The sequence below is a fragment of the Odontesthes bonariensis genome, chromosome 1 (assembly GCF_027942865.1).
Source record: "Odontesthes bonariensis isolate fOdoBon6 chromosome 1, fOdoBon6.hap1, whole genome shotgun sequence".
Classification (NCBI taxonomy): Eukaryota; Metazoa; Chordata; class Actinopteri; order Atheriniformes; family Atherinopsidae; genus Odontesthes; species Odontesthes bonariensis.
In genome coordinates, this window is record NC_134506.1 from 10,120,823 (window position 1) to 10,265,001 (window position 144,179).

General features: G+C 40.1%; 2 protein-coding genes across 2 annotated transcripts; one reads left to right on the forward strand and one right to left on the reverse strand.

Annotated features, from left to right (window-relative positions):
* Positions 1 to 12,829: 12,829 nt before the first annotated feature.
* Positions 12,830 to 101,954, reverse strand: LOC142383829 (protein MTSS 2-like). Its single transcript, XM_075469622.1, has 14 exons — positions 101,371 to 101,954; positions 73,801 to 73,862; positions 73,484 to 73,557; positions 38,982 to 39,066; positions 36,479 to 36,570; positions 34,989 to 35,063; positions 30,742 to 30,899; positions 29,008 to 29,115; positions 28,804 to 28,901; positions 27,540 to 27,810; positions 26,879 to 26,953; positions 23,369 to 23,551; positions 23,077 to 23,242; positions 12,830 to 22,601 (listed from the first exon to the last, which is right to left on the reverse strand). Exons 1-14 carry the CDS (start codon positions 101,455 to 101,457, stop codon positions 21,730 to 21,732), a joined length of 2,406 nt encoding a protein of 801 aa, XP_075325737.1. The 5' UTR covers positions 101,458 to 101,954; the 3' UTR covers positions 12,830 to 21,729.
* A 14,447-nt stretch (positions 101,955 to 116,401) lies between these two features.
* dhcr7 (7-dehydrocholesterol reductase) lies at positions 116,402 to 126,642 on the forward strand. Its single transcript, XM_075469751.1, has 8 exons — positions 116,402 to 116,487; positions 117,613 to 117,717; positions 119,853 to 120,075; positions 120,158 to 120,248; positions 120,416 to 120,629; positions 120,741 to 120,945; positions 123,509 to 123,640; positions 124,010 to 126,642. The coding sequence occupies exons 2-8, from the start codon at positions 117,629 to 117,631 to the stop codon at positions 124,472 to 124,474; spliced, it is 1,419 nt and encodes a 472-aa protein (XP_075325866.1). The 5' UTR covers positions 116,402 to 116,487; positions 117,613 to 117,628; the 3' UTR covers positions 124,475 to 126,642.
* The last annotated feature ends 17,537 nt before the right edge of the window (positions 126,643 to 144,179 follow it).

Here is a 144,179-nt window from a genome sequence, read left to right on the forward strand (position 1 = left end):
GGATTTGTGAGTTTTTCAACCATAGCAAACAGAGTTCGAGAATTGTTGACATTCTTATTAATCATTTCAGATAAATGCAGCTGTCTGGCCTTGCACAGCTCATTGTTATAACTACGCAGGCTTTCTTTATATAGCTCATAGTGAATCTGAAGCTTTGTTTTCCTCCATTTACGTTCAGCTTTCCTGCATTCTCTTTTCAGATTTTTGACCGTAGTGGTGTTTCTCCATGGGGTTTTCTGTTTGATCAAGGTGCTCTTGATTCTTATCGGTGCAACAGCTTCCATTACATTAAAAATTTTCAAGTTAAAATGATCCAGCATTCCTTCAACCGACTCTGCGCTCATTGTTGGTAACATAACTATGGCCTCCCTAAACTGAGCACTTGTTTTCTCATTGATATACCTCTTCTTAACTGAGAAGCTGGTTGTTTGAACATTCTGAGCAATATGTAAATCAAATAAAATACAAAAATGGTCAGACAAGGCCAAATCAGTAACAACAACAGAAGAAATATCAACACCTTTAGAAATGACCAGGTCCAGAATGTGACCTCGAAGGTGGGTTGGTTCTGTTACATGCTGCCACAAACCAAACATGTCCAGCACAGAAGAAAATTCTTTGGCATTACCATCCGTCATATTATCCATGTGAATGTTAAAATCCCCGGTCAAGATAAAATGGTTAAAATCAGTCGAAATAACAGACAATAATTCAGAAAAATCATCAATAAAACTTGCACAGTATCCTGGAGATCTGTAAATGATTAAGAACAGAATTTTAGGAACACCCTTTAAAATAAAACTCAGATATTCAAAAGAAGTGAAATCACCAAATGATATCTCTTTACACTGGAATGTATCTTTAAATAAGGCAGCCTCCCCCCCACCTTTCCTCCCATTTCGGCATTTATCCATAAAACTAAAGTTTGGGGGGGCTGCTTCATTAAGAACAGTAGCACTTGTGCTCTCTGTTAACCATGTTTCTGTCACAAAAAGAAAATCTAAATTGTGTGAAATTATGAAGTCATTAACTAACAGTGACTTATTGGACAGAGATCTAATATTAAGTAAGGCTAGCTTTGTGGAGTTTACAGTGGTCTCTGTTGTATTCTGAGTTGTACGTGGTACCGATAACAGATTAGATAAATTCACCCAGCAGGTTGACTGTTTTCGATTCCTTCTTTTACTAACTAAAACAGGAATCCTATTGGGCCCCAGCTTGTTCTCAGAACAGCTGTCAGAAGTTGGACTTCTATAGCAGGGACCCTGAACACATCATGGCATGGTATCTTTGGTTTGAACAGTGCTATCTTTGTTTTGAACTCTGGGTGTTGTGCTGCTCCTTGAACATCCTGCACCCCCCCTTGTGTCCTGCTCTGCCAGGACAGATGATGTAAGAGGAGGAGGAGGGGGTGCCCTGCGTTTCTCGGTTGATGGTGGTCGCTGGAGTCCTGGCTGGGATAGAGACATTCTTTTGAGACCTTGGGTGATGTGGAGTAAAGGATCTGGTGAGGGGGGAGGGCTGGGGGTTGTTTGCCTCGCTGATGTGTCCTTCAGTCTAATCTGTACAGTCATGTTTGGGTTTGCCGTCCCAACAGCATGACGTAAATGTGCACCAAGTAATCTGCATCCAGTTCGATTGGGATGCACGCCATCAGGTCTGAAACGCTCCTTACAGTTCCAAAAGATATTAAAGTTATCAATGAACTTAATCCCATGGGCGATGCATTTGACAACCATGTGTTCAGGCCAAGAAGTCTGCTGAAAAGTTCAATTCCTTTATCCACAGTAGGAATGGGGCCTGAAATGGAGACCCGGTGTGCTCCATAGTGACACAGTCTCTCCAACAGCAGAGAAAAATCCTTCTTCAGGATCTCAGAGCCAGTCTTCCTTCTCAGAATATCAAAAGACCCTGTGTGGACAATGATCCTCGTGCCATCTGGATGAGTAGACAGAATGGTCGGCAAAATATCTATCAGTTCCCTGACTGATGTATCAGAAAAAGTTATATTTTCCGTCTTTGCCATTCTGACATGCTGTGTTATAGAGTCCCCGATCAGAATGGTGTCTATTCCTTTTTGTGTGGAGGTGTCGATCGCTTCTGTAGTCCTCACCTTGGTTGTGGGATTTGGACTTCTCCTTATGATCTGGTTAGCCCTAGGCTGAGGTTTGGGGCCATTTATTTTGTTTGTCTTCATGTTTGGGTTACATTCATCATCACACACTCTATTTTGAGTCAACGGATCGTATCTATTATGCAATAGAACTTCAGGTGGCGGAGTGAGTTCTGGAGGTTTAGGTTTAGTGCTGGATTTACCTCTGCGACGGACAACATGAGACCAGATCCTGGCTGGGGTTGATGATTTGGGTTTGGCACCAACACTGTTCCAGTGGGAGATGTCAGTCGGACCGTCCGGTTTGGAAGCTTGACCACATATTCCAGTGTCATTTGGACAGATCCAGGGAAGTGTGTCAGCCAGGGCTGCAGTGTGAGATTCCACATCAGCTGTGATCCCGTGTAGAAATATCTGAGTTAGTCCTTTGGCACATGAAGGCTCCACAGCCTGCGCAGGAACTATAATAGAGTCAATAAATTCCTCGTTGTTACGAATGTCTTGCAGCGTTTCAATCCTCTTCTCGAGCTGTGCTACCTTCGCTAAGAGTAGCTCACACTGTGTGCAGCTCACTGATACTGCAGGGTTAGGAGACATTTTTTCTGTCCGATTCTCTTTGTAAACAGGAGGGCTAATACCGTTTACAAATAAACAATTAAAAGAAAAAGAATAAAAGAATAAAATTATATCCAAGACTTGTGGAAAGAAGTAGAATGATTTAAAAGCGAATAAAGCAATAAGCAGCAGGAGGAAGCAGAGACACGTCTGCACTCTTCAGAAGCAGGAAGTTAAATAATGAGTATCACTGGACTACAGGATGCGCGTGTTCAAATGTACACACATGTACACGGGCCAATCAGAGGGGGGTCACGCCCATCACTATCTCTGATTGGTTTAGACCACGATATGAGTCTAATGTGTATCTGTTGTTCAACCACAGTGAGACTTTCAGAGTCGCGTAGACTTTTTTTTTTCTTTTCTCGAACGGGTGGTTGCACCTGTGTGACCTCAGATTTTTTTCAGTAGTACTTTTTTTTTAGAAAATAGGTCACACTCTAGAGCCCTGGTTTTGTTTCCACCATTGCAGTGGTTGACCAGTCAGTCTGTTAATCAACGGCTCCTGTAGGTACTGGTCCAACAAAAATTGCATTTAAACCAGCTGACAGTTTGCTTCAGACGCACTTAATGAACATGTCAGTGTCAGTGAGGAAGAGGAGGTGAAAAACACTGACCACCGCTGCAGTGTATGGACATAATTTTATGTTAAGTTAAGATGCTGTACACGTAGTGATGGGTAATTGTTTTCATGTGCATACATGAAACTCCATGGCAGCACACACACGCAGCGGTGGCAGCTCGCCAACTGGAGCTAAGACGTGAGTTTTTTAGACGATGGGAAAGGAGCTATATGCCGACTGTAAGAGCCTCAACTAGCGTTTAAACACCCACGTTGACCCGCTAATTTCAGTGGCAGAGAGAAAGAGAAAGAAACACGCACTGCTCTCAGTCAGAGTGAAACAGACGCACACAGCGTCTCCCTCCCGCTCACAGTGAGACAGAGACAGTCTTTCAAAGTGCAGATAATACAGCTAAATTAGTTAAAAATACATTCAAAGTTGAAAACCTAGAATCAGAATCAGAATCAGCTTTATTGGCCAGGTTTGACTAAACAAACAAGGAATTTGACTCCGGTAACTTCACTCACAAAGTACAACACTCAACAATAACATGAAATAATACAAATTAGAAATGCAGAACAGTAAGAGTTGAATTGATTATAAATATAAATAAATAGAAACTATGGGTGAGAATGCTATTCCTGGGTGTTCAACAGAGTGACTGCTTTGGGGAAGAAGCTGTCTTTGTGTCGTCTGGTTTTGGCAAGCAGTGCCCTGTATCGTCTGTCAGAGGGGAGGAGATTGAACAGTTTGTGACCAGGATGTGAGGGGTCTGCAGAGATTTTTACTGCCCTTTTCCTGGCCCTGGACCGGTACAGGTCCTGTATGGAAGGGAGGTCAGTTCCAATAATCCTCTCTGCAGCCCTAATTGTCCGTTGCAGTTTGGCCCTGTCTCGTTTGGTGGCTGACCCAAACAGACAGTGATGGAGGTGCAGATGACAGACTGGATAATCGCCGCGTAGAAAGTGGTCAGCAGCTCCTTAGGCAGATTAAACTTCCTTAGCTGTCTCAGGAAGTATAACCTCTGCTGGGCCTTTTTCTGGATAGTGACAATGTGGGGAGACCATTTTAGATCCTGTGAGATGGTTGATCCCAGGAACCTAAAGGAATCCACATTGGAAACTGTGTCGTTCTGAATGGTGAGTGGGTGGAGTTGGGGGGGGGGGGCTTCTCCTAAAGTCCATTTTCATCTCCGCAGTCTTCTTGGGGTTAAGCTCCAGGTGGTTCTGACTGCACCACTGGACCAGCTGCTCCACCTCCTGTCTGTAGTCAGACTCATCCCCATCCTGGATCAGACCAATGACAGTGGTGTCATCCGCAAACTTCAGGAGTTTTACAGATGGGCTCTTTGAGGTGCAGTCATTAGTGTAGAGGGAGAAGAGCAGTGGGGAGAGGACACACCCCTGTGGGGCGCCTGTACTTATAGACCGGGTCTTTGATGAGGTACTCCCCAATCTGACATGCTGCTGCCTGTCTGACAGGAAGCTGATGATCCACTGAAAGGTAGAGGCAGGCACTGATAACTGAGTGAGCTTCTGGTGTAGGAGTTCAGGCATGATGGTGTTGAACGCCGAGCTGAAGTCCACTAACAGGATCCTGGCGTACGTCCCTTGGGAGTCAAGATGTTGCAGGATGAATTGCAGTCCCATGTTGACGGCATCATCCGCCGACCTGTTTGCCCTGTAGGCAAACTGCAGAGGGTCCAGCATGGGTCCTGTTATGTCCTTCAGATGGCACAGCATCAGTCTTTCAAAGGATTTCATGACCACAGACGTCAGGGCGACAGGCCTGTAGTCATTCAAACCTGAGATGGAGGATTTTTTGGGGACTGGGATGATGGTGGAGCTTTTGAAGCAAGAGGGCACTTCACATAGTTTCAGGGACCAGTTGACGATCTGCGTGAAGATTGGCGCCAGCTGTTCAGCACAGACACGCAGACAAGAGGGTGATACGCCATCAGGTCCTGGAGCCTTCTTGATCTTTTGTTTCTGAAAGAGACTGCGCACATCCTTCTCAGAAATCGGCAATGCAGGTGGGGGGGGGGGGGGGGGGGGGTCGGGTGTTGAGGGGAAACCCATTGTACGTGATGGGTGTGATAATGGGTGCTTTTCAAACCTGCAGTAAAAGTCGTTCAGGTCATCAGCCAGTCTGGGATTAACATCAGGGTGGGGGGATGGTTTCTTGTAGTTGGTGACCTGTTGCAGACCTTTCCAAACTGATGCAGGATCATTTGAAGCTAAATTATTTTTTAGCTTCTCACTGTAGCATCTTTTGGCTACATTTATTTCCTTAGACAGTTTGTTCCTGGCCTGCTTATACAGATCCCGGTCCCCACTCCTTTAGGCATCCTCTTTGGCTTGGCGTAGCTTCCTAAGATTAGGAGTGAACCAAGGTATGCTGTTATTGTAGGTGCAGAAGGTCTTGCATTGCACACAGATGTCCTCGCAAAAACTGATATATGACGTTACAGTGTCAGTGAGGTCATTGAGGTCTGTAGCTGCAGCTACAAAAACACTCCAGTTGGTGCAGTCAAAGCAAGCCTGCAACTCCAGCTTGGATTCCGTTGTCCAGTTCTTAACAGTCTTTACCACGGGTTTAGAAGTTTTCAGTTTCTGCTTATAGGTTGGGATGGGGTGAAGCAGACAGTGGTCTGAGAGTCCTAGAGCTGCCCGTGAAACGGCGCGGTAGGCATCTTTTAAAACGGTGTAACAGTGGTCCAACGTGTTTTTGTCCCTGGTGGGAATCTTGATATGCTGTCTGTATTTAGGGAGTTCCTTACTGAGATTGGCGCTGTTAAAATCACCAACAATAATGGCGAGAGAGTCCGGATGGTTTTTCTCAATGTCTGTTATCCGATCAGCCAGTTGTTGTAACGCATCTACAACGCAAGCTTGTGGCGGGATGTATACACCGACCATAACAAACGACGAGAATTCTCGCAGAGAATAGAAGGGCCTGCAGTTTATGAAGAGAGTCTCTAAGTGTGGGCTGCATGTTTTTCCCAGCACTGTGATATCTGTGCACCAACCTTCATTTAAATAGAAGCATATTCCTCCACCTTTCGTTTTCCCTGCTAATCCTGTATTCCGATCTGAACGGATGAGTTGAAATCCAGGCAGTTGGAGTGCGTTGTCCGGGATTCTATCGCTGAGCCATGTCTCGGTGAAACACAGGGCAGCAGATCTCCATAAGTCCGAGTTGGTTTGGTTTAGAAGCAGCAGCTCATCCATCTTATTTGCTAGAGACCGCACGTTTGCCAGATGAATTGCTGGGAGCGAGGTGCGTAGTCCCCGTTTCCTTAATTTCCCTAGCACGCCAGCTCTCTTCCCCCGCTTGAGTCTCCGACAGATTCGGTGGAGAACTGCAGCTCCTCCAATCAGTATTTCGGAAAAAGTTGTTGGGTCGGAAAAAAAGGAGAAAAAGTTCCAAAAGACCTTGGCCTGATGCTTAGCAGATCTTCCCTTGTAAAAGTTACTGATAAATTATCGCAGAAAACGTGATAAACACACAAAAACAGACAAAGTACAAGAGAGCGAAGTCCTGAGGCTGCCATTTGCGGTGCCATGGCAACTAGAACAAGCCTTGTTGTTGTTGGCTGTGTTCCAATGTCACAGCTCCTCTCTGCAAGGGGAGGGGTGGCAGGCAATGCATGCACTTCACGTGATCTCCAGCATCTCAACGCATGGCTGCTGAATGCGCTAATTGAGATTGGCGGTCGCACACACGTATCGGCCGATACAAGAAAAAAAACAAACAAACAAAATTTTTTTATCTAATTAAAAAAAAAAAAGGAAATATCGGCCGGCCGATGTATCAGTCGACCTCTACTGCTCATAGTCTAGAATCAATTGCTTACTTGGAGTACACAATATCAGATAATCGAAAACGTTATCAGGAGCTGTTCCCTGATCAAAGGTTGTTGACGCCGTTGGCCCAACGTAATTTTGTCCGGTGGGCCAACGTTGGCCCAACCAAAAATTCTATATAGCCTACCAACCTGATGCCAACCTTAAACCAACCTATTCAACGCTTGGCCAACCATTTTATTCAACTGAACCTACTTGCTTTATCAACATGTTCATGTACTGGTATTGAATTGGCCAAAAATAGCATTTAGATACATTAAAAACAAACTGCATTGGTAGAATAAAATGTAAATGTATTTATTATGTAGAGTATTAATTATTATGTTGGTTAGGTTGTTGAAATCAGGGGGATTGGTGGTGTTGCCAGTGATGTTGTAGAATTCTCCTACAAACAAACAAACCAAGCAATAATTAGGCTAAGCAAGTACGTAAATAAATGTAATGTGAGGAGACAATGGCACAATTACAACAGAAACACTTACATTCACTGTCTGAACTGCTGCTGATAGGGAATTTCCGCATTGTCCGCTTTTCTGTATAAAATAAATGATAATAACAATTAAAGAGAGTAAATATGCCTAAAATCACTTTCAAGTGTTCCATACATGCTGGAATCCTAACATTTTGTCAAAAGAAGTGAATAAAATATCTATTCCAAAATATCTATTTTCTTTGAGAGTCCATGAAAACATTCATTAAAAACATATTGGAAATTACATTTCTGATAGGTGCCTGCACCATTGAAAATACCTTTCTCAGCTCTCCTCTTCCGCCCTCCACTTCTGTCTCCAACTGCAGTGCCCCCCTGTTTTTTGGCTGCATCTGTAAGCAAAGAAAGAAAGAAACTCAAATGGATTTAACATTTTTGAAAATCTGTATTTTAACATCAAGCAATATGATGGTAGTAACAGTACCTATGATTATTTTGGAAAGGAAGAGGGCTGAGAAGGGGCTCTTTGATCCTCTCCCTCGCCAGTTAAATTTGAACACAAAGACCTGCAAAAAGTGAGTTTTGCATAATATGTCCCCTTTAAGCGCTCCTCGATGTTCTTCCCACATGTGAAGGTGGTGAGGGGAAAATCATACTCTGCACTCCCCAATTCAGCAGCATTCTGCTTTTTGTGCAGGGCTTGGAGGAGGAGGGTGTTTTGCTGCACCTGGCCGTTGATCTCCTCCAATAGCTTGTAAAGCCTAAGAACTGAATCAGATAGATGGGTACACTACAGTCAGAATAATACTATAAAATACAATCATTGCAGCCTTCGACTTTATGGTTAAATTCAAGCTTAAATGTAATGAATACTCGTCTAAGAAACATGGTTGGATATGGCATTTTCCTGACTATTGAAATATTAAGAACACACATTTTGAAAATTCCAGTAGTGGCCATCTTTAGCTGCAAAACATACTGTACTTTGGTCAGACCAGTATTAGTTTACTACTTAGGAAATATTCATGAAAAGATAAAAATTGGGAGTGGGCAGCAGAGTTGTCCTGTGCCATACAGTAGTGAGAAGATTGCTTACCATTAGGTAGCGTTGACGGTGGTGGTGCACAAGCAGTGTCCAGGCCATATCTTGAAGATGATCTGATGGACAAAGTCATATTTCAAAACTTTGTAGGAGACGTTTTGCAGTATAGGTAGCCACCTCACACGCACATGCACGCACAGACACATATACTTGTCAGTAGCTATAATAGGGGGAAAAAAACTTACTGCGGCATCTCAGGTGATGTTGGAGTGAGAGCTGGTATGGCAGGTAAGGGCTGATGAATATCCACTCTGCTGCTTTTCTTCCTGGTAAGATCGATAGATCACAAGTGTTCAAATGCATGCAATAACAAAGATGTCAACAGATGATTAAAACGCAGGTTTTTTAGTAGTTTATTTAGACACGCGCACACACACACACACACACACACACACACACTTGCCAGTAGCTATAATAGGGGAAAAAACTTACTGCGGCACCTCAGGTGTTAAGGTTGTAGGCATGAACGCTGGTATGGCGGGTAGGGGCTGGTGAATATCCACTGCCACTTTGCTGCTTTTCTTCCTGGTAAGATCGATAGATCACAAGTGTCACATACATGCAACCAACCAATAGATACAGCCCTTAACTTCTATACATATGGTAGTGATGTGCTTACTTACTTTGTCAGTGCGTTTTTGTTGTCTAGATGTGGCTGACTTGATGAAGCTGCAGCTGTGATATCCAGGCTGTGTCTTGAGGATGGTCTGTTGGAAAGAGTCATATTCAAAACTGGATAGCTTATTATCTTTATGCGGAAAAAAAGAATAGAAAACAAGAAATCATACCGTCTCATTCGCCCACTTTCTTCGTCAGTGCTCCTTAGACCTTTTCCCTTTGAAAACTTGGCAAGTTTCTGGCGTGAGAAGAAGAGTAGGTAGAGAGCTGCTGGTATCCCTCAAAATCAACTGGTGCTCTTGGAGGGTGCAATGTTCAACAAAAAGAGAGGAAAAAATCCTTGGTCCAGGCACTTCAGTTGATTTAAAAAGTCCAAAACAATTTTTATTCTCATACGTATCTAACAGAGAAAACACACACACACATACACACACACACATACACGATTGAAGTGGGAAGAGGAAAAGTGTGCTGCCTTTTTGTTTTTAAATGTCATAATGCTTTTGAAAAGTGAAAGACTTACTGTACTCGGCCACCCATCTGATTTCATAAACATGCCATGCTTCATCCGGTTCCTCTTTCTTCATTACAGCAGCACTACACTTGGTGGCCTTATAGCGAGGCCAGTAAGTTACCGCCCTATCAATACTCAGCCAGTCATTTGGCACCACTTCTGTCTCCTCTGTTTCACTAAAAATGATATTAGTTGGATCAGCTGCGAACCAAGACGTGTTGGAAGTGGCCCCCTCATCCAAAACAGTATTAATTTCCTCATTACCCCCAGGCAAACTAGGTGCATGAAATCTAGTGGGAACTGTGTTACCATTTTAATTCCTGCCCGTGCCAAATCACTCTCTCCTTTGTGTACTCATCGTCTTGGTTTTTGAAAGAGGTGTCAGTGCGCAAAGGTGCATCAACCTCTGGAAACGTCATTCGGTTTTCTGCCCATGTCCCTTCCACTGTGCATTTTTCACATCCGTGGTAAGCGTTGTGACTTTTGATGTTCTTCACGCTCTTGCAGCTGCATCGCAAACAAAATTTGAAATTTTAATGCACACAGTTTTGCCAATTGCCAATTTAATTCCCTCTAATTTAAGTTGACCGTATTCATTAAAAAAATTTCCCAAGAATTGATTTGGTTTTTGAGGTCCGAAATATAGCGCAATAATAAATGGTTCTTTTGTGTTGTCTTCTTCAATTAAACCTAAAATGGTCCAAAACTGCTGGTTGGAACTTTTAAATAATGGTAGGCCATCAATGTTGACCTGGAGATGAATAACATTTGGGACGGTAGGCCTATTCATTGACTGCAGGGCATGCTTAATACCCTTCTCAATGCCAAAGTAATGCATGGAGCCACCAGCAACTTCTCTAACCTCATAATTATTGGTAGATGGTGTACCTAAAAGGGTGCGAGCATCCTTTGGGAGATAAGGATGCTGCTTCCTCAGAATGATTAAGAGACTATTTAGGTGTGCTAGGGGTGTTTTGCTCTCTATTGCCCACTCTTTGAGCTGTCCCTCAAAACATTTGGCTTCCCAATCCAGTGCGTCAAACCAAAAATCATCAACGTCAACGTTGCCTGCCTCAGGGGACGTGGGCCTATCAGATGATACGTCAGAGCAATAATTATTCATGAGGGCGTCATCAAACCCTATATATACAGTGTCAGCAGCAGCGGCAGCAGCAGTGTCCGTAGTGGATGTCGTAGTAGCACAGCCATCGGTAGTAGGTGGCCGGCCCAGCTCGGAAAGGAGAAGACTAGCCCTCCGTTTTGCATGTCTCTTGATTGTTCTTTGGGAATAAAGTTTGTCGTCAGACATAGTTTGTTTCTATGTTTTGACTACGATGTTAAAATCTAATCTAATCTAATCTAATGGCGGAAGTCATAAGAGAACAAACGGCAGCTAATATTGTTAGCTACCGTTTGCTATCTGCCGGTTGGTTTGGCTAGTGTTGGTTTGGCAAGCATTTATTCTTCTGGAAACTTATTGAAAGGGTGGATAACGTATGTTAGAATCAAGAAAAGTTTATTTTGAAATGACTTAAAGAAGTGAAAGTTTCTTTATAATTTTGTTTTTTGCTTTGGAAAATATACAACTATTTATTGTTTTTACAACACATTTTCAATTGTTGAACATGTATGTTTAATTTATATCTTAAAATAAATCTTAAAAATCAATGAATTAGACATGGTTTTTTGTAAATGTTTTTTTTTCTTTTTTTCCATTATGGTGATAACATTATTTGTGACATTTACAGTAATCTGAAATTCAAATAAGTCAAAAGCTTATGTGGATTTATATACCAAATAACAACAAATGTTTTCTCAAGATACTTCAAAGGTACAGTCCAATTCAAGCCAATTAGAATCAAATTCATTGTAATGCAATCATTATTTAATCAAATCAAATTGCTTCAATTCATACAGAATCGATTAGAAAAGAAGTTGCCAAGCTTAGGAAACCAACAGCCCAACAGCACCAAAACCTCTCTTAGATCCAATCCCCCATCCTGAGCATGCACGAGGCGACAGTGGAAAGAAAAACTCCTTTTTAACAAGAAAAAAACCTCTGGCAGAATCAGACTCAGGGAGGGCGACCATCTGCCTCCACCTGCTGGGCCTTGAGTCAGTATTACAGACTTTAGTGTTCATTTATTTATGACTGGCTATCAAACAAACCAATTATTATAAAAAAGATTTTTTTTAAAATTTAGGCAGAAAATACTGATCTCCACTGATGCTGATGAAGCTTTTTTCTTAATTTCAATAAGGAAGATCAGTTCCCACACATCTAGTGTTGCTGCCATCCTTCTAAGCTGTCACTTCCGTTTCCCCATGCCATCAAACTCACCTCATTTTTATTGCTGTCGTCACTATTCTGCTCAAATGAACTTCTTTTCTGATACTTTTCGAGCACATATGTCTCACTCAGGCCCTGTCCCTTTCCTTCAGTCATGTGTGATTGTTCCACTGAGATAATACATTGGAGTCCAATCGCCAAACAGAATTGTTTGAAATTCACTTCTTGTGTATTTACAAAGTTTGTTACATCTTTTCAGTTGACCTCTCTTGACTGTTATGGGGATGTTTGTTCTCATGTCCAAAACATATCCATCGCCTTCTTGTCAGATGGTGTTCACATTACATACATGGAATTGCAATGCAAACATGTGCAAACGGTAAGCCTATAGATCTTTGTAAAAGGCTACCCAAGCATTTATGAATGTCTTATCCTAACCATGTAATTGTGAGTATTAACCCAAGCCATTTGAGAATGGGAGGGAGTAGAAAATGCAATGACCATCCAGTCCTTCCTCATTTTAAAAGTTTGCGGCCAACTTAACTCTAGATGTGGAAAGTAGACATCATCTCACAGAACCTCCGTAGTAAGTACTGACTCACACAATTTAATGATCCACGATCACTTCTCCAAGTATACTCCTACAGTTGTGTGGATAGTTTAGGACTTTGGCCATAGTTCTTGAGTAATAAAATCAGCTTTACACATCAGCACACAGTTTAAGTACAACTTTTATTAATACTGGAATCATCACAGTGCGTTTTGTTACATTAGCAGTGACTAAAGTTAACAAAAAAAAGAGTCAATTTTACAAACAAAGGAAGACAGAAAAAAACCTTTATCTTCAGCAACAGAGGCGAAACAACCTCAGAAATTATTTCACAATAAATTAAAGAAAAAGAGCAGAAGTGGGGGAAAGAAAGAAGAGAGATAGACAAGAGCACAGTGACTGCAGGGCTACTAGGGAGGGAGAAGAATAAAACATCACTTTGTATAGAAAGATGAAGCAAGTGTTGACTCTGCCACATTGTTATTTCTTTGAACAAAGTAGCCCCATAGAAAAAGCCCCGGTGGTGAGTTTTATAGAGATTTCTCTGGAGAGTTCAGATGTTGGCTGTCGAGGAAGAAGAAGAGAAAGAGAGCGAGAGACACTACTGAGAACTGGAGTATAGACAGGTAGACATTCATTTCAGTTACAGTGACAGTGGTACCTCAAGGTTGTTGTGTCCTCTATGGATGACTGTTTGACGGGAACTTGCATTGTGTTTCATCATGAGTCCCCAGAGGACCTCAGTGAACCCTCATGTGGACACTGAGAATCTACCTTAGTCATGTTTCTTTCAGACAAGTGTGCAGAAGTGTGTGTGAATGTACTTCTACAGTATTAGACAGCAGGAAGGATTGACAGACTGTGAGTGGGATGTGGAAGGGAGGAACAGTGGGGGTCTTAACCATGTGTCCTTATGTAACACACACACACACACACACACAAATACATAATTTCATATAACTTGGGCAGATGGCTACAAGAGTGGGTTGTGTACAGCTAATTCATGATACTGCTTTTGGTCTGATTAAAAAGAAAAAAAACACCCTCTATAGCAATGTCATCATTCATATTTTCTTATTTGATCAGTGAGATAAAGAACCGACACTGTTTTTTTTGATTATTAAAAGATAAAACTTATATTTTTCAACTTTATTCACACTTTATTAATGCAGTTTTTCGAAGTTATGAAGGCAGAAATTCCCACCATTGTTGTTCACAAAGTTTCCTCAGAGGTTTCTAACGGTTTCTAAGTTCAAGCTGTGAGCAAATGCTTAAAGTGGAAAGCTTCCAACCTGGTATAAATCTCAGTTACCAGGGAAACTGTTATGAGGCTGGTGAAGAAATTAACTCACTGAAAGAAGTTGACCATGGCTCAATATTTTAAACAGGCCATCTGAGCTAATCTAGTTTTAATTCAGTTATGTCACATCTGGAAAAAGTTATAAATGATGAGAGGATGACTGCTGGAACCTCTTCAGTCTCTACATTTTTAATTAAAATCCTCTTAAAGTGATTTATCTCAAAAAGTGGTTCTCACTTGAAGCGCTTTTGGCTTATTTTCTCCCTTTGACTGAATGATTTACTTTCGGTAGTTTCAAACCTGAAAGACCTGAGCCATTGTTCCACCTGAAAGACATCCCCAAATGCAGCTCGTAATTCCCTATTTGTGAGGCCAAACTGAACAAAAAGGGGGCCCTAAGCATAAGGGACAATTCAAAGAATTCTTAAATCCAGCAGGTCTTTTTTATGCTTATCATCCATTTAGAAAAATCTAATATTTTGACATTTTCATATTTGGAACTGTAAATGAAAGTAGCCAACAGTCTAATAACAGTGTTAGTTCTGCTGATATTTTTGAAACGGTAAAAGAAAGTGACTTCCAGCAGACAAAGGCAGCCTCTTCACTGAATGTGGCATGCTTGGAAACATTTTGAAAAGACCATAGGTTGTTGTTTTTATAAGAAACACAGCCAGACTCAGTACAGGGAGCGCAAAGTTAACCCAGTTTATCACAAATTTAATTCAAATATTTAGGCCTAGTCCACGAGTACAAAGGTATATTTAAGTAATGAATCTTTCCTCTGTTCTTAACAAATCCTGTCTACACAGCACAGTTTTGAATCCTAACCATATGGAAAAGCCGAACACGAGTTTCCTCTACGCCGACAGTTGACTGGATAAAACCAAGAACACAAGCATTCCAGGCCCGTAAATAAACAAAATAATTGTTTGCTGTCTGTATGACAAACGTGTTCGCCATCATCCATATTCTCCCCTCGCCGGCTAAAATAGTACAGACCTCACACATTTTTTTAACACTGGAAAACAATCTCATTCCAGTTGTCCATCCTTCAATGTGTGGGTGAATCGGTGAAGAAAAATTATGGCTGATTAACACAATATCTGTATTTTTACATGGCACCTACAGCGACATTCAAAATAACATATTTTAATAGGATATCTGGTTCATGTGTCCAACTCAGTTTGTGTGTTTAGCTGAAGGAGTGGGACTCATTAGCCAGTAATGCAGGAAAAGCACAATTTGATGTGATTTGTTATGACAGTGTCTGTTTTATGCAGTCGATCTAAATGTTTTAACTCAACTTTAAGTTTCCTGACTCAAATAGTTCCAAATGCCAAATATTACTGTCATACGTAACCTTAAACAAAGCATACAAACAGCAGAGATATAATCAATGGAAGCGCAAGGAAACAGCGATTGACTCCAAAAAGTTGCGGTAAAACATCACTGTCTGGTATGAGAGTCAAACTGCAGCTCCCTCTTCAACCCTTGAAACTTCCAAATACAGACTTTCTAACTTCTTAAATGCAATGCAGCAGTCGTTTCATGGATATTTCATGAAATGCAGTGTTTCACCATGTAGTTATTTTCATGTCTGGTAGTACGAAAAATCTGGAAAAATCATGTAAACAAATAAAGACTCTGACTATTTCAAGTTTTACTGTGAGACTGGGTCGAACATTTGACAAAAGCAAGCCAGACTTCCAGATAACTGTCAACATTTGTGGTGTGCTTTGTATTGTGGGAGTGTTGAATAATGTACCAGTGTCCTCCAGAGGGCATTCTGACATTGAATTCCTTATAATAGTGGGACATCAACTGTACATTGACTTTCAAACAAGCAAAAAGTCCTGCACGTGAGATTATCTCTATCTTTGCATGGTTTGCAAAGAAATGGTCCACACTTTGGAAAAATGGCGCACTCTATGAACTAAAACATGCCTGTGCATGAAAGGCCAAAATGCCTAAAACAGCTGTTTTCAAAACTACCTCTGTACATGTAGACAAGGCCTTAATTGAACAGTCTATCAGTGCACATATTACTGCTCCCACTTGTAGGTTTATCTGATAGAAGTTCATTGAGAAACCATCAAAGTCATATAGGCTTATAAGATGCTGCCAAATCCATGTCTGAATGTCCCATCAAAATGAATTAAAATCGAAATCTAGCATTGAGAGGGTGTATTAAAAATCCATCTGTTTGCTTTGAGGACAGCTCATATAACTGTGTCCACCAGGGAAAAGCTAGACCCTAGTTAATCATTCCAACACTTTAACAACACAACCAGGACACATTAGCCATTAGGACATATGTACATACACATGGCACATGCATTTGTACCTTCCCACACAAGCATACTGACAGGTAGTTTACAGACACAGAGGTGTGGAGGATGAGGGGAAAACAGAGACCTACAATAAACTGAGTGTGTATTCCCTGGTTTTCACCATGGACTGCAGTGGAAATAAAGACTTCATCCAAATTATTTTTCATGAGCTTTGATGGGCTGAGAGGCACTGAGAGACAGACTACAGCCAATAGGAGCGCCCATCATCTGCCATGACGAGCATTGTTTTTTATTTTTGCCAGCTCCTTAGCATCCCCGAGTGTACTGATCCGTGGAGAGGATGAGGGTTGAGGGGGCAATGTGAGAAAATAAAGAGGGAGTAAATAGAGACGTTAAGGATGAGAAGGCTATACCTGTGTAAAAGGCTGAATTTACACTCAGTTGTCTGTTGCTTTCTTCAGTTGGTAAAAAATGTTTAACTGTCAGCTTTAATGCCCCTCCAGGCTGATCAGACAATGGTATATTGTCTGGCGTACACTACTGAATAAACTGACTTGGGATTCATTTCACTCTTCATCTCTTAGTCTTAGCAAGAGATTAATCAAGAGTATTTCCATCCATCCATCCATTTCCTATACTCGCTTAATCCACTTCAGGGTCACGGGGGGCTGGGGTTTATCCCATCTGCCAGGGGGCGTGAGGCGGGGTACACTCTGGACAGGTCACCAGTTTATCACAGGGCTCAAGAGGATTTCCCAAAATATAATTTATTACTTTAACACTTGATAGCCTTTGTAACATCCTATTAATCATGAGTAGATTACTGGCACTGTATTATTTCTTATTTCTACTTCTAAGTATGCAGACTGCACATAACTACTGTAATGAAAAGCTTTGTAACATGTCTGTTTCTTAAAAAAAGATGATGGGTCCTTTAAGGTTCCTGACTGAGAGAAACCTCCAGAAAGTAACTGAGTGATAGCCTTGATAAGATGGTGGTCGAATTCTCTAAATGCAAAAAATATAGAGATTTAATGCTCCATTCATTTTCGTCCTACAATTATGCACAACTACAACATTTAAAGTGGCGCTCAATCATTTTCAGCTAACTGTGTTTCATGTAAAGGACTGCAGGTTCAGAGTGAGCAGCTGATGACAACTTTCACTTTTGTGACATTTTCTTTACATTTTGAATTACCAATCCTGATAATGAAGCACTATTTTATATTATATTTGTCTTCCTTAAACACCAGATAAAGTAAGAAGCAAAAAGCTGACAGAAAAACTAGTTAAAATGAATGAAAATCATTAGAAATTGAGTTTCAGCCTTTTGACACATCCAAATTAGGGAACTAATGTTAAAATATCACTCTACACAATGCTTGTTCCCTCCAAGTGTTATCAGGAGTGTATGATGTTTCTCTGTGAAGGAAGAAGGAATTTTGTATATCTATGCTATGTGGATGTGTATGTGTGTGTTTGTGTGTATGCACGCATGCCTGCACGCATGTAAATCAAAGTTCCTATGTATGTACAGGCACCAGCGTTACCTATTTGCTGGTAAGCACATTTCTATTCACATACCCACACACTCATAAAATTGACATGTTGACAATGCAGCAGAATAGATATTTCAGCATGTTCACACTGTTAGTTCAGTACACAGTTAATTATCATGTTAAAACAATTTTATTTAGTAATATTTTTGTGCTGTTAACTGGGTATTTTAAAGGAAAATAGCAGTGTTTTGTCAATTCTCACACTGATCATATTATCAGCCACCCTGTCATCGTGAGATGTGTGCTGTTTAGCCTGTAGAAGTCTCATTCAATTAGAATATTCTACAGTGTAGAATACGTGTCTGGTGCCAAGTTGTTACACATCGGTTTAAATGAATCAACAGTGTCTATTTTACAGGCTCTTCACATAAAGAAAAACGGACTGTCTGTAAGTGGCAGTGAATGCAGTTGAACATGCACATTCAGACATCAGAGCCATGTACCGTGAGACAGCTTTAGGATGGGGAAGGAGAACTCATACAGTGTGAGAAACAGTGGTATTTTCCTGTATCATACCCATAATGGAACATCATTGTGAATGTACATACATGCACACAACCCCTGTATTGCTTTCATACTGTTTTAAGTCTATACTTAATTCAGTTGTTCGAGAGCAAAGCTCTGGCATTGCAATAATTCAAGCAAATCAAACGTGCAGTTTGATGTCCCCCTTCATTTTGTAGTACATTCAACATACCCATGTAGATTCTTGTACAGTGTGATCCTGACAGGTGGTCTTTAAAACTAACTTTCCAGATGAACATATTCTCACCAATATATAAATATTTTTCTTTCCAAGAATGGAACCCAAGCCTGCTTTTTTTCCCCTTCCACCCTCTCATTCAGTCAGCACGCAGCGTCCACTTGTAACAGCACTCTTACAGTACAGTGGGTACTGACAAACAGAAAATAAGACATGCTAAAGAAAGGTTGCAAAAATTCAACCAAAAAAAGTGTGCTTGCAGAAGGTGTCAGAGTTAAACACAATGTTCTCCTTTCTAACTCTTTAAATAAAATAAAGCATCTTATTGTTGCTCTAAAATGTTCTAGTCTAGGCATGGAATTAAGGAGAGAGCTGATATCAGTGCCTATGTTCAGGTCACTGCTAAAGGAGTGTACAGACATGGTGAGAAAGATTTTACTAGCCTACAGATCAACAGCCAAACAAGGACACACTCGCTCTTGGCCCAGACATCCTACATCCATATGTTATACAGCTTAGTAGTTTGTGTTACAACTGGAGTTTTTTTTTTCTTCTTTTTACATTAATTAAAAGTAAAACTTAGTATTCAAACAGTACTGTAGAAGGAAAACATAACAAACGGATAATTCCATGTAATATTTTCTAGCAAACCTTTATACCAAATCTGTGCGCCTGATTCTCTTTACAAGTACAGCACATACAGTACATATTGTATGAACAGGCAGTGAAATGCTTATTCCACACATTTTCTCCTTTCCCTGTCAACTTCAGAAGTCTGATCCAAGTCTTCCTGCTTCTTTGCCATCAGCGAGCAGATCAAGCAGGTTTCACCTATTCTCACATCTTAATGACCATAAATAATCCTTTCGCAAAGTCATGTCCTGAGCTTAGCTTGGTTATCTGCACTAGACTAAACTGAACTAGGTTATTTGCACTATACGAAGCTGAACTGTGCTGAGGTGGCCTGGGGATTTTTTATTTTACTTCCTTATTTCATTTGACAACAATGTTTTGTTAACGCTAATATAAAGCCAATCACTTGGAATTCATGAATTCATTCTTTAGACTCGATAAATACTGTTTTTTGTCAGGTAATCTGCATCTAGTGTTGGGCAAGTTCCATGAAAACTCTAATAAAGTTTCAAATCAAAAGAAGTTCGCTTCATCAAAGGTGCCTTTCAACAACTTTATATCGAGATTTTGAATCTTCTGTACACATCCACAACTCAATTGAAGGATGAGGAAAGAGACAAAGGCTCCAGTAGCTACCTGGTAGCTCGAAGCTTACACGTGGCGCAGACTTCAACGAGCTAACTCATCCAGCTGCTGTAAGTCAACATGTTGACACCCAAATTCTAGAGTAGACTTTGTATTGAAGCAGATGGAGTTTAAACTCTAATCCTTTATGGTTGACTGAAAACAAGGAAAGCACTAGCAAGAACTGCCCGACACTGTTAGCAACCAACTACTCATGTTACTTTTTATGTGTTTTAGAATTTAGTGCTATCGGGGCTACAGAGTGTAATCTTGTATAGCTTCTCTATATATGTAGATATATATCTACATATATATAAAAATAGCAGTACAAGAAGGATAATTGAAAAATAGTCTCTCTGAGAGGTACAGTGTAAGTTTTTATTTTAATTTTCAAATTTTTGGCTTTATGTGTTCTAATACCAGTGCAACCATTTCACAAAACGCTTCCGTGTCACACACTGTCTACAACCTGGTCTACAATTAGGTCAATATTTTCTGCCACTTTCTTACCCTCTCTCATATTTGACCAATCACTCCAGTGTCACCAGTCCTCATCACTTCCTCTTCATCCTTCCCTGTTTTCTTCTTTCAGAAATGAAATAACTTCCTCAGGACACAACTGTCACTCTCACTTTCCCTATCACACAGTATGACTACAGCAACACCTACTGGCTATTGTACATACTCTGACCCCATCAAAGTGCTTACAGTTTTCCTTTTTTTTTAAAAAAAAAAAAAAAGTTTTCTAATCCATTTAATTTTCCAGAAAGAGACAGGGACAGAGAGAGACACATGACAAAACCGACTACGCATTAATTCACAGTCGATGTGTAATTTCGCATTCCTGATGATTGCCTGAATGAGACAAAGGAGAATCCTCCATTGATCCGATTCTTTGAAACAAGAAAATAAAACACATTTATTGCTCCATTTCTGATTTAACATTTTCTCTCTGGTTCTAGAAAATATATATGAATATATCTATACGCCTGGAGTACGTCTCGCAACTTCTCGTACAGTGGTAACAAGGTAAAGGACGTCACAATATAAACAAGAAAATGCACGCACAACATACAGGAGAAAAGCCCTGCCCTCATTGGGTAACCAGCTGTCCTGCAGCAGAGCTCTACCCGCCCCCCCTCACACACATACATACACACAATATATCAGTCGAATGTACCCACTCGCTCAATTTTACATTGGCCCACATGCATACACATGAATGCACGCACACGCTATGCAGAGATAGAGGGGAAGGGGGAACTAGCACGGTTCAATGCCAACAGTATTTTTTTGAGTCTTTTACATTAGGATGAACCAGAAAGGCCCTCTGGTTTGTTAGCTCCCCGTACTAGTTCCAAAGCGTCAGCTCATTGGCCTTAGAAGTACAGTGCATCGCTGCTGAGACAGCCTGGGTTCAAATCCAGCTGGTCACATGGCACTCTGACTCCCCTCTCTCTTTCAGCCGCTCCCGCTGTCATCAGTCTCATCTGAGATCAGACAGTCAGGTTAGTTGTAAAGGGGGGTACGTTGGCAAACAGAACAAAACTCAATGTTTCTCTCTTTCTTTGCCTCTTTTTTTTTAATCTTATCTGCTTTTCCTGTGAGTCTTTCCGTCCCTGGATGAGGGTGTATAGAAGACAAACATGCGTCCAACACACACTAGTTATAGAGGCCTGCTAAAAGCCTGTCGAATATTGAGTATCTAACTTTTAATGTCAGAGTGGGTTAACATTATCAATGTTATCATCATCAATATATTATATATCATTTACTCTAAAGGTGTTTTTTTAAACATAGTTTGTGTATGTTTTTGTTTTTATTCATCTTCTGATATATTATATCTCTCCCTACAAGGTTAAGGTATTTGTGTATGTACTTGGTGGTTGGGTTACTCAACACTAACACCTGACCCCCATCAGCTGACAAGTATCCTCCTCGTTCTGCTTATCCTCCAATCACAATATACGTGGAGCTGAGCGGTCGTTGGAGACCGTTTTGCGCAGGCGAACTCCTCTCCTGATGGTGGTAAGCATGTCACCAGACCCCTCTGCCCCCTCTGTCCCTGCCTGAGAGTCAGTGGAGCCTGTCGGTGGTGGGGCTAGATCATCTGGGAGGGTGGGGAAAGGAAACTGCCCTTCACCAAGGGCGTGCGCGCTGGCAACCAGCTCGCCGATCTTCTCCACTAAGCTGTGACGATTCGCGGCGATCATCTGATCCTCCTCCAATGCGGCTCCCGAGCCCGCTGCCATCACAAGGCCCCCATGCTGCTGAGCGTAGACCTCTAATGCTGCCCCTGAACCCCAGGCGGTGTTGGGCAGGCTGAGGCGTTTTGGCGATGCCTTCACATAATCAAGCCCTCCCTGTGTGTCCTCAGCTCCAGTGAAGAACACACACTCTTCACTGCCCACACGGACAGGCACGCCCCCCGCGTGCCCTCCACCTGCGTACCCGCCCGTTCCAGGTGAATGGGAGTCTCCGGGAACAGTGGGTGTTTTGACAGGCACAATGGGTGGTCGGATGGGGATGGGGCCTGCGTTGGACAGTGTGCGCCTCACTCCTGGTTTGGTGGATGGGGTTCGGCGAATGGTGGCAGTTCCCGGAGTTCCTGCTCCTCCTCCACCTGATTGTCCTGGTATCCCATGCACCCCTGGACCAAGAACTCCACTGGGCAGGCCAGCTGTACTGGCTGGCCTCTTGGTTTGGATCATGCGTCTGTAGTTTTGGGCAATGTTGGAGTGACGAGGAATTGTGGAGGACTTGTCAAACTCTGCCTGTCCATCTGGACCCTCGGTGTCACCGTTCACAGAATAGCAGTCATAATCTGAACCTAAAAAGGGGGGTAGTAATAGAAAAGTCATTGAGAAAAAATAGAAAAACACTGTCCTGTAAGAAAATGTACTTTGGTTGACAATATCAGATCAGCCTTGACTATTTGGAGCAAACACACGTATGTAGGGAAATACTTTTCTAATTTATCTTTATTTTTTTATTGTTTACCAGATGTTGTCAAGGGAACTGCCAGAATACATCTGCCATAAAGCCCGGCTGCCCGGATGATTAAATGGATAATTCACTATAACTGTTTGTAACACCGACAGTGAAAGTAATACTATATAATAAAAACTTCTGCAGAGCCTGTAAATATTGACAATACAGTTAAAAGCCTCAACGTCTCTTTTTCTTGAGATGCTCCCAGAAATAAGATGATGAATGCAGCCAGGTGAGATGCAATAAATGTGACAAACCTTTGGCTGAACAAGATTAAAGGGTGCAATAGTGAGTGTAGCAGATTAGACTTTGACCTTGTGAAGGGATTGTGTCCTCAGAGCAGGATGGGGTTGTTGTCTCTGTGCTATAACCACTGGAGTACTGCAGGGAGTCTCTGCTGCTTTTCTGCTGCTCCATACTAAGTCCTCTGGTCAGCACCATGGCCAGGTCACTGGCTGCTGGGGAAACCTCCTCCCCATGCTGAGGACACACAGGGAAAGCTTTGTAAGAGCCTTTTTTTTTGTTTGTTTGTTTGTTACATGTGGAATATGAAAAAAAAAAATCCACCAACTAACACTATACAGTGTACCGGTCATCCAACGTTACCTTGGCAGCGATTGTAGCCGGTGTCATCCTGGGTCTCTGACCGTCGTCAGGGTGTGATGCCCCAGCATATCCCTGGGAGCCCGACGACCCCTCATTTTCCCTCAGTCGATCAAGAGGTTCCCTTCTCCTCTGAACTGGTGCTGCAGCTACTGGCTGTTCATACTGACCTGCTTTGGACCAATCCTGAAGAGGTGAGTGGAATTAATAAAACAGGAAGTAGCTGGCAGGATTAGTATGAGAGACTTGTCCACTGTCCAGCAGTTTGAAGCCCTTCATCTGAGTGTAGAGAAAGGGGGCCCTTAGGGATGGACTGAGTCTCAGTGTATGTATTGTATGTAAGTCTGTGTATGTGGGCAGGGGCTGTTTTCCGTGCTTAAAGGTTTCTTAGTTGGGAAAGTTAAACCCTACTTAGTTTTGGCCAATCACCAGTTTGTAGATTGCAAAACCAGTGAGAGAGGGGAAGCCAAAAAATATGCACACACACACACAGCTAGAGGGAATGAAGGTTTTAACGAAGCAAAGCAATGTGGTTATGAATGAGTTCATCTGGTGAAGAAACTTAAAAGAAAAAGAAACGTATGTATTAAGTGGAACTTAATGGAAAGGAACAGAAGAAAAGGTGCAACTCAAGAAATGGCAGCGAATGGAGAACAAACCTTCCACATGGGAACCTTTGATGTGGGAGAGGAGGAGCTGGATCCTGAGGGGCAGTTATAGGGTGGGGACGCAGGAACAGGAAGAATGACAGAGAGAGGCCTGGTGGAGCCAGAGTGAGAAAGAGCAGGGCGGAAGGTAGCGAAGGACGAGCCAAACTGCGGGACGAGAGACATAGTCATGTCAGCAGAGAATGGAAAAGCAGCAGATAGAGGCAGCCAGCTGTGGAACCACTGGGCCAAACACATGAGAATGCAAGCACGAACACCTACAATGGAAAATGTGAACGTGCTGAATTTGGGTAATTGGGTTTATATATGCGCTGTATTGTAAGTTTCCTGTTAGCTCTGAGGCATACCTTTTATATGCAGCTACCCTGCCTACTAATGTTCAGAATCATCTTTTTATGCATTCAACTGTCAAACTCTGCACAGCCACTGCAAAACTACACAAGCTTCCTTCCTTAAACTTGTATCTTTTAAGTGCACACAAAGTGCATTCACCAAGTTTCAAAAGGTAATTTACAGTATGAAGAAATCTGAGTGAATGTACTACATCAGTATCCAGCAAATAGATGTATTTAGTTTATCTTTTTCCTTGGCAGAACGTATAAAATTCTCTCTATAAGGTCAATTTTCTTGGTCTTTTCCAATCTCTATCTCTTCCTCTCTACCAAATTGGACCATGAGGGCATGTTCAGCATTCTTTACAAGGTGGCGCTCCCGTCCCAACATGCAACCCAGCCTGACAGACCTTCACCTTCCCTCACTTACACTCACACCATCCAATAGAAACCAAGGGGCAGGAATAGATGAGCAGCTGATCTGACACCACATGCATCACAATGACCCTATATGCAAACTAAGAGAGCTAAATGCAAGAACTAAGTCAGAATATCTAGAAAGCCTACAGGTAGCAGCTACTTTACACAGTAGGATTATGTTAGAAAGGTGATAGAATGGTTTCAACCCGCCCAACCATATTTCAAATGCAGATTGAGTTGATTTGACAATTTGTACCTCAGTTATGGAACCTAAACTATAACCAGTGTACATATCTATACTTACTTTTTTTAAATTCTTCTGATACTTCTTTTCAGGTGTGTAAAACTAATAGTACAGATATGGCCATTTTTCCCACCATCTTCTCGTGTGTGTGGCAGAAAAACATTGCACTAAGACGAGCTTAAAAACAAAGTTTCTATGAAGACTTTTCTCTGTGTAGTGGATGAAACAGTGTTTTGAGTGTGGGTTGTTATTGTTCAGATAACAAATTCATGACTGAAATAAAGTGCATTTATTTGCATTTATTTATGTGTGATGCACAGAACATGTGATATAGTGTGTACTTCTGGCATTTTGGTGGCTTTACGCATAAAGAATACCGCAGTAGGTCACTGTTCTATGCTTCAACAAAAAATATTATTATTATTATTATTAAGGTTGCTATCAGTTGAATTTACTTTATTTAACAGGTTTAAATGGCCTCAGTAATTAAACCAGCACAGTGAATACTTCTTTGACTGCTTTACTGTGTCTTGCTGTTACCGGTAGCTCCTGGTTTGTTACATGCGGCTGTTGCACCAGAACTGTTTGATGTGGATTCAGAGAGATGAAATGTTGAAACTGATCTAAAGGGCTTTAGAGACATATGGAGCAGACAAGTTTTAAGTGTCTCATGATTTTTTTTTATTATGTGTCTTATATGTCCTAAGGTTGCCATCACCTCATATTTCTTAAGTCTGATGTACAAAAAGAACAAAAAGATTTCAAGATTGCAGGATTTGTTCTCGCTGTAATCAGTACGGGTGGGGCAAAGAACCATTCCTGACAATATTTGTCACTCAAACTAGAGATGGATGACAGATGGCAAGTGAAAAGAAAAGTGGTCATGTGTGCAAACCTTTGTGGGAGACAGATGCTGCTTAAAATCCGATAAATCTTTACTTTGGCTCCTCAGTATCATCTATAGGATTGTTTTTTTTTTTCATGCAAACAGATGTGCTTACTCTCCAAAGACTAAGTGAAAGAGATTAGCTCTCAAACCTGAACAAATGGCATCACACAGAGAGATTCTGAGCATTTTATGTGTGTTTGATAAATTGAGTTTATGCTCAGGAAGAAATAACTGTAAACCACGTGCCTGCAAAAAAACAAGAGCGCCTTCGTTTCTTATTGCAGCAGGTATTTAAAAAAAACAAAAAAAACATCTCATGTATGGATTTACAGTTACTCTCTACTACCGTAATAATGACAGCTGTTTTTATTTTTTTTTTAACAGTAATGAAAACTTGTTCTGTACCAAAAATCAGTGTTTCCAATTCAAATGAAAATATTTTTGCCAAAAAAAGTGAGTCTAACATACATCTCACACCAGTTTGAACAGGAGTTTTAGACATTACCTATCCCAATAATTTGCTCCATAACAGTAGTATTACAGATGACCAGACAGGGAAATACAAAGCTGCAATGAGTTCACAGCATGCTACTTTTGGCTGAGTATTGAAATCTTAAACCTCACAATTAACTCCCTGTTGCTGTTTCCTAATGTAATGTGAACTAGTGACACATCCCAACAGCTTTAAAATACTGTACACATGATCTTATTAACTTAATGACTGATGAAAAGCAACATTTTCTTTCAGTATCAATTACATTAAGAACGTTGTGTGTTCACTGTGGCGTAAACCTGAAATATGATGAATGCATGATTAATGTTACAATTATAGTAATCAGAGTGCACCTGTTCCTAGTCTTTGCCCCACAGCTTAATTGTTATAATCTTTTATTTAATTTAGTTTATTCCTGTCATACCGGTGATGACGCCATGTTGTACTGTATGAATGAGAATACTTACAGTGGTGGGGGAGCTGCATTCGCTGACTGACTGGCACGTTTCTGAGGCCTCTGATGATGCAGAGCTGGATGACTTCTACAGCAGCAAAACAGACAAAAGAAAAATCGACTTATTTCGACAATACCTGTTCGGAACTAGATAGGTACACACTGTGGGTGTATCACACACATGAAGCCAAACATCCTTGAAACATTTTCAGTAACGAAGCTAAACATGCTCCTGAACTAACATGGTTTCTGTTGAATTCTGAAGGGTATTGGTAAAATACAATGTCAGTTATTTTGTTCTAATTAAATATGGTCTACTGGAGGGCCGAACTGGGCCAATTCCAAAGGAACCCAGGGTTTTAGGGATGCTCTGGTCTTGGACAATAATTCATCATCTAACGTTGATATTTTGTCTGCTATTTTACTTCTTATTTGTTTATATATGACTGATACAAAAGATGCCACAGCATGAGTTTGGCTTCATCTGGAAGACGTCACCGTACAAATGTAAAACAACCAAAAACAAGCAGGTTTTGGTCTCTTTCTCCAACGGAAAGTTCATCAGTGGCTCATCACTAACATTTTAAGACTCATCCCCTCGAAAATGAATCATTTGTGTACATGAACGTATGCAGAGTATATCATAAGATCAGATTGTACACAATCTGTTATACCTGACTAGTGATGTCAGAGGGCATAGGCGAAGGAGGCTTGGAGTAGATGTTAGCATCCTGGGACACAAAGCCTGAATCGTGGGAGGAGACGCTGCTGAGGCGGTGGGCGGCGATGCCTCCAGGGGGGGGAGGTTGCTGCGGCAAGCTGCTGCGGTAGCGATAGGAGGAGGAGGAGGAGGTGGGTGAGTGTGGCTGGGAGCCTCCTCCACCAGCAATACCTACGCCTCCCCCTGATGAACGGGAGGCACTACTGTGGGCACTGTTGACACTGCTGTGGGGGGAGGGAATTGAATAGGAACAGGGGGAGGGCAGAGGGATGGAGGCGTGAGGAATATGAGGTAAGGATGTTCGGTGAACACAGGAGTTATGATTACAACAAAGCAAAAGGCATGGTTTGATTCCGGAGGAGGAAGTTGAAATGAAATTTGTGAGATTTGTGTGGGTTGGTTAATGTTGAAGATGATTAATCGATGATTAGAGAACGTGGGAAGAGTGAGAGTGTGAGATGGGTTGAAGTGCAGGAGTAGTTCACAGCAAGTTTTTTTGGTTCATCAGGTCAGTGAAAACCAGCAATGTGATGGCACAGTAAAGTAGAGACCCCCGAAAAAGACGAGACCCAGCAGGGAGAAAGAGGGCACGCCACACAAGTACACACAAACACAATACGAGAAGGAGAAGATTGACGAGTGTAGAAGGGAAAAGGACAGAGAAAGGTGGTTTTGGTGAAGGGAAAATGTGGGGAGAACAGAAGGGCAGGAGGAGGAAAACAGAGAGTGTGTGAGCTGGGGATGATCTGGGGCACACACACAAACACACACACACACAAACACCACAGAAACAATGCAGGCGAAAGACTGCACACGGACAGGCTCACAAACACAAAGAGATTACAATGTGATTTTTATCTTTAACACAGAAAACCACCAAAATTATTTTTAGTTTTCATTGTCCCCTCAGTGTTCTTAAGCATGCATGTGTTTACAGTTAAACGAAGCACAGCATCTCAGAGCTACTATTCAGGCCAAAATGATTTCAGTCTCTGGTGTTTTTCGGTCTGAAGTCTGTAGTTTGATATCTGGGGATTATAGAAACGTGAACGTGACTGGACAGCAATATGATGGGACTGACATGCGGACAAAAAGACTGACAGTCACAGTTGAACACGAACATCACAGAAGGCTCCTCTTTCTGAGACTGTCCATCACTGCAGAACAGCTGTTGGTTATGTGTGTGCGCGCCTGTGTGGAGACGTGTGCGTGAGCACCTGCACATGCTGCTCTTGCGGGAGCCAGAGCTGCTTGGGGATGACGGAGGGGTCTGATAGGACCAGCTGTAATCCGACCCCTTCAGATCTTTAATCACCTGAGAGAAAGACAAGAGAAAGCAAATGACAGAGTTTGGTTATGACTTGATACTTCTCTTAGTTTTTAATGCGTTCAGCCTGCTGTGGGGTGTGCATGCCTTTCACCTGTTCACTGGCAGGGGGCAGTTTATGAGGATCGGTCGTCAGCACAGTGAGGTCATCAATGATGGCCTGAAGGTGAGTGATCTCGCCCAGCATGGCGATCTCTCCGTTCTGACAGACCAGGCGGAAACAATACATTTTTATTTTGTTATTATTTTTCTCTTTTTGCATTTCTAAGTCCTTTCAGCACGCCGTCTCAGATTAACAAGTTCTACAACAATCATAACACATGCTTCAATCATCAAATGTTTTCTTGTCTAAATTGAATTAGGGCAATAATGTCATTCATAAAAAATAAGGAAAACAGGGGCAGAATGTGGGTGTGCTGTCGGCTCACCACAAAAAGCTTCCAGGTCAAAGTCTTGATTGAGGTTTTCTGTGTGGAGATATTCCCCCTGTGCCAGTGTGGCAGCAGGTTTACGCGATGGATTGCAATAGTGTTTTTATAGAGCTCTATATCATTTTGGAAATTAAATAAACCCCAAAATTTTAACATAGAAAGGGACAGGAGGTCACCACCTGGATTAATGTTGCCAGTTGTTGTTTCAACTATAACTGAAGGTGTCCTGTGGTCAAATTATTGGTTTGCATCAAGTAAACAAAACAACAAACGAGACAGCTCAAACTACAATCCTTAAAACCTGAAATTTTCAGAATAAAATTCAAATCAAAGAGAATAAACTTCAGAACTTTAGGCAATGTTTAAAAGTGCAAGCATAATGTAGTGAGACTACAGCTATGAAGCATTAAGAAAGCTACTTATTAGTGAGGCAATTTAAAAAAAAAGGTAAGAAGAGCTGCAGAAGAGGTTCTGCATCCATCATGTGGATGTGCGTCTGTGGGGGCAGCGTTATGATCTGTGGTTGCTTCAGTTAGTCGGATATTCGTTCAGCAGCGTTTTACATTATCAGAATCTATTTACATGAATACATTTTTTTTTCTTTTCTGGGCGGCAAAGGCATGTTCACTGACAACAATGCCAGGATTCACCAGGCTCAGACTGTTCCAGAGTAGTTCAGGGAGCATGAGTTGACCACCACGGAGTGCAGACTTTAACTTCATTGAGAGCCTTTGGGATGTGCTGAAGAAGATTTTACACAGCGGTGCGAGTCTCCCATCATCAACACAAGAATGTGGCTAAATGTGAATGAAATTAATGTTTTGACATTGCATAAGCTTCCTGAAACAATTCCATGGTCCCATGAAAGTGTTAAACTAAAGGTGATCCAACAAAATATTAGAGAAAAATACAGACTATGTTCTTTTATTGTGTGAGAAATGAGCGAGGGGCAATTAATTTCATATAAGTCTGAATGTTGCTATTTGGGGAATATTCCTCTTGGTATTCATTTAAATAGAGGTGTGTGAGTAAACTAGTTTCAAAGTGTTTTTTTTTTTGGGAAGAAACACTTTCTGGAGTGTAGTTGTACCATCATGTATTAAATGACACCATCACAAAAATGCTGTTGCCAAATGCACAAACCCAACTTAGCTATAAGTCGTAAAATAACCTATAATAGTTCCAAAAAAAAAAAAAGTTGAGATTTCAGACACCCCAAATATTACCTTTGGAATAACGAAGGAAGAATCAAAACGCACTTTATCTTGGACATATTTGTGGCCATAAAACCTGCTACATCCTTTTTTTTTTCCCATATCAGACGAACACATACCCCACTTATCACTAAAGCTGATGAATGGTAGATATTTTTTCATTTAACCACATTGCCTCCTCACCACAACAGGCTGAAGGAAGCCAATGAAGGTGCAGAATCGACCCCTCTCCTCCACCAGAGCACGGCGCACCGCCTGCTTCTCAGTCTCCTCCATCAACAGGCACATGTCGGTCACATCCTGCATGGCGCTGTCAAGCTGGGGCTGCAGGTCCCCGCGCCCTGAGATGCAAACGTTGTGGTAAGAGAAAGCTTCCCAAATGAGGCAGAGGAAGGTGAGACAGGCAGGCCGAAGTTTTCACCACAATGAGGGGAGTTAAACATGAAAATAGAAAGTTGGGGGTATTTACGTCAGAGAAGAAAGAAAGGCAAAAGGGTTTTATTGGATATCTATCCACCACCTTTTGCTTTCCACAACAAAGTGCACCAGCGAAGCACTGGCACAGATTATTGAACTCACATCAAGTAAAAAGTCTGTACTACTCTGTAGTTGTTCTATCATATACTGTATGTGGAGCAGTGTCTGCATAAATACATGAGGTTTAGTCACTATACTGTACTATACTATGTGCAATATTAGGGGAAAAGGAAGCTTTATCATAGCTGCTTTTTTGTTGAAACATCTAATCTAGCTAAAGACTGTTATCTATCTTAGAAGAAATCATCATCAAAACAATGGTCCCAATGTCAGAGTCAGTACAATATTCCCTCTCTGTCATTTTGGATGTTTTAGCACGAAGCCAAAACAAAAAATGCAGAGTTTCTGTCTTCAAAAATGACTTAATGTGATTTCACAGCGACGACGAAAGGTTAGACATAGGTGCACAAATTATGGTGTTCCGGATCTGAATCCTGTCTGCTAACTAGAGAAAAAAAAACATGAAATGCAATGAATAGAAAGCAAGACATGAAATAAATCTTTGTAGTGTTACAGCATGCAAAGAAATCAAGGAAGATGTCGGTCCGATCAGGGACAGAGTGAGGGAAAGAGTGAGAAAAGAGTGGAAGCATGACAGAAGAAAGCCTGCGGTGTCACTACAAAGCTAATAGCAGAAGCTACAAAAGTCATGCAGGAGTCAGGGAGGAACTTAAATTACATCATGCATCATCGAGAGTGGAACTCATCTAACTATAAGTTACTACAGAGGCTCAACTCTATAATATGTCACCAGGAGACAACACCTTTGATGATGAGTGTTTATGAGCTCCAGTGTTGCAGTTATTTTGTCTAAAAGGTGATGGTATGTTTCCACTGCTTTCTGTTTGTCCCTAAAAGGCTGACTTGGTGGAAGAGGAGCATGCAGGAAACACACCAGAATATGGTGTCACATTTGAAACGGTAAACTAAGACATTAGCCTTAGCAGTGGACTGTTCTCTTCTACTGCCCCTCGAGTTTCACACATTTTTTATTAAAAAAAAAAGTGCTACATGACCTCCAGTCAGGGATTATGAAACATCAAAAGCTTTGTTCTTTGAAATCCTTTGTTGTTTTCTTGGCAGAATGATGTCGATGATTAGCAAGGCTGCTCCCTGCAGTGTGTACATTTGGATCGGGGCCAAAACAATCAGGTTTCCATTAGTTTATGTGAAAATGATTAAGTGCAAATTACCAATTGATAACTTGGCACAAAGACTGAATTCTCAGTTTCTTCATGCCTGTGTGTGACTGACACCTAAAACCTCAGATATGGGAGACGGTGCCGACTCTGGACTGGCAAAATGAAACTTATTCATTTCAACCGCAACCTGCAAGTCCTCCTAAAAGATACTGCAACGTAAGCTGGATTTCTCAAAAACCTTTCAACTTTTCATCATTATGACAACAGGAAAATAGTTAAAAGATTTGGTAAAAAATGCATTTAGAGCATTAGAATGGGCTTGATGTTGTATTTGAGTCTCTGAGTACTTCACTCGTTGTATAGCAGGCTATGTACTTGGAGAAATAACAGAAGCTTTGCGGCAAAATCAGCTTTGTTCTCTGATCATGAGGCCTTCAATTGTGGAGAGAAAAAAAAATCTAGCTTTAATGCTTTTTTCCATATAGCAGCGGTGTAGTTAGCCAAATACATTTGCTTAAATCAAGATACTACAAGCGGATATCTTATTATTAACTCTAGCATTTTGTGCAGCAGGTTAATCCATCCTTGACCTTGCTTTCCAAAAGTCTTCTTTCATCACCATTTCATTAAGTTTCCTGATGTACCCTTGAAGTGTATCACAGATTCTGCAAATACTGTCTGCAGGAAAAGGTTGGGTGTATGAATTAGAGGAGGTGATGCGGCACAGCAGCAGCGAGCGGCAGGCTGATACTTACCCTGCATCTCTATTACAGGGAGATAAATGCCACAGGGAAGGAGAAACAGAGCGAGAGACAGCAAAAAAAGGAAGCAAAATAAGAAAAGAGAGAGGGGAGACAGAGGGAGGGAGGGGGGAGAGAGCAGAAATAGCAGAACTCATTGTTAAGGTTAGTACAAGGAAGCCATCACAAGACAGCCACAGTGCCACATGTTAGAGCAACATAACACTTGCAACAACCAAAAACTGATCCAGAAACAAAAATACCACCAAGCGTCAGCTGTGACGGGGCTAATCGGACATTCACAAACATAATCACAAAGCAATGACCCTGCACGATTCGACATCAGTTTAACCAAACGTTGTTTAGGAAATGTTTTGTTATTGTTAACTGCATATTTCCATACAACCATAATATTTCCTGCATTACTACTGATTTATGTGCGAAATACAAATGGTATTACTGGCAAGTTGTGCAAATAATAGTGGACACAGTAGATCAATATTTTTTCCTGTTCATGATTCCTCTCCATTGCCTGTTTTCACAGGTGACTGCGTGGGAATCATACATATCAATTCAAAGCCCCTAAATATGATGTTTAAAAGTTTGAATAGAAGCTGCCTCTCACAATACTTCACCTGCTGTCTACTTCAGTATCTGGCCTGACAATGAAAAATTCTTATTCTTATTAGTATTTAGGTGTTTGTGATTTCTTTTTGCACACTCTACCCAGTTTAGCATCTGATGAAACAGTTTGAGTTGAATTTCTGCAGGACCGATACAGCATGATGGGGGTGCTTGGTCAGAAAAGTGTAGCTAAACAGACTCAGGTCAGACTGATAGTTTGCCTAACTATCTGAAAATGTGTAAGCTAATGGCACTCTGACAGCCATGTATTGGAAACTTGAACATTGTACAGAGATTCAGGATGTTAGAAACTTGGATTTTAAGCTTTATTGGGTTGAATGTAACCCCCTTTCACATTAAGCAGCTCAAATTAAAGCCAGGTGACAATTTTGGCACAGCATTTTGAATGGCATCCGTCCTGTCTGCATGTTATTCAAACATTATGAGCAATTTCAAGACACCAATACAACAGCTATTGTACAATTAAAAGCAGCAGTGGTTCCCTGCTTTGTACAGAAAGTTTGTATTCCAAGATAAAAGTACTTCCTTTATTCTTCTAACTATCATTCTGAAGTTACTTGCTAATTCACCAAGTAAAACTGGGTATTTTTTTGAGTGAATCTTGTGTATTTGTCAAGTTCTAGTATTTCTTTCCAAAATAATGCGGCTCATGTTGATTTTGAGAATATAGACATTTTACTACCGACTGTGGAAATTCAGGCTATCCTTACTATAAGATACTTAGGGTGTTACTTTGGAGAATCTAACTTTCCTAAAAGATTTCTGTTTTGTTTACACACTTTTGTGACCTACATAAAGACAGGGTTGTGTCATAGTTTGAATGTTTTCAATATTGTTCTAAAATATTATTTGTTTAAAGTCTTGGGTGATACTATGACATATTGGAGTACAAATAATGATTTTAGAAAGATTTTTTATATTAATCTGCCTGGCAACTGACTGGAAGCTGAGGCAGTAACTTTTAGTGGCCGCTGCCTCACTGAGTGAAATGATTCAGAACAAATGGGAAAACACCTGCAGTACTACCGATAGGCACTAGATGTCAGTATAAACTCATAATTAATCAAATCTAGATTATTTTCCCAGTTATGACTCAGGTTTCTGTTGTGTTTGATATAACTATGGGTTCACAATATTTTCTGAGTATTATTGAAAAATATATTTTTTTTCACTCCATAATATCAGTGCTGATTAATAGTCCTCTTAAACTAATATCAGCAGTGGTAGGAGCGTGAAACTGTGCTAAATATCAACGGGATGTAATTAAATCTGTCCACAGCTACAACAAGCGTTACGCCAATGATAGAAATAGATTTGACCTAGAGTGTCTGAGTAGATACACGACTGTGTCACTGCTGACTGTTACCTTTACGAGCCTTCTTCTGCAGTTTCATGGTGTCAGATGACTTCTTCTTGATCTCGTGGCGTGACCTCTTGTACTCTTGAAAGAGAAGGAATGGAGATGCTTTCAAAGAGGAATGTAAAGCCTCTGGGTGAAATCCTATTATCTTGCATTTTCCATATTTACTTAAATAGAACAACTTCCAGAAGCTGCTCAACTGGCAGGTCATTGACACAGACTTGACATTGTCTGCAGGGAAAATCCTAGCCTGGGCGAAAGCCGACTGTTGACTCTGTCAAACAGTCTGGGAAAACCCAAGAGCGATCCGTTTCCATGGAGGGCGGGACCTTACCCAGCAACTTAAATTCATTGGAGTAATGGAGTTCCCTTAACCAATCATAATGTTTAGAAATGACGTTGGTTATGCGCCGAGGTTCATGCTTACTCTCGCGAGGCTCTAGCTCGCGAATCACGCTTCCCACATCCGCTTTCATTATACCGGTACCATTTGATAAATCAAACTTTTCCCAAAGCCAGTTGGAAGGAGAGCTTCGACATCCTTGCCACTAACAATATTGAAGAGGCATTCCTCTTGCTCTCGTTTTAATTGTGTAATGCTCTCCAGAGTTGAGACAACTTCATGGATAGCTTCTAGCGTTCTTCCGTCGCCATGTTTATTTCCGCTGCGGTTGAACTACAATTATATGGACTACAATGGACTCCGCGCGTGAGTTCTGCGTCACCACTCGCAACTGTTTGCTGATTGGCAAAACACTGAGCGAACCGAGGTAGGGGGATTTGGCCAGACTATGTGCGGAGCCAAAATCTTTGGGCGGAAGTACGTAGGATGGCGTCGCCAGGCTAGGAAAATCCATGGGAACCTGATAAAACCTATCGTCAGATCAATCTAACATGCCAGTTAAAATATTCCATAAAGCGATCTTCTAACTGATCTGCACGGAATGTTAATGTTTCTGCAAGGCTGTCCATTTTTTTGAAAATATGAATGAGCTAAGCCACAGTTTGGATATCCTTAAATCAAAAAGGGGTAAAACACGTTAAATAGGACATCAAAACATTATTTCTTCCCAGAATCATTACCCATACAATGGCTGCTAACATTCTGCTTGTATCCATGTATCACTGTGTGCTACAGGCTTGTTCTAAGAAACCATCAGTTATTTCCTTTGAACTTTATTTTGATCTTATTTTGAACTTTTGGGGATCATTTGTAATATGAGGATCTGCAGTTTTTCTAATCTGTTCCTCTGACAATAACTTTAACTTTTTTATGTTCAACCTCACTATAATAAAGTCTGCTGTACAGGACCACAGGACCAGTGCTATCCCATGTTCTGTTTCTGTTTTGGTTTGACTAAGGAACCCTATTCTCTTCTATTCAACCTTCACAATATCACCTCACAAGGCTGTTGGCATTCTGTACGTATCTCTGGCTAGAGCTTGGTTAGGCTGCTGTTGATTGAATTAGCTTAACTTGTGATGTGTGTGTGTACCTTTGGCATGATCCTTATCCAGCTGGTTGGCTGTCTTCTTCCAGTCCTCAATCTTGTCCTGGAGAGGAGTGATCAGACTCTCCATCAAAGCACTGCAAGAGAGGCAGACATGTAAGAGTGATGTTCATCAATTTTGAGAGAGATCAGACACAAAGCAAGTTACCGGCGGTTATTTTTTCCACTCTGAAAAGTACTAAACTGTATAAAAGATGGACAACAGAATGGCTCTATGAATTATCGCTCCCAAGTGACTGGCTGCAGCATTGGTCATAACCCCCAACGCCACATGTTGTTTGATTACAAAGAAAAAAAAAACAGGTTGTGATGTCATGATTGGCACTTTTGACTGGCAGCTGTCCTAAATGATGCAAAGTAGGTTCTGGCTCCTGCAGCCAAGTTAGAACATCGAGGGGGGATGAAGTGTAAGCTTCAGCTTTCCATGAAGGTGAGTGTTTCAAACCGACATAATATGCTGCTGTACAGAAAACTGCAGTGACTCGGGGGGCCAGCTGCAGCCATTTTGGTAAGTTAAATGTTTTGAAAACGAATCACTAAATCAAAACTATAAGTAAGCTGGCTAAGACATCTCATATCATGAAGACCTTGGAGAGATTCATTGTTCACTTCATGAGATTGCAGGTTGCTGAGGCTCTTGACCCCCCCCCCAGTTTGCCTACCAGAAACACATACGAGTGGAAGACGCGATTCTGTACATGTTGCAGCATATGCTTATCTGGATGGGCCTGGTTCATATGTGAGAATCATGTTCTTTGACTTCTGCAGTGCCTTCAACACCATACGGCCTCCCATATTGAAAGACAAGCTTCTAGGTATGGGTGTGGCCCCCTCCCTGACATCGTGGATTATAGACTATCTGACTGCCAGACCACAGTATGTCAGGATGGGGAGATGTGTTTCTGGAACACTGGAATGAAGTATTGGGGCTCCGCAGGGTACTGTTTGGGCTCCTTTTCTTTTCAGGTACAACTCAGAGTCCTGCCACATACAGAAGTATTCTGATGATACGGCTGTTGTGGCATGTGTGCGCGGTGGACAAGAGAAGGAGTACAGGGACCTTGTGGAGTCCTTCTATGGCTGGACCAAAAAGAACTGTTTGCTCCTGAAAACCACCAAAACCAAAGAGCTGCTGGTGGAGGACGGGAGATCTAAAACCCCATACCAGTCACTCTGCATTGATGAAGACTGTTCAGACCTGGAAATACCTGGGGGTGGTGCTGGATAATAAACTGGAGTGGTCTGCCAACATAGAAGCCGTGTACAGGAGGGGCCAGAGCCGTCTCTTCTTCCTGAGATGGCTCAGGTCCTTCAATGTCTGCAGTGATATGATGTGCATGTTTTATCACACTATCATTGAGAGTGCACTGTTCTATGCTGCTGTCTGCTGGGGGAGTTGCACTACAGACAGAAACTGTAGGCACCTGGGCAAACTGGTGAAAAAGGCTGGTTCTGTTGTAGGCAGAAGGATAAGACCCTCTCGGTGCTGTGGTGGAGCAACTGATGAGGTGGAAATTATATTCTGTTTTGGAGAATAATAAACATCCTCTCCACAGCATCCTGGCAGGACAGAGGAGCAGCTGCAGTGAGAGGCTCATCTCTCTGCGCTGCAGGACTGAGAGGTTCAGGAGGTCCTTTGTCCCCACAGCCATAAGGCTTTTTAACAGTGACTGCTGACATGTTCTTCTCAAATTGATTGATTGTTTTTTTTTTGTTGTTGTTGTTTTTTATTTAGCCATTTATAATAATAATAATAATTATTATTATTATTTAATAGTAGTATTTTTATTAGAATTGGTATTATTATTGTTGTTGTTAATATACAATCACTGTAAATATTAATATTTTTTTGTACTACTTGACTCATTTGAATTTCTCCCATTGGGGGATGAATAAAGTATTTTTCTATTCTATTCTATTCTTCTATTTCTCAGACAACAGACAGCAGGTGGAGGCAGAGCAGATCACGAGCTGGAATTTAATTATGTTTTACTTTTTCTGTAACCTTCTGAAACTCTGATTCAGCACTTTTATTGAACTATTCTCACTGCTGTTGTCAGAACGATTTTAAAATGGGTAGCAGTTATGTGTGGAACTGTTTTGATGATAAACAGAAACGCTGGCTGCCCCGTACACTAACATTACTGTGGTCTGATTTCTTATACTATAAAAGATTGTTGTTTCAAGAAGAATAAAGATGGAGCTGGAGAATAAAGAAAAAGGAAAAGCATGGTTGGGAACAGACTATTGGTGAGGTTTCCAAAGTGCTCTGTGTTGCATGCCAGTGGCTGTATTCTGTTACATTCACTGAAACATGTACAGGGTGAGCAATATACCCAGCAGAATCCTTTCAGCTGACATCAAAACACCACTTCTGAACAATCCTAATGGACTATGTGAGATTTGAAAGAGAAACAAGAAAAGCTAGAGAAGAAGGTGAAGGGCAGAAACAGTGAGAAGGAAAAGAATGCAAACAAATGCATCTTACTTGGTGAACTGGCGAAGTTTGGCCTCAATGCTGCGATGCCTCATGCACATCCTGGTCAGAGCTGAACCAATATCTCTGGTTGCCCCTGGAAACAAAACAAAGCCAAGATCAGCCTGTGACACACACATACACTCCCACAGATGCTAAAAAAAAAGCGTCTCAGCGTAATTACCACAAAAGGATTTTTTTTGCTCCGCAGATTGCAAGTCTGAGATCAGTATTTACATTAAAGCTGTTAGCATGCTGCGTAAAGTAAAGGCTAATGAAAACGTGGTATCTCTCAAGCAAATGAACAGAGCTTTTATTTTCTTTTACACTCAGCCACTATTTACAAAAGACAGCGATCTGCCCTTTTAGAGATCCCACACACACTCCTGTCTTCGTCCAAATAAAGTCGTGTCTCACGGATGTGTGTTTGTGTAAGAGACAGCCGCTCAGAGAGCCATTTTCATGTACTGCTAACCTGCAACTATAAACATCAGTCTATTTTAAGGCAGTGGGTCCATGTGGAAAAAGCTGACCCCAGAGTTTAAGTCAGTTTAAGTGATGGCAGACACCACTGACTTCCAAACAAGGTGCTCAGAACTGCTGTCGGCACTGTACAGGTGGACAGCCAACACGAAAATGGGCTTTTAGTTTTGTTCTAATACATTATACTTAAAGACTTTTGGACAGAGGTTAGTATAAAGTGTCAGGGGGATACCATAATAAATACAGCAAGTGAATTGTAAACTCTACATAACTGGAAATTCGAATTCAGCAACAGACAAAAGGTATTTTCTTGAAAGACACTGTTTATCATAAAGACATTAAGCGTTAAACACAGGATTAAGCTGTAAATTCCATGAAAAAATAAGGAAAGATGGTTGTTTTTCCAGAATGCTGTGCTCCAAAATAGAAATTTTTTTTTTTGAAAAGTGATACAGTTCACAATTTCTGAAGTACTAGGATGTAATGCTGAAGTAAAATGCCACGTTTCTTCCAGCAGATGTAGTAACATAATACTCAAATTTTAAAAAAACATAACTATAATATAACTTTTAAAGTGGTTTAATATTGCAACAGATTTATAATTGATTGAAAAGGTCAAATCTTTTTTATATAGTGGTAAAATATGTTTGTTATGATTTAGTACTTGAAAAATCAGTACAGTCCCATGAGCCTCAACTGTATTTTGAATGAAATGATGACATGCAAATGTCAGCACACTAAAATAAAATCCAGAATGAGGAACATGGAAAACATCATCTGCTAAATATCAGCATGATGGTACTGTCACAGTGAGCATGTTTGAGTGCTGATATCAGCATCTAGCTTAGAGCCCTGCTACATCTTAGCATGAGCTCATAGATCCCTTACACAGCTTTGGTTGTTTCGTCACCTTATTTCAACCTTGTAAGAGCAGACTTGGAGCAGACAGAACCAAGAACATACTGAAACCCCTGAAAACACATTCTGTTGTATTTCACAGTATTTCTTTATGTTTATCCTCGTTCAGGTTAAACGAAAATCATGAATCTGTATAAGTTTGACTTAATACTGTAAATAATTTTACCTTGAAATACCATTAAAGCACAGGAATCAAGCGCACCAGTGTTTTTCTTTTTATTATTCCAAAAGACACTAACTAATTTTAGGTTATATTACCATATTCTGGATTAAAGTTGATCACAATAGCATAACAAAGATCCCTATGTCATTTTACAGTATCTACAAACATGTTACTACTTTTACAAAAAAATTATAAATGGTAATACATTCTGCTACTTGTGTTTTTTTTAAACTACATTAAATAGAACAAATAAAAAAAGTAGAAAACAAAGACCCCTTGTTTGGGTAACATTAAAAACTAACAAGTCACTAAAACAAGATTATGTTTTACAGTAATGAGGAATTTAAAATGCCGTTTTGCAATTGAATATCAACACTAATACTACTGAACTCAAAAGAATAACATTATCATTTATGTCTTTATATCTTGAAACCAGTATGATGGCAGGTAAGGCTGCAAATAACCAATGTTGCAAAGCGAATGATTTTTGCTTTTCCATCCCAAACTGAGATCAGACCACCAGTTCAAATATACAAACACCCAAGGGGTTATATTGGACTTTGTTCTGCGGCGAAGTCTCTGTAGTTTCAGGGACACAAAGGGTGCAAATCTAACTGGCATCATTTGACAATTTCTGTATCTATTATATAAAAAATAAATGCGATATTGATACTTTTATGAAATAATGATAGAACATTATGTAAATAGTTCTAATAAAATGGGAACTGACTGATATATTTCAAATTTTCATAACTTTCCCTGAATTTCCAGAGTTCTATGAAATGTCAGACTTAATCTTTAACAGTGTATATTTAAAAAAAAGACACAAATGGCTTTAGCACATGACCAACATACATTTTGAATAAGTCTGTCAGACTCATTTTCCTGCCCTTTGCTTCACTCAATTTGCAGCTCTGAACCTTAAAAATTAAAAGGACATACATTTCTGCAACATACATTATCTATGTTAAAATGGGAGTATACGAAAGCTTAATAGGTTCATATAAATTTGAAGTATTGTTACTATGAGAGGCATGGCAAAAAAGAGAAGACTGCAAGCTAATTCATTTTCATTAGTTAATGCTGTAGCTAGGATTTGGTCTGATTGGCATACATCACTTAGTGTAGTGTAATTTATTCTGACACTGTTGCTTTACAGTTCATGATGGACTTGAGCACACCAGCTAGCTTGATTAAACTGTTAATGGAGGAAACCTTCCTCAAAACTATTATTTAGACTGCATTTTAATTTTGAAAAGTCAACATCTATATCAACAGATGCATTGTGTCTTAACTCTTAATTTCTCAATAACCCAGCTGTCACTCAGCTATCTGGCTGTCTGTCTTTTATTGACCGAATGAATGAATGTGGTCGCCAATCTGCTCAGTTAAGCCATTATCAGAGAAAAAGCATAATGTGGAAGCCTGCAGAGATGTGGATGTGTTATTTTGTAGCAGCAGAACTGGTGTGAGTCAGTTGGGAAATATAGTCATATTACTTAGATTTTACAGCACTGTTACCACACAGCTTTAACACAACTGCTGGAAGGGAGGAGGGGCCAAGTTTGAGCCATAAAAAGTTGCTAAAAATGTAAAATGACAGTTATCTACTGTCTATTCATTTGTCTACTTTTTTGTTAATTGACTAAATTAACTGTTAACATAAATGTGAGGGGTGTAAATTCAATAGTTGCATGCAGTTTTCATGAAATACAGCAATATACTGTTAGACCTGCCTGAAATTTACAGCAAAGCATTATACTGCACTAGGAAGTCAAGCGACTGCTGATAGCCTTACTCAAAGGTGTCTCCAAAATCATCAGTATTGCTCTTTTTATTTTCCTCACCAGCTGGTTTGCAGATTCAAATCAACCACAAGACGCAGCCTCACTGAAGCTGCCGCATAGCCATACACTGACAAATGCCAAACCACACACATACGCACTTACACTGAGTGTTCCTCACATCCAGAGAGAAGCCCTCCATTCATAATTAACAAATTCTTCCCTCTTGCCTCCTGTTCTACCCAGCAACCATTCATTAAAGCAGAACCACCCTCCCCAAACACACACATTCATAGACACAAACATGCTTAGGATATAGAGGTATTCCCCATGCATGCCAATCAGTTCTAAGTATCTTGAACTGTGTGCACTGAGAATGGGATCTACCACGATCCCAAATCAGTGAGTGGCTCTTAACAGTGGCATAAGGAGAGAGTGAAGCCAATGAGAGAAGAGTGCGTGTGATTTTCTGCATCGAAGGAAAAGGATGATGTGGGAAAGAAATAAGAGAGGAAGAGTTGGAAAAGGGAGGAGAGAGCATGAGGATGAGAGGAGTCGCCTTGCCAATTTTAATGAGCTCACTGCTGGAGTGAGAGCCATGGGACTGCAGTTACAGCCAACTGTGTGTGTGTTTGATCTCCACATTTATGATGGTTCTCTTCCTGTTTGCCTGTTATTACCAGACCTCTAAGACTCTATAGGAGATCAACAACTAGATGAGAACACACATTCTTCACATCTGGAGCTACTGTGTGTGCAAGTCAGTGTTTTTTTTTATTTTTGCTCCAAATGCAAACCAGCACGTTTTAGTGTTTTACTTGAATTGAAGAGGTTCAATATTCAAACCCCTTTTTTAAAATGATACATTTTTCCTGTACAGCTGTAATTCTCAGATTGATTAAATACTGTTGTGTGAATAAACATTAGCTTAAGTTCATTTATACAAAAAGACAAAGTATAAAAAAAAAGAAACATATAGACAGATAAAGACGTACAAAAGAATGTACCATTAGACATAGACATGGACTCACATATATACATACATGCACACGCATGTGCAGGCATAGACAAACTGAAAAAATGATGCTATAACGATTTGGTAGAAGGTAGAAAACAATTCTGGGAACAATGAAACATAAATGAACAAGAGGCGAGAGGTTTACAAGCTGAAAAAATGTGAAATGTAGTTGGTATTTCGAAACAAAAGAAACACTACAGTAACCACTTTTCTTTCATCTGCCCGTCCATAAAACGTTACAGATGCCATTGACAAGCAAAGCAGGTTATGGTTGGGGAACTCTGAAACATCTATGTTCAGACTGACAGAAATTCTATTTAAAGTTAAATCTTTTACAAACCAAACACTGCACTCAATGTGGACTGTTGTTTTAAGTTGCAGTAATCTGGACTCATCGGGCACAAAGTGATGCTTTCTGACAAAAATTGTTTTAGGCTAAATTTATACCCCTGACCTGTGATGGTACAGACTCAGTCAGCAGTCATCATGAAAATAATTTCATGTTTCTGATGACCAAATTTACATTCCTCATCCAAAGGAGTCCGGTGTATCCAGGGCCGTAGCCAGGATTTTGGAATAGGCGAGGTCCATGATGCGCGCGCACAGCCCGCGCCAAAATTTTTACAATATATATATGTATATATATATATGTATATATATATATATATATATATATACAGGGCTCTAAATTAACACCCGCCAACCCGCCAAATGCGGGTGAAAGTTATTTTTGGCGTGTATTAAAAAAAACTCACTAGCCGGCTTGGCCAATGATAAATGAGGAACTTTACCATCTATTTTGCGGGACGCAAAATTACTATATACAGTCTATGCGCGGGACGCACGAGCGCAGTTTCTATGGGAACGCATCTGCCGAGGCTGCCGTTCTAGGGGAGTGGGTCACTCTTGGTTTGGAAATACGATAGACGCCGGTGTTCAGTCGATTTCTCCTACTTGTCGAGAATTGCTACTTTGCGCATGCGCCGAGCCGATTTTCTAAGTTTCAAAATGTGGCGATGGTTAGGACAGCCGGCCGTGAAGAGAAAAGATATGCCTGCCAAAGGAGGGGAGGAGGATGATATTTCGAATATATTGAATCTGGCATGGTGACAGTTTGTGCACACGCCGGCCACACTTTGTGAGAAAAGGGAAAAATAGAACTGATTTAGATGGATCCGAAGACAGTTCAGAGAGCTCAGACGATGTTTAAGCATTTCACAGTATCCCCCTTATAATTAGTCTCTGCACATAGTTTGTGTTTAATTTTGTGCATTATCTGCACTAAAACATGGTTAGAAAGTTGTTAAATATTTCCATTTTTGTAGATTCAGGGTTCACATGAATATAAATCAGTTTTAAAGTTATTTTTTTATTTTTTTATGTACAAAAAATGTGACCCTGAATAGTATGTGAGGGTTGAGGAGTAATGAAATGTTAGACTAAGTTTTGTATGTACATAAGTTTAATTATTGTAATTATTTTAATTGGATATACATTCCCAATTTCACTGTAAAATGAATTTAAAGCTTTAGTTAATAAATTGATCAAATTAATTCAGTGGCTTTCATCTTTCTTTTTTGCACGGAAAAATATGTGGCTAGTGGAAATTCTGATTGGCTGGTAACTTCAGAAACTTACTAGCCACATTGGCTGGTGATCAAAAAAGTTAATTTAGAGCCCTGTATATATATATTTTAAATTACATAGTTTTTAATATATAGCCTAGATTTATGTATATGTACAATATATATTTATATTTTTCAATGTATTTATTAAATTACAGGTCACACAAGAGTTGTATTGTTTAAATGTCTTTTAATTGTATAAACCAGCATTTATTTTTTTAAATGTACTGTACTAAATTTACATTTTTTTTATAGTACACCACCATGTTTTTAAAGAATATAGGGGGTAACTTTGAACTTGTTGAACTGAATGATGAATGGTAGTGATATTCCAAAATAAAAATAATATTCAAGTAGAAATAAATCATTGCAAATTACAGCCCCTAAAAGTACAAATCAAAATTACCTTTCACGGATAGTCTATGCTTTTACATGAGCCTATGTTTTTAATGTTCATATTTTATGCAGCTGATGGTGTCAGTCGGTCTTTTTTTTCTCCACTAACCAAATGACGGCTTCTTAAAAACAGTGACTTATCAAATTGCTTCACAAAGTTGTCAAAGAAGACATCATAGCCTACTCATAACTCATTATGCATAGGCTACTGTTTTAAAACTGTTGGCTTTGTTGCGCCCAAGTGCTGCGCTGCGCAGGCTTAATCACTTGCGATGTCTGCTGAATTGCGTTCTCTTCCACGAGTCGCACCACTCCACTCGCACAGTCTTTTTCACTCACACAGGCAAAAAACGAAAACAAAGCCCATGGATGTTAACCACAATCTGCAAAGCACGTTTCACAGAGGTTTTGAGGTTTTTTATGTTTGATTTAGTTGGGCATTTTTGGCGGTCCAAAAAAAAAAAAAAAAAAAAAAAACCTCGGATGAAATAAGGGAGGTCCAGACCTCGCTGTCCTCTAATGTCGCTACGGCCATGGGTGTATCTATCACCATGTGACATAGTTAAATTCTGTGAGAGATACTGTAGAGATAATGTAAATCACCAAAGCATATATTTACTCCTAAACCAAACCAGGTGTTTTATTCCCTGATGTTAAGCAGGATTTATTCATCTATTTATTCCTTCGTGTAAAATAAATAAATATATTCATGTTTTTGTAAAGGTCTCATATGAATTTCTATTTATATCTCTGATGGACGTATACCCATCTATTTTTAATTAGCTGATTATGGCTACTCTTTTTTTGGTTGATCATATTAAAGGGGAAGTTCGTTTTATTTAAACCTGAACCTTATTTCCGGCATATAATACATTAATCTAGTCAACGATTACGCGTACTATTGCACTGTTAGCTCATAGCTGCCATGTTGTTGTTATCCGGCGCTATCAGGGGGGCTATCAGGGGCTTTCTACACACGTGTCCAGTGGGATGACGTCATCGACACGCACCGCTGCAGTACAGCTCATTCAGGACGTTCATCATACTCAAAGTTGTCGTCCACGTCGTCAAAATCTGAGAAATATTCTGCCATGTTGCACAAAACTAGCAGTAGCAAACTCCATGTGAAGTTAGCCGACTGTCACAGAGCATGGAGTAAATAAGCTGTGCTGCAGCAGCGTGCGTCAATGACGCCATCCCACTAGACGCGTGTGTAGAAAGCTTCCTATGAGCCCCCGATAGCCCCCAATAACAAAAACATGGCAGCTATGAGCTAACAGTGCAATAATATGCGTTCATTCATTCATTCAGCTTAAAGTATTGCTGAAATAAAGACAGATAATGCCTTATTAGAGGCTGTATTGTCTATGCCCTGTTCTCTCCCGTTTTAATACGCGGATCTCAAGTGATCTAAATATCTTCCAAAGGACGCCGACTTTCACCAAACTGTTATCGGTGAGTAGATGAACGTATTTTATTCCAGAAATAAGGTCCAGGTTTAAAAAAACACAAACTTCTCCTTTAATAAACTAAAAAATAAGTAATGTTGTCACTTTAATAAAATTGTTTTTCCTGAAAACATAAAATGGCAACATGACAACACTTTTGAAAATAAAAATGTCCAAACCATGTGTCAGTAGTAACCCTTTAAATTAACCTTTTTTTTTTTTTACATGCGTTCATGGAGAAGGCATTAAAAAGGTTTCATAATAATTCGATTTCTGAGCCCAATTATCATACACATTTATATGTTGTTGAGTGTATTGTTCAGTATATTCAGCAAATATGTGTCTTTGAATTGTCCACTTAGTTTAGCAACCGCTTTAGACTAATAACAAACAAAAGGATATCTTTTATGTCATTTTGATAAGAAAGAAATGCCAGCATGATAGATGTTAAAAGACTTGTGACTGTAGAAGTGTACACGGTGATTGGTGAAAAAGAGTCCTTTTTAGTGTCAGTATATATCACACTCTCTCTCTTTCCTGTTTAAAATCTTAACAGATTTAAACATGGAAAGCATGAGCCTTCCCAGTCAGTGGTAAAGTAACTATTCTGCCTCATCACTTAGCAACTGACTTAACTGACAGGTTTGCAACGGTTTCCATGACAGCGCAGATCTTGGCCTGTTGCTAAGGTGGGAATCAGAATGTTTGTTTCTAAGTTCAAATTGTCTGCTGCTACGGAAACGAATGTCTGAACTGCTTGGCGAGAGGGAGCGATAGACTGAAGAACAGAGAGGGAATACTACACAAACACACACACACAGAGTATCCTCTCTGAGGAAGGCTGAGAGTGGTGGGAACAGGAACAGAGAGAACCAGGACACATACCATGATTACATAACTTAATTATCAAGATTACCACTAATTAATAAAGGTTTCCAGAGTCCAGCAGCCATTCAACAGACATAGAAATGGAACCCAGCAACTGATAACTGTTTTAAAAGTGAAAATTATGAGGACAAGCTCTTCTCCTGCTCTGTTCAGCACACCAGAAAGACCAGTAAGGAAACATCACCCCATCCTGGAGTAATTACAGATAGTTTAGGATTACAGCTCCAGTTGCACATACACATGCATTTATGTTGTGGTATACCGTTCCCCTCCCCAGAAAATCACTGTGCCCCCTCTGCTCTCTAATGATAGCATCTCTCTCTCTCTGATTCTCTCTGTTTCTTTGCCTGGGGCATCTCTGGCCATCCCACCAGAGCATCTCCATAGCAACTATTATCTACAATCTTGCAGAGGGATTTGTCAGCTTCTGGCTTTCCTGTAGCTGAGCCATGCAAGAAAACATGCAACTGAAAAAGTGCATGGTCTTCTATTTTCAGTCCTCAACTGATGGGAAAAAGTCAAAAGTCGCCATGTTTTTTGGCTTCAGTCTACTGGGACAACTCAAAATTAAATGAACAGACACAGGAAGACTCACACAGGCCAGTTATGTATTACCGATTACGGTGTGTACGTTTCAGTTAAAAAAACAAGAAGAGGCATTAGAAAATGTTGAGTTTGTGTGAATGAGTTGTGAACTGAATATGAAAATGAAAGTCATACTCTTGAGTGCCATAATCTGCCCACAACTGAGAGCTTAGAGGGGGAAACGTCGCCTGATAAAATCAGCATAAAAACATACACATACAGCAACTGTGCTGTACTTTCAGCAATTTATACAAGAGACAGAAAGGAAAAAGTTAATACTGTACTATTGGGATCTTAAAAGTCAGTAAATAAAATTGGTAATGGGGCAAACATGTAAAGAAATTGACATTTACTGCTTTGATTGAGAGGGACAAAAGCTGAGGAAGTATCTCCTCCTTTCATAAAGATAAATATGAAAATACCAAAATAAAAAAAGCAAATATCTAAAAAGTCAAACATTCAGATCCACTTTTACAAAACTCAGCATCCAAAAGGAGCACGAGACTAGTACGGGACAAGTCATCATCTTTCTCTCCGATCAGCCTCAGTGTCTGGTGTCACGGATGCTGAGAACATTCCTTTGGGATCATGCTCCATGTTCAAATGCTTGCATCACATCATTTTTGCAGAATTGTCGGCCACACATTATTGCTGAAGAGATGATTTTCTCCAACATTCCAAAGATGTTTAACTGGATTCAGAGCTGGTGACAAAGTTCAGTGAAACACTATTTGTCACGTTCATGAAAAAAGCAAAGACAACATTTGCTTTGTGACACGTGCGACTGTTAAGCTGAGCACAGAATTGTGGCCATAGAGGTATAAAAATGCTAAAACTCCTTTGCACCTTGCTGTTAATGCTAAATTCTGCACTTCTACAAGATCCATCAGACCATGCTTGGGAGTCTTCCACTGTCTAGCATGAAATTTCTGACATGGTCTGTTCCTGCTGTGGCCCATTGTCCTCATCTGCATGCAATTTGAGAGTCTGATGTTTCGATGCAGCAGTTCTGCTGTAGTTAATATCACATTTTCATGTGAATCCCTTTTTGCCTTCTGGTTGGGTGATGGCAGTGTACTTTTGTGAACTAAATGAACTTGAAAATTAGACTTTGCTCCTTTGGATAAACTTAATCCGTTTGCTGGTCATCATTTAAATCAATTCATTTAAGTTGGTACTATTTTCAAAGTGGATGTTTTTTATTTCTTCATTTTGAGCACCATTCTGAGTCACATGCAGGGACATACATAAGTCCACCGGCTGTCATGTCAAATTATTGTTGTAGCTCTGCTGTAAGATGAAGAAATTGTCAAATTGTATAAACAAAAGGCATCAGACAGGAAAAGGAAAAATAAGGACATTTATAACTTAAAGGAACAACAATTCCGGTAAAGAATTTACGAACGCACCCTGCTTTTAAAACACACACACCCGTCAGCAGCACCTATCAGCGAACAAAGCATATGCTGTGTGAGCTGCAAGATTTAAAAACACATTATAGGAAAGCAGGATAACCCAAATATTTATGCTTTTTAAAACACGATAGGCAACCTTCTGTCTTTGACTAACAAGTTGACAATTACACGACACCTTTAGTTTTATAGCAACCAATCAGAATGAAACATTTAGTATAGTTCTGTAATCAAAGCAGTGAAACTGAAGAGAAAAGTTATATTGGATGGGAGGTGCCATTTATCTTAATCTGTAAAGCTATAAATATTCAAAATGCTTAGTTCTTACATATGTGACTAATTTAACTGAGAGGAAAGACAAGCCAGTTTTACCCCGTTAGATTTAATGCTGCCAGATATAGAAGACTGTGTTGTATATTCAATGGCTCCTAACACATTTTCCATTTAGAAAACCAAAAAAAAGATACAAAAGGGAAATATATTGTTGTCACAGCTTGCTCACACATACTCTCTTGTCCTCTTGTATAACTGAATTTTAAAAAAACATAAGAAAAGAAAAATTTGCGACCAACTTGAAGTTAAGTGTCTTGAACAGGAACACTGACATATGTAGCGGCCATGGAATGAATTGCAAAACTTGGCGAATTGCTCTACCTCTTCAGCTAAGGACACCACCCACGACGTACTGCTGTATTAGTTGTTCTCAGTTAGTGACTCATAATGTAGTGTCCTCAAAAACATGGGTGACATTGGCCAAATTGGGAGATAAAATAAGAGGTGATATAATGATACCAATGTCCATATTTTATATATAATCATTTTGAAAAGCACTTCTTGTTTCACCAAATTCCGATTTTTTTTATCTTTTGAAAGTCTGGAAGTATTTTATCGTACTATCTTTTCTTTTTTTCATGCTAATCCAGACATGGAAAACACTGAAAACAAGTTCAGTGCTTTTCATAACCTTCCAGAACTGTATCAGAATCCTGATATTAGATAGAAGCCTCAGAGTTTTAACAGATTGTTGTTTACTTATATCCAGTCAGTGACTGACACTTACAAAGACGGAAATGAGGTCAACACAAGCAAAAATGGAGAACATAAAAGGAGAACTGAGTGGTAGACGAGGAGGAAGAATAACAGAGTCAGTGATCATGGTGCTGCTGTGTCTTTGGTGGCATATCAAGGTGGTAAGATTTTTGCTTGAGCATATGAGGCTGCAGTTGCCAAGGTAACTGATGTCTGCAGCAAACGCCCATCTGTTCCCCTGACGCCAGCATCTCCTTGGTGACACAGCAACAATAAGACACTGGAAGATGCACAGTAAGTCCAAACGGAAAAGACAGATGAATGACGAGGAAACAGATAAAAGGATGAAAGACAAGCAGAGGCACTGCTGTCGTACCAGTGCCGGTTACAGCAGAATAATTCATGAGGCCGAGATATTCCTCTCACCATGAAGTCAGAGGATTGAGTTTTCCAGACAAGCAAGCAGCCAGCCACCCTGGCCAAAACAAGCCGTCTCTGATACAACAGCATCCACAGTACACACTCTGAACAGTGTTCCAACGTAAATCTTGTGCAACAAAGCCAATACCACATGCTGAAGGAATGCATTACAGTATGAAACATTACAACCAAGAAATAAGATACAACAGGCTGTGGTTTGGAAGAATTTTGATACAGGACAAACTACTGGCAAGAATGCATGTCTCTTTAGGGTTACCAGTCAGTAAAGTAGCTAATAATGCACTGAACAAATGAAGTGTGGGATGTGTTATTTGGTAATGACTTAATAACATGGGGAAACCCTTGATCATGGTCATCTTACTGTCTACTGGAATCAGAGGCAGACTTCAATAAGTAACACATATCCCAAAAAGAAGTTAGATCCAAACAAGGTGTATGTTTTAATCACAACAGCTAAAGGATTAAAGTTAACTATGCTCTATCAGCAACTTGCCGGAGCAAGCTACAGAATGAGCTTAAACCAGATGATGGTTTTTGATTATATATGGCAATAAATCAAAGCATCAAAAAGCCTTAGCTCTGGTACACCACGCCTCTTTAGCATTGTTACCTCACTGTCTGAGGCTGTTGTGTCTCAAACAGAGCTTTACTACAGAAACTGAGTATATAAAACATGATTATATATCTTTTAACTCAATTTTTGTCATCGGATTACAATCTTGGAAACGGAGGAGGGAGCAGAGCACCATCCTCATCTCATCTCTGTCATGCAAGACAGCTGTGACATCTAAAAAAGTATCCAGTTTAACAGCCACTGCAGTGTGTCATGAGCCTCAAAATGATTAGTTCAAACATAACATTTTGTATCTCTGGACTTCTGTCCAAAATTCTTAACCACTGTAGGCTCAACAGTGCTGAGGTTTAATACTGCTGCTGCTTATCAGACACTGTTCTCAGCAACCCATCCCCCAGACGAGAGTAACCCAGACTGTCCGCTTTGATGAACCTGAACAATCAATGTTCTGGTCCAGTCTGGTTGATTTCCATGGCCAGTCAGTTCCTTCCCTGATGGCATAATTGAATCGTTATGAAGTAGTGCGGCCACACCAAAACACAAGAACAACAAGAAGCTCTTCATCGGACAAGCTAATTGCATTCATTAAACTACCTTCTTTATTTTTTTTTTAAAAGTGTCTAGTCTACTGGTGTCACCTGCTGAAACTCTACTGATGACATCGTGCTGATGCTGCATTAATCTCAGTCACAGAGACGGAGAATCACACCATACCTGATATGAATATTCACATTTCTCACATAACTCAGACCACACACACACACTAAGCTACACTTGTTTAACAGGTTATCCAACTGCTTTTTGACAGCAATCTAGTCACATGTTTGATATCTGACCAAACTAAATGAAACCTACCAGTAAAATAAAACTTGTCTAGACAGCTTACTGTGTGGTGATTCTAGGGTTAGGATGATTCCACGCTGACACCTAATATACTGTTGTTTTTTATTCTGTCATTTGTAATTAAGTGTATTCTTTACTGGTTTATGATTAAGATTTGATTGTTTGCTTCCTGCTCACTGTTTTCAGACAGACCTGAATGATGAAATAATGGGTCTGCGATAAAGTACGATGGTATTTGTGGTAAAATTAACATTTCAAAATGTTGTGCACAGCATCTGCCTTCAGACTTTATACATAAACATTATGATGGTGCTGTACAAGGTCAGAGCCAGAAGCTTGGTGTCAAAGTAATTGTAGACAGCTTATGACTCTGTGTGTGTGTGTGTGTGTGTGTGTGTGTGTGTGTGTGTGTGTGTGTGTGTTATTGTTTTAACAACAAGTTGAAGTATACCAGCTCCATGACTCAGTCTTCTGTGTTTGTTTAGCTCCTTCACTTTCTCTCTGTCTAAAACAACTACACACAGATTCCTGTCTTAGAAAGAGACGTGTTACTTTCCAAACTTTTCAAACAACCTGACAAGTAAAAGCACAGATTTAATATGCTGATGCAACAAAAGAGACAGGAGTCTTCGCTGCTTGCACAGCTCTTCTTTTCTTTCAACACTTACAGCTTAACATGCATCAGATTTACTCAGCGATTAATTTACTTTCTGATTTTTATTATCAAAGCACCTGGCATGATGTCAGAGGTAAACAGCTTGGACATTTCAAAACCCAATTAAATTGGAGAGACCACTTGGCAAACAATCTTGACTTCAAAGGGCATACCTTGCCGTCACAGAGGAAGTCCACTGCTGGACAACTTACTTCCTCCCCAAACAGACGAGCACAGATGTACACACGTGTTGCAAAGCCCACAGACTTGGACTCATTACGATCCATGTTACAGTAGAACAGTGAACGTGCTGCTGTAATGGTTCAGAGTGGAGTCAGCTGGGCCTGGGAAAGCATGCACATTCTCTGGCTTTGATTACAGAGGCTTTGAATCTCTCTTACACACATAGGCTACTCAGCAATACACACAAAAAGGCACATGAAAAAAAGAACTGAAATACAGATACACAATCACTCCCTGGAGACCATGGCAGGGATAAACTATAGGCCATCAGACAGGACATATTTACTGAAAAAATGGTGGGTTGTTGCCAAAGGACAGTTTCTGATGCTAAAAATATACCAACACACCAAGTGAAACCAGCCAGGCCATCTTGCGCAGAAAAATGTTAAAAGAAAAGAAAAAACAGGCAGGAGTTTGGTGGGTCTTAAAAGGCTTTCCACTGGTTCAGACTCCATCTCTCTGTTCGCTAAAGAGTATGAAGAAAAAAGCAAAGCATAAGTTTCACTACGGAGGATCTATAAACAGTAGTGTAGTGGTGCCTGGAGAAGCTGGTAGACTCTTGATTCAGTGTTTTATTTACTCTTTTTTTTTTAAAGTGAACTGTCTAACAAATTATAAATGTTCTGTGTTATATAATGAGTGACATGAGTACATAAGTCATTTTAGAGAAACTTAAATGAGCCAGATGCACTAGCATTTTTAACAATATTATGCTGTTTAATCACATGCCTAAACCTAACCAACCCATCCAATTATGGAAAATACAGGTCAAAAAAGTATTGAGATGAGCTGAAAAAATACATCTCTTCTCATCTCTTCTCTTCTCTGCTACATTTGGCTGTATTAGGCTAAAAAAACCTCAAACAAACCAGGCAACAATAATCTTAACTGGAAGTAATGGGAAAGCATGCCTAACAAGATGGCACTCATGTCATAATATAGAACACAGTGTAATGCATCTTCACATTCTATAGGCCTAATAGCTTAAGAGCAGTAAGTTAGCAACCCTTGCTAGCATGCTACAAAGAGTAAGCTAATTAAGTGTTTTAGCGTGAATTACTTAACTAAAACAGATTCATGCTAAAAATTTGTCCAGACAGCTAAATGTATAAATAAATTATAATCATTATTACTGTGATGAACAGGCAACCTGTGCAGGGGGTACCCCGCCTATCGCCCGATGACCGCTGGAATAGGCTCCAGCCCACCCGTGACCCGACAGATTCAGCGGGTATAGAAAATGGATGGATGGATGGATAATCGTTATTAATAATAATTAATAAATAAATAAATACTGGCTTATATAAAATAAATTCCAATTCATTTCATGACCTAACCTTGAATAAAAGTAAACCAAATAGTAAACAAAACAAAATTGCTGCGGCAGGATCATTGACTGTATGGGCGGGATTTGCGCAGGACTTCAGGTCCTCTGTTCCTGGCTACCTGCAGTTGGTGCTGTCACCAGAGCTACTAACAACACCCGCAGCTTTTAAAAATGCCCGCTACACCCGATTCAACAGCGTTTCCCCTTAAGCGAAAACGCTTACAGAAGTACAGAAATGAGTGGGAGGAGGCACATCCTTGGCTGGACAGCGTCAGTGGAGACCATCACAACTTGTGAGTAAGGATTAACACGAGCAACAAGAAATACACTTGGGAAAAGAAGTAACTCAGAGAGCTAGAGTTTCTGATGAATCTAAGACTGTTGAGGGAAGGAGTAATGTTTTGCACTTTTTTTCTTATTTGAATAATCAGAAAATATAAGTTTACAAGTGTTATTTTTCTATTTTAAAATGTTCCCAGGGTTAACAAAGAGTCCCCACGGCAAGAACAGTTACGCACTTCAAAATGTACATTAAGTTTCTCTATTTAGTTTATATTTTAAAAGTTCATCTGTTGCACAAAAATGTGTTCATTGGTAATAAAGCATTTCAAGATTTAAGTATGACTAATTGCTTTCTTGATCACCCCTTAACTAAAAACACTCGCAGAAAATAAAATCACTGCTGCAGGCGACCCACCTGAGCAGTGGTCATAGCCCGGAGAAGCTGTGCTGGGTGCCCCTTATTTTCATTTCTGAAAGGTGGCAACCATTGCTCCAAGGAATGCATGTGTGTAGTTCTGTTCAGAGAGAACAAACTTTTTGTGAGCATTATATTAACGCGTACTTTAATCGTACTTTACAGGATGAGTGGTCTGGATAAAGGATGTGGGCAGGCAGCAACCTGTCAAAGTGGTTTTGAACTAAAATTGAATCCGTCTCACCTCCATGATCGATGACCTTACCGAAACATTGAAACGCACCCTGATCCTTGTTGAAACACAGTACCACTGAATCACGTAATACATGTTTCATACTCAAGTTGATTTGATATTTCTCCTATCTTTCATATACGGTAAATGCTAAAGTCTCAGTTTAAGATCTTGTAGTATCAGCACTATAATACATTCTTCCATCCATCCATTCATTTTCTATACCCATTTAATCAAACACAGGGTCTTGGGGGGGGGGGGGCTGGATTATATCCCAGCTGTTGTTGGGCGACCCTTGACAGGTTGCCAGTCCGTCACAGTGCATGATACATTCTTTTACAACTAAAATCCGACATTCAGATCTGAGAACCTTTTTAATTGATCTAATGCTGTAAGAAAGTGGATCATTTTAAACAAAGCTGCTGTTTGCTTTCGTTGTTGGTGGAGGTACTTCTGTGAGTATTGGCTGCTAAGTGACTTTACTTCCCAACGTCTTAAAGCTACATGACACATGATCAAAAAGAGCTCTCACTGCTCCAGCAAATACCAAGAAAAACATTTCATATTAAGTTACCTGTTGCTCTGCTGGTTTGTGTCTGTATTTTATTTGAATATAATTGAGAGTCAGATGAACAATTCTGCCATCATGGTACAATTTCCTCACTTTGTTTCATTACAAGGGCTAACAATGGAAATAAACACAGTGAAAATGTTAACAAATCTTATCAATAAATCATTTTAAAGATTCATCTTAATCATTAAGATTAGTTAATCAGTAAGATTAGTTAATAATTAAGATTAGTCTAACCCAAAGTTGTGTTTTTTTCCTTAAAAGGAAGAAAATATTTTCAAATAAAATGTGACGATTTGTCTTATTCTTAGTAATGTTTAACCATAATGAAAAATGAATTAAAAATAGCCCTGAAATAAGGGTAAGCACTGTCCATCCACAGTAGATGAACTCACATACACTATATTTTCAATATAATCATGAGAACAGTTCAACATTTTGGAAATTGCAGAATGGAAATGAGATCAGTGGAACTTAAAGCAGGGCTCAGTAATATGGGGTTAGTTTACCATGCAATACACACCCCAAAGCTGTAGGGGGAGCTCCGTAGAAAATAGGCGACAGTCTAGCCAGACTGTCGTAAACCCACCAGAGGCAATTTACGGTTTATTTTTCAAGACACTGGCAGAGAGTTGGAGAAGTAGAGATGCTTAACTCGAATCTTTTGGGCAATCCGGGCTGATTGTATAATTTCGAGGAGGGGATTCGAGTTATACTGACCACTTGAATCACTTGAGTCACTTATAAAAAAAAAAAAAAAAACCCTTTCTGCCGTTTAGTGGCTATGCGCCTCGCCTTTTTTTTTGTCCCATTTATCAATTCATTTTGCTAAATCAAAGACCAGCCTACGGCTACAATTTCATTCATTTATTTTTGTCAAGTAATAATTCAATGCCATTTTATCTGAAAGCCAGACACAACAGCTAGTGTGTGCATTTACACAGCGACAAACGTGGTAGCATTAGGTGAGGCAATGCTGAGTTTAGACCTATAAGTAAACAACATGGAATGATCTTGCCCTCCCTATATCACTAAATGATTATTTTTCAACGACTGTACAAGATGCATGAAGCCACGCTAACCGAGCCTGTAGCTGCCTGTAGCTGCCGACTGTAGCTGCCGACTGGGCGCTCGCTCGTCAAGTCACGAGACAGAATCGAAACTTAAAAAGCTCCGAGTTGGCATGGATTCGCTACTTGCCCGTCTGACTGCTGAATCGCTGGCTCTGGTTGACTCAGCGGTCAGACGGGCAAGTAGCGGTGGTTCTGCCATCACGATATCTATTACAAACTATATTATAACTCTAGAAGCTAACCGCATTCAATTTAGCCGTCGACAGCTAATGGAGAGGGGGTGTGTCTATCAGGCTACCTGGCTCGGCTCAGAGTCGCGAGACTTCCAGAGGTAAACAAAGCACGCGGCACCACAGGCAAAGTTGCAAGCGCTGTTTCGGGCTAGGGCCACCAGATGGAGATGGAAATGTCACCGTTTTCATCTGAACGGGTCAGCCAAGCAAACTGATGATTGCCAAGCAATTTTATGACCATGAAAAAGTTGCATAGCATATCTTTAATATTTGTTGGAATGGAAAAAGTTCAAGATTTTGATTGAGAAGTGCAAAAGCAAGAAGTTTTGAGTCAGTAAATCAACCCTGGAGGTCACATAATTATGTTTTGCAAGGAAACCACAACAAAGCTGATACTCTAACAGCTCTTAAGTGGGGATTTTTATTTGAATAGTATTTGCATTTGTGTCAAGTCAAGTCAACTGGTATTTTTTTAAGACACACTGATAACAAAGCGCAACTGACAAAAAAGCTACACTCGTGTTTGACAGAACCCTCAGGGTGACGGCTCGCTGTGATCTCCTAACATTCTGATTTGTATGTGGAGCACATTCAGAGGCATGATAACACAATTAACATACATGACTGCACACTAATTGGGGAACTGTTTAGAATTCACTGTCCATACACTCTTCAGTCCACCAGTTACACTCTTGCATATCTGTCAGCATACATACTGAAACATATCACACGTTATGTTCTAAAACAAATAAAAACACATCCACGTCTCTGCTGACTTCCACCCAATCCCTTTTTCTCTGCTCATGACTTTACAAAAGTTAATGGCTTTACAAAATTGTATTATTTTGCTCATAAATTGTTAATGTTGTTAATGAGTTCAAGCTCGCTCAAAATAAACGATAAAACAAGCAATTTCATCAAGATTTGTTCCACTTTCATTTTCACACAGATCAAAGATGTTTCAGAAATGTTTAACGATTTAGAATTTTAAGGTATAGAGCTAAAAAAAGAAAGGAAACTAGTTCATACATCTGTTTGTTGTGTCTTTTGAAAAATGCTCACTTTTGAAAAAAGATATGGTCATCAGCTTCAAACGCTCTAAAATGTGTGTAGAAATACACTTATTTGTGTGTCACCTTGTTTTACTGAAATTTTTTACCTTTTTTTCCAAAATAATCAGTCAAATTTTGTGACTGGCATACATCTTCCTTAAAAAAAAAACCTATGAATCAAAAATACACAGAACAACCAGTATCATGCAAAACATAACCATTCAGAGCTGTACCATCAGACCGGAGGCTTGTCTATGCTGAGTCATACACTGCAGTGGTCTAAATATAGAATTGTGGATATTGTAGTCTTGGCGGCATATATGCTCATCTGCCACTCTATACACTTTTGACCCGAATTTGAAGAAAATGCGCAGACCAAGAAGAACAAGAAAACAGTCGGTCACGAATCTTAAGGAAACATCGTTTTCCACAGCCAGTAACATCTGAAACCGAGTAAGCTACCAATCACAGCTGCACTGAGTTTTTTCTTTACCTACGAGGTCAAAAATGGCCTCCAATTATCATCCAGTCAGAAATAGTAAAGCTCTTTATGACATTTTAAAAATGAGGTGTTATGGATGTATGAGGAGTTACACAGTGAACCCTCCAAAACATCACATTGACATCTGTGTGTGCCACTGTTGTCATGGCAACGTGCCCGACGGGAGGGCTGGAGAGCACAGAGACAGGGATGGAAGGTAGGCAAAAAAAAACAGAGAAGGAAAACATAAATCTGCAGCACTACTTGGCAGATACTGTATGTAACGGATATGCCAGAAGCACAATGGGATATTACAAACATGCTAAAATATGTCTGATGTCATACATATTTATTAGGGCTGTGACTCGATTAAAATTTTTAATCGCGTTAACTACAGGTTTTGAAATTAATTAATCGAAATTAATCGCATTTTAATCGCATATACTTTATCCTTTAGAAAATTAACATTTTCAACAATATTTCAACAAACACAGAACATATCTCTATTTGAAATCTGAATGTAGCATGCATGAAAACACAGTATATAGAATCTTGGATGTTAAGCTGCATTGGGCCCCCGTTAGCTTCCACGCTAGCTGCTACATGTTTAGCGTTGAGGTGATATTTGAGGCTTGATCAGCGGCGGCGCCAGCGATTTTTCGTTGGGGTTGCTATGCAGTTGCTACATGAATGTGAGGGGTTGCTAGTCAAAACAGCACACACACCCCCGCGCATCAACGCAACAACGTTACTCCACCGTCTGCATGCAGCCTTGCGTAGTGTAATGTAGCCTTGCATACTGTAAACTTTAAGTTATTAGCGGAGCTTACTGCTCACAAGCAGACAGATGTCGCACTGTGCGTTGTGATGGAACAGCTGCATAGAAGGTCCAGGGGCAAGACAGCCCCAGTCCGTGTACGCAACCACACACGCACACACAGGCATACCTGTCCATCTCATTCATTCATAGCCCGTTCACTAAGGATAAAATAGTCAATCCACAAAGGCTACTTTGCCCACTGTGTTCCTCAAATAAGTTTTGATCAACTTCATCTTGGAGAAAAAGACCTGGGAGTGAATGAGCTACAGTGCGGACTTTCTATTTCATCTCATCTGACGCACAACAGTTGTAGGCGACAACTTTCAAGAGATAGTTCTACCCGGCGAGCTTCCAACAGTAGCCTCGTACAGTGCTAAATCACACAGGCACAACATTACGTTCAAACTTGTTGCTCAGACCAGTCTGTTCGCTGCCACAGCGGACACATAGCCTACTCAAGCCAATCTACTCGCATCACATTATGGCAGAGGAAGCACGCTGGCAACCTAACATAAAGTAAAAAGTGTGTCCGTTATTTTCAAAAGGGGACACTGGGCTACTTAGCAAGTAGCTCTAGATAGACTGCACGCACCTAGAGTCGACTAACAAACCAAGTCACAAGAAGACTATTTGATAATAGTGTTTCGGCGAACATATGAAAAACAACTGGGATTTCCTACCTTATTTGTGTTACTTGAAGAAGGACATTCTCAAAATCGCCATATTCCAGTTAGAATCGCCAAATATCCATTTAGAATTGCAGTTTAGCGTGAATGAGTGAATGGGTGCTAAAATGAGAGGAAAACTGTAACATATGACTATTCAAAAACGAATTAAACTGAGAATACAATTAAATAGGGTTTCTATTTATCTCATAAATCTGCTTTATGGAAATATTATTTTAGACCTCCGATTTCCCCGGGTAATTTAGAACAGACGTGATTGGCTGACTGTAGAATGACATCACCACAGCTACTGTAGATCTAGGAACAATGTGGATAGCCATTTCACCAGTAAAGCTAGTGTTTTATACCTTTCCATATGTATATTTATCAGCTAAAGAACGAAAAACAGGGATAGGCTACCACGCAGCAACATACGTGATTCTTTACTTCTTAATATTGTTGTCGTTGTTGCACTGCACTTCTGTTCTTTGTGAGCAGTAAACCTAACCTGACTCACGTCATCTGGCTGCGTTCACCCACTACACGTGGGGGTGTTCCCTTTCCTCACGCAACCATCTGAGGAGCCTGGGAGTCATGTGTGTTTCGTCCGATTAGAAAATAATCAGAGCCAATCTTTAATCGCTGGGTGGGACTTTGGATGAATGGGCGGCGTTATGGCCACGTTATGGCCGCCCATTTATGCTCCAGAGGGCGGGAGTCAGGTAAGCTCTGACCTACGTCACGGGTTGAGTCATTGGGAGTGGCTGAAGTGGCGTGTCAGTCAAGATGACGGACAGATTCTTCATCCAATCACATGTAAGAGTTTTAGAAAAAATAACCCCATTTGAAATCATGTCGGTTGTGGGCTCGTTCCAGATGGTATGCGAATACCAGAGGGCGGGAGTCAGGTAACAGTAAACCTGCCTCTAGCCCCAAAGTTGGGGTAGCTATGGGGTTGCTGAGCACATTCTTGGGGTTGCTATAGCAACCGCAAGCAACCCCTTAGCGCCGCCTCTGGGCTTGATACGCTGCAGTGATATGCGAATTCCTTGTTGCATAATCTGCACACAACCACGCTCTTGTCGACACTTCCATCCGTCTGTATCTAAAAAAAAAAAATAATAATAAAAAAAAAAAAAAATTATAGTGTGCAATTAAAATGCGTTATTTTTTTTAACGCGCTAATATGTGTGTAGTTAATTAATCGAAATTAACACGCCCTAATATTTATTCATCATAACATATGGACATATTTGACAGGTTTAATCATGACCAATATGAGCAATAGTTTTTGTTCCAATTGTCAAATTGTGTGAAACTGCATTTTAGACAGTCAACATTGACAGTCATCGAAATTCCCATTAACTGGATAAATGCAAATTTAGTACGCTGACGTGGCATATTATAAGTAGTTTTATTTTTGTTACCTGAAGTGGCAAGTTGTCATCAAAGAATGGAGGGCCCTCAGAAGAATAGCAGTGTGTGTTGTGTACAGCTGAGCCAGCAGCAGCCTCACCAGTTATCACGCCTGGCTGCTGGCTGTTAATGCTGTGGATTAACACCTAACTCTTGTGAACTCTGATCACACAGACACACTCTAATATACAAGGCTCTCCCTCTGTGCTGTAAGTGTTGCTTCGGTATTTTTCACAGATTCCTTTACAGTTACTGACATTTTGATGACAGGGAACAAAAAGAAAGAGCAAACAGGTAGGGCAGAAAATTTTTTTTAGGAACAACATCACTGAGTATCCCACAAACACACACACGCTTTCTCACATGCATACCGCTCCTCAACCGTGCCTCTTGTCTGATTAAACAGGATTGGCCCTGGAGCAGCAAGACTCACTCAGCTCAACTTCCCATGCTCACTGAATGAGTGCACTGCGTGTGTATGTGTGTGTGTCCAACAGAGCATGGCCTGTGCTGTTGACCTCAGGGACAATACTGTTCTGTGACATCAGGAAATGTCCAAAAAGAGCTGCCAGAGACAGAGACAGGGATGGAGGAAAGGAACAGGCAAAAAAAAAAAAGGAACAGGAACTGTGGGAGACGAGAATTGATGTGAGAAGCGTTTTGGGGAAAAAGACAGAGCACATAGGGAAAAAGGAATGGGTAAGAGAAAAGCAGAATTTAGACTGAGCGAGAAGCTTCTTTCACAAGGCGCCATAAACAAAGAAGAGCATTTGGAAGAGGATATGGCATGAGACTGTCATCTGTAAAAACCGAGACAGTAAAAAAGAAATGATAAAGAATTCCGTGTAAATATTTCCTAAAAAACATCCGCACATGATGACGTTAACATTTGTTTTGAACATGTGTGGTAGTAGATGATGAGAATCAGTCACTCTATGGTTTGGAGGTATGCTAGCTGCTAACTTGATGCCATGTCAAGTTAGCTAGCTAACTAAATTACTGCCCGTGCAAAATTCCTAAAAGGGCTTTTAAATAACAAAGCAAAATTTCGTCTTATGAAATTTATGCATTTTCGACTGTGGTACTGCGTTAAAGCATATCCTAGAGAGACTGTTCTCTTTATGCTAGCTACCAATAAATGTGCCAGCTGTGTGCCTGTGTGCAACAGTCACTAAACACAGATGTCTAAAATCTACAGATGTTTCCAGTGTGTTCCTTCACTTTCATTTATCCTTAAATATTACCCTTAATAAGGCACAGTTACGCAACTGAAAATGCTTGCCCAGTGACACCTGTCCAGCAATGTCACTAGCTTTTGAATAGCGTATCGTCAAATGATCTGTTTATATAAAGCCCCTCTGAATAACTGTTCTTTTTTTATTATCCCTTTAACAAAAACGAAAGAGAAGTGGGAGACAAATAAATTGTGACTCATTAAGTATTCAGTTACTACAGTGGGGGTAAGATAAGGTCAGTTGCTGACTAATTCTCATTGTAACCAAGTTCTGGAGGCTATAACACAAAACCCCACTTCCACCACTTTGGTTGCATGATTATTAATATTGGATCAAAAGAATCAGCAGTTGACCATGAATAGCACGCTATCTCTGTAACGCAATTGAGCCACCTTCCTTAGATTTCTCCTCTCTTTCTCTTTCTCCTTCTCCTCTCCTCTTGGCAACAACATGGCTATTTTTTCCACCACTTCCGTCCCTTTCTCACACATCAACTCTCTCTCTCTCATACTCTCTCTCCCTGTTGCCAGGCAACCGTGCTCGTAAAAGGGATCACACTTGTCTGTGATTGGCTATATGTATGGTAGATCTATGTCATGGTCAAACAAACAAAAAAAGGGAAACGCTTGCATCGCATGTAGGATTTGCAAATATTAAACCCTTTTGGAGTATCTTGTGTTCTCTCACAACTGCTGAGCAAGTTTTGCACAGCAAGAATCTAATGCTCCCAGCGCAGTCTGTCTCCCCACCACCCCAAACAAACACACACACACACACACACACACACACACACACACACACACACACACACGCATAAATATATAAACTCAGTCAACAAGCTTAAAGAGAAGGCAAATCCAGTTCTCTGAGTGTATGTGTAGGCTTAACAACTTTACATGCATATACAGTCCCTTAACAACTGCAGTATGAGCTACTTTCAATTAATCAAGCATAAAAATAAATTAAGTCCTTTAAGCAGTTGCGTAGCCCAGCAACATCAAGGCAATTTCAAGACCCCATGAAATGACTATTTTCATCCCACAGTCTGAAAACATGCATGTTGGATTAATCGTGAAAAGTGAATGTGTGTGGTTGTTTGGCTTGTTTGTCTCTTTGCTGGCCCTGCCATACACTGGCAACCTGTCCAGGGTGCACCTTGCCTCTTTTCTAGAATACATGTCCCAGCCTACACCGGCTGCCCGATGGCACATAAAATGTTTAAAAGATAGGCTGCAGCAAAGCCACGACCTGCAATCAAATGAAGCGGATTTGGAAAATGAATGACTGGATGAATATTTAGTAAGCCATTCACACAGACGTGACTCGTTAACACTCAACAAAGGGCAGATCTGATGTTTTTTAATTAAAGGCAGGTTTATCTGTACAGCACAATTCAACAACAAGGTGATTCAAAGTGCTTTACAGATACATTAAAACAGTAGAAATAAAAAGAATGATTTCAATTTTAAACAAAAAAGAAAGAAATAAGAACAATAGATAAAATCAGTAGTTAAAATGTGATTAAGTTTTGAAACTCAAGCGTCAGATTTGGAGCTTTATTCAAATGCGGCTGAAAATAGGCGTGTCTTCAACCTGGACTGAAATACACTGAGTGTTTCAGCTGATCTGAGGCTTTTTGGGAGTTTGTTACAGTCATATGGAGCATAGAAGCTGAACGCAGCTTCTCCATGTCTGGTTCTGACTCTGGGAACTGATAAGAGACCGGATCCAGATGAGCTGAGGGGTCTGGAAGGTTCATACTGGGTCAGGAGCTCACTGATGTATTCTGGTCCTAGAACATTCAGAGCTTTATAGACCAGCATCAGAACTTTAAAGTCTATCCTCTGATGGACAGGCAGCCAGTGTAAAGATCTCAGAGCTGGACTGATGTGCTCCACTTTTTTGGTCTTAGTGAGGACTCGAGCAGCAGAGTTCTGAATAAGCTGCAGTTGTCTAACTGACTTTTTAGGTAGACCTGTAAAGATGCTGTTACAGTAATCAAACCTACTAAAGATGAATGCATGGACTAGTTTTTCCAGGTCATGCTGACACATCAGATCCTTTAACCTTGATATATTCTTAAGATGATAGTAGGCTGACTTTGTTATTGCCTTAATGTGTTTTTCCAAATTTAGGTCTGAGTCCATCACTACACCCAGATTTCTGGCCTGGTTGGTTGTTTTTAGGTGTATAGATTGAAGTTCTGTGGTGACCTGTAATCGTTTCTCTTTGGCTCCAAAGACAATTACATCAGTTTGGTTTTTGTTTAGCTGGAGAAAGTTGTGGCACATCCAATTGAAGCGACAATCAACTACAAGATCAGACTTAAAATCAGTCAGGGAGTTTGATCGTCTGGCACTTTTGCTGCCGTATGAAAAGTTAAACTATTCTGAGCTTTCAACTGAAAACTAAACATGCAAAGTGAAGCAACGGATCAATATCAAAGTGAAATAGAAGCTATATAACTGTACATGTGTGGATGTTACGTTTGGGAGGCTTCACCCCTCCCCAAAAAGCTAATTGGCCAGCTACAGTGCCCTATTCAGACACAACCTACTGTTTTGCATGCTTTGTTGAAAGCTTAAATTTGAAAGTAGCATTTGATTGAATGAAAAATCAAACTATTCCCCAAAACCATTACATTTTTTAAATACTTCTCAAGGGAATGACGAACTATAAAATACCACTGAGAATATATGTCAAACACTGTTGTAAGTCCAAGGCATGTCATAAACCAAAATGTGAAATTCTTGATTGAAGGTTATTTAAGTTCATTCGAGAGGTCTGCGGAGTACATCTAAAGATATGGTTGAGATCCAGAGTCTTAGCCAGTTTTTATATCTAGTGATGGCACAAACGTGTCATTGAAAGCTTCCTCAATGACAACAGTCCTCTGTCCATTCTCTGTGTTTATTACTTGGCACACTCAATGCTCTCTGAAGCGACTTCTCTGTTTTTCATACAGTCATCACTTCTGCTGGAACAGTCCTTAACTGTTGGTTTATATCATGTGAAAACCATTTACAGAGGAGTGTCCACACAGTATCACACTTCTTATGACATTTTTTATTTCCAACAAATTCATGTTCTTCCTCTTTTTAATTCAAACATGCTTGGCTGTGGCAGTTTTAAACATCAATAAATAGTTTTTTTTTAAAAACTTTAAGTTTGGGTTAAAAAAAATGACTAAACGCACGTGACCATGACCAGGATCCTTGGCAACCGCTCTGTGACACCAGCGGTATTATTAGTGGTTAAAAATCAAGACCACATTTCCCATAAACCTCTGCTTCCTGCGCCCACCCCCCCAGCTCCCTTCCTCTGGCCCCAGGGAAGACGATAAAAATGTTGGAAATGAGTTTTCCAGCCGGTTTTCTCTCCTCTGCACCATCTGCAGCTGAGATAAACCTCAGCCTTGTTTCTCCTCGTTCCTTGCTTAGCTGGAGAACAGTCACTGTGGCTTTTGCCTTATAAACAGTTGAAGATCGTTTTCCATCATTAAGTGTGTAGAGTGGCGGAGGTTTGCCTGTCTGCATGACTGGCTGCAAACACGAGCGTGTGAGCATTAATAAGATTTATGATGTTCATTATGAAACCTTCTATTTGAATGCAGGCAGGCAGGCAGGCAGCCGAGCAATAAAACCACCAGCTATCCTGTACCATCAGATCATCATCCTCATCATCTCTGCCTCAAACACACATGCAAAGACACACACACACACACACACAAATGCAACCATACGTGGGGGAGCTTTATTGCTCTATGCTGTGCCAAGAGTGCATATATAGCGAGTCCTGGGACTGACCCAGGTTTTACTGCTGCTACTGCAGAAAAAGAGCAGAGAATATTGAGTGCATAGATGAAGGGATGCATCAACATCACCATCATTATGGGAGCAACAGTGCAGTTTAGGGGTAAAGCAGTTCAAACTAAGAGCAACAGAGAAGAGATACACAGCAACTGTTTTTCTATAGAATTAACACGCAAACTCTCTTCAGTTTTTTCAAAGTGGAAGTCATCAATAATAAAGGCAGTGTACAAAAGGCGATCCAGCCAGCCAATGATCACCAGGGTTTTATGTTCCTCCCTGCACAGCGCTTTGAAATGATTCACCTTCAGGTAAGAAAGTTGTGGTGGTAATTTAAACCTAATATTCAAAGGTAAACGAATCACTTGAATCGCTGCTTGCTGACTGCAAACAATCCGTTCATGCAAGTAAAAGTGATCCAAAAAACATCTGTCAGGCAGTTACAAGCACATTTAACTGAGCTAGAGAGACAATAATAAATGTATGATGATGCCCTGCCCTCATGTTTCAGATTTTATGGATGAATGATAATGGCAAATATATATGCATACAGTTTGAATTATGAATAACAAAAAAGGCATACCAAAAGGATTTTAAGGACTGAGTTACATCATATAGTCTCATTTATAGTCAAACATGTCAATGAATAAACATTTCTTTGTAAACAGTTGTGAAATATACAAAATATATGAATTAGAAATAGAAATTAGACAGCTTATCTAAACATATCATGACAAAAAAAAGTTATATTTGTTAAAGACACCAAGAATGCTGAGACTAATTAAATCAAAATTATGATTAAATTGCACTTTCTATTAAAGATACTCTAGATATGATTGCAAGATCTTGGCGAAGGCACCCTTATACAACTGAAGAGGAAGAGGGTGGTGAAAGAAGCTGGCAGATAGAATCAGCAAAAGAATGCAATTCAAATGTGTCAGTGTGCTACAAATCAGCATATTTATATAGATTATTTTTTAACAAGAATCAATACACGATGGAATCTCTTTATATCTTCAGCAATGCAGGTCTGTTCTGAGACTTAAGACCAAGATCAAGTGAAGAATATTCTGTGGTTCCAGATGTCTTGTTTCATCACAGTTGGGTTATGCTGCCCAATCAAACGAAAAACATGGGAGAGTACATCTAAGAGTGCCCTCCTAGTTACCCCACACCAGGGAATTCACAAACACTTGTACACTTCCTGCTTCTGGGTTTCACCTACTTACTAAAATCTCTCAAACAAACACAAGACAAACGGTTTGTCCCACACTCTGAGCTGTCTTTGACAAATTGTGTCTTTAGTAGGCTGAGTGGTTATACATCTATGTCCTTACGTGATCCCTGGTAATCTCACAAGCACTTCTCTGGGAAATGTTTCTGGGTCCTCCAGATCTCAATTTAATCCCCATCATACCAGTTCAGCTAGCTGAAAACATTTGCTCTTTTATTAAAGCCTTCTCCTGCTTTGAGGGTATAATTCATTTAATTTCTTTGGAAAACAAGGCAGCTTAAGGATTGAGGAGTGATTATAAAGCTTTGCATTACCTGGCTTTTCCTGATGATGATACTGAACAAGCCAATGCCTGTACAAGCTGATCAAAATTGTACAAACAAAAATAATAAATACATTTAGCAGAAAAGGGCAAAAAAATCCTGTTTAATCTTTAAACTTTAGCCAAGCTGAAGCCAAAAGTTTTTATTGTCATGGTATAATGATTATACAACAAAATTAGTGGAGTAGCTCCTAACAGTCCACTTTAAGGACAAGAAAATAACCGTAAAAATATAGAAGCAACGAGTGTCTTCACCTCCTCTCTGTATGCAGTCTTGTCTCCGTCAGTTATGAGACCCACCACCGTTTTGTCGTTTGCAAATTCAATGATGATGTTAGGGGGGTGTGAGGGGACATATTCATATGTATATAGAGACAACAGGAAGAGGCTCAGCACACAGCCCTGAAGAGAGCCTGTGCTGAGTGGAGGAGGTGGAGGATCTGCGGGACCAAACCCTCGGTCCATCAGAAAGGTTGTTTAGTTAGGTTGTTTAGTAACTCTGTGTTACTAAACAGTCCTGTAACTAGCAGAGTGCTTCTTCCTGACGTGTTTTAATAGATGTCATAGCTGGCTTTGTTTTTTCCGTCCGAGGTGTATGTAAACTGGGATCATGAGTAGTGAGATGTAGTCAAACATAGAAGCGTATCAAATAGTCTGGAAAGATAATTTAACAACATATAAGAAAGACCTTCGTAAAGCTAGAACTGCTTACTATTCATCATTGATAGAAGAGAATAAGAACAATTCCACGTTTCTTTTCAGCACTGTAGCCAGTCTGATGGAAGTCCAAGCTCTGAGATGCCATATAATCCATTAACCCTCAGTAGTGATGATTTCATGAGCTTATTTACTCATAAAATAGTTTCTATTGGAGAGAAGATTAATGGAGTCCTTCCCACTATTATCAGTGATGTATCATCAAGTGCAGCAGATTTAGAAGTATCTTTAGAACCTGATTTGTATTTATTCTGTTTTTCTCCAGTTGATCTCTCTGAGCTAACAACAGTATTCTCTTCTAAACCGTCAACTTGTATTTACAAGCTAATCCCAACCAGAATGTTCAAGGAGAGTTTCCCCTTTAATCAACACTTCCATATAGGACCTGATCAATCTGTCTTTGTTGACAGGCTATGTACCACAGAGTTTTAAGGTTGCTAAAATTAAACCTTTACTTTAAAAACATACTCTTGACCCAGAAGTGTTAGCTAATTATCGACCTACAACTAATTTCCTTTTTTCTGTCTAAAGTTCTTGAGGAAATTGTTACAGCTGAACATCGTGATCATTTACACAGAAATAATCTGTTTGAAGAGTTTCAGTCAGGATTCAGAGTGCATCATAGCACAGAAACTGCACTGCTGAAAGTTACCAATGATCTCCTCTTAGCCGCTGATAGCGGACTTGTGTCTGTGCTTGTCCGTTTGGATCTCAGTGTTGCATTTCACACGGTCGATCACAGCATTCCATCACAAAGGCTTCAAACATGTTATTGGGATTAAAGTAACTGCATTAGGCTGGTTTAAGTCATATTTATCTGATCAATTCCAATTTGTTCTTGTATAGAAAGAATCTTCCTCGCACATCAGAGTAAGTCATGGAGTTCCTCAGGGTTCTTGGACCGATTCCAACCATCCATCCATCAGGGTTGCGGGAGGTTGGAGCCTATCCCAGCTGTCTAGGCTGCCAGTCCATCACAGTCACATAGAGACAAATGACCATGCACGCTCACACTTACTCCTTGGGTCAATTTAGAGTCCCAATTAACCTGGCCAATGTTTTTGAGGGGTGGGAGCCCATGTTTTCCATCCTCAGACGGGATTTGAACCAGGAATGCTCTGTTCTCTGGTGTGAGGTGACAATGCTAACCACCACACCACCGTGCAGCCCTTGGATAAATTATTTTCAATTTGTACACGCTTCCATTAGGTAGTCTTATTAGACAGCCTGGTATAAATTTCCATTGCTATGCTGATGATACTCAGCTATACCTGTCCATGAAACCAGATTAAACCAATCAGTTGGTCAGACTACGAGCATGTGTTAAAGACATAAAGACCTGGATGACTTTCACTCTGCAGCCTCATCCTGCCAGGACACCAGTGAGACTCTTATCAACAATGATGGAGCAGTGCAAAGTTCCCCTTGACAGAGATAGGAACTAAGTGCTATAATTTTTCTTTTCTAATTTGATAGTTCTTTCATTTCTCTCTTGATTTTCCTTCTGTGTCAAGTTCCAACATCTCTTGCATCATAAAATGTGGTGCCACCTTATATAACTAATAGTAAACCGTCTGATCCTTTGGCATGAGGTTCTGTTTTGAACATATTCAGTATGAGAAGTATTGGAATGTCCCTATAATTTTGTTTTATTTTTAAATTTGATTGTATTGTATTATTATTACTACAGTATTAGCAATACTTAGCTAACAACTCACAAGCACACTAGCTCAGTTTTCCAATGGTTCTCCTCTGACAACAAATAAATTATTTTTTCAACTAATATTTTACCTGGTCTTTTCCTAGTATCTTAACATTTATTGGGCTCATAATTAGAAAGTTGTACTTCTACATTTCAATCTCTGCATCAAAACTCCTGCATGGATCCATATTTTCGATTGTTACACTCATCCTAGTTTGGTCGTTCCCTAAAACTCTGTCACTGCAGATCTGCATTTTTAAGGTAAAAAAATGATACTACAACAGTGGAAAGGTTCATTTGAGAGGCTTTATAGACATTACATTTTTCAATAACCTTGCTTCATGTTCCTACACTTTTAAGTCAATAGGGTTGCTATCCCTTAAGTTGCACTTTAAAATTCTACAAACTTATTAATGATCCTGTGTGCTTTTACTGAATTCCAGGGCAGTTTGTCCATTTTTCAGTCTGAACCAAAGTGACAGACCCATTGACATAACCATTTGTATACCCAGACCATAAGCGTGACTAAAATCCTTCATGAGGAACATCCTAAATCAAAAAATTGCAGAAAATATGGTACACCTTTCACCTCACATATCCAGCTTGTTCAACATCAACATTGTGGTTATACATTATCTATGGACTGCAAAACAATGTTAAAGATAATACTTCTGAAAAAAAATGTTTTTTAATAAAACATCACGCCCCTGAAAACATTTTGCAGCATGTCAGTTCACATTGATATCCAAATGGAAACATTGGCAATAGAGACTCATAAATGAGACTGTCAGTACAAGGGAAGAGCCCAGGATCATCAGTACCATTTGGACTTGGTTAACACCCGCTGTAATAAGTGGCACATTCATATAGTAAATGCCGTGAAGACAGAGGGCATCATTATTGGTGCCGTCGCCTGCCTCCTTCCATTTACCAAATCTACTGAAGAACATCACACGCTGAGAAAGAGACATAATTGTATCACATTTGACAAATGGAGTCCAACAGGAATGACTCATCAGTACAGAAATGACAAAGAGCGTCTGATGAACAGTTCACATGGTTGTGACAGCATTACTTATGTTATATTTTTGTGCGTGTGTGGCTGTGGGGAGGGTGGACGGGTGCACATGTTATGAGCTTACGAAGCTTAGTGACTTCCTGTCTCCCCTGTAAAAGCAGCATGAGCCTCTTCCTGTATCCTCAGTTGTAGCAGCTCACCTGGGGCTGCACACACACAACATCATCACATACACAGTCTGACATCTGCACGCAATGAGTCACAAGAGCAGGAGAAATTTCCTGTGTTGCAGTGTTGTCTGATTTGTCATCCCTGTTTCCCTTTTGTTACTCGGTGGTACCATAAAGTTGTAAGTTCACATGGCCGTAGGTGGGCAGGTGGTGAGCGTTTTTTGCTGACTATCTGTGTTCTCTGTGCAAATTCTATCCAAACTACAGCCACTTTTAAGTCTGTGCAAACAATATCCTAGTCCTTGTAAACACAACAAACACGCAGAAAACACAAATCTGAAAACAATTTTGTCTCAACTCAAAAATTGATTTGACCACAGAGCTTGAAAAGCACACTGAATATGTGAGTTACATTTTATTAAAATGTTAAAGTCTTTGAACCATGTAAAACTTTTCACCCAACACAGTCCAGTATCTGATTCCATAACAAAAAACTGCCAAAAATAGTAATACCAAAGCGTGAGCTAAAACATGTATTCTTTATTGACACTGAAACATAAGCAGAAGACTTTCCACCTGTTATTTGAGCAATTTGTGTATTTCAAGGCCAAACACCAACATTCCACATTCATCCAATTATAAATTCTTACTCATTTTGGTTTGTTTCATCGTTCATGTTAAAGCAATTCATATTGTTCATCCATCACTCTGCAGCCAACAATTCCAAATGAGGGAATTTCCCTTATAAGAATCTTGTACTTTTCTTCTGTAAGTTGTCTAGCCTGAACACAATAATCCTCTGGAGAGGTTGAATTTTTATGTCTCATGTACCTCAAATTTTGTATTTCACAGATTCCACCGAAGAATACTGGAATCAACCCTCAAAATCTCATGTTGTGAGCAAAAAATTAAAACAATCATCTCCTAGAACTGAAAAAAAGCTTTCAGCCATCTCTCCAAGACTCCAGTGGTTTCTCTGGTTCTGTAATGAGCGTAGTACAACTGCTTTGAAGTTTAGCACAAGAGTTACTTTTGTGCCATTGGAAATACTTTCATCAGTAAAAAGAGGAATTTAGGAGACCAGTTGATAATATCTCAACAACATAATAATTCTCTAACAGAGAGGAGAAAAGTAGAGAAATACCAGTGGACACAGCTTTTGGTTTTCAGGTGGGCATTAGTTATTTCCTTAACATACACTGTCTCTTCCCCACACACACTTGCTGTTATCCTACCTCTAGTGTTGGTAGCCATGTCTGCTACTTTCTGAAAGGCATCCAGGAAAGCGACGGCTGCCAGAACAGTGGTTCTAAATGGGCAGAAAAAATACCACAAACTTTAAAAAAATGGCAGTTTGATTTAACTTTAAAGCCTAAGAAAAACATTTAAAAAAAACTGTCATATATCCCAAAATATTTATACAATTGAATACACAAAAATTGACTGAAGCATTTAAAAAAGTGTTGGATTAAATGTTATCTCAATATGTTTAGTTGATACTCAATTTAAAGGACTATTCTGTATCGATGGTTCTGCACTCAGCCCAGCTTACCGGAGCTGGGAATGCAGCTTGGTGGCCTTGGCGCTGAAGTCCTCCCACACAGGATAGGAGCACTGGCAACACAAACACAGGAAAACGTGTTACTATGACACACAACTCTTACAAATAACAACTTCAACATTAGTAGCTTATCTATCATCAATATATATACTTCATAGTGGATATGAGGAGAGTGAAAGATAAGGCGGTTCAATGACATTATTTTGGATTTTATTTAGCCAAGAGAATGAAGTGGGCACTCTTGCAGAATGTGATCAAAAAATATATAACGGTGGGTGTAGTGACTGAATCTGAAATATGAAGCCACAGAGAATTTAAAGGGACTTAATCCTCAAGGGCCCATGGTTAAAATAGCGACTGTACTAAAATTGCTCTTGGACTTTACGGTTAAACTGCGACTGCTGGCTCCAAAACATCTCCCATTCCAACGGACTCCCATTTAAAAAGTGCTAAATATTCACAACACATACAAAGTCTATCATTTTTTCCCCACAAGTCATTCTGCCTTCACCAGCTGACTTTGGCCATGCTTTTTTTTTTCTTGTTCAAATGAGCCACAAAATTTAGATGGTCATAGCCCAGTATCAAATTTGAGGCTGCAAAATGACCAGCTTAGTCTCATGATAAAATGTGGGATGAGAACATTTATCCACATCTCCAAAACATCATAGTGTTACTATACATAATTAGGAGGAATATCAAAATGGAAACATATCCCTCGCCTACTATTTTGTTCAGGGTGGCAGTGAGATGGTTATCACATTGCGAGACAAAGGCTACTTCTATAGATGTAGGGAAATGTGTTGGTCATTGTATATTTTGCCATCTGTTCTGTTCTGTTATGAGCCTGAGATAAAAGAAAGTTGGATTGTTAACTGGCATGGCAATCTTTGCTTTGATGTTACGCAATTTGTTTTCTCCTCTTTCGTTTTTTGTCAACCAACTGATCTCTTGTTAAAAAGGTTAATTTCCTTTTTAGATTTTATTTTTTTGATCCATTAAAAACTGAATTAATCCAAAAAATCTTACTAACTAAAGACAATCATTGCTAGTTACATCTCAAAATATTTTGTCTGCATCCCTAACAGCAGCAACAGATCAATATTTGTTTTCAAGATAAAACATCTGTAATAATAAAACAATGTTGCTGAATCCACAGAAAGATAGATTTGCTGATAATGATTTGAAAAAAAATCTTTTTACAAAATGAATTACTCACATATATAGGCTTTTTTTTATATAGATACATTTTTTTTTAAATCTGTCAATGAGGAACTTAATATGTTTTTATTCATAAATATTTTTGTCTTCTTCACACATTTTGCTCTCCTCTAACCTTCCACATTTTACCACCTCTGTTATTAAGTCAATTCCCTGCTTTTACTCAAAAACACAAACACTCTCACACACATATCCCACTCACGCCTTCATCAGCATACTGTACCCCAACCCCCAACTTTCACCCTCCCTTCACCCCTTTCATCCACAAAACCCCTCATCTCCTCCCTATGCAGCCATCTAATCCTTCTACCAAAACACACATATGCACACACATGAACACGTACACGCACAAAACAGCCGACAGCCTCTGGCATCAAGCAGCATCAAAGGGTTTGACGAGAACAGCCAGGATCATTAACACCATTGGATCTGAAGCTGCGTCTCTAATGGATGCTACTCCCCCATCCTCCAAGCACTTCTTCAGACTCAATGACTGCTCTATCACGCACCTCCAGCCTTAGTACATATTACATTACACTTGATCCAGGTTAACCTATAACCCTGTTAAATGCTCAACTGTCTGCACGGGGGGTTGGTGAATGTATTCGTATCAGTATGAGGTCAAAATAAATGTAAAAGCAGTGAGAGACAGAAAATCCTGCAAGTCGGATGAAAACAAATTTAGAACATTTTGGGATGAAAATATGAAAATGAGGAGAGCCAGCAATATTAAACGTGTGTGGGTGTGGGTGTGTTGGGGGTGGGGTATCCTGTGGAGATGTAAAACTGGCGCAGACAGTAACGAGTGCCTACTCTTTGATGTGGCGTGTTTGATGTGGCTTGATTTAGTCTGAAATCACAGTCCTATTTCCCCATGGCACTGCACTGAAAGATACCCCCCCCCCCCCCACCACCACCCAGGACACACACATACACACACACATTCACACAGATCTCTCCTCTTGCTGAGTGTTTGAAGCACCCTGCGGAGCTGAAGGAGTGTGAGTGGGAGATAACGCAAAGTGACTCCCTCCTCCATATAGGCACACACACGCACACAACCCTGCACTTCATTAGCATATTTCTGCTAGTTTCATTCAGGAGAAGAACCTGGTGGTGGGTGACCGAGTCATGATTGTGCGTCTGCATGTGTGTGAATATTTTCTGTCTGATGACATACTGTTGCTTTATGACTCATGTCTTCATGTCCACCGTTTCCAGGTCCGTTAATCAAAAGCGACTTTGGTCTTTTTTCTTTTTTTAAGACACCAGTCACTTGGTTTCATAGGTTGGGTTGCTTGTTTCTGTCACAGAATCATCTGGCAACACCTGCTCCAGAAGAGGAGTCAGTGACAATTTTTCCCTTTCGTCTTAATCTGGTCATAGTCTCTTTTCGACATCAGAAAATCATCTGAGCCAGATAATCTCTCCTTGGACACAAACAAAATTCCTTCAGTTTGAAATTCCGCTTTTGTTCTTCTTTTGATAACTATGAACAGAATCCCGAATAATGGGAATACAATTTGGACGGATGACATTCATCCTTTCAGTAGAGTTTTGAAACCTTGGAAAATTAGATGAGAACTCTGATCATTAAAAAATGCTTTTGTTGGGCTGGACAGTTCCGGACAGAACGAAGAAGTTTGTCATTGAGAGGTTGCATCTATTCATGGGTGCTTTTGATAAAACATGGCATCAGGACTTTGCTTCCTGCTATATAGTGAGGGTGTCATTTAAGGGTCCAAGATCTGCTCTGTTAATTCACCTGAAATCAGTTTAGCCTTGAATGTCATGTTAACATGCTCTCATCCAGAAAGCGTTAACATTTTCACCAACAGTGTCTTTAAGTGTGTGTTTGTCTCAACCTGAGAACTCCATAACCACTGCGGTCACATGATTGTGGGACTTGGAGTCTCATGGTAGCTGGGGGGCAAATACATAAGCATGTGAGACACTCAGAATGGGAGACAGTAAGTGTGTGAAAAAGCTTTTGGTTTGTGCAGTATTACATCAGCACTTCCTGTGTCACAAAATAGACCTCAGCCCGGCATGCATGATTACCTCTGGAGCACACACACACACACGCACACGCGCACACGCGCACACTGTACAGTTAATTCCAGTGTAAACATACCACAACTACTGTAAACATTATATCATAGCTTTCTTCATCTAGCTTGAGTAGATCAAATGCTAAGCAATCACTGTATCATATCAGAGTCTGTGCACAATCATGAAGTCAGGACATTTTTGTGTTTCCTTTATGTGATAAAATGAGGGAAATTACCAGCTTCATGCACTTCACCTTTATACTTCGCCTTTCATTTTCCCTCATAACCTCCCTTCCTTCCTGTTTCCTGTACTGCTATTTTCTTCACAATAAAGATAACTGAAGCTGTAGGCTGTTTGGTATTCAGTTTCTTGACATAACATCCATTCATTTAAATGTAGCAGAACAGGCAGCCCAAATTTAGAGATGATGAGTGGTCAATGCAATGTTCTCCGTAGATAATCTCAAAGAAAACAAAAGCACTGATAAAAACAACTTAAATACAGTCACTGCATCAACCTTCAAATATGTCTTGCTCATGAAACTGAAAGGTAAACAGCAGCCAACCGCTTTTGGACTGATGGATCCACCCGCAAGATGTTGAGAGTAAAATCACTTTTGGTCTGGTGGTAACTTTCTAAGACTCCGACCTCAAAACAAATTCTTTTTCTTTCTCTATATCTTTATTTGCTCTTTCAGAATCCTTCATCCTCAATATTGTTAAATAAAAAGAGTTTTATTCCCTAATTTCCAGCTGATTGTCACAATCAATTTGACAAAAACACTCTTCATTCAAAACTCAATTGTTTTTACTCCCATTATCGACAAACTACAAACTTATATAGTTAACACGTCACACACTGACTTCTTTCAGACATAATATAGTTTCGACCACCTGGCCTTTATTATAGTTTCTGTCTGAATTTTCAGATTTGTTATCACAGTTAGTGCTGAGTACTAAGTGTAGTGCACTTTAATATTCATAATATTGAATATGACAGCCTTAATATTAACTTTAATTCTATATTAGTATAAGTGTTTACAGACCTACTCACTGTCTTAATCATACCCCTGATCTTGTCCTGACTTATGGCATTGAAGCTAAAAAGTTAAAGTATCCTCATAATCCGGTCTTCTCTGACCATTTTTTGGATACATTTTGAGTTTACACTACTTGACGACACAGCATCTGAGAAGATATCTATCAGAGATGCTGTAACCAAATATAAAGAATAAATTCCATCATCATTTTCTTCACGCCATGTTCAACAACAGAGCGCAGCTACATAAACTTTACCCTCGCAGAACTTGATTGTCTTGTTGTCATCACTACAATTTCAATGCGTACTACACTGGACAATGTTGCCCCTCTGAAAATGAAGGCAGTCAGTCAGAAGAGTTTGGCTCTTTGGTATAATTCACAGCGTGAGCTTTAAAACAGACTGCAAGAAAGTTGGAAAGAAAACGGGGTTCCTGTAATTTAGGAGAGTCTCAATCAGTCTGGAAAGAAATTCCTTCGTAAAGCTAGAACTGCTTACTATTCATCATTGATAGAAGAGAATAAGAACAATCCCAGGTTTCTTTTCAGCACTGAAGCCAGGCTGAAAAAGAATCCGAGCTCTGCTGAGCCAGGTATTCCTTTAACTCTCAGCAGTGATGACTTCATGAGCTTCTGAACCTATTACTTTCCTTCCTTCAATCTCATGTTTCGTACCGACAAAAATCATGGAATTCTTCCCACTATAATCACTGATGTATCATCAAGTACAGCAGCTTTAGAAGTATCTTTAGAACCTGATTTGTATTTAGACGGCTTCTGCCCAGCTGAGTTCTCTGAGATAACAACAGCAATAGTCTCTTCTAAACCATCAACCAATCAGTTGGTTAGACAACGAGCATGTCTTAAAGACATAAAGACCTGGATGATTCAGAATGTTTTCTGCTGCTAAATTACAAAACTGAAGTCGTTGCCATTGGACCTGAGCGCGTCAGGCAGAAACTGTCTAGTTATATAGTTACACTGGATGGCTTTACTCCTTGGCTTATAGCACTACAGTGAGGAACCTTGGAGTTCTTATTTTTTTTTTAATCAGAATCTGTCCTTTAATGCACATATAAAACAGGTTTGTAGGACTGCCTTCTTTCACCTTCATAATTGCCAAAATCAGGAACATCTTGTCTCAGAGTGATGTAGAAAAACTAATTCATGCATTTGTTACTTCAAGATTGGACTACTGTAATTCTTTATTATTGGGCTGTCCCATATATTCTCTGAAAAGCCTCCAGTTGATCCAAAATGCTGCAGCCAGAGTTCTGATGAGAACTAACAGGAGAGATCATTTTTCTCCACTTTTAGCTTCTCTTCATTGTCTCCCTGTTAAATTCAGAATAGAATTTAAGATTCTTCTCCTCACAAATAAAGCTCGTAATGACCGAGCTCCATCATACTTTATCTCATAACGCAAAATTTTCCCAACAAAGCCCTTTACTCTCAGACTGCATGTTTATTTGTCGTTTCCAGAGTTTCTAAAAGTAGAATAGGAGGCAGAGCCTTCAGTTATCAGGCCCCTCTATTGTGGAACCAGCTGCCAGTATACGTCTGGGATGCAGACACCCTCTCTAACTTTAATATTAGGCTTAAAACTTTCCTTTTTGATAAAGCTTATAGTTGGGGATGGCTCAGGTGAGCCTGAAACATCCCATAGTTAAGCTGCTATAGGCCTAGATTGGGACCTCCCGTGATACACCTTTCCTCACTCTGTTCTCATTTTTCTCTATATACATATAACATTATTATTGTCTTTAACTTTTTTTAACTTTTCTTATTGTCTTTCTCTTTCTCAGCAGGTATCCCTTGTCTGGTGTTATTTTATTTGTTGTCCCCTCTTTTCTGTCTTCTCAAACCCCAGCTGGTCGAGGCGGATGGCCACCCTTCCTGAGTCTGGTTCTGCCAGAGGTTCCTTCCTGTTAAAAGGGAGTTTTTTCTTTCCACAGTTACCTTTGTGCACGCTCAGAATGGGGGATCAAAAAAAAGTTTCGGTGCAATCTGCTACTTTCCTTAGCTTTTTCAAATTTGGCTTTGGATGTATAAATTGGACTAATTTGGATTCAATGAATTGGAGTTGATTGAATTACAATTGTATTACTATGAATTGCATTATAATGATTTGAATTGGACTGTATCTTTGAAATGCCTTGAGATGACATTTGTTGTAATTTGGCAGTATATATATATATATATATATATATATATATATATATATATATATATATATATAATTGAATTGAATATATATTGCACTGTTTCTGAAATAACTGACAAATTATAGCTAGAAAAAAAATCCCCATAAATATGTATAGGCACAGAATGGTCTGACAGGATGAAAAACAGTTCCCCCTTAACTTTCCAAAGCATCCACATTTTTCACTCAAGCTGGATAATTTTTTCATTGAAACATAGGAACATGCATCATCCCTCTTACAATGTAACTCTACAGGCCAACAGACTTAGGCTACGGCTACACGAAAACGAAACGAGGTTTTTTTTGAAAACGGGTTCGAAAATTCTTGCGACCACACGGAAACGCGCTGCTGTCCAGACGAAAACGATGAAACGATGCAGTACACACGCCACTGTGTCACGCCACGCTGTGAGACAATAGAGAAGTGTTAAAATTGGCTCCCAGCGTCAACGTGTGACTGACGCAAAAACGTTTTAGCTGTAACAATGGAAACGAAACGAGGCCGTTTTCAAACTTTCCCACTCTGGAACCCGTTTTCAAAAACTATCGTTTTGGGGTAGTGGGAACGCCGGCTCCGTGTGGCCGCGACAGCGAAACGATAAGAAAAAGTATCGTTTACAGTGAAAAACGTTTTCGTGTAGCCGCAGCCTTAAACTATTTGAGCTATATGTCTCTAAATGACAGAAGTACAGCTAGCAGCTGACAAGAGACCAATATAAGGCTATGGCTACACGGAAACGTTTTTCACTGTAACCGATACTTTTGCTTATCGTTTGGCTGTCGCGGCCACATGGAGCCGGCGTTCCCACTACCCCAAAACGATATTTTTGGAGAAGGGGTTCCAGAGTGGGAAGATCTGAGAACGGCGTCGTTTCGTTTCCATTGTTACAGCCAAAACGGATTTGTTTACATCTGCGTCACAGCCACATGGCCAACGCCACTGACGTATACGCATATGTCAGTGACCAGAACAAAAAGCGGCTTCCATTCAAAATCCGGAAGAAGACAACACAACAAGGACAGACAGCGATCATCATGGACCCCACAACATTGATAGCAGCACTGCTGCAGACACTGCTAACTACAGCGGCGTTGTTGAAGGAACAACGTGAGCTTTGCGCTGGTAGAAGTAGGGGCGTACACGCATGCGCATTGCTTCTTCTATTGTTCTGGTGTAACCGGTGGGGATGGCTTACAGCGCACCTAGAGGTGTTTTGTGTGTACTGCATCGTTTTCAGCGTTTTCACAGCCTAAGATGAGAGCAGGATTTTCCGTGAAAACCAGAGACTCTGTTTTTAGCTCATCTGTATGTCCACATTTTGTTCCTATGAACCCACATGTCACATCCATGTGCTCAGAAATACCGTGCTTTGCTCACAGTGGCACAACTTGTGTGAATAGATGTTATGGTTTTTCGAGGCAAAATTGAGAGAACTTTCAGTATGAATGAGACAGAATGTTGGCACTTAACATCACCATGGCAACCTTAACTGCTGCTTGGAACTCACAGCTGATGGATATTAGAGAATACACAGGTTCTCGCATCACTGATCTTTTTACACACACTTAGATTCATGCTTAACTTTTTTGCTTTTAGCAAGAGACAATGCAGGCAGCGCCAGCAATCCCACTGCAACTTCTCAAGAACAGCCACGTTCTTTGATGCACTCAATAACAGTGTGTTTTAAAGTGTTTTTTTTGCAGGTAGTTTTAGTCCCTGAAGTAGTTTTAGTGCCTATATCTAAACAAACAGTGAGTGCGTGAACAAAACAAAGTGAAAAAGCATCTTGACATCTATTTTCTTCTCTCATACTCTATGTTCTCACATACACCACGCGGTATGTTAAAGGGGACATATCGTGGATAATTCACTTTTCTCTGCCAGAGAGCATATTTTTGGGTGTCTGAAGTCACTACCACCTCAAAAACTCGGATAAAAACAACTTCAGATGATACTGGATTAACTGTACTTTGGAAGTGGCAGTTTTGCCCATGCTTTTGCTCTCCTGTGAACATCACATCTCATAATTAGTTACATAGCTCACTTAGCATAAGAAACATATAAGCTAATAATGCTCCACCAGTCATTCAGATATGCTATTTGTCATCAATTGGTTATATACTGGTCATACACATGAGAAACAGTTTTTTTTATGTTAACTGCTAAAATCTTTTACAAAACATAGAGGAACGGAGCGCCAGTGAAGTGCTGAGTTTATGGAGCCGATATGTGACAGAGGAATTAAGACGACTTCTCAACAGAGTTATGAACCAGCCAGTAGCCTTTATGGTATGTGATATGTGTTTCAACAGTTTGGGCTGCTCAACATATGACTTGTGAAGAGACTGTAACTAAAAGCGGCATCAGTAGCCTATTAGCTGTCTATGGTCCAACCACATAAAAGGGAAATGTAAATATTTGGAGTCTGGTTCAGTCTGGTGAGTGATCTGAACTGTCAGGCTATTTACAGTATGCTCTCCCATACAGTAATAAAATGCTCCAAACATTATTAGTACTAGAGATTTCAAAAGAGACATACCCTGAGGAAAAGATGAGCAGATCAGGGTTGAGTGAGTCACTTCACACCCTTAAATGATTTGCTTGAATAGCGGTAAATAACATGAAGAGGGAATCGCTGATTTTTTTGCCTACGCATGTCAGAGACATTTTTTTAAAACCATTAAAAAAACGCTTTATGGAAGACATTAATATGTCATTCACATATTTTTTCATTTTCTGTTGAGGCAGTTAAACAACTCTGAATTTCTGACCCCTTAAGACTACGTTGCAACTCTGAGGACAAACATCCACACAAGAGCGAGGTCTCTCTCTCGCTGGAGGAGCACCACTTTGCTTCAACCAGTGCCTGTGAACTACTTGCACATGGCCGTGTTGTCCTTGAAGTAGACAAGGAGGCAAAGAGGGATCATCATGCATTTGAATACAGCCAAAACATTACAGCATAGATTTCTTTAACTTAGAACCATGCTAATTGTCAGAAGAGTTTGTGCTTGGAAAATCATGGTTTTATCAGAGAACAGCAACAGTCTCAAAACGTTGTGATTGCGACTGCAGGCTGACATGTTTTCACCAGATGCTCTTCAGAATTGTTGATGGTCCCTCTTTTGAATAAAATGGGTCTGAAAAGTAATTAAAACTGGCAACAAATCACCAATGTGTAATGGTGGTTTGTAAGTCCTGTCACTTTTCCCTAATGCCTCCTTAAATACCTTATGATTATGATCTTTAATTCCTCATACGTCATAAGTGTATTGTGCAACCTTAAAAAAAAAAAAAACACTGAACACTAACCCTAACCCTAAACAAAGGCCAGCCAAAAATGAATAAAACTTTAGAGTCCATTAAAATGCCCTCTATGGACTCACATTATATCCTTGCTGTGGGAGTCATTTTCACCTGAATAAGGTCGGTAATTTAGTGCAGGAAAACCAAGAACTACATACTGTGTATGTACGGCCAAGTCTTCTCTCAAAACAAAAAGGTTACGAGCAGAAAACATGAAACAGGCAAAGGCAATTGGTCAATTTGTCAGTTGATTATTCCCAGTGTTTTATTTCCACTTTTTTGTCTTGGGTTTAAGATCCACAATAGCTCTTAAAATGATGTTGACTTTAAGTTGCACCAGAAGAAAAGGTGTTACTGTTTGTAAACACAATATTCAAACTCAGACATTTATACAGCTTCAGTATGCTGAGGGGCCACAGCGAGGCCTGCGAACTGCAACGGTGGGGTAGCTCCAGAATAAATGAGTAGATGGAGCTCAGACTGCGACAATAAAGCAGTTTAATCAGAGCAATAAAAATTCATTTCTGATTGCTTCATCTCAGATGTGCTCTAAGGGACAAATAAACCCCCAAACCCCTGTAGAAATGTGCAACATAAGCTAATTTAATGTGAATAGAGCTGACAAGCAATTCATGTTATTACCACGGCGTGGTAAAAAGGTGAGGAAATACAGCACTGCCAGCTGCAGTGGTCAAGCAAGCTTCAGAACGAGAGATTACTTTACATTGTGATAAAAAAGCAGAGAAATCAAGAGTGTTAGAACATTAATCTGTGAATTCTTCATAATAGCTATGGTCTTAGACACAAATAAAAACACCAAATGTGTATTATTTATAGATTTTGAGTTAAGGTTATGCAAACTTCCTGGTTTTACTGTTCGTATAGATTGATAGGCCAAGCAGTGCTGACACTCGGGGCCAGACTGTCTTGATGGAGCAACACACTTTAGTGAACTTCATTTGCCTATTTTAACCTGAACCTCATGGCGCTTTTCCACTAGCTCGGTTCGGCTCGGCGCGCTATTGCGTGTTTCCACTAGCACGCAGTACCTGCAACCGGGTAGATTTTCCGTATCACCTCAGTCCTGGTTCCAAGCGGGCCGAAGCGTTACTAAAACGTGACGTCAGCCGACTGCCTGCCACTGATTGGCCGATGAGTGTCGTCACTTTTCAATACTGTTTTGTCTGGCGGCCAGGAGTCTTCTCTGGCTCTCTTCTCTTGCCTTCTGTGCGACAAAAAGCCACAGGGTGAGCAGCCACACGAGCGCCTCCATGTCCTCCATGCTATCCTCCTCGTATGTTGTTGTTGTTGTTCTGGTCGCGCAGCCGTGTTACGACGACCCCGCCCACGTCGAGGAGGCAAGAAGTGATTCTCGGTTGTAAATGGAAACACAACCAAACCGAGCCGTGCCGAGCCGTATCGAGCCGTGCCGAGCTAGTGGAAATGCGCCATAATGGCGCCATAAAGGATTATCACAAAAGAACCAAGGCCAAAATAAGAAGGCCTAAGGTCATTTAAGTTCCGGATGCTGCTGTTTGAAATGCAATTTTTGTGTATATCTCAGATGGATTAGAAAAAACATCTATGTTAGATGCCCTGGAAATAGGTTGAATTAAAAGAAATCCAAAATTGTCACATTTAAAGTAAAAAAAAAACGGGATAACTAATACTTCCATGAGAGTTGTTGGTAGAAAGATTACAGCTCCACTGCTTGGTTTGAGAAAAAACAACAACTACATGATAACCTTTTTCTTTCAGATCAGGCCATATTATTGAGCCTATAGTGTCAGATGAAAATACTTTCATCACCCTGACTACTTAAAGATTCTGAAAGAAATATTAAAACGTGAAAACAATAAGACCATGCATATTTATGACGATATGATTCTAAAGAGATCTTTACTTGTGTATTTTCTAATTGAAATTATTTCAGACGTGCTATTTTTCATGTTTATGTTAAACTGTCCTTTACCCTTCAATCCATCTTCAAACCCAACGATCTCAAGGGATCTACCTCTGTCCCACCAATAACAGTCCCTGATATGGAGCAATATATTGGCTATTTTCCCTTTTTGCATTTTTTCGTTCAGTAATCCTTCATTTCATCTGGTTAATACTCTAGACTCTGGGGTGCTGTCAACAGTACTCTGGCCTAGTTCTCATAGCACCAGTGCACCCAGTCTGCCCAGCATTCTATTGAGAGCCCCACTCCAGCACTCACTACAGTGGACGAGAAGCTTACTGTCTCCCCTCGTTCTTTTGTTCCCTTTGTTTCCCCCACAGCAAGACAGAAAAACAGAGGAAATCCAGCAAGACAGACAGAGGGAGAGGGGGAACGGGTGGAGGCAGGCAGAGAGGGATGTGGGGATTAACTCATTTTTTTGTCGTTTCATTGAGCCAATTCACATATTAAAAGAGAAATGCGAGAACCAAACAAAAGAAGCTAATTTCAAAGTGTTTTTTCTAAAAAAAAAAAAGGATCAAACTCATTTTCATCAAAGTTGGGATTGGCTGTATGACCCAGTAAGAAATAAATCCTACTAGAAAGGATAATTAGGTATTTTTTTTCAACTTTGTGGTAAAATCTAACAACTTAGATTTACTGACACTGGAAACGGTCCAGTAGCTGCCGTCCTTTGGATACTAAAATGATGACCTTTTTCACCCCCATCTTTTCAAATTAAAGAATTCTACTACCAAAAGTAGCTTTGTTGTTTACAGTAACCTAGAGAACAATCCAATTTTTATCTTTAAGTGAAAGATTTCTTAACCCAGCCCACAACTCGTGGGAATCTCGTGGTAAAAAAAAAGTTCTGATTTGAGTTTGGAGTAAAAATCATCAGTAACTTTTCACATTACAGAATTCATCATGATACATTTGTGTGTGTGTTTTTTTTTCCTTTAACATACTCAAAACACATAAGTCTGGCTTAAAACTATCAGCATTTGTTGGACATTGAGCCTCTGCTGATATCAAACAAAATCATTATATTTGGCTTCAGGAAACGGTGCTGGCCCTAGACCACACAACTAATTTATCTAATCAGTGTGGTCATAGTTTAAAACTTAAAATACATTGCAAGACCAATGATGACACGCATTTGGAAATGTATGTTTTGGCATGTAGATTTTCCTACAATCAAATGAAACATGTTTGTACATCAGTTGCTATGTTGTAGTTTCAGTTTTAGTCCACAATTAGGATGAGGTGACAAACAAGTAAGTCTAACTAATTGAATTTGTGGCCCCTGTAAGCATTCTGAATAAACCCGTATTTCATTTCTCCATAATTCCCCCCACCTGAGTAAAACACTTCCCCCATCACACTGGCCAGCGGTTTGTTTCAAAGGGAAACAAATCAGTGTGAAGATGATGAGACAGAGGCTGCTTTACTGCATAATTGATGAAGTGCAGCGGTTAATTCCAGTCTAAATAAAGTGATGAGAGGAAGGAGGAAACCATCTGTGTGTTGTTGTGTCGCTGCGCTGCAAGGCAAGGACTCATAGATGTCTTTTCAGTTGCGCATCTGGACTGTCTGAAGTGTTTTTGTAGAACAGTACTAATGAATGTTGTGTAACACAGTGAGCAATATTCTGGTTGTTATTAATGAACATAGTCTAGTGCAACTGTATCACAGACGGTATGAAACATGAGATTGAAGGAAGGAAAGTAATAGGTTCAGACAAAATTCCCTCTGTTGGGAGTTTCTAGTGAGATTCCACAATAGTAGTCTCAACAGGAGGATGACTTTTATCCCACTCTTTTCTGTAAAACCATAATACTACATTGTCTCATCATAATGACATTTTAATCTTACCAAATGACCATAATCTTAATGACACATTACTGTGACTGAAATGGGGTAGTTGTAGCTAGTTAGCAGTTAGCTGGCGAATCTAAACATAAGCTGTAGCAGTGTGGGGAACACAAAACACATAAGGAGAACATAGAAACTGTTCATTTTTCAGCTTTTACAATAAAACCGCAAAGCTAAGTGCTGTGGACCAACACAGCTATTTCAAGTCTGGGTTGGTTTCCTACAGGAGCTGAATATAGCTATTTGCTTAATCCTAACACACCTTGGCACATCTCAGCTGATAATTAGAAATGCAGCAAAAAAACCTGTATATTGACCCAATTAGCTATGCTCATCTGTTACTTAGGAAACTAATCCAAAAGATAACCTTATTAAGATGGCTAAAATATATTAATAATAGTGTGCAAAGCTGCGATCAGCCAGAGGCTGCTTGATACCCAAACCTTTCCCATGCTCTGCATACTTGCATACTTTTTTCAGTTTTATGTCCTCTTTCCTCGCCAGCTGATATTTACACTCAACTCATTCTTATTGAACAAATATCAAAATATATCTTTGTGTTTTTAGGATAAACACAGGGTGTCCTTTAATGGTCTTGCCACAACAAGCAAATGCCAAATTCTTGAGAGGAAGAGTTTGGAGGGTCACCAGACTTACAAACATTAAGACTTGATTTTAACACCATTATGATTATTATATACACCATATGCTTTTTTTTTTTTAATGGTCTTCCCTCTTATTTGATGTTTTTTCACTTGCTGTTTATTCTCAGTTTCTCTTCCCTTTTCACTGACTGTTTCGGGCAGCACAGGTTAGGTTTAGCCACTAAAGCTATTTGGTTAGGTTTGGGAAAATGTTGTGCTTGAGTTTCAGTTACACTTCTCCACAATGTTAGTCTTGTGGTTTTTGATAGGAATGCAGAAAAATACATTAATTATATTTAACCACTGCAATAAGAGCTGAGGTTACCGCTGCATTGATGTAAGATTTCCTGATAGAACAGCATGACGCCATTAGAATGAATATGGTCTGTAACACTAGTATAATTATATATTATTGTCCATCTCCTGACCTGACCTCTCAGCCAAGCTACAAATTAGATGGAAAAATGTTTCTGATGTTTTAGCAAACAAGCGTTGATGTTCATGTATCACTGAATATATAAGCTTTATAGTCCAGTAATCATGCTAATCCCACTAATAAACACATGCAAAGTCAAATCCAATTCAAACATAGATCTTAGATGAAACTTAGATATGTAGAGCATGAAGGGATCTTTCTTTTTATTCAGTCATTTCTTTTAAAATGAATGGGATAGTATTGATTTGGAACATCCATTGTTATTCCCTGTGTCAGTATCTGGCCTGTTCATAATGATCAGTGTGTTTTACAGTGAACAGCTGAGTCTGATGAGAAGGCTTTGACAGGCCTGACAAAGGGTTCACTGAGTGAGGCTGTCTTGGCTGACTCCCAAGCAGCCTCCATGCTTCCATAGCCAGTCCTCTCCATTCATCTGGACTGGCCCTAACGAGCCTCGGGGCCCAAACGACCTCAGAGATTTTAACAAGCTCTAATGAGGGAGATGTTCCTTTACTTGTCCTATGATTTTATGGGCTCGCAGGCAATTTATGGGGATGGCCAAAATGTTTTACAGGTTGTTTCTGGAGTGAAAATATCCAAAGGTTAAATTTGAAATGCTTCACGTTGGTGAGAGTAATTCACGAAGCACAACACAAGCCTGCCCTCAACTCACTCATTCTCTTCTGCAGCTTCTCTACAAACCAGACTGCTTGTTCACCTTGTTTTGCAAATTCGCTGTACAACTATCAAAGATTAATCAATTTGCTGAAAAAATCTTCTGTTACAAAGAATCTCAGAGACGAAATATCTTTACCCTTTAGGTGTGAAATTCATTTTACTCTAAAAAAAAGTGGATTTGCTAAGGGGGCTGAAGTAAATCCATGTACAACACAAGTTTACACACATGCTTTAACATTAAAAAAGAAATTCTATAAAAGGCTCTGAATACTATTACCCAATACATATGCGTAAACTATTAAAGTGTATTCAAATTAGAAAATAAGCTAGCGTAGATAATAAAAAAAATACTTTTGCATTACTAGCTACACCACTGTTGGAATGTGCAAAGCACCAACAGTTCTGAAGGAGCAAATATTTTTCATTGAAGATATTCTGATTTGTCATGTACATACAGAGTGAGACAATGATGAGAGATCTGTCATTTTGCCTCCTCTGTTGACACGTACTCAAGCCTCAACAGCAGCTATTTGGGGGGAAGTCCGCTGGACCACACAGACACAGACTGGACTAATGATACGCTTCCACAGAGCATCTTCAGTTCTGAATATGGCCCAGAGTCATGGGACGTATTATCAGAGGCTTTTAAGGATGTGGACAACAATGTTTCGTGTCAGTGAGAATACTGACCTGTTTACAACAGTTCTCTTGGTTTGTTGATGTTTTGTCTCTCTGGTTTACTGCTTAAATGAGGAGACAGACAAACCTCAAACCTGTGCTGCTACTGAACAATTTCATCATTCTTAGAATAAATCAACAACTATCACTATCATCCATACGGCTACACCTTACAGTACAAAGCATGTTACATCCTAATAATGCAGGGCTGAAAACAACTCAGTCTGGGTATTTTCTAGCTACAATTCTAGTTAAGAACTGGATAAACTACAATGGAGAGTTGATGTTCTTTGATGTAAGCTAGTTACACAAGAACCCCAAAAAATGCTGTTGGCAAGATGGAAATGTTTAAACGTTGTCTTGACGTTGCAGGCTCAGTTTAGATACTGGACATTATTCAGTTGGGATTGAAAGTGAGAGCTCATGTGAGGGTATTTGCACCAGTAGTCAAAATAAGTCTAAAGTAATAAATATGAAGACATAAAGCTGTGTGCTTATAAAAAGCAACTTGGAGGACATTGTAATGGGAGCAGCTGCATAGATTATTGCAAAATTACAAATAGTTTCGACTCAAATACCCGGTAGCAACCAGAGAAAGAAAAGCCCTCTGTTCAACCATTAATGATGATTCTTGTAGGGAAAGTCGTCAACAGCTGTCCGCTAAGCACCACAGTAAGATAAGTCATAGCTTTGCAGTTGTACATTTTCAGGATTGATTCTGACTTTATTTTCTCCATACACTGAACCATATGAATGGGTGTACCGTGAGCTTTTACAAGCGAAACCCTACATTTAACATACTGTTAAAGTCTATTGAGTCAGCTTGTAGAAAGCTGAAGAACTAGTGAAAGCCTGTGAGTGTAGCAGGTGTTCAGTTCAAATTTGCTTTACTGGCACACATGACTCAACAATATGTCTCAGATATGATGTTCTGTCACCGTTATCAGTGCTGTTAGCTAAAATAAGTCATTTCAACGGATAACTCTGCAGTTCTACAATGGATGAATGCCACTAAAAAACAACAGCTGAAATGAAAATGGGACCACCTCTTTCTTTGTTGGACAGATATCAAGATGGGACTTTTTTTTAGAGACAAGTGAATTTACTGCTCAAAGAATTTGAATATTAAATACTAATATAAAACAAATACACCAAGTTCATGGGCAAATAGTACAAACGTTAAGCTGAAATGTTTCAACACGACTTATCTGCCTAACAGTCAGCCTTCGCAAACCTTGCAATGAGCAGTAAAGCTGTAGGACAGGAAAGCTGAATTTGTGTGGGTTGTCTGATGGCTGTATTTTGTCTGAGCAGCGCTCTGTCTTATTTGCACTCAGTGACCAAAAACTTTGAAAAACATTCTGCCTTGAACTTCTGCAAACACAGATATATTGGAGAAAAATATATCTTTCTATCTGCTATGTGTCATGGGAAAAAAAAAACCCCAATGAAACTGCAGAGACATTAACCTGCATGCACATATTAAGTTGTGTGTGTGCTTTGGGTTACATGGTGGGATGCACACAGCGTGCGGTTACACGTGCATGGCTAGGAAATTTATGCAAAGCAGATGGTTGGCTAACATAGGCCCCCGTCTCTTCCTGGGATGGGGACTTTACTCTAAGAAGGTACCTCTGCATGAATTTTATTATTATTTCAATATTATTATAATGCACCCTTGTCATGAATCACTAAGGATAAAATAAAACAGGAAAAAAAGTTTTTAATATTTTAATCAATTTTAACACAGAAATCGAGTAGGTGTCGTGCAGGGTGGTACACTTGTGCTTTTGTCTGACCAAAACCGCACAGTCTGACCAAAACCGCACATCTGAAATACATATAACCTTTTTAGTTTAGCTGTAATTGTACTGAGCAAAATTTTTCAAAGTCAGTCAACACCAAATTTTTTGATACATTTGTGAAATAACTGCACATATGCTAATCAAACCAGCCAATGCGCTCTGCGCAAGCTCCACAGATTCTGCTGAAGAAGCAAAAATGACAAAAGCCAGTAAAAACAAAGAATTTCTCACATCAACATGGCCAAATCTAAAAGCATACAGCTTGTGTGGAACATCCAGAGCTTGAAAGCTCCCCAATTCTCTGCGAGACAAGGTACAAAGTTGCTGCCAGATAAATTGTTTGGCAATTGTTTTGGTTTCTTATGGTCAACCGGAAAAAGCCCAATACAAATGAGCTGAAAGAGGTTATATCGCCACCTACTGGAGCGGAGGCAGACATCTTTCAGTCAATAAATTGATTCTTCTCCCTTATTTTTGTACTGGAACAAGAACAGTAGTCCGACTAAATAATCGTACCTCAAATTAACTGTGCATTCATTTATCTAACCTACTCATTTTTCTACTTTTCTTTGATTTCACACACATACCAAAGCCATTTCTTAATCTTTGCAAAATCCACATATTTTACATAGATATGTTTGCACCAAACACATTTGTTACTAAGTTTTTAATACTATGTGCATGAGTCTTTATGAAAGGATTAAACAAACAAAAACATTTAGGTCCCATTTGCACATGCGTTCATACAGCTTTTTTTATTTTTTTTATTTGACATTTTGTACTGGATGTTCGTTGATATTATTCCGCCACCGCTAAGAAAATTGTGCGAGCATGAACGAGCTGCCAAATAAAACACGACAGAAGCAACTTTTCGCAACGAAATTTGATATGGATTACCAGTGCACACCAGTAACCACTCCGGTGAGTTGATGATTTTGAAAACGGACGTTTATTGTGCTTTTACGGACCTTTTTGGACATGTGCATGACTTGCCATTCTGAAGCAGGTTGAGAAGAATCAAAATTAGGCAAATACCGGAGACAGCAGTAAACATCAAAAAAGCGGTGAGGGGGGTTCTAAAACATTGCAGACGACTCAGAAAAGAGGCTTAATGTTGAAAATACCGCAGTTCCCCTTTAACTGTATGAGGATGTACAGCTTTAAGGTTAGACCTTTTGAAATGACACACTCAAAAGGAACACGTTCCTTTTAGAAGAAATCCCAGTGCCTGATGCCAGTGTTTGATTATCATGAGAATAATGATGGGAAAAAAGTTTCCATTATTCAGAAATCAATTCAATGCAACACAAAACAGACAAAAGCCAGGTTACAAAAACACAAGGAGGGTAGTTGCTTTGGGTGGAGGACCTTCTAAGGAAAGAAAGAGGAAGGGTGGAGCAGGAGGAAAAAGAGGAAGATGATGAGAAAGAGGAAGAAAAGATGCTTTCTAAACCATGTGAATCCAATCTGCTGATGCTAGTATACAATGGTTTGAGTATGGTTGTGAGCACATGAGAATGTTTGGTTTATACAAGTACATTGGTTTTATGTATAAGAAAAAAAACAAATACCTTATGAGGCCAAACCTTCCAATGGCTGTTACACTAACTTTCATCCCATGTGCAGATATTAATATTCAGTCATCTCACAAGAAAATGTGTGATCGGTACATTTGTCAATGTGTGCAAAACATACTAGTTTCAAAATCAATGATTGTAAATTGTGAGATGATAACGTATCTTGAGGCTGTTCTTTTCTGTCAGGCAGTGCTCATGTGACATGACAAGACTTCTGACCTATGAATGGAAAAATATGTAATCTGCAACCGTGTAAATTTTGTAACCGCCTAACCATGGACAATAATTCTAAGCTAACCATGAACTTTTCACTCCAAGCCCTGCTTATCCACAGGAGAGAGCAAAGTAGAAAATAAAAGAAATCATGATTATGAGAAATGCAAAAGTGCAGTGACTGTGGCAAATGTGCAGGATGAGTCTCATACCAGCTATCTCTTTCATCAAGGTCTGAAAATAAGCCCCTTCTACCGTACCTCCCTTCCTTCCTCTATCTAAGCTATTGCCAAAATGAGTACTAGGGAGTTGGAAAGTTCACCACATCACAAATAAAGACATATTAGCAATATTGTAATATCAACTACAATTCAACTACTGTTTGGACTTATTTTTCCTTATCTGCTAACTGTTTTCATATTTAATAAATTCTGCAACCTGACACAGTTATCACAACATCAAATGTATTCAAAATAATATTTCAATCTACCCATAAATTATCAGTAATCTAACTGAACAATTCAATTGCCTGACAATTAAGAGTGTGGCAACTGAACAAAAATACTGGCAAATGGCTCATTCCTTTGCTGTTTTGTTTCTTTTTTTTTAGAACTGAGCGTTTTTTTACGTTTTCTATCATCTAACTAAGTAAATAATAAAAGTGTAAAGCATATATCATAAACTTTTTTAATTAACAGTTCACAAACTGGCGCAACCAGAAGGGCCAATGAGAAAAAGACATCCTTGTTAACCTGCCACTGTTACTCTTAGGTAAGTCACACGTAGCAAACAGAGGCAGCTCAGCCTCACGTTAGTGTGTGCTTACACACATCAGGACAGCAGAACCTGCTGAGTGACATCATCGTTGCTGATTAGCTTCATGTTCAGTTATACCTTTCATAGGATGCCTGTTTTGCCACTTTGACTATGTTTTTTATCAGTGATCCCCAATTCCTAAAGTATATAGAAATACTGATGCCTATTTAGTGCCCATGTTTTTTGCTCCTTTGCATCATCAATTATTAATGTTTTCCCTTCGTAAGAAGACAGATCTATAGAGTGTGACATATGTGAACTGTGCAAGTGTTAGTGCCTGAGAGTTGTTAGGTTTGTAGCACCCCTTTAGTTGCCACTAAATGTTTGTGTACACAATTTCAGTTTCCTAAACAGTTTAGCTTACGCCCTTTCAATTTCCTAGTTTTGTCCAGCGTAAAAATGACTTAAAACCAAAAAATATATAAATGCATGCACATATTAAGTTGCTTTTTTTCCAATTAGCTTTTTTTCCAATGAGCTCTTGTCTATGACTGCATTATTTTTTTTTCTACAGCCCCCTCCACACCCAATTCTGTAACATCAAGAATCAAGAATCTGTATTGTCACTATGCAGGCATAATGAAATTTAGTTCAGGAGCTCTTGGCTTTGGATACACAAAAGATATAAGGCACACATTATAAAGATATCTAAATAATATAAAAAAGAATAAAAATAGTAAAAGTTAAAGTAAAAAGTAAAAATGTGTGACATGTTTAAAAGGAATGACAAGGTAGCTCCAAATGTAGATTTTGGTGAAAGCTCTTGAAAATGTTGTTGCAATTAAATAAAGACCTATATGTCAGTACTAGTCTTATAATCTATGGATTAAAAGTTGGACTGCTTAACAGAGTGCCTACATGTAAAACAACAAATGAGACGCAAATGCATACATGTAATTAAATAATTATCACACTTCTGTTGGAGTTAATGCATACATATTTGAAAATGTGGTGATCATGATCCAAGAAGAAACAGAGCTGTTTACAGTCATTGCATTGCTATTTTAAAAAATCTTTTCCATGCACTGGCCGTTAGGTTGCACATTTCTGACATAAATTCGATAACCACAGCTGTCAAAACCAGCCTGTTTCCGAGAACCAACAAAGCTATATTATTAATCAGTTTGTTTCATCTGATAAATGGGTCCTTCTTTGTTCAACTAAACACTGATTAAATCCACATTGTTTCCTGTTGTAAAAAAATGACTTTGATGGCTGATGACTCTATGATTCTCATCCACTCACAAACATTCTTGCCTCCTTGTGGTTTATTGAGTTCATCCATTCCAGATTAGGACAGTTGTGTTTTTTAGCCCAATAAGTAGTGATCTATATATTTCAGAGTGAGCTGGATAGCATAAACTGGAGAGCCATTAAAACACAAATGAATAATAGATGAAAATAGACAGAGAAAAGAACAGGCAGAGAAAAGCTGTGAATGTGGAACTCCTTGAACAACGATTTGGCCATTTATATTTTGTGGTTTTCAGTGTGTGTTGTGCCATCTGTACTTGTGAGGACAAGTTGAATCTGATACATGGTGATAGCCACTGTAAAACATCTTCAGTTTAGTTATTGATTTTATGCCTACATCCTGTAGTCTGTTAAAGGGCAATATATATGCTGAAGTTTTAAGAGTGGGAAGACATTTTGTTATCATCTCAAACCAGCTGCAGAGTCCTTTCGCTTTAGAACTGAACCTTTTAAACTGTCCCCATTTATGATCTGCATGGGGGATCCCATTATGTATCCCATTATGCAGCACTTGGAGCAGCTCCTCAAATGTTCACCAAAGTACATTTTAAGCAAAAGTAGCAAGCAAAAGTAGATATTTACATTTTTCTAAAAATTCAGATACAGCAGACAATAAACATGTGTGTAATCTGCAGTAGATTTGAATGGACACTGGAGAATTCCAAATTTGACATTTAAAATTGAGTGTTGAGATCGGGGAACTAAATTTGGGAATGGACCATGATGGTGAAGCTCGGCCTACAACTTAAGAATCAGTTTTAAAACTACGATTGGAACACTGAAGAGATGTGATTTCGAACACCCCATGACTCCACCACAGGAGTGAGGAGAAGGGGGAAAGAGTATCACAAGGTGCATGACAGTCAGGATGAAACTGCCACAGCACTTTGGGATTAAAGTTTTGAGGGAAGTGCAGGAATCTGGAATCCCGTACACATGCAGTCCAAGTGCTTTGAACTCACAGAGCTCATCTCGGAACAGCAGCCATCACACCCCGTATAGTTTTACGCAAAGACTTGCTGGGCCCTGGTAGCTATCACTCAAGCCCCAGGCAGAGATGGGGAGCGTGGGAGGCCAGGCAAGGAGACCAACAAGTGTCCACGTATGCATATGCTACCATTAACAAACCCTAAAGGAGAGATCATGTTTGTGTTATATTCAGGGCTAAGCATACAAGCTTTGCTCTTCATATTTCATATAAATGTTATTGTTGTGTCAATGAGCATTTATCTAACATTCAGTGCATGCATGAAAAAAGCAAAAAGGTGAAAGTTGCCTTTGTGGCAGCTGTGTGGCATTCCTTGGGGTTGGCCTATCCATTCCACAGTGTTACAACTTTCTGGTTATTGCAACAGAGAAATTATTCTCAGACCTTTGACTCTCTTCCAGATGTTAAAGAGATGTGTGATTAATATCCAGTATTTTCGTCCTAACATACTGAAGTAGTTTTTACAGCAACAAATGCAAATGCGATGCAATGTTTGAAATTCTGCTGAGTTGAATGTGGAATATCTTCTACAACATTAGATTCTGATTCATTCAGTACCACCAGTGTGTTGTACAATTTCTACTTTGGCTGTACAGCTACTGTTGACACATTTTAAAGGTGAGGGGAGGAACTGAAAAAGGGTGTTACGAGACTTTTAAAGATTTTTTTCTCAGGTTGAAATACCTATGCAGATAGGAACACTGAAGCAGTGTAACAATCATCTGGAAAGATGGTAGACTAGTCAAAATCACGTTCCTTTGTCTTTTATAGGGTCATTAAACCCAGGGTTTCACTATAGGTTCATTTATCTGTGATTTGATTAAGGTTTAGTGGTTAACAACTATTGCTTATATGGGTTTTGTTTGTTGTTATTTTAGAGACTTTTACCCCTGCTCCACAGTCCCTTAACCTTATGGAGACAAACGGCACAGTCTGATCTAATAGTTCTAGGACAACAACTTCAGCATGGCACAAGCTCGAGATAGGGGTCATTACGGGGTGCACCATCTCAGTAATCCTTTTCTCCCTTGCCATGAACATACTGATAAAGGCCGCAGTGGTTGAGTGTATGGGGCCACTCACCAGGTCAGGTGTTAGACAGCCACCCATTAGGGCCTTTATGGACGACCTATCGGTGACAACAACATCTGTCCCGGGAAGTAGGTGGATCTTGAAGGGTCTTGAGGAGCTAATCACTTAGACACGCATGACCTTTATGCCATCAGTCCAGATCCCTGCTGCTAAAGATAGACAAAATCTCCGATAAGTTCCATTTCACACTATGCAGCGCGCAGATACCATCAATCACCGAAAAACCAGTGAAGAGCCTTGGGAAGGTATTTCGACTGCAGCCTGAAAGACACAACATCCATCCGAGCCACCAACCAAGATCTGGAAACTTGGCTAGCCGCAGTCTATAAGTTAGGGCCTTATAAGGCCAGGATTTACCAACAGGCCATCCTCCCAAGGATTCTCTGGCCTCTCTTGATCTATGAGGTCCCGGTCTCTACAGCCGAGGGCTTCGAGAGGAAAGTGAGTAGGTTTCCGAGGAAGTGGCTGGGACTACCTCAGAGCCTAAGCAATATCGCCCTGTATGGACAGAGAAACAAACTTAAACTCCCCCTCAGCAGCCTGAACGAAGAGTTCAGGGTGGCCCGGACAAGGGAGGTACCGCAGTACTAGGAATCCGCTGACCTGAAAGTGTCTCAGGCAGGGATTGAAGTCAGAACAGGCCGAAAGTGAAAGGTAGCCGAGGCAGTCAGCACAGCTGAGTCACGGCTGAGGCACAGAGTGCTTGTGTGGGTGGTAGCTCAGGGGAGGTCAGACCTTGACACTAGTACACCACCTCGCTATAACAAGACACAGAGGAAAGCCAGGAGGTTGTTCATCAAGGAGGAGGTGCGTGCATCTTGAAGAAGAGCAAGCCAGCAGGGCGGTAGTGATGCGGAAGCAGGCAGTAGTGATGCGGAAGCAGGCAATCTGGACAAGATGGGAACAAGCGGTGGAATGCAAGGTCTCATGGGCTGAGCTGTGGAAGGCCGAGCCCAATCGCATCAAATTCCTCATCCAGGCTGTCTACGATGTACTACCAAGCCCATCCAACCTGTTCTGCTGTGGGAAAGTGGAGGGCCAGCCGTGCTCAGAGAGAGGGACTCTCGAGCATATTCTCAGCTGCTGTCCGAAAGCCCTGGCAGAGGGGTGCTACTGCTGGCCCCACGACCAATTCCTGAAGGCGACAGCAAACACTATCTGCAATGGAATAAGCCAGTCCAAGTGCCTCCACCCAGAGAGCAGGACCATCGCCTTTGTCAGAACTGGTGAACAACCAACAGCAGCAAAAAGGACCACCTCTTCTGGCCTACTAGCAATGACACAAGACTGGGTGATGAGAGTTGACCTGGGGAAGCAACTGAGGTTCCCAGAAACCATCGCCACAACACTAAGGCTAGACAATGTTGCTGATCTCAGAAGCCACGAAGCAGGTCAACCTCATCAAACTGACCGTTCCTTGAGAGGACCACATGGAGGAGGCTAATGAGATAAATAGGGCAAAATATGCAGAATTGGTGGAAAAGTGCCAGAGCAACAGGTGGCGAGCGAGGTGTGAACCCATAGAGGTGGGGTGCAGAGGGTTTATTGGCCAATCCCTCTGCAGGGCCTACAACAAGCTGGGTATCACAAGCCCAAGCAAGCATAAAAGCACAAGTTGGGGCTTAATCACCCCCAGCTGGGTCACCTGGGCGAGGGTGTATGATGTTGAAAGACCCAAAACACCCAGTGACCCCAGGAAACATCACTAATACGTGTCCAGATGCATCAAGAGGATGTATGATTAAAGATGCTCTCTGATGGATATGGTGACTGAGGACTAGGGAGGTCACTGAAGTCTGGTCTTTTTCCTTGGTTGCATTTTTACCATAGATAGGAACACTAAACTGATGGAACAATATCAAAATCATGTTGAATTCCTAGATTGCATATTTTCAAGTGATAAACATAAATAACTGTTGTTTTCATGGGCAAAATTCTCATGTGTACAAAGTTTTCTTTTTTTTTTTTTCCTAATGGCAGTGTTACTATTATACATTAAACACCTCACTGTACTGTTACATCACAGAAGATTCACTTTAAGTTGGCAAAGCTCCTATTCTGAATAAAGACACATGTTCTTCTAGGATGGGTCACACTTACCACGACACTGACACAAAAATAAAGGAACATTCACCAAAAACTAAAAGGGCTTGTAAAGGTTCCTGCAGTTAAAAAATTCTAAGACTATACCTTTAAATGACTAAATCTTCCACTTTTTTTTTTTTACATAGGATTCTATAGTATAGAAATGACTTCAATGACATTTCCCATGTCATGTCTGCATTTTAAGCTTTTTGCTTGACAAGTAACTGTAAACTGGTGAAATTAAATACTGACTGACAAAATAAACTGTAATGAATCTACATTTCCTACAAGACCTAGGCTTTGAAAAATGATTTGTACTGATATCCAGTATTATATTTTCTATTAATGTTACTAGAAAGCCAATAATAAAAGAGAACGAGAGTGTAGCATCGGCTGTGACCTCTGTGTTTTCAGATAACAGACAAATCATGCAATGTAGAAGAAAAAATAATAACCCTTTCCTGAATTAAGGTAGGGCATACATTTCACCTCTAATGACAAATGTAGAGACACAGGGATGCATGGCACACACAAATAGGCTCTTTTTGACGAAAAAAAAAGCATGCAGAGCTGTGGGCATCTTACATAAAGAAACACTCTATCATCTCCCAGTAGCTTTTGACTTGGGTGGATACCGAATCACTAAAGCCTGACAGCAGCACCCCTGAGTGCCATGCTGGAGCCATATGCTGCAGATTCAGTGACTGACAGACAGACAGACCGACCGTACCGGCAGACAGGCAGGCAGAGAAGCAAGGGGGCAAGGGAGGCTGGGTGTCTGGTGACTGCATGCCTCTCACGCCTTCAGTGTTTTCCTGCCAGATCGGCCTGACAGAAAATCAATGACGCTGCACTCTCATAGATGCACAGTAACCGCTGAGAAAGGCAAGGATGGTACAAAGGAGCATCAGTCACGCCTGCACCTTTAATACAGCGGCAGGTGTTGGCTTATGGGGAAACAAAACGGTATTGATGGTGATGGAGCATTAATTGCTCACACGTGTGGCGGAATGTGTCAACACAGGACGCAAACCTGATCTGATTCATATCGGATCGTCTTGGCAAATCTGCTCAAGGAAGCCATCGAGATAAAGGGAGCTCTTAATTCATAAAGCACCGGACACTTAGGGAGCACCCAGCAGCTATTCACATCGGAACACGACCAAAATTATGCGCCTCATCGCAACATTTGTCGGACGCACTGATGATGGGAAACATGGGACTGTGTGTTCAATGAGTGTGGTCGTGTTTTTCTTTCTTTTTGTATCTGTGTGTGTGTGTGTGTGTGTGTGTGTGTGTGTGTGTGTGTGTGTGTTGTTTGGGGGTTGGTGATCACGTCCAAAAATGGATGCATAGACGTTTACATGCGCAGCCAGTATTCTGGGGGTGGAGGAGGCGGATGGTGCCGGGCTTCACTGACAACTCGCCGCATCACTGTTCATCCCCATCATTCATCTTCATGTTAAATATCTCCAGAACTAGAAGTATTGCCAAAGGTGTATGCCCTGACATTTCTTCATAGGTTCTTACATATGAGAGTGAGGAATCGGTTCCAATATGATTAAGATGTAGATCACATAGCAAATGTGTTGAACCCTGATCACAGACCCACTAACATGAGCTGAATAGTAATAATAACAAAAGCAACTTTAATTTACCTTCATGTCGTTGACAATCGCCTGGAACAGACCCCCGAGGGCCCCGCATTCCTTCTCCACGGTCTCCATGTTTGCCAAATCCACCATTCACCAGAATTTGCAAGAGCGCACACCAACTGCGCGCTACCAACACCCAGCAGGGAAAAGAAAAGAATACAAATATGTATTTCCACCAAAGCACGACCGGGCTCTCCGGTTGCTCCTTGAATCCGACAGACCGACAAAAACAGAGGGATGCAGACAGAACAGGAGGAGGGTGCTGGAAAAAAAAAAAGATGCCGAAACAAACGGCTTGCCCTCCGGTCTCCTCTTGGTGACGGTAAGGTGGGTTTCTAGAGAGGGACGATGGTGTCGCTCTTGCTGTCTCTCTCTCTCACTCTCTCTCTGACTCAGTCAGACGGTGGGTTGGTACCGTTCAATTGGTACCGGGGCGACCACGCTCATCTTGGCGCAGCCAGCGCTACGCGGAGTCGGCGGAGACGCATGTGAAGGCAGCGCAGAGAGAACAGATATGTTGCCGTGAGTGCGCGTGTGTGCGTGTATGTCAGAGTGTGTATGTCGGCGTATGCATGCTCTCTCATGTAAAGGCAGGCTGTGATTGGTGCAAAGGCAGTGGGCTCAGCGGTGCGGGGAGAGCAGCCAGTAATACGATCCGTGCAACTGCAAGCGACTCAAAAAAAAAAAAAAAGGAGTGGAGGGGGGGCATCCTGGAGAATCTGTCACAAGCCCGCGTGTAAGCACGCGTACACACACTCGCACGCATGCGCGCTTTACGGACCTAAGACCACCAGAAAAAAAAAAAAACATCAGTAGATGTCAAATAGACTAAGATACCGGAGGTGTGTGTCGCAATGTGCCCAAATTTATTACTATTAGACATTTAACAGAAAAACGGAACCATTCTGTGACCTGTGTGAACAGGTATTTGTGTCATTGTGATGATTTCCGAAATTCCAACCACTGACTTCTCTGCAGCTTGAGTTCATAAATTTACCCGTGAAACAAAACACCTTCAAATCCACCCGCTGCCGGACGTCATTCCTTCAAACACCTTTTTTTTCTACGGACCTTTTTAACATTCATTTTAATGATATAGGCTACATGTGATTTAACACAACCAAATAAACTGAACTTGCAGACCTGCTGTTGCGGTTTTTATTTCTCTGATGGGGAGTTGGGCAGAGTCTGGCCGGTGCCTGCATGCACACCTGTGCCTCATACAACCTCATCAGTAGCCCTTCTTAAAGACCAGCCGGAGCAGCCAGCCCGTTTGCCACATTGTCAACGTCCTCCACGTGGTATATTAATCAGGCTTCTCTCGAGGCTACCCAGCACACTGTGTTGAGGGTTTGACTTACCTGCATCTCCTTTGTTCCTCAGCTTCCTCTGTGGAAACCAATGCCAATTCCAATCAGCGGTTCAGTCTAGTCTGTGTCCCTGGTGTCAGTTCCTGTGGATACATCTGGGAGAATTCACCTTCACAACTTATCTGCCTGCTCATCCTTTGATGGCTCAGTTCCTCCTCACTACAGGCAAACACACAACTAACTTGAGAATCAAACTGATCCTACTCTTTGAACACATTTAAGTGAAAATTGTATGGTTGTAATTAAGATACATTTGTACTGACATGATGAGAAGCTGTGTTGCACACGGAGTGCACGCTGAGGGGTTTACACAAAAATTACTGCCAGGATTACCAACCTCTTTTAACCCATCCCTCCCCCTGTATTAATTGTCCTGTTCTGTCATGTAATGCCATGTGTTAATCCATCAAACTCGGCAGGGAAACTGCTCATATTAGTCTTTCCCCTTACCGCTGTGACGTTCTTATTAATTTGCAACAGACACACATATTCATGGCAATGAGGTATGAGTAGTATGATGAAAAATGGCTACTTCATGACTAAAAAGAGGAACTCCTGTGCAGTCCTGTGACTTTGTGAACACGTGACACATCTGGAAGAAACTGACACGAAACTACTTGTAGACAGAATTACAAAGTGGATTCTAATAATGGCAATGGCAGGTTAGTAGAAAGTTGGTTAAAGTTTTAGTTGATATCAGAGTGATTAACTCAAGATTGCTGTTCATAGCTAATATAGCACTTGGTTGTTTGATACCACCACGAAGGTGAAACTAACAAAAATTTATGTTGGCGTCTGGTAAGAAAAAAAAACATTCTTCAAAGTTCCATAATGGCCACAATAACTAAAGATGTGTTTTTTCTTCTGGGGCAGTTCATAGATAGATAGATAGATAGATAGAAAGATAGATGAATACTTTATTGATCCCAAAGGAAATTCAACCATTCCTTCTCTCTGCCACTGTCACCAGAAAGTCCAGCTCTTGCATGAATAGTATTCTTCAGTCTGCACAGGATAGTAAATGGAAAAACGTGGAAAAAGCTTTTGAGTTAAACATTACAGTAAGGATAAGTTGTTTGTTTTTTCTGTCAGAATTTTAGTTTAAATAAAAAAGGAAATACATGACTGTATATCTGGAGTAAAGACTGTGTGTAAAATTCCCTGACAGAGTCTAAAAGTAACATGACACAATAATCAACCAGAATGATGGCTTGACCACAGATGGATCGTATCGGTGAAATGCTTGGAAAGGAGACAACACTTGAGAGTGTTAGATGGAATCTTTTCCTTGAATTGGTTTCAGGCAGAGAGATGATGTTGTCACATGATAACCTCATGATGATTTCAGAATGCGGTGTTGATATATTACCCTTTCACTGGAACAGCATCAGTTTGAAGCTTTAAAAACCACAGAAGTCATGAACTATTCTCAAAATAAACCCAACCATGCTATTTCACTTGCACTATCTCTGATATTTAAGTTGGAGTAGGGTTATATAGAAATAACAGAAACGTCATGAGGCCCTTTTGTCTCCATTGAGCAGGTGGCTACAGACTTCACACAATGAGTTATGCATGTGAGGACATAAACACACACACTCAGCTCGAAGTTCATGTCAAATTTCCAGCATCAGAAGAGGAACTTCCTGTGGGTGAAGGAGAGGACACACCCCATGTAGCTCATAGGTACATGTACACTGTATACATTACTGTGATCCCCTGATTGAGATTTTGAATGAAGGTAGAAAGATTTTCAATACTTATTCTAACTGCTTCCTATGTGTTTATGAGTGTCATTAAAAGCATGCATTGTTTTTTTTCTTTCTAGGACACTTACACAACTCCCAGCAAAATATACTGGCTCTTTTAAACTTTGAAGAAAAGGGCATGTGCTCAGGAACGCTGAAATCCTTCTTTTGGTTCACATTATCTCCCATGAGGCCTTCCCTGAAAATGATCAGAGGAGTGTAGAAAGTGATATTACTTCAAAGAGACACGGAAACAGTGTGGGTGTATTAACAGCTGCGTATGGAGAAGTGACAGATTCCAGCTAGGTTAAATCAATTTGATGAGGTTTCACTGCATTCCTAACAGAGGAACTGATTTCTGCTTAAAGATGTTTCACACTGAGCTTGTTGTTTGTTTTTGTCTTTCTACGCATGAAAAACCTGATTACATTTTCTTACTCATTACCTTTTTGATATCAGACTTTTTGTGGAAGACACGTTTGAGCAAACGCAGGATTGTGATGCCCCTTTATACACAACTGACATCTCTGTAAATTTACAGTCCTTCCTGAAAAATATTCGATCATTCTAGAACTGCAACTGAAAGGAAAAGGTGAAATAACGAGAGCATATTGGTCCTAAAATAGGGTTTAATCGCATTTTTTAGAGAAAACTGTATGATAAAGAAAAAACACAATTTTGTCAAAACATATGTGCATTGATCATGTGCCTGCTCCAACTCTTTGCGTATAATGCAAAGCAGCTGGCAGTGGCATTCCAGGGTCTTGTTTTTGGTATTATTTGACAGTGTCTGGACACAGCTGTGCTCGACAGCCAGAGCTCCCCATTAGAATGAATGCTGGTGACCAGATCTGACTTTGTCCTCAGGCACTTGAACCTAAACTTTCCTCTCATGATGTCAGATAAAAAGATGTATCTTACCTAACCCTAACCCTAACCCTGTCAATATTCAATTACTAATTACTTTGGCTATTAGTGGCAAAAAAGAAAAAAAAAACACGAAATAGCAGGATTTACACCTGTCATAAATGCATCTGATAATGAGGAAACATGTCTACTGTGTCTTCATTTATGCATGTGGCAGATCATTTTCCATAACTTTGCGGTATCTTTGCATCTTTGATTGCTTTCTTTGGCCATTTAGCTCGTGTGCTTCTTCCTTGCCAACATGCTTCATGTCTCATTATGGTTATTTTATTTCAACAAGCCCCATATCTGGAAACATTTGGAAGTTTTCTAAAATGCAACAACCTGTATAATTTTGTGAACTTCTTTGAATAAACCCAAAGTACAAAGGAAATAACTTACCCCAATTTAGACAAATCTAAAATTTGATGCAATAACGCATTCAACATAAGTTGTGAGAAAGGTAAAGAAAGAAAATAAGTTTCCAGAAGATAGAAGTAACACAGTTCAGGAAGTTTCTCCAATCAGCAGATTCCTTGGTGAAAGGTGAGAGTCTGGATTGGGTATGAAAAGAAGCATCAATCTAAAGCTTTCTAAGCAAGGATAGTTCGTGGCTCATCATGTTGTGCTAAACTCTGTCATATCAGTTTAAAAAACAATCTTCTTGCAACCTCTAGTGTGCATAATTCTGTGAAAAGACTCAGGAATCCTGGGCAAGTGTCAATGTTTAAAGCCCAAGCACAGAAACCACTATTGGAGGCATGCGACCTTGAAGCTCTCTGGTGCCACTCCACGTCATGCCACCATGGTTGATACAGTCACATTGGCTTGGGAGGACCTTGGAAAACCATTTCCAATCACTGAACTCATCTCAAATTGGCAAAAAAAATGTGTTCTGTGAAAATGGGTTAGTCAAATGGCATAGGTGGCTTGCTCATGTGTGAGGATATTGCTGATGTAAAGGCATCTATTGGACAGACCTATGGGGACACCTTTTCCCAGGAGGTCTGTGGTTATCTGAGTAGGACAGTATCTGACCTCATTCTATACCACTTACAGCAGTGTGGCTTCAGTTGTTTTGTGTCAGATGTGGTTGATTTTGAATATAATTTCAATTGTTTTACATGTAAATTGTGTCCATAAACATGCTTAATTTATATTTGTCTCATGTCCTTCTTTGTCTGATTTCAGTAATTTTTCATCTCATCCTTGCCATCCTGTGTCTTGTGATATTTTTGTATCCTTGTTTGGCCATTTTGCATCCCCTCAGGTCTGTTCCTCGTCTCTTCTTGGTTGTTTTTTGTATCCTTTTGTGGTGGTTTGCATTGAGTTCTGGCCATCTGCATTTCATCTTTGTAGATATTACTCTTCACTACAGTGAACCACATATGACAAAACTAAGCCTATACACACAACATGCTCTCATAACATAAATGTCTTGAATGTACGTTTGCTGAATGATTATTTATTTTAAGTCAAACACTGAAAATATTAACTGGTTGAATGTTCATAAAAACATGCTAACAATTTCCACACAATTACACGGCTTTCTTTCAGCATGGAGCAATCATTTTGTTTCAAGTTATTAAATAGGGTTAGATCAACATAATATACAAAGGTAGATTTAACTTATTTGTTAGGGAGGGGTAATTTAATTGAGTTGATCAAACTGATTTCAGATTTGTTGTATGAGCCAGTCTGTGGTTTGTCAGGTTTACTCTGCTCATTATTTTGCTTCCATGAGATTAGTTTTAATCCAGCAAGACTGACACAAGTAATACAACGAACTCATTCATAGAAGATGTAGGTTTTAAAAACAAATGTTTGAAGTGTTTGTACTACACAACCAGGAAAGACTAACTGTGTAGTCTGTGCTGTCCTGTAGCTCAGGAGGTAGGCTGCTTAGAAGATTTCTGATCTGATCCCCAACTTACCAGTTTACATATCAAAGTATCCTTGAGTAAGACACTGAATCTCACAGTTCTCCCCAATGCTTTGGAAAAAGGTGTCTACCAAACGAATGTCATGTAGGCCTACACGACCTGATTAGAAGGAAATTATCATAAATGACACTTATTTGAATGCAATTTAATCTCTGAAATTATTTTAATGTTGATGCGAGTTGATTTACTTGGTAAGATAAATTCGACGTCACCTTCTAAAGTAATTTGTACCATTGTGTATTTAGTTCAACCATCACGATTGATATGAATCCAGATAAAAGAGAAGAATCAACCCAACCCATGCAAAACATGCATAAATAGCTGATAAAACAGATCTGCTGAATACTGAAAGAAAGCCGTCTAATTGTACGGAAACTGTTGTCATGTTTATTTGTTTTATGTTCATTCAACTTTTTCTTTAGTTTTTTATTTTTATTATTTGTTTGTTTGTATGGTAGAAGTAATACCGCCTAAAATAAAAATGGTTCTTTTTCAAGAGATGGAGATCTAATAAAAAAGCTGAGTCACTTCCTGTACGCAGAACGCCTCAGCAGTGACTGTCCTTTTAAGGTTCTGGGTTTGAACCTGGTGACCTGTGGTCCCGTCCTGTGTGGAGTTCACATGCTGTAACTGTGCCTGTTTTGGTTTTCTGAAGGTGCCCCTGCCTCCACCTTCCAAACACGTGCATGTTTGGTTGACTGGCATCATTATATTTGCTGTCCAACTGAATATTAGAATAACTTTGACTGAGTGAATCTCCATGGATATCTATGTCATGAACTGATCTCTCTTTTTTGCCACATAACTGAAGTTATGATAGTTCCATTTATTTATTTACCACTTCATTTCAAAAGTGTTTTTTAGAAAATCTTTTAATTAGAGGATTAATTTGATAATTGGTTAAGCCAAAACTCATTAAATCTCGAATGAATGTTTCAGCTGTGTGTGGTGTCTACACACACACACACACACATGCAAAGCAAAATCTGCCAAACCCGTATCCCTGAGTGAGGCCAGGGGTCAGCTGACCTTAAAAACAGATGAATCTGCATTTCTTTTGAGAGTAGCCAGCTGAACTTGAGCAAAACTGATACTGAGTACTAAAAGCAGATGTGAGCTGTTCTAAACACTGCAGTTATCTGAGTTCCTTAACTTTTGGGGGTTTGTGTGTGCTGAGTTGTTCATTGCTTTAAGAGAGTGATTAATTATCATCTGGAAGTTCTTTCAATGATAACCAACCTGAGCTCTCTGTTTTATTTAAAGCTCGAATTAGCAGCTTTAAGCAAATTTGACTGATTATTCCAGCCTTCTGGCAAAAGCATAAAGGAAATAGGAATAATTTGACATGGCACATACAACATACATGAGATGGACATAAATCTGATGACAGAGCTATTTCAAACATCTTCAACAGCTCTGTATCTCAGGAATCATTTCCATATTTGGTAACACATCAACATCTGATGTGAATGCTCTGTGCAAATACATACACCAAAGACATGGCCTTTACTGACCTTCATTACCAATAATTTATTCACTTGCAACCTTACCTTATGTTGAATAACTCCCATGTCTTCGTAACAATTTTATTGCCATAATCAAAATCTTTCCGTTTACACCAGATATTGCAGAAATATAGAAATAAAAAAGAACATTGGCATTAGAAGGAAAAAAAGATGTACAGCCTTGGTGAGTGTTCACATGTTTTTCTAGTGAAGGACACCTACATGCAGTACAGCCTGTCAGACCCTCTCAACAATAAAAAGACGATTCAAAAAGGTTGAAACTGTCCACGCTTCTGTCTATGACCTTTCCTCCTCCTCTTTCCTGGTTCTTTGCCTCTCCTCTGAACTCCTCTTTGAGGTGGACTACATTCTCTTCCAGTGCATGACTTTCCTGTTTTATGAAATCTTTCTGGAGTTTTCTGTCTACTATGTGAAGGTGCTTCATTGTACCATTTTCTCTGGGACAGTAGACCTTGCCATCAGTTTTACCACTGTTGGTGCCCCTTTAGCTTCCATTTAAACTTGTAAGCAGCAGATCTATAGCAGCATCTTGCCAAGTGTACTTAGAAACTGACACACTGGTTAAACCTACACTAAATGTCAACATCAAATGCTGCACATGTCATTCTTCTGCACTCCCTGATAGTAGACTAGTTTCAATTCACCAACAAAGCAAATCGAAACAGATCTTTTGAAGAGCTGCGAAAAAGAAATGCAAATCAGGCACTTTTGCGGTAACTGGTTTAAGGTTAATGTGTGTTAAATAGCAACAAATCTTAAGGAATACTATTAAAAAAAACTGGTGTACATTCATAAGAGGAAAAATAGAGAGATCTCATTTATGAAGTACTATAATCTCTGAAATGTGTGAATATCTGAAGTATTATATCATATCTAGGAAGACACAGTCACATGAGTTCACTGTGTGCTGGCTCAGGCCAGAAACAGCTGGTCATTTCACTTTATTCTTGTGTTTCCATGGCCTCTAAGAACCATCACATATTCTTTAAGTCAGGCAAAAACCATGTCAAAATAAACGTTTTTGTGGAACATTTGTGGAAGTCTTTTTTACTTTTATAGTTTCCATTTACCTTTTCTCACTCAAATCATCTGCTAGGGAATCAAACGTGGTAATGGAAACCCAGCTTGGGTCAAGGAATGACGAGACCCATATAAGAAAGTTTGAATGTGGTTAGAGGAGAGGACCGGTAAACATAGGATCTATGTAAGAGACCAATCTTAAGACATTTATTTTTTACTTCATTTGCTGTTTACTTTCTGCATGCTTAGCTTCAAGCATCAGAACTACTTGCCGAGGTTAAGTTAACAAGACTATCAGGTTTAACACATAATAACATCATGTTTGGCTTTGAAACACACGATTTTAATGCAGAAAGCTCCTCCTTTTAGTTTTCAGCGTTGCCATTGTGACATACACTGCAACAGTTAAATCATCATCTGTAAATTATTCTTCATGTAAAAAAGAAATACGTCGTATGGGTACACTTGGTGTCAACAAGCAATGGCAAAAGCTCCCTATCAAATGTTAACATGTGTCATATCAGGTGTGAGCATGGGTTAGATTTCCTAGATGGAAGGCTTCAACCTTGTCAACGCAACAGACTGCAAAACTTGTGCCAGCACCTTGTTTGCTCGTGGCTTAAATATACAAGTTTTTATGACCACAGCCCTTCTTCAAATAAAACTGCATGTAAACTTTACAAAAGAAGTACCAGTTTTGGAGGTATCCAAGAAACTATGGGCACCTGTTAATTAAAGCAGGGGTGTAATAATAATTCAGATTTGAATTTCGACAGATTTGAAAAAGACTGTAACAAAGATTTCCCTTGAATCCCAAATTTGATTGTTAAATAGAGACAACCTCCGTGTAATTGCTGGTGTAACTGGTAAGCCTGGCATTATGGGAAACAAACTGAGACTGCTGTATTGTTTTCTGTACTTACCAAAGTTGATCTCAGCTCACCATTATCTTTTTCTGTTTTCCTCCTTCCTATCCACAATCACTTCCTCCTTCCTCTCTGTGCTCTGATTAAGACCTTGCAAAGTGACACACCAGACCAAATAAAAAGATAAAGCGCGGCTGAAGGAGAGAGAAGGAAATGGAAAAAATAGAAAGCTGGAGAAAGGCAGTGAGGGAGGTTATCATATACTCGGAGAAGTGGGAGAGGAGTGTAGTAAAAACCCAAATTTTCATTAACCTCCTGCCCCCCTCCTCCAATGTGTGGAGGAGCAAAATGTAGGTCTGTGCTTTGCCTACAGCCATCTGCAACAATCAGTTCTGCCCCAGTTACTGACACATCTCCCAGACAAAACACACATACATCACGACATGCAGAACACACAGATGCACATAGACACATCTGCAATATGCTTGCAATCACAAACACACACAAAACAATCCCACCTGCATACAGAGGCATGATCTTCCACTCGCCTGCACAAATATAAGCAAACATTTGTACGATATCATATTTCACAGGTTAACAGAGGGAGAATCTGGATGCACACCCACCGATGTCGTCAACTTCGTAGCTCAGCTTTAGGCTGAACGTGTGAAAACACTCAAAGTAGCTGCAATGTGATGCATGCCAATTTTCATTTTACGGTTTTAAATCAAATTAAATTATTAAATTACAACCTTTAGTATTGTACTTGTTTGTTTTTTTTTGTTTTTTTTTTTCTTATCAATGCTCCAAGCATGTAAAAAATAGTAAAGTGTTTCAGCTACTGTGACAGTCAAACTATTCTCATGGGAGAACTCCCCAGGTATAAGGTCTAGTCATGCGTAGATTAATTTAATCAAATTTAGACAAAGACTATATAGACTACTGAGGGCTGCTTTTCATGGGATTGGAGTGTTGTTAATAAACCATAAAACACACTCAGCGTGTGCTCCAGGTCAGCTCTGGGGCATCTATCAAGAATACTGCAAGGTCATCCTAGAAGGTTTTGCCATTCCCTTGACCTTACAGCAAACATGTGCCACCTGAGGTAACTTCCCATGCTCTGGTAAGAAAACAAAACTCACACCTACGTTGAACATTATTAAAGCAGTCAAGCTAAACAAGTTAAACTAATTTAAAAAGCAGAAAATCTGTGTTTATATAACCCACTGAGAATTCCCTAACGTCAGCCGTATTGGAATTTCTCTAAATAAATTATTGTGAAGTGACTCATCACAATGCCCATCTGGGCAGCTCTCTACAGGCCCCATTAGATGGTCGGTGTTTCTGTTCATCACATCCTGAATACATGCCTTCACGTAACTTTTTTTTTAAGCCACGCTAATATGTAATACTATACAAAATCACATCATTCCATAATAGTTAAGTCACATTTTGCGGTAGAAACATAACAAAGCCACCTGGGGATTGTTTAACACCCTTCTCTGACTTAACATTAACAAGTTGCGACTTTTTGCTAATGACAATGCTGTTAAACTAAGCAGCAGAGTGGAGGAAAGAATACTTCTACACCAGGACAGAGGTGGGGAGAGGAGGACATACAGCGGAGAGACTCTGCTCTCATTCATTTTTCACACTCATTTATTGTACATTTTTTAAAAGCCATGTTGCATTGCGTCTCTGATACATCAACAAAGGGACACATGCGAACACATGCTAACAGCACATGTATATTTATCAACTGAAAACATTAAGTAGACACCAGGTCACTGTCATGCATAAAGACATACACGGACCCTCCCAGGAGAGCTGATTAGGTTAATATATGTCAAACAGTCTCCTTATTTCCCAAACCGCACATGTGCCCCACCACTAGTGTCAGTTCTTTTTATATTGATTGTGCAAAATGTTCACAGACTTGCTCTTGAAGATGATGGTGTATTTTTTTATGTTAAGTTATTCAGTTTGATGAATAATCCATGGATCTTATGGAAGAGCTGAAAATCACGTGACATGTCTTTACATTTTGGTTGTGAATACATGGTGAAATAAATCAACATATGCACACATTCGTGTATTGGTGACGTTACAACCATCCTACACAGCATGTGCATGGGATCCTTTTACTAATTTACTAAACTGTGAGTGCTAATTTCAGCATTTATGGAAACAAACAAAACCAGGAGTTTAACGGATCATTAAAAAGAGCTGCAGTACATTCACTTTCACCAAATTCACTGTTTTTGTATTCTGTATTCTGTATGTATTCTGGCTCTCACATACGTGTTTCTGAATGGAAAATAACTTGAAACTTCTACAGGAATCCAAAATGTCCAAAAGTTGACCAAAAGTGTTCGATAATTGAACTCCCAGAGAGCAGACTTGCATATCCTAATCCAATTTCAGAAGGTGAAAAAGGTAACAGCAGTATTGAATCTCTTCTTCTCCTCAGACACATAGTCTGATGCTTGGCCCAGATACATCACACTGTCTGGATACAGCATGGCAACAAGGCATCTGATCAAAGAATAGAGAGAAGAGGAATGGGAAGACGAAAACAAGATCAGGACTGCAGAGACCAAGAAAACAGGTAGAACCAAAAACAAGGGGAGTCTCACAGGGAAATTGGGGGGGGCGCACATATGGGAGTGCAAAAGAAGAAAGACAAGGAGAAAGATGGATGTCATTTGATGATGGAGGTGAATGCCATGGGAGGCAGAGGAAAAGCTCCTCTCCAGGGAGCCGGTTGATCAAGAATTCAGTCTTGAATATTTCAGAAGGTATGAGTTCGGTGTTGTTTACATGAGCAGTGTAATAAGATTATGGAACGTGTAACGCTGCTCCAAAGAAAGATTCAAGTAATGACACAGGAATTCCACAATATTAGGGGCAGTCAAGCAGAACAAAAACTTTAACTGCAGACTTTGATAGTCCTCTCAGTCCTGTTCAGCTTTGCAAAATCAAAAGTTGTCAACACAAGTGTTCAGATAAAATGGTATGCTGATGATCTAAATTCTCATACAACCGACCTATGGTGTCGTCATCTTAATCAGACAGTATAAAGCAAATGTGAATATGGTTGTTTTAATTTTTTTCTTTTAACACAGAAACACTGGCTATGAATCTTTTTTTTTATCTTTTTAAAAAACCAAAGGCATTCGTGATACAGACACCTATGTGACTCTTAATGTAATCAAATCAAATCAAATCAAATTTATTTATATAGCACATTTCATGTACAAACAATTCAAAGTGCTTTACATAAAATAAAAGCAGCAGGGAGTGGAAGAAGCATTAAAAAATACATAAAAAATATAAAGAGAAACAAATAAAATCATTTAAATGAATTTAAAAACAAACAACAGTCCAGATAAATTAAAAGATACCGTGCAGATTTCATGCATAGACACATGAGAAAAGAAATGTTTTTAACCTGGATTTAAAAATATCTACATTTGGTGAAAGTTTAATCTCCACTGGCAGTTTGTTCCACTTGTTTGCAGCATAACAGCTAAATGCTGCTTCTCCATGTTTAGTCTGGACTCTAGACTGGACCAGCTGACCTGAGTCCTTGGATCTAAGAGCTCTGCTGGCTTTATATTCTCTGAACATATCACAGATGTATTTTGGGCCTAAACCGTTCTGGGATTTGTAAACCATCAGCAGGCTTTTAAAATCTATTCTGTGACTGACTGGAAGCCAGTGGAAAGATTTTAAAACTGGTATGATGTGTTCAGTTCTCTTAGTCCGGGTTAAAACTCCAGCAGCTGCGTTCTGGATGACCTGCAGATGTTTAATGCTCTTTTTGGGAAGTCCAGTTAAAAGAGCGTTACAGTAATCGAGTCTACTGGATATGAACGCATGGATGAGTTGATAATGGGAGAGGCTAGTTAAATACTGTAGCAGCGATAAAGATTTAGCTTAGAGGACGAAGTCTAAGGATAAGCCCTCCCAGCAAAATGAGCAGAGCAAAGTTTGTGCTGCATGTGAGAACGTTTAGCCTCCGTTCAGCTGTGGCATTTAGTTGCTCATCACAGCTCAGTTCTGCCCTCTCGTGGTTAATGCTTGCACATGCAAACAACCCCGTGCAGGTCTGCCACTGATTTTACTTAATTGATCGACTGCATGAAATGTCAAAGTGCTGGCAAAGGGGAGCTGAATGAAAAAGTAAGCTGTCATGGGAGGACTCCGAATGATACTGTTTGGAGGCCGCGTAATGGATGCCTCGTGTTGGCACTGCCTCGATCAGATTATTAGTGCTTTGGATAACAGATTGATGATATCTGATTTGGGCTTCATAGCTTTCCCTGATTTATGGTCTTTTTTAAAATCCTATTGTTTTAAATTGACTCAAAATAATCGACTTGTGTATTTAAATACAGGTTTTATCAAGTATTATTTAGTTGTTTTCACACTCAAGTGGTTCGATCCACGAACTAAAGTTGCTCGTTATCACTGAGTTTTCAGACATACAATGCTTTTTTATTACGAGCTAAAGGTTTTATGTATGAATATAGTTCCCCTCTAATATCAATAACAACATATCAGAATCATCTCAGAACAGCAGCGTTTGATCAGCCAATTAAGATTACAATATCATAAACCCAGTGGTGTAGTGGTCCCAGGAGAAGTGGGTAGTATACTCTTAATTTTGCCACTTTTTTTAAGAAGTCCAGAAAAATGCACCGTTTTAGATAGAGTGACATGAAAAACTACTCTATTTAGTTTACCCAAAAATCTGTCAGTAGTATTTGCTCACTATTACAAAACTATCATGACTTGATCAGGTGCAGTTTGTAGGTATTACTGGTCACACAAGCAGCCTGCATGAATATAAAATATATTCAACATGAGGCAAACATGGTGTTTCAGGTGATTTTTCAGCATTTATTTAAATAAAATCCTTAAAATATGAAGTTGACAATGCATCCTTGTTCATATTTCACCAAAAATCATTCCCTTCCAAACATCAAAACCAATCAGATAAACTCAAAAGTGCACTGTCGAAACATTGAAACAAACTATTTACTTTTCAATAGCTGAACACTATTCCAGCATACTTTGTTAGATATACAGTATATAAATATCACTACAAATATTGAATATCTTTTTCTTGGATGAATGCTTTGTTTTGAACATATTATTTTAAATAATTCAACAAAACTTTGACTTAAATTCTTCTTTTTGTTTGGCAGTCCACAGGTCTGGCCAGTCACTATTGATGTATACAGAAAAACACTAAAATGATGCATAGCTACATATCTCTATCTCATATCTCGTTTATGATAAACCCATCATATTGTTGCCTGTATATAGTTTATACTGGCTAAAAAGTTGATGTTAGATGGGATCAGACCGTCCTCGAGCCTGACCATTACAACCAATCCTTCGACGTACTCTAACCTTATCCACCAATCACAGCGGGGGATTTTTCCCACTCTTCCGAGTGTCCGATGCAAGCTAGCTCGGACCACATTGAAATAATTGGGAGCTTGTCAGGCGTTGTGGCTCCAGCCAGTATTAGCCAATAAAAAAACAGAAAATCAATTTAGGCCCGCCCTTGCAAGAATATGACTGGTTTAACGTTGAGTCGTAATGGCCTTATGGGTGGAGCCTGTGGCGCTACGTTTTGTTCCATCAGCGGATACAAGACAACAGTGTCTGTCCCTGTAGTAAAGAGGAGAGCTCCAAACTGCTTTCTGTAACGTTATAGCTGTCTGCTGGTGAGTGAGATATGGTGTAATGCTCTATCTGTTTAACATAATTTTATATCCATGACTGCTTTATATGAATGTAAACAGCGTTGTGTAGAAGAGCAGTTTTGTAGTTGCAGTTATATAACGATGCTGCTTATGTACGATGCAAGAGATAAAAAACCAACTTGAATAGATCAATTGGATGTGGTTATTGTGCATGTTTTCCACAAAATGGGAAAATATATATATATTTTTTTCCCCGTTACGTAACCAGAAGTTGCTCCCCTCCTTCATTTTTTTTTTTTTTATCTGTCCGAAGAGAAGAACCTCTTTGTGTCTGTTAGGACGAAACAAGGAAGCAGAGGCAGGTTTTGTGTTTTATCGTCATAATTATGTGGTCCGTGCAACTTTAGTGTGAAGATGTCTGGCCGCTTTGTTTTACCTCTGCTGCTGTGGGAACATAAATCAGTTTACACGGTCACTTTGTGGGGCTACGCCCCCCTTTGCTAGATAGAGTGAAGAATAAATTTCTCTATCAATCATAGAACGTGAAGAAAGACAGGCTAAAGGTGAATTCAGGATAAGTGTATCGACAGGGTTAAATAATAAGTAGCTGTGGTCGTGGTTAAGGTGTCCACGAAATTCATGTAAGCCATTGTAAAATCCTGTGTAGTGATGGATTCCCGTTCTGTTTGGAACCTCCAAAGATATGCTCCCCCAAGGATCACATAATCTGATAAGATATGTCTGCGTTGTGAAACAAACCGCACGGTATACATGGCCCATGGCTAATGTTTTGTGCTACTGACAAATACTCAACACTAAGATTGTAGCGAAGATAGCAGGAAGGTGATTCATTTGGAGTGTTTGCTGGTGCCATTATTTGCTGCTTGTACAGTTGGTGAATATCACAGGGTGTTCACTGACTTGGTGGCGTGCAAAGTACAGCCCGTTGCTGCATAACAGATCTTACCTGATAAGTCAAAGTCAAAGTTGCTTTATTGTCAATTTCTTCACATGCCGAAACATACAAAGGAATCGAGAGGACGTTTCACACACTCTCACGGTGACATATAAAGTGCACAGGCTCAACAGATAGGACAGGACATATCAATACATATATATGACAATGATAACCTGATCCCTCACCAGAGTTGGTGCAGTGACCATGGAGGCCACCCGAAGACGAACCCAGCACAGTGCCAATGGGAAATCTTCCCAGCCGGTGGAGCAGTCAGCGCAGTGGGGGAGGGCATGGTGAGTTGATGACCTTTCACAGGTTGCTAAGGTTTGTCCTTCATGGAAAATAATAAAAAACAAACTACCTGAAGTTCCATCAGAGTTAATCACATTAAAATTTTTTACACTTATTGCCAGTCCGCAATATGGCATTCGCACAGTCAAATATGTAATATTTGGTTAATTTGAGCAGTGTTAATCATGTTTATTTGTATTTTATTGCTTCTCTCCTACTTTCTGTTCTCTCATAACCTGTAATTATTTATTACATCTGAATTCCCCATAAATCTGTTGTCATTTACATTTCTTTCTGTGTCCATTATAAGACAACAGGTCAAGTGTGAAATGAACTGTGACTGAACTGTGGTCCAATAAGACGACATTATCTTTCCAGTTGGTTTTGTAACCGACTCATTGTCAGTCAGAAATCCCTGACGTCAGCAGCTAATTGATTTTTCTCATATTTACATGTGAAATGAGCACTCAGAAAAGTCATTTGACATGCTGCTGACCGATCAGGGCAGACAGAGAGAGGTGTGTAGGCAAAGGCATGTGGTTGTGCTCGCAGGTGTATGCCAGTAACTCTTTTCAACAAAAAGCGACTCCAGCTTGTCCAGAAAGTTGCTTGGTCTATTGCCAGGTTCTTTGTTCTTTTTTTTTTTTTTTTTTTTTTAAAGAAAAATGGAAAAATCTTGCGGGCTGCACAGTGGTGTGGTGGTTAGCACCGTTGCATCACAGCAAGAAGGTTCCAGGTTCAACTCCCGGCTCGGGCCTTTCTGTATGGAGTTTGCATGTTCTCCCCGTGTATGCGTGGGCTCTCTCCAGGTACTCCGGCTCAAAAAACATGTCCAAAAACATGCATGTTAGGTTAATTGGTGTCTCTAAAAATTGTCCTTTGGAGTGAGTGTGAGCGTGTGTGGTTGTTTGTCTCGTTTGTCTCTGTGTGGCCCTGTGATGGACTGGCGGCCTGTCCAGGGTGTGCCCCACCTCTCGCCCAATGACCGCTGGGATAGGCTCCAGCCCCCCCGCGACCCGACCGACGGATTCAGCGGGTATAGAAAATGGATGGATGGAAAAATCTTGCGACTAAATCGGCAACAAAATGACCAGCCGGCCGAGGCGGATGGCCACCCTTCCTGAGTCTGGTTCTGCCAGAGGTTTCTTCCTGTTAAAAGGGAGTCGTTTCTCTCCACAGTCGCCTCAGGCACGCTCAGGCCGGGAGATTGGACTGAAGTTTCGGTGCAATCTGTTGGTTTCCTTAGCCAGGAAATTGTTTTTGAATTGGCTCTGTATTTATGAATTGGATTATTTTGAATTTGATTAATTGGATTGGATTATGATTGAAAATTGAATTGAATTTTGATCAAGTCTGCAGGGTTTCTCTTTGGGTTTGGCAGACAGTGCTGTCCTGGTGCGGTGTGCCTCATATAGGTAATAAAACATCGTAGACAGTTTTAGTGAGTAGACGGCACGTCACAGCTTACGTGTTATGATGATTACAATGAATGGTTTTCAGTTAGTTTGGGCAGTCGTATGTTACTGCTGGGCAACCTTCAGGCCTTCAGTTTTCAAGCCAACCGTTCATTACACAAAACTGTGTATTTATAGTCATTTTGTGCATAACCTTATGCAATTACAGCATACTCCGGTTTATCAACTTATCTCAAGTCCAATACACTTGTGTGGTTCACGTTAACTCAGTTAAAACCTTTCTTTAAAGGCAGTTTTGCATCAATTATTTAAGTGAAGCTAACGTGTCCAATTTAAAGTAAAGTGGAAACGTTTGCGTAACAGCAGTGCTCAGATGTTGCAGTGGTTATTCTCCAAGTGCACAGCTGGACTTATGTGAGACAACACAACGCTGTTGAAATCCACACACTGGATGCACATGCTGAAGTATTTCTTACCCAAAAATAATTTGATAGTTGGTGAGGAATTTATCGGCAACGTTCGTGTTTAATGTTGTTTCGTAGAATGCCGTGTTACCTCATACCTTCCCTTATTCGATTTACTGCTGTAGTCATACTTGCAACATTAAGATCTTTCACGCTGTTTATAAGAGAAGCATGACTGTGAATAATGTTCCCAACCACAGCAGGAATTTGCTGTTATGAGCTGCCCTGTATTTATATGTTAATCTCATCCATTCTCAGGGAGGTGGACTGGTTTTCCCTCATCAGTGTGATCGGCCTCCTCTGCTTTGCCCCCTTCATTGTCTTCTACTTTGTGATGGCCTGCGATCAGTACCAGTGCTCCGTCAGCCAGCCTCTGGTCGAGTTGTATCGAGGGGAGACAACGCTACTCTCCATCTGGGCCCGGGCCCCCTCCTTCACGTGGACAGCTGCTAAGATATATGCGGTCTGGGTGGGCTTTCAGGTAAGAAGAGGAGTGAAGGAGCAGTGCAACTCACAGAAGCTGTACTTTAACTTCAAGTTAAACAGGCTGTCTTGTCTTTTAGGTCTTCCTCTACATGTGTGTTCCTGATATTACCCACAAGTTTATTCCTGGCTATGTTGGAGGAGTGCAGGACGGAGCGCGGACTCCTGCTGGTACTAAAAATACACATTCCTCTGCTCAACAGACACATTTTATTCAATTTATTGCTTTTTGATTGATCGAATTTTGCAACTTTATTCCTCTTTAAAACAACAAAGTTGTATGTTTCTAATATTTCTTAAACTGTATCTTCCTGTGTTTTTTTCCTTCTGTTTATAAGGTCTTATTAACAAGTATGAGATCAATGGGCTGCAGTGTTGGTTGATCACTCATGCTGTGTGGTTTGCCAATGCCCATTATTTTCACTGGTTCTCCCCCACCATCATCTTCGACAACTGGATCCCCCTGATGTGGTGCACCAACATACTGGGATACGCTGTGTCCGGTTTTGCTTTCATAAAGGCGTACTTGTTCCCCACCAGTTCTGAGGACTGGTGAGTACTGCTCCTCGTGCTACAGGATGACCTCACCAAGTTCTCATAGCGCAGTTATCATATTTTCAAAGCTGAATTTGTGTTTTCTCTCACCTTTTTGGGATTCTACAGCAAGTTCACAGGAAACGTCTTCTATAACTACATGATGGGAATAGAGTTCAACCCGCGCATCGGCGACTGGTTTGACTTCAAGCTTTTCTTCAACGGCAGACCGGGCATCGTTGCCTGGACTCTGATCAATCTGTCTTATATGGCCAAGCAGCAAGAACTGTATGGCCACGTCACCAACTCCATGATTCTGGTTAATGTGCTGCAGGTAAGGTGGGAAGATGGATGTTTTCTAAAGTTTTAGATAACTGACTCATTTAAATCCTCTGGAAGCAGAAGTGCTGTAAAAATATTCTGAGGGATAAACTTAACCCCTTAAGGCCTGAATTCATATAGCTGGATATAAAATAATGTTTTGTGTGTGTTTTAGCCTTTAAGTAAATGGTAAATAATGCTGAGATTATTAATTTCACTTTTGCACAAAAAATAAATAGAAATTTTGGCATGTTGAGTCAATTTGGTATGTTTGGTATGCAATTTGGTATGTTGCTTATTTTCAACACCAGGCATAATGGTCAATAATAAGATAACAACAACACAGTAATATAACAGTGAAAAAACAATGTTTTTTTTATTCACCCTTTTTTTTTTTTACATATTTATTTATATAAAGGTTCCTAGGTCCATAGTGAATATGGACTAACTGGCACTGGGGAAATAAAGATGCTATCTCAGCTGGTTGATTGAGTCAAACGGTTTGTAGCATATATGAGACAATGGCGTTAAAGGGTTAAATCGTGTCTCACGGGCTTTGGCCTGAAGTACCTGAAGAAGCCAGTCACAGCAAACTGCAGGTACAGGATATACAGAGCTGTAAAGCTGTGTCGTTCCCTCATGGACAGTTTGCTGCCAACTAAATAGTTTGTCCCGTGTTTTGGTCTTTGAAACAGTCACTAAACGGATTGCCCTCCCATGCTTATTTACTGGGACAGGGAGAGTGGTGCAATTAAATGGACTACTTGAGTTATTACTGGTTTGACTTTCACTGTGCTTGTAAATCTAATGTGTGTGTGTGTGTGTGACAACAAGATGGGAGATGGCACCCATCTCAGACGCCGTCCGCTCACTATCTGGCAGTAGATTGACGATCTAAATTATCAGTTAAGGAACTTTGTTGTTAATCTGCAATTTCCAGTCCACACCAATGTTTTTTAGTTTTTTTTTTCTCCCTTTGCATGACGATGTTGCCTCACATCTTCATGCTTTTGCCTTTTTGATGAGGTTGAGTCGCGCACCATTGCCTGTTCTTGGGCTACGTAATAAGTCTGAGGCTCCATTTCTGAAATGTGTACCTTCAGTATCAGTAATGAGTATCTTCAGTATCTGTAATTACTGATTTCTCCACTTCCTTCTTCTTCATGACCCTCTGAACAGTACTCTTCTTCTATGTGCCTTTCGTAACGGTTATATGAGCGTTCATTTAGAAATAAATGGTTCTTTCTAAGATGATAAAAACACGACGATTCATTTTGCAGATCAGTTAGACACTAACTGAAATATAGAATCTAATGACATAATCGTTGTTTTGTCTTAGATTTAGTTATTCTTCCCTTTTACTGAATGTTTGTGTTTGATTGATGCACTGTAGTTGTCTTTTTTTTAATTTATTTTTTATTGGCCCCTGTTAGAGTAGTTTACTTATACCAATAAGCTGTTAATTCTTTGGCAGGTAATGACTCAAAAGAGTTTGAGTTTTTCTTCCCAACTCACGGCATCGCAGCTTTACTGATGGTAAATATAACGTAAAATCATTTGACAAACACAGAACAGCTCATTTTAATCGAACATTGACAGCGTATTATCTCATGTTCACACTGTTGGCTTCTGCAAACAGACTGTATACAACACGGCCGCTTGTTAACGGTCAACAATGCAGGCACGATTGTTTCCAGCATTTTATTGGACAGCCCTTCATTACTTTGGTGAGGTTTTTTTTTTTTTTTTTTTGGGGTGAAACATTTGTGTCATACGAACAGCAAAGTGGCGTTCTTTTCTTCATGGGCGTGGCTTGATGTTTGTGTTGATCATGCCGCTGCCTATTAACAGTGAGGCTGATCTTAACTGACTACTGATTTTTATTCAAGGAAAAATATGCCGAGATAATAGTCTCTTAACAAATTATAATATCAGCCAAACTTTGGCATATTTTGAATCTCTAAAACGTGTCCGCAGATATGATTCTGCCTGCAGTTGCGGAGGAGAAAAATGCCCCTCCGCCATGTGGGTGTGATGCATTGTGGGACACGTTACTGCAGCAACTTCCACATCAGTATAAAGGAGATTTTCAGTTTTCATCAAGTTGCTTTTTTTCTCTCTGTGAACAATCCTTTACAAGCCATCTTCTTTATTGTTTGCTAAATCTTAGTCTGCATGATAATGCTGAATAAATCTGCAGTGTTTTACAGTTCCTTTGACTGCTGAAGCCGAATTATTTCAAATTCATGTTAAATGTTACACCTTTGTGTGGTGTAGAATGTTTTTAAATACTCTACTGATCATTTCCAAGCACATGGTGTAATACGATTTTTTTGTTTTGTTTTTAGTTTTAGACCCCCATTACTTTCCTCAGTATCAATGATATGCTTAGATATGCATAAAATCCTTTTCCGTGCTTTAAATGTACAATTGTTTGTCTGGACTCTAAAGCTGCAGTTTGAGTAAAAGGTCCAGTCATCATTTACTCATGCAGAGCTAAGGACAGAGTCTGGATCAGTTACATTAATAATGTGTAGTATCCAGTGCATAACAGGGTCCTTTGTGTCCTCTTGTAGGGTATTTACGTGTTGGATTTCTTCTGGAATGAGGCATGGTACCTGAAGACCATTGATATCTGCCACGACCACTTCGGATGGTACCTTGGCTGGGGGGACTGTGTCTGGCTGCCATACTTATACACACTGCAGGTAACAGACATGAAGTCTGTATACTGCAAAATATGTTGAGTTTGTTGAAGATTGCCTATTGAGATAAAGACGAAGCTGAAATAAATCAATCAATACGTTAATACATGAGGGTTGCGTCAGGAGGGGCAACCGGCGTAAAACGTGCCAAATCGATGATGCGAGATCGTCTCGCTGTGGCCCCTGATAAAGGGAGAGGCCGAAAGAAGAAGAATATGTTATTAAACATTCCGACTAAATATCACATCTAAATATAAGACTATGTCCCTCACTTAGAACTGCAGTGCAAGTTAACACATAATGAAATAAACTGGATAATCAGGTAATGAATGAAGACATTTAAGTTTTATTAATTCCGCTTGTGTTTTTCAGGGCCTGTACCTGGTTTACCACCCCGTCCAGCTCTCTGACACTCATGCACTCGCTGTCCTGGTACTTGGCCTTGTTGGGTATTACATTTTCCGTTCCACCAACCACCAGAAGGATCTGTTCCGTCGCACAGAGGGCTCCTGCAACATCTGGGGCCGCAAGCCGACCTACATCGAGTGCTCGTACCTCTCTGCTGATGGTGGCGTTCACCATAGCAAGCTCCTGACCTCGGGATTCTGGGGGGTGGCCAGGCACTTAAACTACACCGGTGACCTAATGGGCTCCTTAGCCTACTGTGCTGCCTGCAGCTTTGGTCACTTACTTCCATACTTCTACATCGTTTACATGACCATCCTGCTGGTTCACCGCTGTGTTCGTGACGAACATCGCTGCAGCAGCAAGTACGGCAAAGACTGGAAGCGTTACACTGATGCCGTGCCTTACCGGCTGATTCCTGGCGTGTTCTAAAGTGGGAAGGACAGGCAGAAGAAAAAGGAGCTTTTTTTTTTTTTTTTTTTTTGTAAATGATGAAATGGAAACTGGTTGGTAAGATGAACATGGTTTATGTATATCAGGAGCTCACCCCATGGAACACTACGCTGTATTTCATAAATCACCTGTCACAAACTCTGTTTTTGGTACAACTCTTTTACGTCCAGACTGCTGTGCCTTTGTGCGGAACAATGGGTTTGTTGTCATTCTCTGCCTCAGTGAAGACAGTTTGATACACTGTTTTGCTTTCTTAAAGGTGTGACTATTTAGCTTAGCGAAGCTGTTTTTTAAAAAGTGCATGATACCGTGTGGTATATCTGGCATTAGGAAGACCAAGCACTTAAAGGCGGGGTAGGGGATCTTTTTCTGGAACATTTTTTTACATATTGCTTCAAATACTCTTCACACCCCCATTGCAACCAATTAATTAAAAGTTTTGACACAAATATGAAATTTTTTAGTGGCCTCTAGAACGTACAATCTAGGAAAAACACTATCCAATCATTGTGAACGGACTGATGCCGTCTATCAAACTGCAATCTGCTCCTCCCTCCCCCTCCTTCCCCCTCCTTCCCCCTGTGCGCGTACCCTGCTCCGTGAACGAATTACGTGTCCAGAAGCTTGGCAGGAAGCTAAACTAGAGCCAGCTTGGCTAGCACCTAGCATTATTAAACGTATAGTTAGCATATACTAAATACTAAATACGGCAACGATCGATGCTTGCTGTCAGAACAGCGCTCGTGCACCGTCGTGCTCGTGCGCGTTCATGTACTCTAGAGGCGTGCCTTCTGGGGGAAAGTGAAGAAAAGGGTTGGGACTTTTTACCTGTGTATTTTCAAAATGCAGCTTCGCTGGACTCAAAATCCAGGATCTCCTTAGCCTGATAAACCAGCCTAAATGGATTGGATGTCTAATTTAGTCTGGCTCCGATCAATGGATACAACGGAACATTGTTGATGAGCACAACCCGTTGGCTTTCAAACCGTGTCTGTGCCTATAGGACCAATCAGCGCAACTGACTGTGACGTAGTAAGCGCGACAGAAAGCTTTGGTGGGAGGGGACTCTTCCAAAACTGATGCCAAGGCTGAATCAAACGAGCGCTGTTCCATTGCCGCCGCCATCTTTCTTGTTGTGCTTTCGCTGTCTATGTTCGCTTCCACTGCCCAACGTCGCACTGCTCTGTCGTCACTCCCTCAAAACCCCGCACCAGAACCATCTGCCCCGCCCGCGTTGATTCAAAACACATCTCTGCGTTGTGATTGGTTTAGTTGCCATCTGCCAGATTCAGGGCAGTATTTTCAAAAAGAAAAGTGGTTCGAGGCCAGACCAGAGAGTCTCTATTATGAGGAGAGGGAAAACTGGCGGCTATTTCCGGGTGGTACTGCACTCTAGGGGCGCCAACGAAGCAGTGCAGAGCACGCCGAACTCTATGGTGGTACTATGAAATCCACATTAGATCCAGCCATTGCTTTCGATAGAATTTTTTATATTTTTTTATTTTCATTTTCCTAAAGGAAGGATAAATTATCCTTTCAAACGGCACTTGGTTTGATTTTTTAGACTCGCTAGATCTTTTTAAAATACACATTTATTGTCAGTATTGCCTCACGAGTGACGTCAGGCATGTGGCATCACTTTACGGCATGGTCAGTCCTAGCGCTGAGCTAGCAGAGAGGTGTTAGCTCAAATAGTTACAGATTTCAGCACATCCCTTTTACATACTCTCTGACTAGCCTCTGGTTTAGCTTTGGTTGTTGTTAGCAGCACAAGGTTAGCACTCTGGCACAGTGGACGAGTGCCGTAAAGCAGCCGGTCGTAATCTGCCGTGCGTTCATCAGATTCCGTTAGCAAAATGCTAGCGGAGACTGACTCGCAAATGCCAGACCTGTAAGAAAACAGAAAGATATAACTCCCAGGTTATTGTACTTTTGATATAAATCTACATCCCGCTGTCAGAAATCACAGTAATATTTTCAGGTTTCAGTCGCTAGCGGGGACATTTTTTGAGTTATTAGCGCCAGCCCTATGGAAAATGGTCATTCTGCACTCGCTCGCCAGCGCCCCCAGAGAAAATCAACTGAACTGCAGCCAAATTTTTTATAATGGGGCGAATAGGAAGTGGAACGGCTGTCTGTAAAAGGGCTGTGGCCAGACCCAACCGCAGGCAAAACATTTTGCCGTCCAGCAGTTGCCGCTGGTTTTCCAGGCTAGGATCTCCTACCCTACCTTTAATCCAGTTCAAGCCAAAATGAGGCACACATATATTACTCATTAACAGTGACTGTAATGTCTTTTTTTGCTGCAATTTGGTTTATTGGACCAAATCTGATTATTTGTTTTACTGACAAAACCTGCATCACAGTTCTGTTCGGTAATCTTTGTACAGAGGTGTTCTGAGGACTGTGCGGTATTTAGGGACGTTCTCTTCTCTAGCCGCAGAGACTCTGGTTCTGCGGTGATGGATCGTTTGAGACCCATATATCAGCCTTAAAAATGACAGGTTTGAGATCAGATCACTGATCTCTACATGTTTTTGTTGTGAATAAAAAATCTGTGTACTTCCTCATACCAAAAGTACCCTTTTTATAGCAGTGAGCTATGAAACAAAATAAATATAATTTTTTCTGATGAAAATCCTTTTTACTGACTGTGCCACTTTAGAAAAATGTTTTTACATCAGTAATACTCTAAAACAGAAATCATGCACAGATTTAATTGCTTTGATATTATTTTTTAAAAATCTTTTGTATATTTATTGATATGAAGTTCAAAGAAACCAATTGGGCTGTACGATGGCGTGGTGGTTAGCACTGTCGCTTCACAATAAGAGGATTCCTGGTTTGCATTTTTCTCGCTGTGTATGTGTGGGTTCCACTTCAGGTTAATTGGTGACTAAATTGTCCCTAGGAGTGGGTGTGAGCATGCGTGGTTGTGTGTCTCGTTTGTCTCTGTGTGGCTCCGTAGGATGGACTGGCGACCTGTCCAGGATGGACCCCGTCTCTCGCCCAATGACAGCTGAGATAGGCTTAAGCGGTTATAGAAAATGGATGGAGAAACTAATCAGACATTCAGCTCTAAACTGTCAGGATCATTTTGGTAATTGTCTGCCCAGACTGATGTAATTCTCTGTATAATCACTAGAGGGGAGCAGATTACAGCTAATCCCAGTGGTCGTCAGCAAAGGGCAGTAAAAGACTTGCCTTTAACTTTGGGTTGTTACACGTGCACTTAACAGGCAGCCTTATCCAAAACTGAAGTCAAACAGCTCAAAAACTAACAGTTGAATATTTCCTCTCTTAAGGTTTTTGTCACGGAAACAAAGAGCAGCAGCTGCCTGAGATAATTCCTAAAATTAGTTGAGAATTACAATCAATAAAATTTCGTTGGACATTAAACTATTTGTTTAATTTACATTATTCAGATTTGTGAGACTAACCATTAGTGACAATACGCTGAATAATAATTTGTATCTTATTATTATTCCTTTATAGAATTGATTTGAAACTTTTAATGTTTGTTTTTAAAGCTCTTAACGGCCTCGCCCCATCATATTTATCTGAGCTTTTAACAGTCCGCAATCCTGGTAGAGCTCCAAGGTCAACAAATCAATTTTTGCTGGAAGTGCCCGCAGGTCAGAATACAAACACTGGGGTGACCGAGCCTTTTCCGTCGCTGCCCCCAGGCTCTGGAATAAGCTCCCCGTTGAGCTGCCTCTTATTTCTGACTTGGGCCTCTTCAAATCTGGGCTAAAAACCTACTTATTTAGGATTGCTTTTAATACCCAGTAGTATGATGACACTTTTATCTTATTTTATCTTATTTGATTTTGTTGTATTTTATTGCTTTCACTGTTCTTTTATCGTTTTTATTTGTTTTTACTTATTCTTCTCTTTATTTATTACCTGCTGTAAAGCACTTTGGTACATCGTAGGGATTGTTTGTAAAGGGCTGTATAAAATAAAGTACATTTACATTTACATTTACATTTATTCTACCTCAGTTGCTGACTGATAAAACTTTTACAGAACTCACAGATGAGGAGGGTTTAAGTTCTCAAGAAATTAAATTCAAACGTCTTAATTTGTGACGTCTGAGTCAATTCCAATTGATATAACTATAAGCCACACACAAGAGGACTATTAAATTAGCATGAAGAGCAGCTTTGTCAACACCACTGTTGGGATATTCAGTTGTACAAATCCAACATCCAAAATGTATTTTCAAGGTGGCTCATAACATGTGAAGGCGTACCAATTTATGAATTGACAGCTCACATTCAAGTATAAATGATCCTACCCCCCATCAGACCTCAGGGCTTATTGTGCAACCTAAGCACATCTGAGGCCTGTTTCCTGAACCTCACCATCAGCAGGGCTCCTCTCAGCACAATGATACGCGTTATGGATGGAAATCGGTTATGGTAACGGAAGACCATTGATCCCTTTTGCCTTTGTTCAAAGCTGAAGCAATTTGCACCTGATTCATGACAATGCATTACATGGAACCAAATTACCTTTGAGTCTTGTTTCAGGCTGACATATTCTCAGATTACCCCTGAAAGCGAGTGTTGCACCGTACAGAAGGAGCTCCACCGTGTGATGGCTGGGTTCATTCATTACCAAGTTGACAGATAGCTCCCAGTGTAAGAAATGGAAATCTGAAGAATGAGATGATCCTTTTGTGATGACACTAAAAGCTAGACTATTGAATTTGCCCGAGGGGATCATGCACCCATCTATATAAATGTCCAGTATATTCAGTAACCATATTGTTGAAGCCTGCTTTTTGCAGCTGCACATTCCTCTTCACTGAGGGCCAGGTGGGGGTCATGGAGTGGGAAGAAACTCTACCAAAGTGGGGTGTGCGAGTGAGTGGCAGACATAATGAGAGGTAAAGACAGAGAGGGAGTAGTTCAATGAGAGACACAGAAGGCACAATGGGATACTTGGAGCTGGTGCCACTCCTCAACAAAAGTTGTCTTGATTTCCCGAGAGGCCAAATTAGTTTTTATTGGAAGTTTGAGGGGGTCAGAGACATGTGGGCGAGTCGTAAGCTGGGAGGAAAGAGGCACCACAGAGGGAGGGAAGTACATGATTTGTCAGCAAACTGATAATTCACATGTACCATAAAGTACAGGAGACCACTAAAGAGTGTTCCAGGCCACAGTAGGCCTAATAATCACATTATGGTGGGTGAGGTTGGGTTTACTAACCACAGATTTGCTATCTGTGACCAGTGGCTGAGGAGCAATTCTAACCATCATGTTGATTTCTTGTACTTTGGGCTTGATGATTACATTTAATGCAAGTTTCTTCCTTTATTTTTTCTCTTTCAACCGCCTAGAAACAACTGCAAAAAAAACAAAAAACACAAAAGTTTCCTTTGGCAGTGGAAAGTGTTCCTGTGATATGACCTTAACCACAAGGAAGGCACATAATCGGCCAATAATTCAAATCAAACAGTTTTATGGGCTCTCGTAAGATTATGGGAACATGGGAGCTCTTTGAAGGACAACATACCATATTCTGGGGTTGCACTTGCACCTCAGATGAGAACTTTGAAATGATTTGGAATAAGAATTAAAATCATTAAATTTCTCAGATATATGCTCAGTAAACCCCTGTTTTCATTGGGCATTCCGTTTGAACTTGTTGGACTCTCCAACTTTTGGTTGGAGACACTGAAATTGAACTTTGAGAGTCAAATAAACGTCTCCAGCTCCAGCCTGAAAATCCGATATGGCTTTTTTTTCCTTTCTTTTTTTGTAATGGCGGTGTTGCATTTGGGCGCTCAGCCAATTACGTATAACTGCCTCACAAAGAGTTCCTCTTTATGCTAGCAAAGCTCTCACTCCGAAGCAGGAGCTTGAGAAGACGCCATAAAAGCAGCTTTATAAACAACAATTTAGCCACAGATCCTCCTGTGCGGATCCAAGAAAGGGAAATAATTGATGCCAATAGTTAGAGAGTAAAAACTATGAAAGATTTTCCCACAATCCAACAGCATCTATTGGATGGTGCAGAGCCATAGCATTACCACACAGTACAAAGAATCAGTGTATATTGGAGAGTGTGATAGAAAGGGTGCTCAATGTATTCAGTGAAAAGTACTGTTTCAATGGTGTTGGTCTGCGCAGTCCTTTGAATATTTCAAAAACTTGCTATAGAAATGAACAAATGCACACACTGAGTAATGCAAATCAGTCAGGGCATGTTGTTGGCATTGGTAATCAGAAAAATACAGAATGTTGCTGAAAAATCTTCATCTCAGTCTCAAAGTTACGGCTTTGATCTGATGTTTATTTTCTCTCAATTTAACAATCGCTTGAATTTTGTTGCTCCACCAAATGTCCCACCTAAACTCTAAAGTTTTTCTGTTGTGATCCTCCAGACAAAATGAAGCGTGTCTTAAAATGAGAAAAGGTGTACCAAAGTAAGGTGATTAAATCCTATGCCTAGATTTGAGCCTCGGCTCCTCGTCATTCACCCAGAGAGTCAAATTAAAAAAGGATTAGGCGCAGAGAAAGAATTAGAGGGATTAAAAGGGATTGCAGTACAAATCCATAACTAATGTGGTAAAAAGTGATTGATGGTAGATTCTACATATCATATCAACCTGGGTTTTGAGGCGTGGAGGGAATCCGGCTCTTAACAGATCAGCAGTGACACCAGCATAAGCTCAGGCAACAAACTGCCCATATTTTACACACTTAAAGTGAGGAAGCCAAGGGCCCCCTGCTGCTTCTCTCATGTTGATAAGTGGCCACACACTAATTGAGAGCAGCTTGAATTTTGTACCTCAAACAGTGAGTCAAATTAAGCTTGACAAAGCTGCTAGTAATACATACACTGTTTAGAGGATTAAAAATAATTCACAGAGATTGGCAAGATTTTTATTTACAGTTAAACATTCCCAAACCACAAAATAAGCTATCTATTTGAACTGACCTTACAGATACAACAAAAACTGTACATGACTAAGTTCACATATGCGATAAACAGGTGTGAAGTTTCCATGAGGAGAGGATTTCTTAAATGTGTTTTGTTGCTTTGGAGACGAGTACACATGCATCAGTGGGAGTGAGGGTGTGTCTGTGGCAGAGCTGTCTGACGGAGAGCCAGTTGTCCTGAGCATAAGGACATCTATAGCCCTGAAATCCAGAACTGGCACTGCCTAAGTGGGCAGCACCTCAGCACCAATGACAAACTCTGACAAGATACAAGCCACGCCCGACTCCAGAATTCTGAACATTATTTGGCACAAAGGCCAGCGACTGACAGTCATCTCACAGTCAGACACTGATGCAGCAAAGTTCATCAGGATTCTCAGGTCGGCTCACTGTTTCAAATAGAACTGGACGAAGTAGTTTTCCACATCATTAAATGCCTGCACTTTCAGACACTTTTAATTTTTCTAGAAATTAGCCCAAATTTTTTTACAAAGTATACAAGAGTATTTTTTTTGTTGCTGCTTCAATGACAACTGTTGCAATCAGATTATCTAACTGTCTCATTGAATCGACAATGGTTTGTTTGAGCTGGTGGTGTATGTTATGCTGAAAACCAAGCCATGGGGTCACAGGAACTGTCCCCAGACCTTGAGATGAGATTGTGCCAATGCACAGATATGGTGAAGGATTTAAGAAGTCCCAAAGCACAGAAGTTTCCGTCATTCTGACAAACTCAATGATCAGGAACAAAGAGCCTTGGTTAGACAGCAATCCATCAAGACAATGCTCACAATGAATGAGATCCAGAGTTTGTTATTTTTGAGGTATTCAGGGCAGAAGATCTAGACAGACCACAAGGCAAACTACATTTAAAGCAGGGCTCAGTAATACGGGGTTTGTTTACCATGCAATACACACCCCAAAGCTGTAGGGGTAGCTCTGTAGAAAATAGGTGACAGTCTAGCCAGACTGTCGTAAACCCACCAGAGGCAATTTACGGTTTATTTTTCAAGACACTGGCAGAGAGTTGGAGAGGGGGTGTGTCTATCAGGCTACCTGGCTCGGCTCAGAGCCCTTTACGAACTGCCGTGAAGCAGTAGTTCTCGGCTCTCGTGTGTCGCGAGACTTCCAGAGGTAAACAAAGCACGCGGCACCACAGGCAAAGTTGCAAGCGCTGTTTCGGGCTAGGGCCACCAGATGGAGATGGAAATGTCCCCGTTTTCATCGGAACAGGTCAGCCAAGCAAACTGATGATTGCCAAGCAATTTTATGACCATGAAAAAGTTGCATAGCATGTCTTTAACATCTGTTGCATATACATACAACCTAAGCTGTAATGGACTGACTTTTTGTTGTTGTTGTTCTTTAAATAGGTTACAGACTCAATGTTTTCCCATATTTGCAAAAATGTTTGAAATTCGAAGAAATAGTGACAGCCCTGTTTAACTTTTCTGCAACAGTTCCCAATGGAAAATGCACACAGAACCTGTCCCTGAGCATCGACTAACCAATACCATTCTTGTGGCTGCCATTGCTACCAAAGGTACAAAGGTACACAAAACAATAGGTCTGTATAATGAGAAAACAAAATTAATTGTATCCATTACGATGAATGTACAAAAACAACCATTTTTTTGGAAAACGTGATGAGCCTGAAAACTTTGTTGGCACTGTGCACAAATATGCTGAATGAGCTTTGTACATTTCCCTCACCAATTAGCTGACTGGTCTAAACTGGATCTAATTACAATCGACGCTGCAGGAACACCTACTACAGACCCTAATAACTCTCTCTTTAATAAATCAAAAAGGCAATCACTCTTCCATTACCTTCCATCATACTTGCCACAATCAAACACCATTAAAATGTTACACCGTAAAGATTATGCAGGATGACAGCAATTCAATGCATCAGATATGTGAAGTAGAAACAGAAGTTAGATAGGATGAGCCTGGTGTGAAGTCAGCAATTTTAGTCACACATGGCATGCACCCTGTAAAACTGTTCAGTCTTGCCTTTTGTTGGCAGTCAAGCCACGTTTTTTAGCTTATTTTCACATGTTAACCACACTGCTCCGCATGCTTAATCTATCCTACCAGCGATCTTAATGCTGAGCCTAGCTCTTCCTCGCCACATTATTAGCTTTGACCTTTGCATGTCAGTTCCAGTGTTGATACCAAGCCAGAGAAACTCTGCTAGATCCGGAGCCAGAAATAAAAGGCTAACACATGTTGCATTTTATGAACAGTCCAGCCATGAATTGTACTAAAACAGTCATGAAATCAAGTCCATAGGGACTTTAAAACCATGCTAGGCTCTCCACACACACATAGTCCTCCCATCCACACCCTAAAGCTCTCCCTTGGCTCTCGCTGTTTGCATATACCGTATGTCACCCCTTCCCCTTAACATTCACCTACTCCCATTCCCTTCCGAATGTTCCTTCAGTTGTAAAATTCCAAACACATGTGCTCATCCCCTCCCTAAGTTTGATCATCTCCAGTCTGTGATCGCTTATACCAGGCCTTCTGACTACTGTATGGGCTCATGCTCAATGATTTCTTTTGTTGTGTCACATTGCTGATATTGTCATCCCATACGCATTCAATGATTGAGTCACCTTAACTCCCCTTGATCTTCAATGATAATTTGAGGTCTAAGCATCAATGTCCTTTTCAGCTCTTCAGCTCTTTTCTGCTGTGACAGCAGCTTGTGAGTAATTGGTCACCAGCAGTTATGTGTATCCTTCGAGTGTCACTGGCTTTATTGCAAGACAAACACATACTTCTCTGGAGATTCTGAAACCCACAAGTGCCTATATATGACTCAAAACACTCACAATAATGTGCTCAAGGATGTTTAGTTAACACCTCGTGGTGATGTTTTGATAAAAAGCATTCTTCAGATAAAGGAACATCCTGGAACAGTCCCTTCATGCTCAAACCGGTCAGTTGACTTATCAGACACAGTAAAACGTAGAGAAGATTTGTCTTAACTTCAGTGCATTTTCACATATTGAAAAAAGCCTGTCAAAAACAGTGCTTAGACAAACATTATGCATACAAAAAGATATCTCCAAATTGCCCATAAAACATATAAGATTAAATTGTACACAGAAAAATAATTACAGCGTTTGTCCCAAGTGATGGAACAATAACACCTGCTGCAGAAATTCCTTGACTGTCAGCAGCATAGTGATGCAGACATGGAGGATTCTGCATCATTGCAGTGACAGAACATAATTTAGAGTTTTCAGGCTTAAGAAAAGTATTGTCTACTTGTTAATTGTTCATTTTCTTGTCAGGGCCTGGCTCTGCCTCCTCATTCTTCTTGTTCCTGTTCCCTTTTCTCCACTGTTTCATGTTTGCTTTCCCCTTGTCTGTCTGCACTTCAGTCTAGGCGTGACATGCTGGGGTGTCTCCTGTGACTGCTGATTCCTCACACCTGTTGCCTAAACAAAAGGCTCATCATTCTCCCAGCAATATATCTATGCCAGTCTGCTTTTCACTCTTCACCAGTTTGTCAGTTTACCTCAGAAGGCCAAATATGAATCTTGCTCTTTCGAAAACTTCTGGTGCTCTGTACTTACCAAACTTTCTGCTTTATTACTAACCTGTCTGTTCCGCCCCAGTGTAAAGAGCCACCTTGAAGGATATTAGACGGAACTCCACTCATCGGATCTGCCCCCATGCTTAGGAAACCTTAAAAACCTAAACTTACCACACTTTGGTCTTTCTGGATTAACTTCTGGAAAAGACTTTTGAGAAATCAGAAATACTAGTCTCAGGTTCTTCTGCTTGAGGAATAAACCTGTTGAATTTTTCTCATGTCTCCTGCCTCTGCTTTAAAGGGGATAGAGAATCAAAATCATCTTTTTCACGTTTTTGGTGTTAGTTCTGAGTCTCCCCGTTGTGGGGAGAACACACGAAGTGCCACCAAGTGTCAGAACCTCTGTTTCAAGTACTCCCCTTTTTTGAATTGCAGCCAGAAAATGGGCAAATCCATCTACTACTGTAGACAATAAAGTATATGCTATATTCTACATGAATTTTTATGAATTTTTATGTTGTAGAGTTGTGAATTTATTTTATCAATGGAGAAATTGAGCAGCCTTGCTTTGTTGTCTACAGTAGCAGATCAACCCTCATCTTACTTTGAAGCTCCCAGATCAAGGAAGTGACGTCGACGCAGCTTTAGCAGCAGACAAGCTATTAGGCTTGTGTTGATAATAATAAACTCCTGGACTATGTACAAACTTCCAAATGCATCGTTTTGTGAGTACAGACCATGTTTGTACTACTGTAGAAGTTTGGTGTCATGGCATGTGATTTTAGTGTGGTAATTTTGGAGATACTGCCTGGATCCATTAACCCTTGTACGAAGCTATTCGGGATAACTCTGTAACTCAGCTGATATTCAGCCAAGATCGGAAAAACTGCGGGTGGGCTACTTGGCTGGATGTCACGGTTCAAATGACTCTAGGGTGAATCTACTCCGAACCGTTCCTTTAAGTCGTGCGTATGAGTGATTTAAGAGAAAGTGCTCATTCACCAATTTTTTTGGATTTTAAGTTTTATTTCAGGGACAAACAGAATTTACGAGTGATCCAGACCTGTCCTAGGACTTTTGTAAAATCAAGTTTGCTTGACTAATGGATTGTATATTTAATTACTTTGAAGCAATCATTAATAAATACATACATTATACCCTATAATTATGCTGACATTATTCTGTTTGACTTAAACTACGCACTAATTGAAGTTTAATTTGACTCTGGATATAACAAGGTCAATGGGAAATGTAACCAGCGACTGACTTGCTACTTTTGGATGCCTCTTGGCGTGTGCTCCGAGACCGTGCAGATATCCTTGTGAAGACAGACGGATGGCTGACATCGCGATTTAGATTACCAAGGAGTGTGCTGCTGCAAATATGCAGCTTGCTAGAGCCACAACTCCAGAAAAAAAAACACGCCAATCAAACCCAATTCCACCACACGTCCAGGTCCTCACCACCCTTGGATTTTTGGCCAGTTGAACCTTTCAGAGGGAGATTGGAGACAGATCGGTGTGACCCAGTCCTATGAGAGTCGTGCGCTCCCCTTGTTCATCAAAGCTCTCATCAGTTTATCACCCATGGTACATCAAATTCCCATACACCACTGTCCAACAAGTACAAATTAAGAGGATATAATCGGAGCAATAGACTACACACATATGGGCATCATTCAAAGCATCCATGCCGTTGTGGAGCGCACTGAGCTGAAGGCCAGGTGGGTGTGTCTCGATACAGTGGGGGTCAAACTGCTCTATAGCGCAGAGAAGGCATGCCAGATTATTCTGGCATACAACGTTTTGCACAATATTGCCATGAACGAGGGTCTCCCACAACCTGAACCAGCCCAGGCAGACCAGAAGGTGTGGTGCCAGAAGACCCCCCTCATGGACCATCCCATCATCATGATGAGGCAACAACTGATTGCAACTTTAGTTGCAGTCATCGATCGCCTGCCCATGGCGAGACTTTTTTTTAAGCCATTTTCATATCAAACCATTTCGTCTTTATTTCGGTGACATTACGAACTACAGGTGACACAGAATTAACAGCATTCGTAATTGCTTCCCATTTCTTCGCTTTAGCAGGTTCCGTAATTCCACTGCTGACACTGCTAAAAATGACAGATTTTCCTTTTTGGATCTCTGAAAGCAGAACTTCAATCTCAGAGTCTGTAAAGTTGTTCTTTTTGCGCCTTGATGCCATTCTCATGACTCAACAGAAGAGAGGAAGCGTAGCCTTAAATGGTATTATATTGGGTGTGGAGTATGCATATCTACTATCCTCGTGCACGTGCACTTAAATACACACGGGTGGCATTCATCATTTACACAGGACGTTTACACACTTTTTCTGACGTTAAGAACGTTTGTTGAATCTGACATGGCGTGTTCGTACGAAACCTTCATACGAAAAAAGAGAGAAATTTAGAATAAAAATACAAAATGTTCTTGCATGAGGCCCAATGTCCCTTTACAGAAACCCCTATACCTGCACTCTGAGGCCAAACTGGACCAACTTTCTGTTATTCTCTGGTAAGTCGATCTGTTCCCCATGATTCACTATTTTTAAGTTTCGCAATAGTTTCTTTAATTTCTTCCCTTTTTATTGGTTCCATTTGTTCATTTGCTTCATTGGTCAGTCTTGTCAGTTTGAGAGGTCTCACAGTCCTTGTTTCATTCCTAAAACCTTGTTCTTGACTCTCATATAATTGCTTATAATATTTCGACATGGCATACAACGTTTTTTTAGGGATGACTCCCAGCAAGATTCATTTCAGAATGCTTAATAGATAGATAGATAGAACTACTTTATTCATCCCAGCTGGGAAATTGCTTTGCAGTCGCAGCGTACAGACAGTAAAAATAAAAATAAGATAAGAATAAGAATAAAATAAAATAAAATAAGAATAAAAATATATTTACATCAAAGTGCAACAATGCAGTTGTGCAGTTATGCAGTTATGGTATTGAGATACCATAATGACACTTAACTGTTATTGTACAGAGTGATGGCATGTGGCAGGAAAGATTTCCTGTATCTGTCCCTTCGACAACGGAGCTGAAGCAGTCTGTGAGAGAAGGTGCTCCGCTGTCTGTCCACTGTGTGGTGGAGAGGGTGCTGTATGTTATCCATGATAGCTAACAGCTTCTTCCGTGTCCTCCTCTCCACCACGGTTTCCAGGGACTGTAGTTTTTGTCCCAGTACAGAGCCGGCTTTCCTAATGATTTTGTCCAGTCTGTTAGAGTCGCTGGCTCTGATGCTGCTTCCCCAACACACAGCAGCAAAGAAAATGGCACCGGCAACAACACTGTGGTAGAAGGTCTCCAACATCCTGCTGCACACATTGAAGGATCTCAGCTTCCTTAGAAAATAAGGTCTGCTCATCCCCTTCTTGCACACAGCGTCAGTGTTGGATGCCCAGTCCAGTCTGTTGCCAATCACCACTCCCAGGTATTTGTAGTCCTCCACCTCCTCCACCACCTCCCCCTTGATCTTCAGTGGCTGTGAAGGCGTCTTCTTCTTCCTCCTGAAGTCTATCACCATCTCTCTGGTCTTGCTGACGTTCAGCCTCAGGTGATTCTGTTCAGACCACTCCACAAAGTTGTCCACCAGTGTCCTGTAACCTTAGGGACGGTACAGTTGAAATGGGCCTGCTTGCCTTGTTTCCCATCTAATTTTTTCTGCTTCCAGTCTTATCTTGTTTGCAGCAACACTGTAGCTTTTTGCCATAACAACTCTTCAAGTATTCTTCACAGTTCTCCATTGGGCTGCATGCAGTTCTCAGCTAAAGGTAGCGGCAGGCAATCAATTTACTTTGTGTGGAAGAAGCGAAAAAGTGACATATCAAACTCTACAGACCAAGAAAGCCCTGTCTAAAAATGGAAGTTGATAACCACCATCACGATTACAATTATCTCTGGAGATATAGTTTTTGTCAAAATAGGTGAAAATGCTTTAGAATGCATGTTTCTGGAATTACTTTTTATTTTAGTAAAGAATGTCTTTCATACTGAGGTTTAAAAAATTAAAGGTAAAAACAGGTGGAGGTAACACAGTCATCAAAATTATCTATAAAATTTAGATGTCGTAATATTATAAATGTTACATTCTATATTATATATCATTAAATGTGATTCATCCACATTGTCCTAAGGATAGCATTTAAAAAGAAACAGTAAAGTCATTAACACTAAAATGGATTAACCTCTTGGGAGCAGGAATGTGCTGAGTGAATTTAATTGCAATTGACTTCATAGATTCACTTAGAGATAAGTGTCTCAAAAGTGGAATTTTGGCCTGATAGTTATACTACGATAGTGCTCGGGACTAGTATGAAACTGGAGTATTAATTTTCCAGGGATCCCAAATATTGATTTTATTTCAAACTCAGTGCTTTAAACATAGAAAGTTACGTTTCTGTGCAGTAAGTCAGGTTTGTATTTTGGCCTGACATGGGTAGCTACAAACAGTCCCGGCACCAATCCCAAAGAAAAAAGTATTTACTCTATGGGGAATCGGGGATCATTAAAATATGTTGGAAATAGATTATTTATGTTTATTTAATAAGACTTTCTTAGTAGCTCTACAGGAAGATGAGATCAGACGCAACAAAAACCTGAACGAAGACTTGCAGAGAAAAGGAATTTCTTTTTTTAACTCGTTAAAATAAAAATAAAAATAAAAAAAACTCCAGGGTGGCGACAACGTGGGAACACAAGCAGCGATTCAGCGTTGTGGGAACTTGACAGACATGAGTAAAGGAAACCTTGCAACATTTTTACCACAACGCATGGGATATCTGTGTTGGCCAATTCAATTTGTGAAAAAGCACATTCCAGGTAGGTTACTCAGTAATGGGAGCAACATGTCTGTATTTGTGATAGTCAAAAAGGAGTATTCAGTGGTGCTGATTTCCAGAAATCCTTTGCTATGGAGGAGATGAAGTAACATTGTTTTGAAATCTAACAAACCAAGTAAGGATGTGTCATTCAAGGCTTCTCACCAAAGTGAATGAATATATAAATACATAGATAATATTATCATGGTAGTTTTTCAGCAGTTTCACCTATAATTTTGATCAGACTGACCTGGGTGCCATTTTGTTCACCACGTCAGCACCATGGTAAATCTTTTCAGATGTTTACAAATCATTATCATTTGAAATGGCCACAAGTTCACATTTTATTTGTTTTCATTCATTTAAACCTTTTTTACAATTACTATACTTTATTGCTATCTTAGCCATGTAAGCTAATTGTGACCTGGCGAGCATGTGTCCATGTCTGAAGATGCCTTATAGACTCTGCTTTTAATGTGGCCAAGTTCCCTTATAACAGGCTCAAATCTCTGGGTGGGTGTTTAGTTATTCAGGTCATCTTGAGTGCAGTGAGAGGAGAATTTACAACATTTCAACCTCTTTTTACTGTTTGTATGTATATATTTAGATGATATATATTTAGATGTATTTAAAATATAGAAGTGACAATGCTAACAATATAATGCTAACAGGGGGCATATTACATTATAACACCAGTCTCTGAATCCCTCAGACGAACAGTGGCTTTGGATGAATGGACTTTGACCAAAGTCTGACCAAGCTGTGCTGTGCAGACCAGAAGGATGTAGGATTTATTGTTATCAACCACTCTGGGCTTCCTTTCTCCACTTCCTTTTTCCTCTTTGGCCAGTGGGTACAGCAAAAGCAGAGTAATCCTTTGTCACATGTTGTGTATGTGTGTGTGTGTCTTCATTTTTAATGCAACATTGGGACCATTTCTGATCTAAGCGTGTGTGTCTGTTTGTGTGTGTTTATTTTGATATCTCCAGGAAAGGTCCCACTGATTCCATTGCATCTTAACTTCTGTTGTGCTTCAAGAAGTGTTATCTGACCCAGCTGCATGCATGGATTCCTGTTTGCATGTGCATAATCTGCAGGCCTGTCAAGGATGTGTGGCTTTGCCTTTAGAATTTGACTCACTGTTCTGCTCAGTCAGTTAACTTCAGCCAAACTGTAGCTGTACCCCATGAATGTTTGCCGAGGTCGTCCTTACTATGTCGGTGATTTTCCCCCAATGCAGAGTTACCTAAAGACAAAACTTCCAGATATAGTCTAGTTAGTATATTAATACAAACAAAGTTTTCTAAAATTCAATAAAATCTTAACTCACCAGTTTTTTAATAGTTTTTGTATTTGTATTTAATAGAAAAAATAAAAAAGGAAATTATTTTTTTGTATCTTTACTAATCAACCTCCAACATTGTTTTAAGAACACTGAAACAAATGTAGCCATTGATGCAAGCCACTCAAAAAAGTTGGGAGAGGCAAGTTTACCATTGTGTTACATCATCTTTCCTTTACAGAACACATTTTAATTGTTTGGGAATTGAGGATACTCAATATTGGAGTTTTTCAAGAGGAATCTGTGTCCATTATTGCACAAGATTGCAGCTGCGCAACAGTCTGTAGTCGTCGTTGTCTGATTCTCCCATCATGATGCAAAAAATCTCCTATTCAATAGGAGATCGGTGAGGACTGCAGGCATGTCAGTCAAGCATACACACTCTCTGTCTATGAAGCTATGCTGCTGTAACTCTTGCAGAATGATGTCTGAAATTGTCCTGCTCAAATGATGATACAACTACTGGGAAAATACATAGTCTTGATGATATCATATGTCTCTCCAAAATCCCGATATATACGTATGTGCATCAATGGTACCTTGACACAGATACAAATGATCCATGCCATGGGCACTGGTGCCTCCCATATCATCACAAATGTTGAATTTTGTGCTTTTAACTGATAACAATGATCTTTTTCAATTCAATTTAGTTTATTTATAAAGCGCCAAATCACAACAATATGTCATCTTGAGGCACTTCAATGATACCGTCCACTTCAAACCAATTTAGAAATTAGAGTTCAATTCATTGTAATTATATTCATAATCCAATCAAATCGAATTCGTAAAATTCAAACACATAGAGCCAATTCAAAAACAATTATCCAAGCTAAGGAAACCAACAGATTGCACTGAAACTTCTCTTCGGTCTAATTACCAGTCCTGAGCATGCATGAGGTGACTGTGGAGAGAAACGACTCCCTTTTAACAGGAAGAAACCTCTGGCAGAACCAAACTAAGGAAGTGTGGCCATCTGCCTCGACCAGCTGGGGTATGAGAAGATAGAAAAGAGGGAAAACAAACTCCATAACACCATCCAAAGATTACCTGCTGAGACAGGGAAACACAAGTTAATGACAATAATAATGACAAATGTACATCATGTCATATGAGGAAAAAAAGAGAGTAAAGTGAGAAAAGGTGTGACATAGGAGGCCCTCCAGCAGTCTAGGCCTATAGCAGCTTAACTATGGGATGTTTCAGGATCACCTGATTCATCCCTAACTGTAAGCTTTATCAAATAGGAAAGTTTTAAGCCTAATCTCAAAGTTAGAGATGGTGTGTGCTTCCTGGGCATATACTAGTAGCTGGTTCCACAGAGAGGGGCCTGATAACTGAAGGCTCTGCCTCCCATTGTACTTTTAGAAACTCTGGGAACTACAAGTAAACCTGCAGTCTGAGAGAGAAGTGCTCTGTTGGGAAAATATCTTACAGTGAGATCATTAAGATTTGATGGAGCTTGGTCATTAATAGCTTTCTTTATATGTGAGGAGAATGTGAATTCTATTCTGAATTTAACAGGGAGCCAATAAAGAGAAGCTAAAACTGGAGAAATATGATCTCTCCTGTTAGTTCTCATCAGAACTCTGGCTGCAGCATTTTGGATCAACTGAAAGCTTTTCAGAGAATATGTGGGACAGCCCAATAATAAAGAATTACAGTAGTCCAATCTTGAAGTAACAAATGCATGGACTAGTTTTTCTGCATCACACTCTGAGACAAGATGTTCCTGATTTTGGAAATATTACGAAGGTGAAAGAAGGAAGTCCCAGAAACCTGTTTGAAACGTGAGTTAAATGATAAATTCTGGTTAAAAATAACTCCAAGGTTCCTAACTGTAGTACTAGAAGTCAAGGAAATACCATCTAGAGTAACTATATAGTCAGATGTTTTTTCCCTGAAGCGCTCAGGTCCAAAAGCAACAACTTCAGTTTTGTCTCTTTATGTCTACATGTCTAGATTTTGGATGTGGTCTTTATGTCTTTAAGACATGTTTGTAGTCTAACCAACTGATTGGTTTCATCTGCTTTCATAGATAAATACAGATGAGTATCATCAGCAAAGCAAGGACATTTTTGCCATGCTGTCTAATGTTACCTAATGGAAGCATGTATAAAGTGAAAAGAATCGGTCCCAGCACAGAACCCTATGGAACTCCATGACTTACTCTGGTGTGTGAGGAAGATTCTTCGTTTACAAGAACAAACTGGAATCTATCAGATAAATATGACTTAAACCAGCCTATTGTAGTTCCTTTAATCCCAATAACAGCACTGAGATCCAACAAGACAAGCAGAGACACAAATCTGCTATCAAAGGTTAAGAGGAGATCATTGGTAACTTTCACCAGTGTTGTTTCTGTGTTATGATGCACTCTGAATCCTGACTGAAACTCTTTAAACAGATTATTTATTTCAAATGATCACTAAGTTGAGCTGCAACAACTGCTTTAAGAACTTTAGATGAAAAAAGGGAGATTGGATATGAATGATATGATGTATATGAATAAATGGTTACGTGCCGTCATTCCGACATCCCACCAGTCCGACATGAGCCTCAAATTGTCAGAATGGCGACACTTAATTTTCTATTAAACGTGCCGTCATTCCAACACTTTTGGAATGGCGGTATGTTTTTTGTTTTTTTTTCAATCCCGCCATTCCGACAATTCCTTCAATAGCCTATTAAAGCCTATTTTTTTTAGAGGAACTCCACAACCTCGCAAACCAACTATAATAATCTATTATCACAATTTCAAATATCAAAATACAGGTATTAATGTGAATCTTGTGAGTCTGAAACATGTTAGATTAAGCAGAAATACAGTATCAGTGACCTGTCACAGCAGCCAGCTGGAGCAGAGCTCTCCACAGATGCGTCTTTTATACGCTGGCATCATATGCAACATTAATAATTGCAGTTACAGACATTAATGACAGCTCACTTGTGTCCCGGTGCTGCAAATAAAACCAATTTCATATATTAGGCGA

Bases quoted from the DNA above. Each gene is read 5' to 3' on its own strand.
- LOC142383829 (XM_075469622.1), bottom strand. From the start codon at position 101,457: ATGGTGGATTTGGCAAACATGGAGACCGTGGAGAAGGAATGCGGGGCC. The intron at 29,116-30,741 runs GTGAGGAGGCAA...CTGGTCTGTCAG, and splicing joins GCTTCCTTCAGCCTGTTGTG to AACGGAGAGATCGCCATGCT. The intron at 26,954-27,539 runs GTATAACAGATT...TTGCTGCTGTAG, and splicing joins CCTCTGACATCACTAGTCAG to AAGTCATCCAGCTCTGCATC.
- dhcr7 (XM_075469751.1), top strand. From the start codon at position 117,629: ATGGAGGCCACCCGAAGACGAACCCAGCACAGTGCCAATGGGAAATCT. The intron at 120,076-120,157 runs GTAAGAAGAGGA...CTTGTCTTTTAG, and splicing joins CGGTCTGGGTGGGCTTTCAG to GTCTTCCTCTACATGTGTGT. The intron at 120,630-120,740 runs GTGAGTACTGCT...GGGATTCTACAG, and splicing joins CCCACCAGTTCTGAGGACTG to CAAGTTCACAGGAAACGTCT.